Below are 128,912 nucleotides of genomic sequence, written 5' to 3' on the forward strand. Positions count from 1 at the left end.
ATAATGCATTAAGATGAATCAAGTCTGTTACATCCCCTCTTTACCTTTAAGATTCACTTTGAGAAGAGACAACCTATCTGTACCAAGTGCTCCCCTCTTTACTTTAAGAAGGCACAACCTATCTTGACTTTGATCCCTTGAAGGCAAAATATAATAAAAATGTTGTTTATTGTTATGCATTCCCTTTTCTTTTATGAAGGTGATATCCCAACTTCCCCACTATAATGTCCCCATCTTACTATTCTTAAACATGATGCCCACACCACTATGAATTTAGATGTGTTTAATGGGCCTAACTTTTTGTGATACAAACTAACTTCCTAAGACACATTAACTGTGAGAACCGAAGGCCAAAAGAAACACTTACATCTTTACATATGTTTCCCATCAATAGGTAAGTAGATTCCTTTCTTAACTAGAATCTACATCCTTTCTCTCTTTTTAACCATAGTAGAATTGCATTGAGATGTGTGCTTTTAGAAGAACAAATCTACTGAAAGCATATAATAAAGTAATTTATTTAGAAGATTGATTGATGCTTGCAATATGAACCACATTGACATGTGTGTTTAGAAAACAAATCTACTAAAAGCACATAATAAAGTAAACTATTTTCAATATTCATTTCGATAGAAGACTGATTGATGTTTGCAAAATATGGTTCGACTATGAACCATACAAAGCATAAATCCATGAATGAGTTTATAGTTTTTGTACATGTAATAAAGAATCAACAATAAAATGTTTGTATAACAATTGCCTTTGTGTGTGTGTGCATGTGTGTATGTGCACACGCGTGCGCATGTGTGTGTGTGTGTGTGAGTGATTGAATTGGTGATGTTACAAGCTCACTAATTGTAAATACTCTTCCAATAAATCAATGAGTAATATCCTTTGGAACACTAGGAGTCTTTTTCTTTCAAATCTAGCATCTTTATCTTATGTGCATTGGGATCCCCTAATAGAAATACATCTTTTCTCTATGTTTATTAGGATCTCCTTAAATAGAAATACATCTTCTTGGTGATAGAACTCCTGTAAATCTTTGTAAAGATTAGGAAAGTATGGAGACTCTAGTTCTTGCATGACTAAATATAAGAACTAGAGTTCTTTCTAAAGAGTAGGATGGTATGGATACTCTAGTTCTTGCGTATGGACACTCTAGTTCTTTCTAAAGAGTAGGACAGTATGGAGACTCTAGTTCTTATGTGACTAAATATAAGGAGTACAGTTGGGATCCCCTAAACAGAAACACATCTGTTGGAATTAGGGTTGCAGGAAAGCACACAAAGCTTGGAGAAGAAGAAGCAAGAATGCACACAACACACAATGTATTAGATTGTGTCAATGTACAAAAGATAAGTTAGCCCTAGAATGATGGGCGTATATATAAGCAGGGGGAAAAAACCTCCTAAAGAGGGAAAAAGTGCCCTGGCAGTCCTAAGTGTGTTCACACACATCACTGCCTATATATATTTGGCAACAAATCCCCCCTGGGAGTGATGGTGTGAACGAGAGCTGGCACTCATGTATAGGGAAGTGCCATGCCCTAAGTAGATCAGCCCACAAAGGGGAGCAAGCCCAAAGCTTTGCAGAAAGCTTCGAACTTCTCACGAGGAAGTGCCTTTGTGAAAAGATCGGCAAGGTTATCCTGTGTTGACACATAGGCCAAGCTGATCTCTCCTGCTGAGAGTCTCTCCCTGACATAGTGATAATGCACCTCAATGTGCTTCGTGCGAGCATGAAAAACTGGGTTTCTCGCAACTGCCAATGCGCTCTGACTGTCAGTGTAGATAGAGGTGGCAGACTCCTGTCCAACACCCAAGTCAGCCATAAGCCGTCTGAGCCACACACACTCAACCGTAGCTGTGAAAGCTGCCCTGTACTCAGCTTCACAACTAGAAGTGGCCACAGTAGGTTGCTTCTTGCTCAACCAAGATATGCATGAGCTACCGAGCATGAAACAAAAACCACTTGTGGACACTCTTGTGTCATAGCAACCAGCCCAATCTGAGTCCGAAAAAGCATATAAATCTGGCGGCAACGATCCCCCCTTGGGGATAAAACAACCCAAGATGTATGGTGCCACTTAAGTAGCGAAAGATGCGTTTAATTGCCTTCCAATGCTGAGACCCTGGGCTATGCATAAACCTGCTCACCTGTGAGACTACAAACTGAATGTTCGGCCTCGTAATGCATACATAAATGAGGCAACCAACAGCTGTCTGATAGAGTGTGACATCAAAGTGATTTCCAGCATCATGAAGACTCACCTTCAAACCTGTCTCCATTGGAGTAGCAATAGGCTTGCAGTCTTCAAGGCCAAATCTCCGCAACAATGTCTCAATATACTTTGTCTGACACAAAGCAATACCTCCATCACACTGCTTGAATTGTATCCCCAAATAATGATGCAAATGCCCCAAATCTGACATCTCAGAAGAGGCATTCAAATCAGCCTTAAAATCAGCAATATGACTCTCATTTGGTCCTGTGAGCAGCATGTCATCGACATAGAGAGCAATGATTAGATGTACATCATCCACACGTTTAGCATACAAAGTGCTTTCTGTTGGACTATTCTGAAAACCATGTGCAGTTAAATATGCATGTATCTTTTCATACCAAGATCGTGGAGCTTGCTTTAAACCATATAAAGCCTTTTTCAACCTGCACACTTTGTTTTCCTGCCCTCTTTGAACAAAACCACGAGGCTGCGATACATACACCTCCTCATGCAAATCTCCATTCAAGAACGCAGTCTTTATGTCCAACTGATGTACATTCCAACCATTATGAGCTGCCAATGCACAAATGCTACGAATGGTAGTCATACGACAAGTGGGAGCAAAGGTCTTATCAAAATCAATGCCCTTTTCTTGAGCATAACCCTTTGCAACAAGTCTAGCTTTATAGCGATCAACACTGCCATCTGGCTTTCGTTTCAACTTAAAAACCCACTTACATCCAATGGCCTTTTTACCAATAGGCAAATCACACAAAGACCATGTACCATTCTTCATTATAGCATCATATTCACTTTGCATTGCAGCCAACCAATTTTTTGATTTTTGTGCCTCATCAAATGAAAGAGGTTCTAACTCTTCACACATACTAGACACAGCCAAAGCATAACAATCTGATGCATAAGAGGCATGCTGAAATCCTGAACGAGTACGACTAGATATAGGTGCATCAATTTTACTATCACACAAGGTTTGCACCAACCATTTAGGCATACCTCTAGCTTGCTCATTTTCAGCCCTATCCTCATGAATTACATCCTGTAAATCTGCGTCAGAAATAGGCTGATCTATGATGTCGTTTGAAATCTGCATAGGCTGAGTATTTGCCTCACATTAGGACTTACATGTGAATTCCCACCTGTAAATAGAGGCAACAACGTATCAAATACATTCCGTGAGCTCACACCTGTCTCTTTGGTACATGATAACAAAGGCTGCACAGCATCTTCCACAAAAACAACATCTCGACTAATCAAAATACGCTTTGACTGTGGATGATACAATCTGTAACCCTTGCTCTCAGCACTGTAACCAACAAAAATGCATTTGACAGCCTTATCATCCAATTTTTTGCGTTGTTGCACAGGCACTAAAGCATAAGCCAAGCAACCAAAGACACGCAAGTGACCAATAGAAGGCTTCCTGCCATGCCAAGCTTCATATGGAGTAATAGACTGCAAGGCCTTAGTGGGACACCTGTTGAGTACATATGTAGCACACATGACAGCCTCAAGCCAAAACGCATGTGGCAAAGCTTGGCTCTTGACCATACATCGTGCCATCTCCATAAGTGACCTGTTTTTCCTCTCAGCAATACCATTTTGCTGATGAGGGGTATACGGCACTGTACATTGGTGTTTTATCCCACGACTAGCCAGAAATGCATCAAACTCTTTAGACATGTACTCCCCCCCTCGATCAGAATGGAGGGTGCCCACAGTACAATTGGATACATTTTCAACCATAAGCATAAACTGTTTGAAGCACAAAAACACTTCGGACTTTGTCTTCAGTGGATATACCCATGCATGCCTTGAGTAATCATCAATGAAAGTCACGAAGTACAAGTGTTTACCAAATGATGGAGTTTGCATAGGCCCACATACATCACTATGTACAAGTTGCAATTTGCGAGTGGCCCGCAGAGAACCATCCTTTGGAAATGCAGAACGCTGCATTTTGCCCAAAATACAGCCTTCACAAACATGTTTCAATGGTGCCTCAAGAGAGGGCAATGAAGCAACCATATCAAATTTCTGCAAACGCAGCAAACTAGCAAAGTTCAGATGACCAAAACGAGCATGCCATAGTTTTGCATTTGAAACTGCCTTTTCATCAGAAACTACATTTGCTGAATCTTCCACACACTTGTCATAAGAATTGAGCCTATACAGCCCACGAAACAAGGTGCCAGATACAATAATCGTATCACCAGAAGTCAAATCATAAACAGTACATCTGTCATTCACAAATTTGACTACAAATCCAAGTCTAGCAAGCGCAGAGATAAACAATAGATTCTTCTTTATCCCTGGCACATACAAAGCATCTAAAAGTGTGAAAGCGCTGCCATTTGCAGCAGTAAGCATAATTTTACCAATGTCCTTCACTGGGTAAGAAGCATTATTGGCACATGTGACAGTATTCCCATTAGAGACAGAGCCTCAAGGCAAGTGAACATATCACGATGCGAGGTAATGTGCTTTGTAGCACCACTGTCAAAATACCAAACATCAGAGTCAACAGAAACTGCCAAACATGCATCATGTACAGATGGGTCATACTGGAAATACACGCTAAACGCCCATTCTATATCCTACACAACATTTACAGAATCTGCATTTGTAGAAGCATCCGCTATTGTGGCTGCATTTGACTCTTTCTTCTTTGCCTCTTTAGCCTTTAGCTTAGGGCAATTCTTAATGACATGATCAGTTGCCTTACAATAGTTGCACCTGGTCTTTTTCTTGCCTTAATCAAGAGCCTTCTCAGACTTATTGTTGCTACCTATGGAAGGAGAAGAAGTTGCAGACCTACTAATAGGAGAAGAAACAGTGGAAGGAGCTGCCTTACCACTTCTTCTCTGCTGGGCAGCAACAAATTCCTGATCAATTGCACGCTGCCTAGCCCTGTTTTGCCTAGACTGTACTTCTTGCAAGAGCTTGTTGACTAAAGTATCATACTTAACAACATCAGGTCTGTCCTTCAGTAACAAGTCTCCACGTGGAAGCAAAAGTCTGATATGACTCAGGTAAAGCATCAAGAACAGTCTGCACAAGAGAATGATCAGGAATAATCTCACCTGCAGAAATCAACTATTCCTTGAGATCTTTAATCTCAGCAAGAAAAACATTCGTCATCATCTTCCTGCATAATCTTCGATATTCTAGCTCTTTACGCAGGTAAGAGATTTTTGCCACGACCTGCATACAAACCAGCTAGAATATCCCAAGCCTGTTTTGCTGTTTTAGCTGAACGAATATGTGGGGTGATGTTACGTTTGACACAAAGTGCAATCAAGGCATGAGCCTGCGCATCTTTACCATCCCAACAAGCTTGTTCAATAGTGGGTAAAACAGCAGCAATAGTAGAGCTGCTAAAATCTGCAATATCCTCAACAGATCCTACATCCACAGAACTTGGACGTACATCCATACCCTGCACAATGTTCCACACTCCTTTTGCAACCAAAACATGCTGCATCATATATGCCCAAAGTGGGTAGTTGCTGTCTCCATCCAATTTGTCATCAGCAGACAACATGCGAAATACATTATTGCTGTTATCAGTCATGGCCACTGACTGAAACTGATGCAAAAGCTACCTGTAATGAAGCAAAGACTGAACAGAGAACAACTCGTGCTATGTAGCACGGTCCACAATGGAATACGTATGCCTGTTTTGCAGAAAACTGCACTGTCAAAATTTCTACAAAAAATGATGAAAACACCTGTACAGAACTTGTAATGCAAAAACGGAGCCCAAAACGACCTCAGATGCGATTTCTAAGAACGCCAAGCCCTATGAGCTTATTTGCAGAGTATAGGGACTTGCAAGCGCTCGTGAAAGCTCACCTCAATTGGAGAACGTGAGTCGGAGGATGCCGGCGGCGTAGCCCTGGGAGCCGATGCTTGCTCTGATACCAATTGTTGGAATTAGGGTTGCAGGAAAGCACACAAAGCTTGGAGAAGAAGAAGCAAGAATGCACACAACACACAATGTATTAGATTGTGTCAATGTACAAAAGATAAGTTAGCCCTAGAATGATGGGCGTATATATAAGCCGGGGGAAAAAACCTCCTAAAGAGGGAAAAAGTTCCCCGGCGGTCCTAAGTGTGTTCACACACATCACTGCCTATATATATGGCAACAACATCTTCTTGGTGATAAGACTCCTATACATCTTTGTAAAGAGTAGGAAGGTATGGAGACTCTAGTTCTTACATGACTAAATATAAGAACTAGAGTTCTTTGTAAAGAGATGTAGGATGGTATGGAGACTCTAGCTCTTACATGACTAGATATAAGGAGTTATCTTGTGGAAAATAGAATATGCATTTTTGAAGGGTTTCCTAGGTATACATCTTTGAAGGGTTTCCTAGGTATGCATATCCACATAAATATTACATGTGAATCCATTTTCACTGTAAAGATCATAGCCATTGATTGTACGTCGTAGCACCACATTACCTAACCTCCCTTGTAGTAGTCTCCGAAAATCACATGCACTTATATTTAATCTAGCTAACATGTGTATTCATATACATCTAGTTGTTCTCTTTTTAGACTTTGATGGGTCTCTTTGTGAATGTAATGGCTATGAAAATTTGTCATCTACTTGCATATAGTTACAGAATAAATTGTATCATTACATTCCACAGTACCTATGGAAGTGTATTATTAGTTTTGAAAGGCTCATGGGTTGTGCATCTTTATTTTGTTGTACTAGTCTAGTTCCTTCTAAACAACCCATTTATCTTTTAGAACTTGTGCATTCAATTTGTTTTTGTGTTGGATCCTCATGCTCATGTGTATTGTGGTTTTGTTTATTTATTGCCTCTTCTTGAATATTGTTGAGCAAGGTGTTGCATCTTTGAATTTGACTATGAGGAGACTATGTGGCCTCTCTTTTATGGTATCTTTACCCACACAAGATGCACCTTAAAGTACGGTTGCTTTATTCTCATTGTTTTTGTAAGCACCTTATGATTGTTTCTGGTGGAGATGTTCCTATTTTGTTCCAATGAATATAAGATTATGTGCTATATCTTGTCTTCACCTTTCCTTATTCAAGTTTTTTACACAACCTCCTTGACAACTCAATGTTACACCATAGTAATTCTACAAATGGCTTTTTAATGGATCTCTTTTAAATATGAGTCCATTCATTCATCTATGTTTTTTTGGGTTTCCTCGATTGTGTTCCTTTATCACTTTTATTACACTTATATGAGCCTGCACATGTTTATATTTTACTTTTGTAAGGTATTCAATTAAGTACATGGGGTATCCTTTTCACTTACATCCAATTTTTTTAATATAAATTTCTTTGATTTCTTACATCACTTTTGACATTCTTGAGTTTTTTCACTTATATCCAAATTTTTTATATAAATCTCTCATTTCTTGCATGTCATACATAAATTTCCTAATTTTGGTAAAATTTTCAGCTATATCTTTCCCAAGTTCATGCCTTTTAGAGGCATTTTTCATAGAACTTCTCAATTTTATATCATATACATACGCAACATGCAACTCTTCTATTTCCATTTTCAAATTTTCATTTAAAAAATGTTCCATTGTTTTTTTCACATTCTTCTTTCAAGGATGTAAATTTTAACATTTGAGTGTTAAGCCTCTTTACCTTGTGTATTTAGTCATTGATAAATCTTTTATGGTCGTTTTGTAGCTTCTTCATTTAAGTTGTAATGCCTTCATTGATGTCTATAGTCAATGCTTATTTACACTACTAAGATGGCACTTATGATATGACATGTTGGCTCGTGTGTGTGTGTGTGTGTGTGTGTGTGTGTGTGTGTGTGTGTGTGCATATGTGCATGTGCATGTGTATGTGTATGTGTGTGTGTGTGCATGTGCACATGCACATGCGTGTACATGTGTGTGTATATATACATGTACGTGTGCCTTTTTGTGTGCGTGCGTGTGTATGTGCATGTGTGTGTGCCTTTTTGTGTGCCTGTGCATGTGCATGTGCGTGCGTGTGCGTGTGCGTGTGTGGGCGCATGTGCATGTGTGCATGTGAGTGTGTTATGTACATACGCTCGTGTGTGTGTGTGTGAGTGTGTGTGAGTGAGTGAGTGAGTGAGTGAGTTAGAGAGAGAGAGAGAGGAAACTTAATGAGTTTAGCAAAAATTTTAATAGAGAAATGGGGCATGAAACTCGGATAAAACTTACAACTGTTTAAGTGCTTTGTGGTATTTTACTATGGAAAGTTTGTAAATGCTATATCGTAACACTTTTTTAAAAGAAATTACATACTCTATAGAACGACGTTGATATCGAATTACACAAATTACTTATTCAACATGATTTTCAATTTAGGAAGTGACGCGATAAAGTTATTGCGCATATTTAATGAAATTTAGAAGCTTATCAAAGTTAAGGATTTTCAATAATTATGTATGACTTTCTCTACAATGAGATTAATATTTCTCTTTAAATAGAAGTCAAAATAAATATCCCTCAACAAAACATATAATTCTAAAGAAACACCCCTTAAACATAATAGATATCCTCTCCTTTTGTGTGTAACTTTTAACTAAAGCCCTTCTATATGAACCATAAGACCAAGGCCACATTTTAAGACTCAATAATGCAAATCTAGACGTGGCACATGGATTGTTTATTTTCTTGAAATTCATGATTAGAACATACTTTTAAACATCTAAGGGAATTTAGCATAATCTTTGCCTCTACCAGTTTATGATAGATTAGTAGTACTACACATGCACCCTAGAAGGTATTATTGACATGCTTCAAAAAGGAAGAACAAATCATAAAAATTTTGAAAACAAAATACAATGTTATTGATGCATCATGTAAACCTTTATGTCACCTATGAGTGATGCCATGGTTGAATGTATATGGTTACATTTGAATGCACACACGTATGGTGAAATTTGCATAGTGATGAAAACTACAAACTCAAAAATAGATGTCATAATCTCAAGCTACAAAAGTAACATATGATAGTGGTCTTGATGGAGAGGTCTTCATATGATAGTGGTCTTGATGGAGAGGTCTTCATATGAGACAATGTAGACAAAGACTAAAGCATAATACACGAGGCAATAAGGGAGTTGATTGCATTAACTTTAAGCTCTTGAAAAGAGTAAAATGAATTGTTTTGGGACTAACTTGACCCTTTTGTTGTTTTGCTGTAAGATTGAAACCACATCATAAAGATGCCATGATCTTGGTTTCAAGGAAATGAGAGACAACTAACCTATGGCGGTTCATAAGAAAACGTTGAAAAGATCCTTGTTAAAACAATAAAAAAAAGCACAAGAACCTTCTCTATGTGTGTCTATTATGTAAGGTCTACAAGATATTGTTGCAAGCCAGCACACATACATGTTCAAGCTTGCAAGTTGTCTTGATGTTGAGGAAGGCCAAAAGAATAGACCATGCAACCACCTCAGTGTTGCATGTGAAGGCTAAGTTGGAAGCTAGGGAGTTAGGTGTACCAAGATCAAGCTTTTTTTTTTTTAAAAAGGGGGAAAAAGCATAATGTAGAGAGGTTCATAGTGGGAAATGTAATTAACGAAATATAGAAATTCTTAGAAGGAGGTCCTTTCAACTCAAGAGAATTAACAATGTTATCACCTGGTTGGCCCTCTTTTTAAACTGTGCTCATAGGGTTGTGCCCTTGCCCACTTCTTCTCCAAGGGACTTCATTGTGGTATCATGTCAAAGTGTGCAACACTCCATCTTTTCTCATTGTTAGCCTAAAAGTCTACCTTTCTCTTTCTCTCTCTCTCTCTCTCTCTCTCTCTCTCTCTCTCTCTCTCTCTCTCACACACACACACACACACACACACTCTCTCTCTCTCTCTCTCTCTCTCTCTCACACACACACACCCTCTCACCACTATAATAATCTACACAAGCATCATCAATTACTAATGGGGTTAATGTACCCTCTCACCATGGTGGCATCCATGGTTTTTGTGATTGGTTCATGTTGGCAATGGAGCCTTGTGGGGGGGGTTTGCCCTTTCCCTGCCATCTTCAATTTTGGGGACTCCAATTCAGATACTGGTGGGCTCGTGGCTGCTTTCCCTTCCCAAGCTCGCCCCAATGGGGAGACCACCTTCAACGAGCCTGCTGGCCGGTTCAGTGATGGAAGAGTAGTCATCGATTTCATCGGTAATAACCTACCTTGTGATTATCATCTGATTATGGGTGGTTTAACGCTCCAGTCATGATTTCATCGGTATAATCTACCTGCATTACCCTCTAATTGTGGGCGTATTAACGCTCCAGTCATGATTTCGCCCGTTAAAACAACCTGCATTACTATCTAATTGTGGGCGTATTAACGCTCCAGTCATGTTCCCGCCCGTTAAAACTACCTGCATTACTATCTAATTATGGGCGTATTAACGCTCCAGTCATGATTCCGCCCGTTAAAACTACCTGCATTACCATCTAAATATGGGCGTATTAACGCTCCAGTCATGATTTCGTCAGTTAAAGCTACCTGCATTACCATCTAAATACGGGCGTATTAACGCTCCAGTCACGATTTCGTCAGTTAAACTACCTGCATTACGTCCATCTAATTATGGGCGTATTAACGCTTCAATCACGATATTTTGTGTTAATTTACTGCATTAAACCCTTCAAAGTTCAATAACATTCATTAGCATCAGCATGCAATAATTACTCTCTGCTTATGAAGTGTATTGATACTCTCATATTCCTTAATTATACCCATCATTCGCAGCACAGTTGAATCACGCGTTGAGCTGTAGCATTTTTATGATACAGTCAAGTAGTCGGTGAATCATTAAATCACGATCAGTAATACTGCAATATCCGCTGAATCAATTTTATGACTAAATTATATGCATATTAATCATGACATTGGTAGTATTGATCAAATAATTGGTAAAATCCCTTGAATAATTTCATTGGTAACATCTATGGAATCATGAGTTGGTGATATAACACCCGGATATAACACGATAATGATATTCATTAGTAATGATTTGCATGTTAAGGATATAGATTAAGCCATTAATTATATAATGCGATTGGATTAGGTGATATTAAGCCGATTGGGAACATGGGTTATGCTTTTTTTAAATGCTTTTTTTGGTTGTCGTGCAGCTCAGAGCCTAGGGTTTCCATATCTGAATCCTTATTTGCAAGCGATAGGTTCGAATTTCACAAGCGGTGCCAACTTTGCCAGCGCTGGCGCCTCTGTGCTGCAGCCCACCAGCCAAGTCAATCCCAATGGTTGGCTCAGCCCTTTCTTCTTGCAAATCCAGCTCAACCAATTCAACGAGCTCAAATCCAAGGCCCTTGAATTGTACTCCAAAGGTGCTTTTCCTGCCCACTGTTTCACTTCAATTCACCCAATTGCTGCAGCGATCTAATTAGTGATATTCCCAACTAATCGCCGCACTAATCTATCGATAACCCCCATCAAATTGCAAGGATTTTGATATTTAATCCCAACCAAACTGCAGTAATCTAATCACACTGCAACAATCTAGTGATATCTTCATCCACATTGCAACAATCTGGTGATATTTTCAATCACATTTTCATAATCTAGGGGTAGTTCTAATCGAATTGCGCAGTCTTATGGAGTTAATCCCAATCTAAGTAAAATCCTAGCAAAAGCTTTAAAGATAATTAGAAAAGCCTGCCTGCTGATAACAGCTTCAAATATATAGCTTTAATTTAAGTTTAATACACCATTTCTAGTGAGTGCAATACTTTTATGATCTATAATGTGCATTATATTTCGCTTAAAGTAATATAGGGCTAATTTGAGTTATTTATTTATTTTTGGGAAAATTTCTAGTGGAGGAATTGACCTTTTAGTTTGCTTGAAGTAATATAGTGTTAATTTTAAATATTTATTTACTGTTTTAATTTCTAATATTAGTTTGAGCATCAATATTTTGTAATATAATCTGCTTTTTTTTGGGGGGGGGGAGGGGGGGGAATATTTTGCACATTTTCTAGTTCTTAAAAAAAATAGTATTGCATTTATGAGCTGTAACCTAGTACGCATTAAATGACCAACGTGACATTAAATGCCATAAAAAATCTTCCTACATCTCAATAGTTTGTGTCAGTGTTAAAAAAAAACGGTCCTTTAGTGTAAAAAAACCGGTTGAGCTTTTCAAAAACCGGCTATCATTTAGGCTAGCCTTGAAATAACCGGTCGAATTTTACCAAAAACCGGCTATCATTCAAGGTAGCCTTGAAATAACCGATAGAATTTTACCAATTTTGGCACTTTCAAATTTTAAAAGGAAAATTGGCCAAGGAAAAAACTCTCATTCTTTTCACTGGTCAAGAAAAATGTTTTTTTCTAACACTGGAACTTTGTGTTTGCAATTGAGTTTCTTTTTTGAACAACTGGAATTATATTAGAAAATTGAGATTCTTAGTCTCAATTGTGATCAGTGCTCCATAAGTATTCATAATTCTATTGGGTGAAAATACACATTGTTGTCATTTTCGAGCACTGGTACGTGTAGGTCCTAATTTTTCCAAAATCAGCTTAATCCACTCTAATTATTGCTTTTTTTGTTTGCATATTGTGACTATGTGCGCATGCGTGTGCATGTGTGTGCGCGTTTGCATAGTTGTGTATATATAATATACGTAATATATATATGTGTATGTATGTATTTCATTACTTATTTATTTGTGTGTGTGTGTGTATTTTGTACAAGAAGCTCCACAAATGCATTTTTCTACTTACCCGCTTGCATAACTCCATTTGCCTAATGTGCTAATGTTTTTAACTCTAATTTTACCTACATAAGTATTGTAATTAAGGTGTTTAAATGGCTTTGTAGGTTGGTTTAGGGATGTTCTACCCCTACCTTCCACCTTTGATACTGCATTGTACACCTTTGACATGGGCCAGAATGATTTAACTGCACAATTGTCGAATGGGACTCCATTGAACCAAGCTTCTACAATCTTTCCCCAAGTTGTTGATGCAATCGGCAACACCATAGAGGTACCATTATCAATTAAAAAGTATTAATTGTTATAATAAGAGTTATGCTAGGTTTCATCCACAACTTAATTGATATAACCCATTACTAATGGACCTTTGATGAATGATGTATTTATCATAAATTGTAGCTTGAGTACTCAATTATAATTAACAAAATTACATAATATATGCTTGATTCTTTTTAATCAACTAATTAATCACTTGAGATATGTCATGAATCATGCTTTTAGGCACATTAACTACGTCATCTAATTGATTGTTTTTTCTATTGGGTGATAATGATGATGTATATGTCTTGTACTCAATTATAATTAACAAAATCGCATGAGACATATGCTTGATACTTTTTTAATCAACTAACTAATCACTTGAGATATGTCCTGAATCATGCTTTTAGGCACATTATCTACGTCATCTAATTGATTGTTTTTTCTATTGGGTGATAATGATGATTTATATGGCCTTAGTTTAATGGCATTTAGGCCTTGCTAAGGATAATGCAACATTGTTTATTGGCAGTGAATGGAATCTCTTCATCAATAATTAATTGATTGCTTTTTAAATACAACTACAACATATGATGATTCTCTTAAAACTACCATGTTGGGATATACATTAATCACACACTAATCAACTTGTGAAGGCTTTATATTAATCAGCTTGTGAAGGCTTTACATTAATCAACTTGTGAAGGATTATAATTAGTAATGACTTCAATGATTAATTGACTTGTGAAGGATTACGATTTGTAATAATTTCAATGAAGTTGATTGACTCTTTTATAATTTTTCATAGTGCATTTTAATAGTGCAACAGTGTTGATTAAAAATGGGTTTAGCTTGTCAAAGACTATGCAACAAAGGTAATGGGATTAACTTGTTAAGGAAGATGCAACAATGCTAATTAGTAATGAGACTAACTTGTCAAGAACTATGCAAATGTTAATTAGTAATGGATAATTTAAATGGTTTGGATGGAATTATTGATGTGGTGTGGTTTTAAACATTCAAAATTTTACAATGTTGGGTGAAAGCAGAGCTTGTATACAAGTGGTGCAAGGTTTTTTATGATAACAAATTTGGGTCCAATGGGATGCTATCCAGCAATTCTTGCCAACAATCCTCACAATGCAAGTGATTTGGATGCCAGTGGGTGCCTAACTTCATTCAACCAAGTGGTGGCCAATTTTAATGATTTGCTTCGAAACAAATCTTTCCTCTTGCAAACACAATTATATGGGGCCTCGGTCATCTATGTGGACTCCAATGCAATTAAATACCAAATGTGGGCCAATGGAGCAACTAATGGTATGGATGTCACAATTCCCTCTTTTTAGTTAAACATAAAGTAAATATTCACTTAATTTTAAGTAATTACCTTTCATTTCTTTATCAAGTCAATTAAAACTAATTAAATTTAATGTGGGATAATAAATCAATTAGCTAATGGGATTTTCCCTCCAACATTATTCATTCATTTTTGTGGATTTAGTCATTATTTTCTTGCTAAAATACACTTTTTGTGAGTTAAAGCTTACACTTCTTATTTTGTTTTTGATGTAGTGAATACAGAAATCGGGTTAACTTAATTGTATGCTTTCTTTGGGTTTTCTTACCTTTCTGGAGTGAAAAATACATAGAAAATAAATATACAATCTTAATTACTAATAGGGTGATGAGAGTTATAGTGTGGTTTGTGACTCATTATTTGTCAGTTCCATGGTAGGACGTAGAACTTGCGAAAGGCCTCCCAGGGCCCCATCTACTAGTTATCCTACTAGCTAGTCATACCAATGACATTCGTGAGGGTTAGGTATGCACGATATGGGATGTGCATGCCTTAAGGGTGGAGACTAGGCATAGGTTGCATTGATCTCTCTCAAGCTCAGGGGAGACTTACCATTATATAGTTTCAAGCCCATGGTTGATGCAGATGCTTGGATATGCTTCATGAGTATGTTTATGCGTGTATGCTTCACGGCGAGTATGTCTAAGCATGCACGGATCTTTTGGCAGACGCACAAGTAAGTGGACTTCTTACTTAAGGTGTTTCAAAGTAATGTGTCTAGAGCATCTACCTTGTCTTTACAATGTGTCTAGAGCATCTGAATTTTCCATGCCATGCTTTTTTTACATAATCATGACCCCTATGGTGGCATGCATGGTGGTGGCCTACATGTGCAAGTCTATAGATAGCTTCTATCTTGCTAATCCTATACCAAGAGAGATGATGTTCATATAGCCACAAGTGAATCACATCAAAGGCTAGGGTTAGGTGTACGTTCATGCTATATGGTGCAGTCATACATATTATATTTCCTTTTTTTTTAAATATGGGGGGAGGGTTTCATAATTGTTCATAAGCAAATGAAGGTGGTTGGATGACTTTGCTAGTTGGAACAACCTATTAAGTTTCATGAGTGAACTAGATTGTGGGCTATATAGCTGTGGGCTGTCCAAACATAACAAGGTTAGCATGAGGGCAAGCAGATTACTTAGAGTGTAATGTATATAATGGTCTTGTGTTGTGACTCGTTATTTGTGAGTTCCCTAGTGGGATTTAGACCTTGGGACCTGGCCTCCCCATCTACTGGTTATCCTACTACTGGCTATAGTCATACTAGTGATAGTTGTGAGGGTTGGGGATGTGTGGTATGGGACAACATGCCTCAAGGGTGCATTAGCATCTCTAGCTTAAGGGAGGGTTGGGGATGCATGGTATACATGCATGCCTTAAGGGTGAAGACTACCTAGGTGTAGGTTGCATTGGTTTCTCTAGCTCACGTGAGACTTAAGGCATGTGTGGTATGGGACACGCATGCCTTAAGGGTGGTGAAGGCTACCTAGGTGTACGTCTCTAGCTCAAGTGAGACTTACCATTGTATACAATTTCAAGACTATAGTTGGTGGGCATGCTTCAATAAGCTTCATGAGTATGGTTATGAGTCGGGGATCTTTTAGTGGACACACGAGTAAGTGGACTTCTTACTTGAGGTGTTTAAAAGCAATGTGCCTAGAGCATCTACCTTATCTTTACAACATGTCTAGAACATCCAAGTTTTCCATGCCATATGTTTTTTATGTATTCATAACCCGGGTGCCTAAGCTCATAGGAGGAAAGCATTTAGTCTTAAGCTTGAATTTGCAGAGAGGATAATTGATTCCAATAAGCTTTCCATCCCCACCACAAATGGTAGGGTCTTGCGATGCTAGTTCCCCTAAGAGGGACTGCTAGTAGATTATCCACAATGTAGACTCGGCGCATAAAGATGAACTAGAAACTCCTCCATAGTTCCCCACCTCCTACAGGCATCATCCATAGTGTAGACTTGGCCCATCAAGATGAACTAAAAACTCCTGCATAGTTCCCCACCTCCTACAGCCATCCAAGCTCATCTTTGGCCTCGTAATGTCATGATAGGGGGTGTCCAAGAGTAAAGAATATGTGGACCATTAGTCTAGTGTAGTATGTAGCCTATTTGGCAATGTACCAAATCTAATCCGAGAAGTCTCTAAACCATCTCGCCTCTCCTAGGCCACCTCCCTATGTGAATACGGGATTGTCCAACATCCCCGCGTCGTGAATGTGGGCCCAAGCTGCTCCAACCATGGGTACTTCTCATAATGGGGGTCATACAAACATGAGCCAGCCAGTGCCTAGTAGATAGTACAATATGAAGGTGGAGCATTGATATCCAAAAAAGGCCCCCCCCCCCACCCCGTAGGGGGTGGACATTATTGAACCAACAAGTAGGTAAAAGAACATCTCTAGCTAGCTTGTCTGGTGTGGTTCTTAAATAAAGACGAACAAAATATATCATCTTCAAAAAGTAGTAAATAGCCCAAATTGATTGTAAAATTACCTAAACTAAAGGTATAGGGTTCAATGATCTATCCTTCTACTTTTGGTATCTACTAACTTTCCACCTTGCCCATTTGGACATTTCCATGCACATCCCCCATGCATGTGTGAATTTCTGAAGTGTGCACCTAAGCTACACCTAAGCTATACACACCCAAGCTACATGGTCACTAATGTCACTAGTACGCATGGCTTTTTAGCATGCATATGTGTGAATTCCTTTAAGTAGCATTACATGATTTCAAGAATGACTTTCAATAGCAACTAAGTATCATTATGATATAAAACTCATATTGTGGCTATGTTTTACAAACTCCTTCCATTTCAACATAATGTTTATAAACTATGTAATGCATCATATCAATGGATTTTTGAGTGTGCAACAAGGATCTTTTTGAATCTTTGTTTGAAGTTTATACTACATGAAATAGGTACCCATTGGTTTTAGCTTACACATGGTAAATCACGAGCTATTTTATAATGCACATCATGTATAGTGTGTAGCACTATTTTATAATGCACATCATGCATAGTGTGTAGCGCTATTTTTATAATGCACATTATTCATAGTGTATAGCACTTTCTATCTCACCATACATGGACTATGATTTCTTCTTTTTCTACAATATGGAGTATGCATTTGTGTCTAAAACATGGGCTATGCACTTCGAGTCTAAAGTCCATAAATGATTGAAAATTGGTAGTGTGATCTCTCTATCTAGGTGATACATAAATATCATTAAAAGTAGTTTACTTCATGGCTTTGCAACAAAGGCAAGCCTTGGCATGTAAAAGGCATGTCAGATTAAAGAGAAATGTAATATCTAAAACATCAAATCACTAAAACCTCTAAAAGCCTTGGAATGGGTGCCTTCATTGTAATACACACAAATTTGTGCATGTGCATGCATGCATACACATGCGCGCACAAACACACACACACGCACGCACGCACGCATGCACACGCGCACGCATGTGTAATTGAAGTAGCATTTTCTAAAAAGTAGGCAAGTCATTTTTATAGGGTAAAATTATCTTTTTTTAACTATGTGATTTGTTTGTTTATTTTATGCAACAGGGTTCAAATACACGACTACTGCATGTTGTGGGCCAAACCAAGGCCAATATAATTATGACTCCACAGTAACTTGCACCAATAGTAAGGTCCAAAATGGCCAAATTATCACAGGATCCTCATGTACAGACCCCTCATCCTATGTTAGTTGGGATGGAGTCCATTTTACTGAGAGCGCCAATCACTTTGTGGCCACCCACATCCTATCTGGAAATTTCTTCCAACCCTCCTTCCCCATTAATCAAATGTGCCAACTCTCACCCTTTTGAAGACTCTAATGACATCGATGACTTGGGATGTTAAAATCATATATAGCTCATATTATGCAAGGCAGAACATACTTTTATAGAAATATTATTCATTCATAGGTATCCACAATCATTATTCTTGTACTTATTTGATTTATGTGTAGCTACTTTATGGTTGAAAGTCATTGTTTTACTATAGCATACACAAGTATTATGGAGTAAGTGAATCTAAGATACCTATACTTTATGATTAAAAGTCAATTGTTTTACTACTGTAGAGTACACGTATTATGGAAAGTGAATCTAGGATTACTATACTTGGTCTATTTTTTAGATATCAATTTAACCTCTCTCCCTCTCTCTCTCTCTCTCTCTCTCTCTCTCTCTCTCTCTCACACACACACACACACACACACATTAGATTAACATTTCACCGGTTGGAGCTAGATGCTTTATTGGATGTATTTACCCCCCCTCCCTCCTACCCACCCCACAATAGTTAACCAGAGTCCTGTATGTGATTTATCTCCACATTATAGAGTACTTTGTACTTTTTTTTCTTTTGTATCCATTTTATGTCCATTAAGACATGATGATGATGTACACAGGTTTCATCTCATAGGCCATTTTTTGGCCTTTAGAAGACGTTAATAAAATCTCTCTCTCTCTCTCTCTCTCTCTCTCTCTCTCTCTCTCTCTCTCTCTCTCTCTCTCTCTCTCTCTCTCTTTCTTATTAGATTAACGTTTTATGGCACATCCTAAAGAGGTAGTAGTTTTGCGTTGGTTCCATGGGTTTTGCTTATATGGACTACCCTAATGATGTGGCACTTACATGTCCATGATGACTAAGGAAGAAGCCAATGGAGATGAAGGGGATGGACCTAGGGGCATTCATTCCAAGGAAACTTTCATAGCCACCTAGAGACACCCTTTTGACATGACCAAAATCCATTTGGTGAACCAACACATAGATCACCTATTTGCCCAATAGAAGATCAACCCACCACCCACGGCACACCCTGACACTTTGTTGATCCTAAGGACACATGTCACATAGGAGTCCCAACCCAAGTGGTGTATGCCCTACCTCCTCTATGATCACCAAATGTGGTAGGAATGCATGGATGCACCTAGAGAAATCCACATTGACCCCGAGTTTATGCTAATCAAAAGGAGGTGGTCTTGACATAAGGTTCTCTAGATGGAGAAGGAAAAGGACTAGGTTATAACCTTCCCTACATTAATGGACTGACACCCCTCACCTCCACAAAGATGCATCTTTGAATGAAGAACTCCAATGATCTCTAATAAGTCAAGGTCCCCCTGACCCCACTATCATTGCCATATGCTAGTTCTTCCAACTCATCATCCTTATCCTTGAGGAGGTGCCCAAGAACCAATGGATAAACAAAGAGTGGTTGGTATTCGATATCAATGAAAGTCCCAACTTTTGTCAACAAATAGACCTTTACAGCATGGTCAAATACTTCAATGACCACTTTTAAAGATATGCAAGATACTAGGTTTTGGAATCCCTTTGAGATCATGCACTTTTCCAGTCATCGATGGCTTTCTCTTTGCAAGTCCTTCGTCATATCTTTCTATGAGATGACAGCATATTTGGTACCAATGTGCGAATTCGTAAGTCTCACCACATGAATCCCATGCCAAGCCATGTTTGCTACATTTGGGTGCATGTGGTACACGTTTGGTACAAAACCCTTATCCAAGGGTACCACGGTGTGCTACATGAAAAATAGTCAAAGAAAGCACTATGTTGGAGTTTTCACTGGCAGAAGCTTCTACACAAGTTCTACACAGGTCCACCTTTTGCCCAATACTCATGCATGCCACCTATAATATATCCATGGGGTCTACATGTAATAGACACATAGGCACTATTATTTCAAAAACTTACATTGAGCCTCATCACACGGATAGTGCCGTCCAAGTACATCTCTGGATGACTATACCAAGGTAGGTGCAAGCCTTGCCCATGGTACACCCCATCACTTAGACCATCAAATTAATAGAAACCTTTCATGGCCTTGTCTTTGACCACACCACCCAATGATGTTAGAAGAATGCAGGGGAGAGAGTGGTCTTGAGCTCCATGTACGTAAACACACACACACACACAAGAGTACACACACACACACACACACACACACACACACACGAGTAGACAAGCACATAAGAGAGATGGATGGTTGAATTTTTTTATATTCTCTTCTCTTCACTACATAAAGAGATAATATTGCATACTATAAGGGAAATTAATCTCCTACTATAACATACAAAGTTCCATCCATAGTGTGAACCCAACTATATGAGTTGATGCCATAACTATGTCATAACTCTAATACACCAAAGTATGGCTATCACACAGCCAGTAAACCAATGGTAGCATATTACCCATAATGTTACCAACCATAATATAAAGAGATAATATTACATACTATAAGGTAAAGTATTCTCTACTATAATATACAAAGGTCAGTCTATAGTGTGAACTCGACTACATGAGATGGCACCATAACTATGTCATACAAAGGTCGGTCCATAGTGTGAACCTGACTACATGAGCTAGCACCATACCTATATCATAACTCTAATACACCAAAGTGGCTATCACATAGCGTATAAACCATTGGTGGCATATTACCCATAATCTCACCAACCATGCTGCTAGGGGTATAATTATGGAGCTATCATCGTAGCATTTTCCCAATTGCACTAGTTGAGATCAATATCTTAATACTTCCCCTGAAGCTCAACTCCATACCCTACACTCCAAGTAAGCTCCTGAATGTGCAAAGCTTATTTATACCCAATTCCTTAACAAAGATGTCACCTACTAATCCTCTGTGTTGACATTCACTAAATCCATGTTACTACTAGAACCTTCTCCCTCATAAAGTGAGAGTGCACCTCAAGTGCTTTGTCTTATCATGAAACATTGTGTTTACTGCTGCCCAACTGTATGCTACTCATGTTGTTGTCACAATATATGACAACAACCCTATCCATGGGCTCACCCATATCTGCATGTATCTTCTACAATCAAGCTACCTCACATGTGCTGCTATAGTAGCACCCTTGTACTTAGTCTCTATACTCAACAAAGAAATTGTTGGTTGCTTCTTTCTCTAGCTAAACAATAGCACTCCCAAAACAAAACATAAAGCTAGTAGATCCCATGATTCTACCAGCCCAATTTGCATGTGTATCCATGTATCTATACATGTGTATACATGCACCTATACCTGTACTCTAGCCTCATAAAAAATTCCATAGTCTACTATGGACTTTATACATCTGAGTACCCTCTTAGCCGTATCCAACCAAGGCCTGCATATACCGACTCACTAACCCAAAAATATAGCTTAAATCTGGCCTAGTGATAGTCATGTAAATCAAACTCCCCACAATGCGCCTGTACATAGTAGGGTCCTCGAAACTCCAAGAGATCACCTATATCTGCTGCACAATGTGCCTTTACATAGTAGGGTTCTCCAAACTACAAAAGATTATTTATATCTCTAGTATAGTCTACTGTAATAGCTAATTTTGTGTTCTGCTCCAATGGCACTAAGATTATTAGAACCTTTCATCCCATACTTAGACAGCATGTCCAAAGCATACTACCAAAGTAAATGCTAAATCCCTTGAGCTGATCTAATCACCTCTATACCTAGGAAGTACTACAGCTCACCTAAATCCTTTATTTTGAACTTCCTCTTAATAAGGAGCATCTTCACCTCATGAATGCCACCATCACTGTCGTCTATAACATAGATGACAAATAAAACAATGGCCCTGTCCATTTTTTTTAAAACATAAAGTGAAAACATTGTTGTAGATATATGAAGTTTAATAGTGATAAGATACTCTCCCCTATCTTGTTTAACCATGCTTTAGGTGCCCGTTTCAAGCCATACAAAGCTTTACACAACTTGCAAACAAACTTTGGGTGTGCATCGTTCTTATATCCTGGTGGCTGCACCATATAGACCTTCTCGTGTAAATCGCCATGTAGAAATACATTCTTTACATCCATATGGTGTAAAGACTGTTTCTTAGTTGTATTCATAGCAATGACTGCTCTCATGGTTTCCATCCAAGTAATTGGGACTGAGGGTCTCTTTATAACCACTACCATAGATGTGTACATATCCCTTGGTTCCTTATACCTGCTCACAAACCCATCTGAATTTTACTTTATTTTATCGAGCCACTTGCATCCAATGAAACGCAATTGCACTTTGCATGAATATCTTGTCAGGTGGAAAGGTTTACCGCCGCAAGATGAAGCAACATGGCATCTCGCCTCTATGTTGGAGGGGATGGAACACCTTTTTGATTCATTCGAGGTGGATTTTTGAGTCAAAACAATGAAAAAACAGCTTGCTATAATTTACTATTATGAGACATAAGAGAGGCTCAAACGGATGCAATTGACTTATACACTTCTTAGCAATGATTGACAATGAGTTGGGGTGCATTACATGAAGTTTTGGAGGTCTCAAAGGCTCAAATCATGCTCTCTTGTGGATAGCTTTGGCAAAGAAGTGTGAAGTTCATCATTTCGATGCTTATGCAAAACATCCATACTATGGTTTTACTTTGTGCATGTTTCAAGAACAAAACATATTTGGGTGGGGATGATTTGTAATGAAGCAGTGGACACATGAGTGTGGACAAAAATTCTACATAGGAGGCCAAGGGCCAAGCATAAGTTGGATGAGGCCAAGGGGCCAAGACTAAGTGGGGGACATAGGCTTATGGGCCAAAGGCCAAGTAGGGTGGACATTAATAAGTGTGTGTGAAAAGGGAGCCATGGTATATAGGCCAATGTGAATTTCTAATCACAATTAACTCATACTAATAAAGATTTACAAGCTAGTAAGCTTTCATGGAAATCTTGCCCTTCTCCTTGCTCATGGATGGTGCTCCTACACCCATGTTGTCACTCCATGCTTTGAGCTGCCAATCATAGTTCATTGCATCCCACTTCCCTCATCCAACTTTTTCAACCAATAACAAGGACATGATCAACATTAGGAAGGGGAGAATGTTAATCCCTTTTGGTTAGCAAGGTTCTTTACTAACAAAGTCTGCACACTTTGTAATGAGTGTCTTGTACTTATATTCTAGCTCCCATCATTTCACATTGTAAGCGTCTTTAAGATGCTCTTGAATCTTGAACTTCTAGTTCATTTGATATTGTAAGCGCTTTTAAGGTACACTCGAGTCTTTTACTTCAAGTTCGTAACAAGAAAAAATGGCTAGAAAGGCCAAACACTTGTAAGATCCATCTATTTGATTAGAGGCACCTCGGGTCACTCACTCCTAGGTGGCCTAGTGGGAAAAAACTTATCATATTTATAGCTCACTCTCCCCATTCATTCAATAGAGTTTAGGACTCTACTCTATCTTGCAATTCTAATCTAGCATATATAGATACAATTAGGATTAGGGTTTTGGAGGCATGCTTTATGCTAATCGACATTACAGAGCAATCGGCTTCATGTGAGGGTTACCACTTCAAGTTTATATGTAGGTAAACCTCGCATCAAAATGGTGTTGCAGAAAGGAAGAACATGCATTTTGTAGAAGTGCATTGATGAATGAGAAAGGAATCCCTCATTAATTTTGGGTTGACGAAGTAGCAACAAAAATTTATATGAAAAGAACCCCCACTGCATCAGTTTATGATGGTACTACACTTGAACATATTGAAAGTAACATTAATAGAGTATATTAGGGTAAGAGGGATCTGATAACAGCATATCATGGACCATCCACACCACTCTAACCCAGCAACAACTTCACCATCGGACCTGGGTGACACATAGATCAATCTTTCCCTACCTTAACCTAGGTAGTTCTATCTTCACTCTAGGAGTTATTCTATCATGGGCTTCATGCTACAGGATTGTACCTTGTCTTCCTAACCTTAGGATTTTTTCTTTCTCATATGTTTCATGTTCCTCCCACACTGGTTCATTCTCTATTTGTTTGTCCCATCTCTTTCTTTTGATCTTGGTCTTTCTTTTCCTTTTTTTATGTCGGCTTTTCTCTTCTATTTTACCAAACCTATTCTTTAGCTGGTCTAATTCTAGTATCATTCATACTTTTCTAAGCTTTTTTCAAACTTTTAGCTTGTTCCCTATCATGTTTCCTATTTATTCTTTCCTTACGCATTTCTAATAATTCTTATTTTAGTTTCTTTTCCTCTACTATCCTAAATCTAAAGTCAGAGAGATATCTTGAGTATTGCAAGATTTGTATCGGTGGAGTTGTCTTGAATGACGTGTAATATCCCTTTTTACTAGCCTCCTTGATAGTTAGAGAACTTGATAGTGGATTCAATCTACTGAGACTTTGATAATTCCAACCCCTCAACTCTCTTTTTTCCTCTAATCACCTTAGCTCTAATGTATGATATTCTCTTAACTCTTTTTAAAAACTTTGGTAGAATAACACACACCCTACCCTACATGCCACCGTTTGCAGGGCTCAAACCCATGACCTTGGGACTCTCGAGAAGCACCATAACCACTCCATCTAGCTCGCGTGGTCGACACGGTGCTCTTAACTCATACAAAGAGGATTTTGTTTCTACTATTTACTAGTGTATTGCATTGCTCTGACTCTTAGATCAAATACACTCTAGATGGAATTTTTTTAAAAAAAACTATGCTCTTTGCCTTACAAACACTCCCCTTCCCCGAAAACCCTCCCAGCTGAGGGTGCGCCTAGCAGATCTCACTCCGCCCAGCCATGCAGATCCTCTCTCTTGGACAAAGTATCTGTCTTGGATTCAGTCACCAGAGCCTAAAGGGTTATTATCAGGGTTGCAGAAAACAATGTGGGTCTCCTCAATCTGTTCAAGGTGTCTTAGCAAACGGAGTTTTGGATTCAAGTATGACAAGAGCTCCCACAGGCAGATTTTTGGAGTTTGTGTGGGGACTTCAACATGTTAGAGGATCCAGAAACAAATAGGGAGGAGGGATGAATACAAGTTTGCATACTGAGGTGGGGGATATAGCCTACCGGTAAGGGCTCTTACCCTACACCGCTTCGGCCAAGGTTCAATACCCGCCCCCTTCTCCCGCATGCCATTAGGCATGTAGTCTGTCAAATTCTATCTCCGCCTTGCAATACAAAAAAAAAAAAAAAGAGTGCATCGAAAGAGACCATTACTCACAAAGCAAGCATCAATCCATTGGTACCATACTTGTATTACATGAAAGAGAGCAATACTCACAAAGCAAGCATCAATCCATTGGTACCATGCTTGTATTGCACGTTTCACCCATATAGTATCTTTCATAGCCTATAAACTTGCTTGCGAAATCGGGAGTAACAAACCTTAGTGGCTACTCAACATATACCTCCTCCTCAAAATTCCCGTCAAGGAAAGCAGATTTTATATCCATCTATTAGACATGCCCTCTGTGCTAATAAGATAAGAACAGTGCGAATTTCTCATAAAGATTTTATATCTATTTGTTAGACATGCCCTCTTGTGCTAATAAGACAAGAACGGTGCGAATTTCTCATAATAAACCTCGTCATGGGAGCAAAAGTCTCCTAATAGTCTTATCCCCTGATTTGTGCAAAACCTTTGGCCACCAACCAATGCTCAATACAACCTAGCACTTGGATTGGTGAACCCATGAGGTATGAGACAGAGGTAGGACACAGCACCATGATCTATGGCTATGTAGGGAGCTGCCAGCTCCCCCTTTATTGGTCCTTGCGAACGCTTGGTTAGATTCGCAAGTTAGAGATACAAGAATTTGGCCCACCTCCACACCTAGATACAATGTTACTTGCCCTTTTCCTAGATGCGTGTGCCAATTTGATTACCCTATATTAATTAAAACTCAAAAGAGTTCTAAGTTTGAAAAATAAAGGTCAAAATTTTAATTTCTTTCAATGAAAAAAATCATGTTTAGTGCACTTCGTCTCGTACAGAGAGTAATGCAATTTGTCTTTCTACTTATTCGTACCTGACTAAGACTACCCCTCACAATGTGTGGATTAAAACTAGAGCTTGGTCTCAAAGATTAAACACCATAGCATAACTACCGTCGCGATGCACAAAATGTTTCTCGTCTCCCTCCACCCTGTCACTTTGTTTTTGGCAAACCGTCTTTAAATTGGCATGGACACTTCAAAAACCCCTCTTTATACATATGTTGATGTTGAGACTTGGTGAGGTAAACAAAGAGAAATTTCAGTTTCTACCAACATTTCAAAATTAGCACAAAGCAGAATTATATTTATATCAAAAGTGTTTTTACAAAAATGACTCATTCCATGGTATACTAATTTTTTATTTAGAACCTTTGAGTTACCACCACTAACGAAGCACAAGCTTTTCAATAAACCATGTAATCTTTTAATGATAAGGGACATCATTATCCACCTTTCTAAGATGAGTAGTCTTTGTATCATTATTATAAGGCACATACACAACATGAAGACAGAAGTACTATTGTCTGCTGTCAAAGGAGCTTACACGGTGTACAAGTTCAGTAGCAAAGTCAACCAACATGTCACATTACTTGCCATGCAGAGTTTCTAAATACTAGGAGACCATTGAACGCTCGCAAAAAATGGCAAAGCTTCCAAATCCTTCATCGATAGTTCTGGGAAAAAGTTAATGAATAATAAAAAAGTCAGTAAGTACAGCTTTGGGCCCATTTATCTGCACGCACTGTAAAAGGCGGCATTCATTGGCCATTTGGAAGTCCATTTATGTCCATAGCTTCACTAGGAACATCTGGACCTGGAGGGATTCCTCCGCTATAATCCTCAGGAATAGAGACCCCCAGTTCTCTGCAGAAGAAAGCAAGTTTTAGTGCCTACTTTTACAGACATCTCTCTCTCTCTCTCTCTTTTCGAATTTCCATGAGTCAATATTCTCATGGATTCATACTCTCCCTCTTTCAGTTTTCCATGAGTCAATGTTCTCATGGATTCATTGTACTTACTTATTGGTCTCGTAGACCCATTGGAACTTTTGAAGACATAAAAATTACTTTCTTTTCATTTTCTCTCTCAGTTTTAGTTTAGTTCTTGTTTCATTTTCAGTTTGCTATTCTATGATTCAGTTACTCATGGATTCATTGTAGCTTTTGGTCTCATACACACTTGCGGTCTTTTGCAGACATTACTATATCTTTCTTTCTCCTCACACCATAGAGATGTAGCAACACAGGAGGTGGATGTTGCTCCATTGTACACCATTCAAGAGGAGGAAGAGCTTTGACTCTCTTTTTTGTCTACACGGGCTATTGAGCATCGAAGCTCTCATGTGATTGCATCATCAGGCCATAGAACTCTATTTGCAAAGAGACCTTAGAGTTCTTTCCCTATGCTCCCAAGAGCTTATCCAGCGTCTCATAGGCTTCTATGGAAGTTGGGAGATAAGCAACATGGTGTATGAAATCGTCCGACAGGCCTAGGGCTATGAGGTCAAAGGCTTTCGGATCCCGGAGCTTCCAAGCTCTCTGGGCTTCACCTTCTGGTTTAGGCATCTTTTTCTCCCCCCCTTCTCTCATCAAACTAAATTTATGCTTAGTCTGCCTCTCCACATTGAAAACTCTCCACATTGAATTTTTCGATGAACATGTGGGAGGCCATAGTATGCAAAGGTTTTGGGAAGGTCTTAACAGAGGAAAAGATTCCAATGCTAGTGTCTAATCCCTTACACATAATGACCAAGAGAAATTAGGGTTTCCAAACAAGGGGGTTAATAATAGTATATAGCATGCTATAGCAACCCTCTAATGCTAGATTTGCACCCTCAATGATAAGATTTAATGAAGTAATTTATAAGTAATTACTTGATTAAGCTTGATTTACAGAAAAAAGAAAAAATCCCCAAAAAATTATGACTGTAGCAGCATCAATTAGATGGATTTACTTGAAAAAACCCCAAATTGATCTTTGTAGACGTCGAGATGTGTGCCATGTATAGCTGTAGCAGCAGATGGCGATTTCGCTTCCTGGTTTCTGCCTACTGAAGAATGTAGCTAAGCTAAATGCTTAGCTTAGCTTTGTTTCTGCCTGCTGAAGAAGGTAGCTAAGTTAAATGCTTAGCTTAGCTTAGCAAGCTAATGCACAAGGATCACAGTTAACGACAAACGAGAGAAAAACGACAGTAGTATGTTGAAGATAGCGCCAGCAAGCAAATAATGGACAGCACACGTGGCTTTATGCTATAACGTTATTAAAACCTTATGACGTCGACCAGCAAAAAATGAGCACTACATGTGGACAAGCATTCATCAAAGGCTACGCGTGGCGGAGAAGTCAAAGGGCTACGCAGTCGAGCGATGGCGGGGAACAAGTGCGACAGCAATGGCGAGGAACAGATGCAATGAAGATGGCTGCAAAAAGATTACTCAGGCTGAGATGAGCTTGTACATGTACAGATCAGTGATCTGATACCATAATGGAAATCACAGCTTACACGGGTAAGCTTGAGACAAGCTATGGAGGCTTGAAAAGAAAACATGGCTAAGGCATGTATGCAGATAGAGAGAGAAAGAAAGAAAGAAAGTTATATTAACGTCTACGGAAGACCCCAAAGGCCTATGAGACCAAAAGTAATACGATGGTACCATGGATATACTGAGCCATGCAAAACTGAAAGATAAAGTAATGGCAATACCCGCCTCAACCAAAACCGATCTAATGGTGGAGTGAACGTCAAACCTCTGTGATGGGACCGTGTCATGTCGGCGGAGAACCTCACGAATCTGTCTCTGTGTGGTGGAGGGTCCTGATGTTTTGGGTTGGGGACGTCTGGCTCGCAGAATGGATCGAGCTCTCGCTAAGAACTCCTCTGGGGCGTGGAGCTGGAGCATGGGTACGGGTGGTGGGCTCTGAAGTCGTAGTAGGGGAACTGTTGTGGGCAACGGATTCCGATGTGGATGTGTGTACCACAGAGAAATCTGTGATGGCTCTCTATGAGGCGTCTTGTTGGAGCCGAAGCTATCTCTCAGCATGCTACCTCAACACTACATCCCTGTATCGTCTAAGCTCCATCAAGTACAAGCCCAAGCACCTCTAATCCTCAAACTGTATCACCTGTGTGAGTGCTATGAATCCCTCTCGAAAGAGGCAGTGGAGTATCCCTCGTATCTCATAGTAAGCCGGGCAACTAAACATATAATGGGCCTCATCCTCTACTGCTCCTGTAATGCATATTGTGCATGTCCTCTCCTCATGTGGGATATCCTCAACTCTACCAGTCTCTACTTTGAGGCGGTGGGAGGATGCCCTAAGCTGGCCGATCGTGATACACATAGCATGTGACGTGTGTATCTGTATGTATCCTGGGATCTCAAAGAATCCATCCTCATAGAGTCTCGAGAAGTGATCTTTGTAGAACTCACACTTCTTACCAATCTTTGACGGAGACACCCATGTCTGGTGTATGTGTAGCCTGAGTAAATCTAACTAGATCATCCGGTTGATCTCCTGCTGTGAGAGATCAAGGTAGGGGGAATCCAAGTTATACTGAAACGGGGGAGACAGTCCATCTGTACGCCATGTGCATGAAACCACTCGACTACCTCAGAGTACCATGCATGTGTCAGTAATGGTGGTGGCCGTGTCGCTGAAGAGGGCAATCCAACTCGTCTCAATCGCTCTGTCTCCCTCTCGCAGTATAATTGCATGGAGGACTCTGTCATGGAAGGCGATCTTTGTCAAGCGTGTGGAAGGCAATCTCTGTCAAGCGTGTATACATGCTGAAGCTAAGTGAGTCTGAAAAAAGGCATCTGTAACCAATGGGGCCACCCCAAACTCTACATGTAGAGAGAGAGAACACAATTCATCCAATAATAGTTCTAAAGGAGAGAGAGAGAGAGAGAGAGAGAGAGAGAGAGAGACTTCTTTTTTTATTATTTTTTTGGCTTGTGTGTGTGTGTGTGTGTGTGTGTGTGTGTGTGAGAGAGAGAGAGAGAGAGAGAGAGAGAGAGAGCTTGTGTGTGCCTCTGCGAGCTGCTACCTGTGTGACCTTCGCCTATGCGCCTGTGTGCACTTGTGTGACCTGCACGCCTATGACTTGCGACCTACGACCTGTGTCCTGCGACCCCGGTGATCTGCAGCATTTCCCGTCTTCTTCTTCCTTTCGTTTCTCTTCTCTGTACATCCCTTTCTGAGTGTGTGTGTGTGTGTGTGTGTGTGTGTGTGTGTGTGTGTGAGAGAGAGAGAGAGAGAGGGTCTGTTTAACGTTCGCCTTCATCTCTGAGAGAGAGAGAGAGAGAGAGTGCGATTGTAGAGGGGAGAGAGAGTGCTGCACGAAGGGGTGTGTGTGTGTGTGTGTGTGTGAGAGAGAGAGAGAGAGAGAGAGAGAGAGAGAGAGACCAAAACGCGGATCGATCTATGAAGGTGCTGATTTAGGGTTTGCAGCTGCTGAATTAGGGTTTGAGAGAACGGGTTTTCTTTGCTTTTGTACATGGATTTGGATGACCTGGCTGCTGCTGTTGGTGGCATGGCTGCCAATAGCCTTAACATGGATCTTATTGAGGAGATGATCGAGAAGGATGTGGGTTATGCTTCATATGCCTCGGAGCAACAAAAACGTCAAAGGATTGATGTTGATGCAAGCTACACTCCGGTAAATGTTGGAGAGAATGCAGAAGAAAGTTCTCAGGTACCTTCTCCGGAGTTTGCACATTCGCTGCAGATCACTGGTGAGCTTCTGCAAGAATATGTGAAGGCAAATAGCGTGCAAATGGCTGCAGTAGATAATGGTGGTGTGGCTGATGTATGCATGGAGACTCCTTTGTTGCTACAACAGCTCGCAGATTTTCATGATCGTGCTGCTATCTTCTTCTTTACTGGGTGTATTCCGTTGTTGCCTCGTCTTAGAGCATGCTTGGGCCGCTTGGTGTGTCGCCTGAGGCACTTGAGGAGATTTATGATGGTCCAAGAGGCTTTTATGAAATACTTTTTCGCACTTCGGAAGCCCGTAGGGCAGTCTTGGAGCAGGTGCCACTCTTTTTGGATGGGCAGTTGGTTCATGTGGTTCCGTGGAAGCCTATGGCAGAGTACCAAGATATGTTGCGCCAGGCTTGCCCAGTTTGGGTTGAAGTGAAACAATTCCCACCAATGTTTTGGCGTGTTTTACCAAGTCTCATGCGAGGTATCGGTGATGTCTTGGTGGTGCCTCGACTGACAGCTAGAAACCGAAATCGTTTATGCATGTTGTGGGATACTGGGAGACCTAGGCCAACACATTTGCGTGTCAATATGGCTGGGCTGCAACCTTTAATGTATGAATTGAGGTGGGATACATTTGCTGGCCACTATTTCACATGTGGTGAGATGGGCCACTTTGTCTCCGAATGTCCTAAGAAAGAACAAGTTGTTGCTACCAAGGATATCGTTGATGGGCAATTGCCCGTGGAAGATGAGCATGATGCTCCTTTACATGATGCCCAGCACATGGATGTGCATGTGGATGTTCAGAATGAGGTTGAGCAGCCATGGGTGGAAGTACGTGGTAAAAAGACACGATTTGTTGCCCCGCGGAGGGTTTCTCAGATGCTGTCTGCCGAGGGCCTTTGCGTACTCATCAGGGGCCCTTACATACATATGCTCGTCGCCCTTTGGGTTCAGGTGCCCAGCAACAGACCAGGATTGAGAGGCCGGGAGGCCAACTTTCTCAGGGTACAGGGGCTCTTGGGGTGGATAGAGTAGAACGCTATCCTATTAGAAGTCGCCTAACAAAAGAAGCACAACAACAATTGCCTCTTGTGTTTGGTTTGAAGGGTGAGGTCATCTCGCCATGGGATGGTCATTACCCTTCGGCACGTGCTCGGGAACTCCAAGGGCAGTCTGAGATCACAAATACCATGTCTAAAAATGCAATGCTTCAAAAGGTTCGTGATTTGGCAGATTGTCCTGGGCCTAGTACACGGCCTTGTTGATTCTTTTTCTGGGAAGGCTTATGAAAATTGTACAATGGAATGTAAAGGGTATTTCTTCGCGCCAAAAGCAGTTCAGGCTTTGGCGTACAACTTTTTGTCATGGTTGGGATGTTTTGTGTGCAGTTAAACATAAGCAGCATAAGTTGGCGGGCAAAGCCTATGTATATAAGGGGTTTCATGTTTTCTACAGCGGACATCCTGCTTCGCAATCAGGTGTTATGTTTGTTGTTCGTTCGCAGTTTCAGCCTTCTCTTGTGATTCAAGATGTTCATGGAAGATTTCTAGTGATACAGATTGTTTGGGATGATACACCTTTATGGTTGTTAGGGGTGTATGCTCCAAATAATGCTCGTGCACGCCGTTTGCTGTGGAATGACTTGTGTGCTCTTTCAATCTCTCATCCTGGCTTTCTGATGGGAGACTTTAATGTGTGTGTCTCCAGGGAGCAAGCCACGTCGCCTCATTCTGTAATGGATAGCCTGGAGAGAATGGCGTGGGAAGCTTTTGCAGCAAGGTCGCTAAAACAAGAAATGTGGTCTTGGTTGCATCGAGATGAAAGGGGTTACACTTATGCCTCACAACAGTTTCGGGGCACTTATGCTAGATTGGATAGGATGTATATTTTACATCAAGATCTCTTTTTGCCAGAGGTTCTTACTATGATGGTTGATCAGCAACAGGTTTTCTCGGATCATTGGCCGCTTGTGTTTGAAATGGTATATCATCCTCTGGATGCATATAAAGGCTTGTTGGGACGCTTGCCTTTGCGCTTAAATCACACTTTTTTGGAGCATGAAGTTTTTGATGTTTATATGCATCAGTTGATACGACATTTCTCCACAAGAGTGTCCATGTGGCTGATTATCATGCTTGGCCAGTGTTCCTTACCAACACTCGGAAATTAGCGCGGCATTATGGTCTTGCTAATGCCTCTATACAAAAACAGCATGTGGCTCTTCTTGAGTCGCTTTTAAAGGGCTTGCAGGCGTTCATGTTTACTGACTCTATGGATGCTGAAGTTGTGGATGCCATAGAATGGCTGAAAAAGGAGCTATCTAGGGTGCAGGAAGCACAATATGTTCGCTTTAAACTACTTGCACGTCTTGATGCTTTGCGGGATGCTAACTGTCAATCTCATCGCTTCTATGATAAGTTGCATCAAAAACATATGCGTGAGAATATTGTTAGGCTGATGGATGCCCAAGGCAACCTTGTTACTCAACCTTCTGAGGTTATTCAGCATTGCATCAGGTTTTATGAAGATTTGCTTGCCCCTCGAGAGATGTCTCGCCGACTGTCCTAGCTGCAAGGGAGTCATTGTTTGCTGAAGTACGATATCAAGTTGACCCTGATGTGGCGGTTCAGCTTGATGCTCCTGTTACTCAAGGGGAAGTGGAAGCTGTTCTCTCCAAACTTCCCATGGGAAAGAGCCCTGGTTGGGATGGTTTGACAAATGAGTTTTTCCGAAAATATGATGATCAGCTTACAGAGTCTTTGACGCTTATTTGTCAAAGGGTTTGGGATGAGGGATATATGCCTGCCGATTGGAAGTTGGGCATACTTCGTTTGTTGCCCGAAGTCTCTTCGCCTACTTCTTTGGCTCAATGGCGCCCGATCTCACTTATGGGTATTATGTATAAAATCTTTACAAAGATTTTTGCCAATCGCTTGCAGAAGGTGCTTCCTACTCTTATTCATCCATATCAATATGGATTTGTGCATGGCAGGAATATTTTGCATAATATTCTTAATGTTCAAATTAGAGTGGATTATGCCAAGGCAAAGAAGCAAGAGATTGTGATGGTGCAGCTGGATCTTGAAAAAGCTTTTGATCATGTCAGCTGGTCTTTCCTTTCTCAGTTCATGACAGCCATGGGCTTTGGTCCCAAAATGGCTAATTTGGTGCATTTACTTGGCTCTGGCTCTATCACGCGGATTATGCTCAATGGAGGACTTTCGGATGGTATTTCTCTCACCCGTTCTCTCCAGCAGGGCTGTCCTCTTAGCCCTCTTTTCTTTGCCATTGCCACTCATCCTATGTTATCTCGCCTAGATGCTATGGCATTGCATGGTGAAGTGGTTGGTTTGCATCTCCCTCATGGCAAGCAATTGGTTGCTCAAGCCCTTGCGGATGACACTTTTATGTTTCTCAGGGCCGAAAAAGCCAATATAGATCGAGTAATGGAAGCTTGGAATAATTTTGCATTGGCTTCTGGGCTGAAAATAAATTCAACAAAATCAGTCCTCATTGTATGCACGGAATTTGATCTTGAGGCATTAGGGTGGCAAGGCCGTGTGGTGCATACAGGAGACATTGTTCGTCATCTTGGGTATCCGGTGGGTGTGGATGTGGACCCCCAAGCGCTTCTTGCTTGGATTTCTGCTCAGATCTCGGATAAATTTGTGTATTGGAAAGCTCAAGGGTGGCCTATGCACGTGAGGGTTAAGGTAGCTCAAGTTATTATGCTTAGCATGATTTCCTATTTTTTGCCTTTGCTACCTTGGACGCACAAATCTCTTCTCCGTTTGGTTGCTCCCATTCGGTTTATGCTTTCTCTTCTCTCAGCTCAGCTACTGGATGCAGATGTTCTTTCGTTATGGTCTACGGCGGCTCGGCTGGCTCATCTTTGATGCTTTTATTTGGGATGCTTATTTGGCTAGGAGGCTTTCTTATTAGTGTACAGGTTTGCATGGTCATGATCCTTTAGAGGATCTTTTGTGGGGGGGTTTTTGGGGCCATATGTTCTGTGTGAGCCATGTGGCTGATGTACATTTTCACATATAATATAAAACACCATTTCACGAAAAAAAAAAGAGAGAGAACACAATTCAAACAACAGTAGACAATGATTGAAAATGTTTTCTTGATTTATTTTCAATGAAGTTTATGTACCTTTTATAAGTACAAAGGCTCTCCTTTTGATCACATCACACACAAATATCTAGATATTATTGTACCCCTCTAAAAGGTGGTTCACACACACACATACTTCCTCACTCATAAGAGTGGGTATCAATAATATCTAGATATTATTGATACCCCTCTAAAACGTGGTTCACACACACACATACTTCCTCACTCATAAGAGTGGGTATCAATAATATCTAGATATTAGTGATACCCCTCTAAAAGGTGGTTCACACGCTCCGATCGAGAGAAACTAAGACTCCCAGGGCTACGCCCAAACTCTGGGAGATGCCCAGGGTCTTGTCCCCTGAGAATCAGTATCATCTCCTCCCAGGCAAAGTACTCCGCTCCTGAGACTATGATCGTGCCACCTCCAAGTATGTCCTCTGCTGCCTCTATCATATTGAAGTCATCGCCCATGCACCAAAAACCAGCCTGGGGAAGGGCCTATCGGACAGTGCTCCAAAAGATAGCTCTACCTACAACAGTATTCGGGGCATAAATGTTGAGGAAGCCAATGCTATCCTCACCCATCAAAATGGTAACCCATTGAGCATGTCCTGGAATTATGACTCCTGATCCTGTCAGAGTTGGCAGAAGCTGCTCACTAACAGAGAGAGAGACACTCCACCCTACGTCCCTGAAGGGCCGAAGGCTAGGGACCAAAAAGTATGACTCCTGCTTGGTAGAATCTTCCCACACCGGCAGGTGCGCCCTCAGTAAGGTGATGCTCTTGGAGGAAAAGAATGTCTATAGGTCCCCCCACCATATCTCTCTAAAGCTCTCCTCTAAGAACACCTTGTCCCTGAAAGCACTGAGGCCCCCCTAAACCCTAAATGTTCCATGAGACAATCCTCATATCAATCTCTATGTGAGGCGGAACTATCGGAACCGCCCTCTACTCGAAGTGTCTTGGGCGCGGGTTTAGACCGGAAATAGTCACAATTTGTCCTGGTGCGAAGTCGCAACAAGTGGGCCTGGATCCTGCCCTCCATGTACTGCCACTCTGCCCAAGCACGAGCATATGCATACTCCGTGCTCCATCGGTCACAATGAAGATATCTGTAAGAAGAGGGGGAGAGATACTGTGATAGAAGTATGCATGAACACAAAAAGTAGCACCTCCAGGCTGCAGGTCACCATCTCCCCTCCCTGGTCTTTGTGGGCTGATCTGCCAAGCTCCATCCTGGCCAGAGGCAATAGATGAGAAAGAATGTTGGTGATGTGGAGATCTTGAAGATGGTGTGATAGCTCAACTGCCTGGCCTTGAATGGTATCAGCCACCGACTTTGGATCCCACTCTATCCCTGGGCCGCACTCAAGGGGAAAGAGAAGATCATCACGCCATTTTTTGGCGTAGAGGATCTGGAGTGATGAAAGACCACACATACCCGAATAGGGGCTACGGTCTCCTTAAACTTGTCTGTCCCTTCCATCGGAAGACCCCGGAAGAAACTATAATCCATAGGCTGCCCCAAGATCCTCGCGGCTGTAAACCGGCCCTCAGAAACCCAAAGGGCGGTGAAACAAACACTCGCACATAAAACACTTCAACACCATTGAGGACCTAGAAAAGGAAAACAAACAGGGGGAGCTAGAGTGCTCCTGCAAAAAGTACACGGACACCGATTGGCCCCAAATCGCAGTGGCGCCCCTTGCGGTATTTCTTTAATTGATTATAAGAGCTTTGATTACAATATAAGAAATACCGCAAGGGGCGCCACTGCGATTTGGGGCCAATCGGTGTCCGTGTACTTTTTGCAGGAGCACTCTAGCTCCCCCTGTTTGTTTTCCTTTTCTAGGTCCTCAATGGTGTTGAAGTGTTTTATGTGCGAGTGTTTGTTTCACCGCCCTTTGGGTTTCTGAAGGCCGGTTTACAAGGTTCCGTTGCCAACAACAGCATACATCTAGTTACCTGTTCCCTCATGAAACATCTGGCAACATAGAGATGCCCCTAACTGTAGTTCCCACTGTTCCTTTCTAGCAAGAGAAAACAATCTGCTCCATGAGCACGCAGCCATGCAAGCTTGCTTCACTCCCATGCCAAGAAACATAACCACATGACCTGTACTTGTAGCCAGAAACCCAAGTACATTGCTGAATTTGCAGCCAAGCAAAAACAGCCCATAAACTGTCCCAAAACAGTCCTGAATCCAAGGCAAAGAGAAGCTGAAAGTTCCATCAGTTGAACGCCATCGACATGATGTCTATGTTCATGAATATCCAGTCTCTGTCCACCTTTGTATCAAGAAAAACCAACCCTTGTCTACTCTTCAGCAGAGGGGGAGAGAGAGAGAGAGAGAGAGAAAAGAGAGCATGTGCCACACCTTCCGCCCTTCTACTATTTCTCCTGCAACTTGCCACCCTCTGGAAGAGATCTTGTCGGCCAACAGTCCTGACCACATGGAATCCAAAGCTGTACTTTTCTGCAGACCAGCCAGCCGCCTTGTACCTGCAGTTCAGCCCACGTGCATCATCCATGCAGCCGACTAGGCCCTGCAGTCCAGACCCTTGCGCATAAAAAAGAACATGCACTGCTCTGTCCAGCGCTGCCTGTACGCCTGCAGCAGAACTGTCCAGCACCAGATTCTGTCCTGTCCGTACAGCTGTCCGTACAGTCGTACAAACCAGCATGAACTCTCCTGTGTGCAGCCGACATGTATCTTCAGGCGACCAGCCCTCTCAGTGAAAAAGCACACCTCCACAAGAGTTAGGCGCCTCCTTTTCCTGGCAGCCCCTCCTTTTCCCCAAAAAGCACACGTGGCCCCAAAATAGCTTATGGGCCACGTTTTCTTCATAAATGGCATTAAAAATTACTTTAAAGGTTTTTAAAACCTTTTAAGTTAAAATTCCTTTGCCCCCTTTCACACATGGGATTATCCACACATGGGCTTCCATCTTCACTCCCACCTGATGCCATTCACACTGTCCACCATGTCCCCGTGCACATCTGCATCTTGTCCAGAGAAAAACACAGGGTCGTAACATACCCCCCTCTTGAAAAATGGCAAGCGTCCTCGATTGCACTCAATGGCACAGTAAAGCATCTCATGAGCAAAGACTCCCCATATGGCAAAAACAATGGCCTTCCAATGCATCTGGATGATAGAACAATCATCCTGCACAATAAGCCACACTGTCCTCTTGCTTGTTCCTTCAGAACCTACAGCAAAAGTCTAAAACCAAATGGAAACACGTTACCTGTGTTAGCCAAAAACAAAACCATGCATCATTCTACATATGACAAACATATGCATGACACACATGCATTCGCAAACAATATGCTCCTCAAAATGCTCTACCTACTCCAAAGTAACAGTCTAAGGGCTGCTCGCAAGCCTTACGCCCATGGGCATCCCGCCGCAGGACCCACGACTGATGGTAAAACATGAGCATATGAAAGCACTCAATGCATCCAAACACTACATCTACCAAGTACTTTCCCACATATGTCTCATGGCCATCCCGTAGGAGTTACACCCAATGGTGCATCCATGACATAATAAAGCACTTGATGCATCATACCAACATACATGCAGCACATGACACAATGCAGAGTATTTCCTGTGCGAGTGTTTGTTTCACCGCCCTTTGGGTTTCTGAAGGCCGGTTTACAAGGTTCTGTTGCCAACAACAGCATACATCTAGTTACCTGTTCCCTCATGAAACATCTGGCAACATAGAGATGCCCCTAACTATAGTTCCCACTGTTCCTTTCTAGCAAGAGAAAACAATCTGCTCCATGAGCACGCAGCCATGCAAGCTTGCTTCACTCCCATGCCAAGAAACATAACCACATGACCTGTACTTGTAGCCAGAAACCCAAGTACATTGCTGAATTTGCAGCCAAGCAAAAACAGCCCATAAACTGTCCCAAAACAGTCCTGAATCCAAGGCAAAGAGAAGCTGAAAGTTCCATCAGTTGAACGCCATCGACATGATGTCTATGTTCATGAATATCCAGTCTCTGTCCACCTTTGTATCAAGAAAAACCAACCCTTGTCTACTCTTCAGCAGAGGGAGAGAGAGAGAGAGAGAGAGAGAGAAAAGAGAGCATGTGCCACACCTTCCGCCCTTCTACTATTTCTCCTGCAAAACTTGCCACCCTCTGGAAGAGATCTTGTCGGCCAACAGTCCTGACCACATGGAATCCAAAGCTGTACTTTTCTGCAGACCAGCCAGCCGCCTTGTACCTGCAGTTCAGCCCACGTGCATCATCCATGCAGCCGACTAGGCCCTGCAGTCCAGACCCTTGCGCATAAAAAAGAACATGCGCTGCTCTGTCCAACGCTGCCTGTACACGCCTGCAGCAGAACTGTCCAGCACCAGATTCTGTCCTGTCCGTACAGCTGTCCGTACAGTCGTACAAACCAGCATGAACTCTCCTGTGTGCAGCCGACATGTATCTTCAGGCGACCAGCCCTCTCAGTGAAAAAGCACACCTCCACAAGAGTTAGGCGCCTCCTTTTCCTGGCAGCCCCTCCTTTTCCCCAAAAAGCACACGTGGCCCCAAAATAGCTTATGGGCCACGTTTTCTTCATAAATGGCATTAAAAATTACTTTAAAGGTTTTTAAAACCTTTTAAGTTAAAATTCCTTTGCCCCCTTTCACACATGGGGTTATCCACACATGGGCTTCCATCTTCACTCCCACCTGATGCCATTCACACTGTCCACCATGTCCCCGTGCACATCTGCATCTTGTCCAGAGAAAAACACAGGGTCGTAACATACCCCCCTCTTGAAAAATGGCAAGCGTCCTCGATTGCATTCAATGGCACAGTAAAGCATCTCATGAGCAAAGACTCCCCATATGGCAAAAACAATGGCCTTCCAATGCATCTGGATGATAGAACAATCATCCTGCACAATAAGCCACACTGTCCTCTTGCTTGTTCCTTCAGAACCTACAGCAAAAGTCTAAAACCAAATGGAAACACGTTACCTGTGTTAGCCAAAAACAAAACCATGCATCATTCTACATATGACAAACATATGCATGACACACATGCATTCGCAAACAATATGCTCCTCAAAATGCTCTACCTACTCCAAAGTAACAGTCTAAGGGCTGCTCGCAAGCCTTACGCCCATGGGCATCCCGCAGGACCCACGACTGATGGTAAAACATGAGCATATGAAAGCACTCAATGCATCCAAACACTACATCTACAAAGTACTTTCCCACATATGTCTCATGGCCATCCCGCAGGAGTTACACCCAATGGTGCATCCATGACATAATAAAGCACTTGATGCATCATACCAACATACATGCAGCACATGACACAATGCAGAGTATTTCCTGTGCGAGTGTTTGTTTCACCGCCCTTTGGGTTTCTGAAGGCCGGTTTACAAGGTTCCGTTGCCAACAACAGCATACATCTAGTTACCTGTTCCCTCATGAAACATCTGGCAACATAGAGATGCCCCTAACTATAGTTCCCACTGTTCCTTTCTAGCAAGAGAAAACAATCTGCTCCATGAGCACGCAGCCATGCAAGCTTGCTTCACTCCCATGCCAAGAAACATAACCACATGACCTGTACTTGTAGCCAGAAACCCAAGTACATTGCTGAATTTGCAGCCAAGCAAAAACAGCCCATAAACTGTCCCAAAACAGTCCTGAATCCAAGGCAAAGAGAAGCTGAAAGTTCCATCAGTTGAACGCCATCGACATGATGTCTATGTTCATGAATATCCAGTCTCTGTCCACCTTTGTATCAAGAAAAACCAACCCTTGTCTACTCTTCAGCAGAGGGAGAGAGAGAGAGAGAGAGAGAGAGAGAGAGAGAGAGAAAAGAGAGCATGTGCCACACCTTCCGCCCTTCTACTATTTCTCCTGCAACTTGCCACCCTCTGGAAGAGATCTTGTCGGCCAACAGTCCTGACCACATGGAATCCAAAGCTGTACTTTTCTGCAGACCAGCCAGCCGCCTTGTACCTGCAGTTCAGCCCACATGCATCATCCATGCAGCCGACTAGGCCCTGCAGTCCAGACCCTTGCGCATAAAAAAGAACATGCGCTGCTCTGTCCAGCGCTGCCTGTACACGCCTGCAGCAGAACTGTCCAGCACCAGATTCTGTCCTGTCCGTACAGCTGTCCGTACAGTCGTACAAACCAGCATGAACTCTCCTGTGTGCAGCCGACATGTATCTTCAGGCGACCAGCCCTCTCAGTGAAAAAGCACACCTCCACAAGAGTTAGGCGCCTCCTTTTCCTGGCAGCCCCTCCTTTTCCCCAAAAAGCACACGTGGCCCCAAAATAGCTTATGGGCCACGTTTTCTTCATAAATGGCATTAAAAATTACTTTAAAGGTTTTTAAAACCTTTTAAGTTAAAATTCCTTTGCCCCCTTTCACACATGGGCTTCCATCTTCACTCCCACCTGATGCCATTCACACTGTCCACCATGTCCCCGTGCACATCTGCATCTTGTCCAGAGAAAAACACAGGGTCGTAACAGCGGCCGCCGGGGGGGGGGGGGGGGGGGGGGGGGGGGCGCCTGGAGGCTCAGGAGGGAGAGCCCTCATCGGTGAGGCCGCAATGGTCATCTCCACCGGCTCTGATAAACGATGAATCAGGTGACGAACGAAACTCACTAGCCGTCTCCTCTCTAGACCAAGGGCTGCAGGGGGCCAATGGGAATGCTCTGGAGAGGCGGAGGGGGGAGGCGGGAGGGATGGAGGGATGGAGGGCACAAAAGAAGAGGAAGGGGCAGATGGAGCGTGGGTAAAGTCGGAGGTGGGGGAGGGGGGGGGAGGAGGCGAGGGGGAGCGGAAAGGCGGAGAGGCTGGAGAGGGAGGCTCTTGAGAGGCGTCCATCGGAGAGGGAGGTTGCTGGGGAAGGCTCGATAGGGGAGGGTGGGATCATCCGGCCCCACTGGGCACTGAGGGTCAGAAGAGGAGTCACGACGAGGAATTGGCCGCCACATCCGCCGGGGGGGGGGGGGGGGGGGGCTCTCACTGTGACTAGAGGGGGCCCACCGTCTGCGGGCGGGTGCTGTGATAAGTGCTCGTAACAGTTCTCTGACAAACCCGAATCCTCCTGCATGCTGCCAGCCTGGCATGCACGGCGGCGACGCTCAGCTCTTGCGCTCGACTGGTGATCCAGGTAGGGGCCATAGTAGTTAGGAAACGCGTTTCCTACAGGTAAGGAAATGAGGAAACATTTCCTTGTAGGAAACGCATTTTTTTCAAGCAAAAGTTTTTGACTTTTTTTTTGCCCCAAATCTAACGTTGAAATCTGTGCGACTCTTCTGATAAAGTTTATTCTGGTTTCCGTGTGCCGCTTTCCCTCATCAAGGCTGATTTATTAAGAATTGTTTATGGGCATTGGGCCATGACTGTTGATTCATCATGATTCATGTGACATGAACACTTCAAATTTATAAGTTTTAACCTATGTAGTGTCATGTATGGGTTTTTTTTTTTTTTTGTGGCATGGAATACTGGATGATTGGATCATGGATCATGGATCATGGATCATGGATAGTGGACCATGGTCTTTGAATCATGATCATTTGACATTGATGATGGATAATTACATGGTTTTTGTTATTTGTGATTCAAAGACTGTAGGCTTCAAATTGATGTTTCCATGTATTCTATGCATTTAGTGATATTTTTACATATTTTATACAATATATATTTGATATTTTGTACATGCAAAAACTTGAAGGTAGGAAACTTGTAGGAAACTTTGGGCTGATTTTAGGAAACCCGTTTGAAACACATTTGAAACTTTTAGGAAACCCGTTTCAAACAACCCCCTAACTACTATGGTGGGGGCCAACCGTCCGCCACTCTCAGGCTGATGGGTCATCCATGGATGGTACCTAGTGCTCCGCTACCTGGGAACCTGCTCCTCCCTCAGCCCCCCCCCTGGTGTGGATCTGAGCTGGAAGGAGAAGGGGGAACCACCGGGGGCGGTCTCCTAGACTAATGCCGAGTGCAAGCTCTAGCGCTACCTGGGAACCTGCTCCTCCCTCAGCCCCCCCCTGGTGTGGATCTGAGCTGGAAGGAGAAGGGGGAACCACCGGGGGCGGTCTCCTAGACTAATGCCGAGTGCAAGCTCTAGCCAGATGACCCATCTGCCTGCAAATGAAACATAGGCCTAGAAGGCCGGAATACTCCACTCTCTGCATAATGGGGTCGCCCTAAAGGTTGGGAATAGATATCATGTGAGGCACAGAATCCAGCGAGGCAACACAGATGCGGAGAGATGGAATCTCGATTGCTCATGCGAGGGCCGAGGCAACAATTGGGGGGGGGGGGGACGGGGGATTCCATCACTCTCCCGATGGCACCACCAATCATTGGGAGAAGAGAAAGGTATTCCTTCCTAAGGCCTCGAAAGCAAACTGTCGTGAGAAAGCTTGAAACTCCAGCTAGAGGGTTAGATGTCGCATCGAAGCCGTGCTGCCACCATGCAAAGACGGCTTGGGCCGTACACAATGCAACAAGGCTCATCTGCATGACAAGGTTAGACGCCGTTGGTGAACCAAACTCAACCTAGTAGTAGCCATGCTCCAATGTATCAATATCTATGATCTTTGCAGGCACACCTAGGAGGCTAGCCTAAAGATCTTTGAGTTGGCCACGAGTGGGGCGGCCACCGACAATCTTGCAAACCAGAGTGGAGGCCTCTAGCGATGTGACAATCGTAGCAAGAGGCTGCAAGTCCACTTTAGAAAACGAATGGCAGGTAACGGCGGCCTCAGTCGGGGGAGACAAAGCGGCTGCCATGGAGTCATCCTGGGGCTGAAGACCAAAAGAGGCCGAAACTTGCCGGAATTAGAGAAACGCCCACAAGCTGAGGGTACTATCGACGACAAAGGAAGAAAGGGGGTGACAAAACAAGCGGTAAGAACCCTAGCGGGGGGGGGGGGGGGCGCTGGCAGGTGAAAAAGGGGGGGGAGGGGTGAAGAAAAGCAAGGGGCGCAAACTACATTGGCGGGCAGGGGGGATCAAGAGGGAGGGGAGGCTCAGGCGGAAACCGCGGAGGTCACAGGCGGGAAAGGGGGCGGGGGGGGGGGGGGGGGTGAGGGGAGGGGAGGCGGGGGCAGCGGCAGCGGCAGGGAGAAGGTGGAGAACAAGGGGGGAGGAGGTGAAGAAGAAACAGGGGAGGGGGGGAGGGCTGGGCACAAGCAAGAAGGGAGGGAGGAGAAAGCCAGGCAGGGGGGCAGGAAGAGGGCCGGGGGGGGGGGGGGGGGGGGGGCGCTTGCGAAACGACTGGACGCAGGCGAAGGTGGGACAAGAGGCGAGGGGCAGCGGGGGGCGGGAGCACGAGAGACGGAGAAGCAAGGGGGGCAGTGGGAGCGATAGGGATAAGGCAGCGGGGGAGCGCTACGCCCAGAGGGCAGGGGCGCAGTCGGGCAGAAAAACGCAGGGCGTTGGGGGGGGGGGGACGCTTTCGCTACCGTGTGTGCGTGTGTCGTCCAAGTTCTTGTTTAGCTTCTGTAAGTCTCTTTTATCGGCAGCATTGTTCTCCAGATGGGACAACCCGGTCTCCACTGATTTGGACATGGTGGGAGGTGAGAGAGAGAATGAGAGAAGATTATGTTGCTGCCTTGGGGGCCTGAGCAAGGGAAGCTGGGTGGGCATAGGGAGGCAGAGGGGCAGGACATGCTGCTGCATAGCAAACATAGCTGTGCGCGATGCGCGAGTAGAGCCTAGCGGCAGAGGCTCACACCATGTTGGGTGAGAGAGAGGGAGGTGCAGGGGCAGGGGCAGGGGCAGGGGCAGAGACGCGCTGCGGCAGCGCATGTGCACAGGTAGAACAGAATGGGGCGCCCCACGCCTGTGCACACAACACAGACAGGATGGCGCGCGAAAGGAAGGTAGAGGGGCAGGGACGCGTACAGCGCGTCCAAAGCAAGGCAGCACCTGTGCACGGGCAGAACAGAACGGGGCACCTTTTCGCACGGCACGGACAAGGCGGCACACGAGCAGGGCAGCGCGACGCAGGAGCAGACAAAACGGGCGCCCGTGTGCAGCACGCGAGCAGAGCCTAGGGGAAAAGGCTCACACCATGTCAGGTCCAAGAGAAAGAAAGTTATATTAACGTGTTGTTGGGTGATGGTCGTAGTCTAGGATGCCTGGGCCAAGATTTTCAGATGGCTTATTGACAGCCAGTGGTGCTGACTACTGGAGCCAGGTACACGGATTGGGTTGTGAACATGGTGGTATCTTTCATCCTTGACTTTGCATGGATTAGATTGACCCTCAAGTTGACCTAAGGTTTGACCTTGGCGTTCAGAGGGATATTCGATTGTGGGTTGTACGGAGGAAAGTTGCCCATTTCACCTATGATCATGCTTAACAAGGGTTTTATGTGGGGTGTGCCCTGGTGATATGGGACGCGAGAGTGTATTCTCATGTAGACAGACGGATCTCCTAAGGCGTCGCGGGTTTCTTGTCTGGGACACTCTATGCTTTGGCATAGTTAACCTTTGGTAATTGTGAGGAGCAGTGCTAGTCTATGACTCGTGAGTGACAACAGGGGACTTTCTTGGTTGTCTAAGCGTTGGCATATCACTCATAGGGTGACAGGTTTTACAATTCATCACACTCTCTCATGATGGCCAAACAAAATTGTTGCATCGAAATTATACATGAGAGAGATGAGAAGTTTGAAACTTCTCGGTGTTAGACTGAATGTCTAGACCAATTGACGGTTGTACCATTTGATACTCCAAGGTGAACGCAGTTCCACGGGGTTGTTTTGATTGCACCACTTTGGAATCATGTGGATTTCGATGTGTTGTAACCCATGGACATGTTAGAGGTGGAATATGTTACAACCATTGTCCTTCAAGATCTTTGTTAACGGGATTGAGTGGACCATTGGTTCATCCCAATTTGGTGGGTGAAAGTGGTTGTTAGCCATATGTTGTCTTCAAGCTATTCGAGGACATGGGACATACGTAGAAGTTGATGTTGACTTTTATGCTTGCCCTAAAGTAGACGTGGGTCTTAGATGAGGATTGGACAGGGGAGATTCTGTACTAGAAGTACTTGGCACTAAGACTCGGTTGTACTACAATGGACTAGTGTTTGCAGACAACTAAGGCAAGATACCATTTGGTATGACAGTTGAGTTGTGCTATGGTCTGTGCTAGGGTTGTTAAGGTAGAGCTTGTTGCACTTGAAGACCGGATGTCCTATTGGGATTCAACTCTTGGATGACAGTTGAATTGACAGTACGCAATTGGATCTTTGCAGCACGGTCTACAAAGGAGTCTTACACTGGGCTAGGTAAGAGGCAGTAGACTTGAGTAGATGCTATGGACGGATGCCAAATCCGAGGATTCGCTTACATAGGCTTGTCTCCTTACACATTCAGGAGGATGTGAATTGGATAGGAGGGAAGTATGTTACGTCTCAACAAGCCTAGGATTAGAACTACGGGCGTGTGCCAAACCAAGATTAGGGTTAAGGCTTAGCTCAGGCATGGGACCTGGAGGGTTCACACGTGTACTAAGGGTGCTAGCAAGATGAGGTCTAGATTGGCTAAGAGCTTATAATTAATAGCCTACGTCTATAATGGCTAAAAGCTTATAAATAAAGCAAGAAATCTAATAAATAAAGCAAGGGCCAATAATAGCTGAATTATTACTATATAAAGTGACCTTGCGGTCACTTATTACGGATTAGAGTTAAGGCTTAGCTGGGGCGTGGGGACCTGGAGGGTTCACACGTGGACTAAAGGTGCTAGCAAGATGAGGTCTAGATTGGCTAAGAGCTTATAATTAATAGCCTCCAGCTAATAATGGCTAAAAGCTTATAAATAAGCAAGAACGCTAATAAATAAAGCAAGGGCCAATAATAGCTCGATTATTACTATACAAGTGACCTTGCAGTCACTTATTAGACACAAAAGGTCAAGTAGTCACGCGGTGGCCCGGGCTATCAAGGAAGTGTGCAAGATCTCGTGGCCATGGAGCTGCAAGGTGGGTGGTTCAGCCTAGTGGTATGGGATGCTAGGTTGGGGCCATCGGTATTGAGCATGCTCGCGGTGATTAGACCTCAGGCTCGAGGGTGGTTCGTAGAATTGAACCTACATGAGTCGCTAGCCAAAATGCATCATGATCATCCCATGCGTACAACCTCATCACGTCTATAAAACCTCATTACGGTTCTAGATTAGATAATCCTTGGACGTGTTATGTGGAGACCAGCTTTCCCTACACACATGCTCCTCAGTCAGTTTACCGATGGGCTCTCATCCTCAAAATGGGTGGTATGATGAGAAACACAAAGTCACACCGCCTCCTATGTGAGAACGGACATGGATTCATCTGAGACATGAAATGCAAAAAAAAAAAAAAAAACAATCGACTCATTCGTAGGAAGAAGCATAAGTTTCTTGCTAGACGAGAACAAAAGTTATACCAGCTCTTCTTGAGCGAGGATAACTCAGACGCATGAGCATTCTACAAGAGAAAAGAACCCCACACCTATCGTAGATACTAGCCTTTGCAAGGCCTATGCACATTTCCAAGAGCCCCATACTAAGTTGGTTCCTTGACACTTTAGCACGACCAACAACTATGTATGGTGCAACCTTCTAGGGACCAAGGGCCTAGGAAAGGATCAACGGAGGAGCATAGAGAGCTACAAGCGATATTGTCATGCATGATGTTTGGCTAGTGACTCTCCTCCCAACCATATGTCTTGTTTCGGAACCACCACCAAGCCTGAGGTCCAAGTTGCCACCATGAGTCAAAAAATCCCTTTAGATCGTGCTTTCAAGAACTTTGGCTTGAAGGAGAGTTGCTGGCCAAATTCTATTGCAATCATCGGCATAAGATCAAACACGAGCTTTCCTAACCTAATAGGGTTTCTAGGTATGTGGAATTAACACCACCACCACCACCACCACCTATTGGTGGCTGATCACTCACCAATTCATGCACATCCTTGCTACCCATCCTTGAACCCCACTTCTCCACTTTCACCTAGATTCAATTCCACCACGACCATGACCTTGTCTGTGAGGACCATCTATACCGCTGCCTCCCCGATGTTGATATCCCATCATCCATCTCCACCTTCATCAAAGCTCTCTTCCAATTTCCAACATCCATGAATGAGCCCATGTTAGTTTCTCACCCAACAGGGAGATATCCTCTTGTTAAACGACCATCAATTTCACCTTCTACATTTTTTCATTTCTCTCAAGTTATAGAGACGATTTCAAAATGTTTACAAGGATCAAGCTCATCAACCCTTGTTAACATGCCAAGTGGGCATGGATGAGGACTAGTAGCTCTTTGAATTATGTATCTTTAACCTTTGTTAAAACTTTGTTAAAAGGGGTTGAGAATGCAATCAATTTCAAGTTCAAAATGTTGCCAAGGATCAAACTGATCATGGTTGAGATGTGGTTTTAGGAACCAAAAATGTATTTGAGAGTGAGTTTCCAAATTTTAAATGATTCAAGGAGCAGATGGCTTAAGGAATCTTGGTATTGTTCATGGAACTCATTTATCCAAGGAACCCACGTGTTAGTTCAAAAAGGCAAGAGAGCTAGAGAAACTAAGTACTAGCAAAGTTAATAATTCACATGCTAGTTCAAAAAGGCAAGAAAGCTAGAGAAACTAAGTACTAGCACATTTAATAATTTATGTTAGAAGTGGAGAGATAAGGTAGAGAGAATGAAGATAGTCGTGCAGAGAGAAAAAGTGAAGATTTGCACGACTCAAAAAAGCTTAATTATTACATTATATAGAGCAAGAGGCCATCTACCTCTTTGGCCTTACTTTAAATGCATACTTATATGCTCTAAGAGTGGGTTTACACACACACATATGAGACTCCAAATCCCAACAAACTCCCCTTCGGAGCAAAGGTGGAGATGTTTGAGAAACCTTCAATAGTCATAGCGGTTTGAACAACACCAAATGAGACACAACAACACCAACACCTGAACTCTCATGCCAAACCTGACATAAAAGCTTGACCACGTATGACATCCTACATCAGTCTACCCAAAACAGCCCACCCTTGCTCTAAGCACGGGTATGATGAGAATGATGGAGCCTCTTATAAAAATAAGGCATTACAAAAGGAAAAACACACACATGGATTATTTAATTCAATTTTTGAGGGACTTCTCGAGCAAAGAACCCTTGACTCACACACATAGGCAACCTAGAAGGCACAATTGTAATCTTCCTCTTCAAGAGAAAGATTTGTCATCACTATGAGGGCTTTGTCTTTTGTTGCCGTAGATGTTTATGCTTCCTCTTCATTATTACCTCCTACTACCAGATTTGCATGTATTTGTGCTTGATCTCTGATCAACTTTTTGAAGCACCTTTCTTCCTTATGTCCAAGATTTTGCAGCACCTCATTGTTTGGCCTTGTTTCTTCCCCTTCTAGTTGACAGCCATAGCATTGTTGAGGCAAAGAACCCTTGACTCACACACATAGGCAACCTAGAAGGCACAGTCCTCTTCAAGAGAAAGATTTGTCATCAGTATGAGAGTTTAGTCTTTTGTTGCTGTAGAGATGTTTATGCTTCCTCTTCATTATCACCTCCTACTACCAGATTTGCGTGTATCTATGCTTGATCCTTGACCAACTTTTTGAAGCACTTTTCTTCCTGATGTCCAAGCTTTTTGCAATATCACCTGATTTTTTGGCCTTGTTTCTTCCCCTTCTAGTTCACAGCCATAGCATTGTCGGGGTTGAATGCTTTTTCGGCTTGCTGCTTAAGCAAGCCACATGTCTTCTTCTTTAAGTGCAGCAGTCATGTCTTCAAAAGGTATCTCTTGAACCACTCAAAGATAGGTCATAATCTCAGAGTGACATGCTGCTTAAGCCGCATGTCTTCTTCTTTAAGTGCAGCAGTCATGTCTTCAAAAGGTATCTCTCAAGCCACTCAAAGATAGGTCATAATCTCAGAGTACTTGAGACATTTTCTATGATAGATAGGACTGTCTTCTTATCATCATCCACATTTACTCCCAAAGTAGAGAGTTGTTGTATATTAGAACCAAGACTACTTCAGTGTTTTCCCAAAGCATCAGACTCATTCATTTTTAGACCAAAAAACTTCTGCTTCAAAAAGACTTTGGAATTGATCCTTTTTTGCCGAAAAGATTTTCTACTTATCCCATACCTCTTTGGAGCTTTTGTAAAAGTCTACATGATGGATAAGATTGTCAGATAAGCTGAGCCCAATAAGTGTCATTTCCCTGTCGTTCCGGTCCTCCCAAGTACGGATCTTCTCAGAACTTTGGTCGTCTCCGAGCTTCTTGTCTTTGCCATTGACCACATTCCAAACACCATCTCTCTTTAAGACAAGATGTGTCTTCGTCTGCCATGTCAGGAAATTCCTTCTATTGAATTTCTCCATTGTGAATCCGCTCCTATTTGACTTCATGGAGGTCACTGATGCAAGCAAAGCCATGTTTGCTGATGGAAGCTCTGTTGGATGTGGACTGCCACGTGGCTGTTGATGTGGCAGCAGCATGAGCTAGTGCGGCAGTTGCATGTTTGCAGCAGGTGTTGCTTAGGCGGTGGCTGATGATGGGCAGCTCGACAAGCGGCAGCGCTAGCACTGACAAGGCACTGCATCGGAACTAACGGGCAGTGGATCTGGGCGGCGCAATAAGAGGCGGGCGACACTAGCGGAGATGGGCAGCGGCAAAGGCAATAGAGGCAGCAACGGAAGCAGCAACAGAGGCAGCAAGCGACATGGCTGTGGCAGTGAAGGCGGGAGGAGAGGGAGAGTGTGAGGATGGTGGCCAAAGCGACCGCAGAGGCAGGGGGCGAGGCCAGCTGAGTTAGCAGGCTGTGATACCATGTTAGAAGTGGGGAGATAAGGTAGAGAAAGAAAGATATATAAAGAGTCTACTAAAGATACAATGGGCCTATGAGACCAAAGTGAAACAATAATGTCCATGGCATATCTCATCATGAAACGGAAAATAAAATAGAACAAATCACTTTGGTAGTCGTGGACAGAGAAAGAGTGAGGATTTTGCACAACTCAAAAAAGCTTAATTATTACTGATGTGATGGCTACATTATATCGGGCAAGGGGCCATTTGACCTTACTTTAAATGCACACTTATCTACTCTCCTAAGAGTGGGTTCATACGCACATTGGGGCACACACATTCCACCGCCTTCCTTGTGCAGATCATCAACAGGGCCTTGTGTGAAGCTTTCCCCTCTCCTTGCAAAGAGGAAAAGGCAGAGAACACCAACACAGGCAAGCTTTAGGAGGAACTATTCAACATTGGATCATATGTTTACCCTCAGGGCCATCATTGAGGAGGCAGGGCACACTGGCAACAGGTTTATTGTGTGAAGCCTCCCCTCTCCTTGCAAAGAGGCAAAGGCAAAGAGCACCAAGACAGGCAAGCTTTGGGAGGAACTATTCAACATTGGATCACATCTTTACCCACAAGGCCGTCATTGAGGAGGCTGGGCACACCGGCAAGAGGTTTATTGTTGCTTTGTGAATTTCTCCAAAGCTTTTGACTCGATCCGAGATCACAACTGCTCGGGCGTTTACAAGAGCTCCATTTTGCACCTAGGATGATCTTGGGAGTGATGGCACTATATGAGTCCATGACCAGTGGGGTTCAAGCACCTGGGGACCTTTCCAAAGAGATAGCACTATTGGGGTCAAACAAGGGTCACTAGGGATGGTTTCATTGAGAGGCCCAGTTATCTCCACATACACATCACACCATGAGGGTCACCATTGGTTAGTTGAGGGTGTCATCACAGCGCCATTGGATTGAGACGGGAGAGCAGACGGCACCACACAAGACATAGGCGTATGCTAGCTATGTAGTAGTGTAGGAAGATCAAGTCACGTTACTTAGATGCCCAATTTACTATGAGAGCCCCAGCTAGTGTCAGCCTGTATGAGGGTCATCGGGACACATGGACCAGCACAGAGCTAGAGGTCCCCATGGAGTGAGCACCCCCAAGACCCACAGCACGCTGGCACCACCCAGCCAGCGAGTCCTCTGTGAGAGAGAAAGAAAGTTATATTAAATGTCTTCAAAAGACCCAATGGGTGACGGGTCTATGAGACCAAAAGTGATACAATAGTGCCCATGTAATCTCATCATGGTACAAAAGAAAACAAAGACTAGAGCTATGAGCTGGGAATGTCAAATCCGAGACATATGACACAAAATGGGATCATCGTCTTCATGAGAGAGAGAGAGAGAGCACAGCCCCTCCAAAAAGCCAGATGTCCCCCTCCACTCACCAGCTCCAAATCCAGTCAGTGACATAGAGAGGCAGGCCCACAGGTGGTGGATATTAAGGCCAGATTAGGCCAAGGTTACATACAAATATGTATGCAAAGACCACAAAGTACACCAATGTAATACAGCAGCAAATTTAAGAAGATTTCTTACCTTTGATTGACAAGAACAATACTTCGCATCTCACAATTGCTAAATCTGAAATAAAATAAATGAGTTAGGTTGTGTGATGTGGCCTAAATATCTATATGTATTTATATAAGCATAATATGTATATGTGCATACACACACATTCTTGTCTTTTCGTTTTTGTAAAACCATATGTACACAGGCACACACACACACACACACACAAACAAATTTGCAAAATGATTAAGAAAGGAAATTGTACAAATTATATATGAAATATAGGATACCATTCAAGAGCATAAATTCAATCATGATTATTACCCTTTTCTCAGTTCTTTCCGGATAGGTGCTGAACAGTCTTCTCCAAAAATGCTTAATAAATGGGTAAGAAAGCCACTATGAGACACTACTACAATCTCTCTCTCTTTTCGCCTTGAAAGCCTGCGAAGACCACGAACAAACCAATTGACACACATCCCATCCTTCATTATCTACATTGACTGGCCTTGAATAAGCAATATTCTTGCAATTGAATACCATCATGGACCCACCATTCAAGGAAAATTTTGCCACGTTCTTTAAGTTCTAAATCCGTCTCTCGTATATCTGGTTTCCACAAAGTGTCCTCGTCTCTCTCTACCTGGCCATAGTTTTCAAGCAGAGCTTAGCACAACCTTTTTCACAAATGGAAAAAAGGGGGGAAAAGTTGGGGGGAGAGTGTTTGAGTAGTGAGTTCACCTCCGAAAAATCAATGCAAGGAAAAATAGTGCGATATGTGCTTATGGATTGTCGTTTGTCACAAGGGTGTACTCCCTGTAAACAGATCAGGAAAGTGTTAGTACTGCTCTTCTTAAGTCCCTACAAAAGATGCCAAAATCTAAAAATTTGAGCTACATCCTCTTTTCCTTTGAAGCTTTTTCAGACCTAATTCGATTGAGAACTCAAATTACAACTCAGCATATATAGAATAGCTGAATGGTTTTGAACTTTAGTATAAGGTTAATATTGATTGTCAACTTGTAAACCTGCAGTTATGTCCATCAGTTTTGAAAACTCATAAGCCTACAAGATGTATCTCGTGGGCCCCTCAAAGTTTGCTACTTATACGTATGTAAAAAAGTTGAGGCAAGACGTCCCGTGAGACCAATGATGATGCAATTTGTTGGTCAATTTTTTTACTGCAACAAGAGGGACCATATCTAGAATGAGTGCAAGAAGAAATAGGCAGTAGGCAGATGCCAAGAACGGTAGTTTGAAGGCCAAAGAAAAGTCATGCAACAATGTCAAGGTTGAATCAGAACTGTCTGTAGCAATCGAAGAAGTTTGTACACAAGCAGTCCATTGACCTAGACATGATGGATCGTGGATCATATGCAGTGAAGCATCAAGACACATGACCAGTCAAAAAGATTGGTATTCCTCCCTCCAACCAGTGGGAGATGACATCATGTTAGCAAGGGGAAACGACGCAAAATGCCCTGCCAAAGAGAAAAGCACAATTTCAAAGCAATAATCTGCCAAAAGATGGTATTACTAAATATTCTCTATATACCAGAAATCAAGAGAAGCCTATTGACTGTATCAGTCATCACGGACCAAGAATTGCAGGTTCATTTCCATCAAGACGCACAAGGTGTAACCTCTACGAGCTTTTCGACTTATGCTACTCAAGACGATGTGGGCACAAGCACGGTGAGGCATGAAATATTTAGTCATCTCACTGTTTCTCTCTTGAATGAAATGCAGAAGTTCGGCTTGTGGAACACCTACCAGCTTTTCCAGAGTTGTCAAATATATGTGAAGCTTGCTTGATGGGCAGGCAGCAAATCGGCAATTATTTCTGCAAAAGAACAACTTTGGAGCCAGGTCTCCTCTTCAACTTGTCCACATTGACCCCTCTCGTAAGATCAACACCATTACTTTCAGTGGTCAACAAAGAAGACTCCCTTCGAGGTGGTATATGGTCATTCGATCATTAACCCGATGATTGACCATAGCTCTCAAGACTTCCACAGGGAACTACGTTGCAAATCAAGTGGTTCGGGACTTGGTCCTAGAAGGAGAACGCTATCTCATACAATAGGGGGAGGGAGAGACAACCACACAGGTGGTCTATAGTGCCAATGGGGCTCACCACCACTGTTAATTGTGCCGCCAAATCCTCAGGAAGGCCTCTCGAAGCTTCCGTATGCGGTTTGGGTATGAATGATATCGAGCCGGATGCTCCAGATGGACTCCATTGGCGGGGTGAGGGTGCCATCGATGGCTGCTCCAAGCATGTGACCACTAGGCAGACAGACCATGGGGTTCCTTATCAAAGGCTGTCAGAGGTTCTTGCACCATCTCCAAAAGAGAGTACAAACCCTGAGAAATTATTACAAATGCATGCAAAAAGAAAAACCCCTAAACCTGTACATATGTCAATTAATATTTTTTAAGGCATAAACTGTTATTAAGCCTTTGCTCATATAAACTTTCTTTTCTTTTCCTTTGGGGGTTAAGCAAGGGATTGCTATTATGTGACTAGAGGACAAGCAAAATGACCAAAAATCAACCTCACCAGGTGCTCTCTACATAACTCCACCGCCATAAAAGGTGGACAACCTGAACAAGAAATAGCGAGATGTGCACTCCCACCACCATTTGCCACCATCAAAGGAGGTGATGGATCACCCTCAATAAATTGGGGTCCACCAAAAGCTCCTACTGCAGTCTGCATAGTCCTGGAAATTACATTGCAAGAAATCAAACTTCCTTTAAAGATATCCAAAAAAAAAAAAGTTAATTCCCAACATGTAACCAATCATGATACCTCATCAATGGAGAAGTGACAACCAGTTCAACCTTACTAGTGAGGTTGATGCTCTCCAAATGTCTACGCAGCTGATCTACCTGCACAAACTTTGACCCTATTTATTACAGAAGCTACAGCTCTCATGCCTATTCTGTTGCTTTTGATAAGCATCATTACATTACCTGCTTCCATCCTAACGGTGTAAGACTGGCATCTACAAAGTCATAGGACATATAAGCCCCGTAATCTTTGTCACCAGCAACATTATGATAGCCTTGTGCATGCCTAACCTGGTAGTTGAAGAAATATCTCAGTTTACCTTCCAATGTCCATGACATCTAGCAAATACTAGTCCTATGCAAGCATAGAAGTATACACCTTTCTCATAAGTAGACTCATACCAGATGTATTATTTTACAGTTTCGCAAAGAATGCACAGAGAGACTGCCCATGGCTCCAGCCATAGCTGGAACAAAACCAAAAACAAGATTCAAAAAGTGAAATAAGTGCCGCGATAACTAACTTCTACTTTATAGGGAGCGTTTTTTCACCCTTTTTTTTTGTTTAAATGATCTGGATTTTTGTACAAAACGTTTAGTAAAGGCGTGTCACATACAAAGTGCTTTTGGGACACATTTCATGAAACACTTGGCAACCATGGATATGAAGTGACTGATTAAGGACTATTTCAAAGAGTACCAAACACTCCTAGAGGCAACTTGAAAGCTTTTCAGCTAATGCCAGATCATCAAGGCACCTTCTGCATAGGGCTGAGAAGAAAATTAACGTATGCAGAGTGCGGGCCTGAGCAAAGTGGGCCGTAAAGAGTGAAAGCATTCAAACCTACAGCCGCGTATGTGGGATTTAACAACAAAAGCAAGCGTGTGGTGCAGGCAAGGCAGCACTTACACCCGAACATGAGGCTGAACCGAGGGAATATTCACTTGGAATTCCACCCTTTACCAGATAATGGGACAATACAGATAGTAAGAGGATACCTCAAGGGGAAGACCCTGAGCTAGAGGAGGGAATTGAGGGATAAGCCAATTACTCGAGGCTCAGAACCGGGCTGAATTTCTTCAAGTGGAAGAGAAGTTCAATATGATGGCTAGACTTTTGCATATGACTGGACTTGCAGACTTGAGCATAAGTAGGGGTGTATTGTATCTTCAGATACTTATTCCGTAACTTGTGCATACAAGGGGGAACACGGGGCCAGATTTATCCGATGAGGATTGGCAGCAAGTTGAGAGACCCCAAGTCATGGTGTTCTCCCATATGATCCGCAGCAAACCATCAGTCCAACACCAGATTGTCACGCCAGAGTTTGTTACAGCCCCAATGGTAATGGATGCACTCTTCCAGACAGTCACGTACCTCCATCACACCAGTCACATGGATCCCCACAAGTACCCGAGGCTTGCCCTAGAGTACTCGAGACAGCTAGCACTTGAGGACCACCCTGCAGTATGGTATGCCTTAGTTTCCACTTGGTTCTCAAGATATGGGCTCCGCATGGACCACCTCCCACCCTTTCAGTACAATTTGGACTCCCCTTTTCTCCAGCTCTCTCATGAGGACACCAACTGGGTTATCCGGTCAGATCTTCTCAACCTCAACACCCACTACACATGGATCAAACCTTCGGAGCTCCCACTGAAGATGCACTTCTACAAAGATCACTTCCTCACGCTCACTAAGGATGGATTCATCCAACAGCCCAGGCTAATTGAGTGTTCACATGTCCGATGCCATGCAGGTTGCCATTGGCCAAATATGGGTTTCATCCCACTACTTCCGAGTGGAGTTGAGCGGGTCTTCAGGGCCAAGAAGCTCATATAGAGACCCAGGGAAGAGAGGATCTACCGATCATGCCACACAAAGGTTGAAACAGAGGAGAATTACACATGTCGCTGCCCAGTATACCATAAGTTCTACAGGAGATTTCATTGTCTGTTCCTTAGGGATTTGGCCCACTTTCCAAGATCATTGACTTCCCGGACTGGCGTTGCCTAGGGCTCTTCTTACTCGAGCTCCACAAACACAGGGACACTTTCTTGAGAGAGCTTTGGCCCCAGCCACCGCAACTCCTCCCTCACCAGCCAACCATCACCAGCTTCTTCCGGACCCATAAGGAGGAGGACACCCATACAATTGATCCAATGGGCCCACCTTGGGCTACTCCGGACCCACCTTGCCCAAGAGGAGTTACCTCAGACCGAGCCTCCGCATTCCAACGTGCCCGATGCCCCCACCCCCCTAGACGTCGGCCACAATCCCCTCATCAACTCCAAATCTAGGACATGTTCCACCACCATCAAGCTACCTTTCCATGTGACGTAGCTAAGGGAGAGTCACATGGAATATAGAACGGGCGTGGGAACGAAGCCCAATTTTGGAAGGGGAAACGGGGACGTTTGGACTCGGAACGGGAACAACACGTCATCATGAAAGAGAGAGAGAGAGAGAGAGAGAGAAAGAAAGAAAGAAAGTTATATTAACGTCCACGGGAGGCCGAATCCGACCTATGGGACAGATCAGGTACATCCATTTACATTCCACTCTGGGTATCGATGCCAAAGAGGCATAAAATTGAAAAAAAAATAACTCAAAATGAACTCTAAAGAGTAGAGTGAGGGAGTTGAGAGAAAGAGATTGCAAGATAGAAAATGTGGACATTCCGTAACTTCATAGCTATAAAAATGAGAGGTCATGACATTCCATTCCATTCGCGGCGAGCTTATGAGGAGGCTCAGTACTGGGACACATATCACATGCTCATGAGCAAAGATGCTGCTGATGCTTGGAGGAGACTCAGAGAGCCCCGTCCTCAGCAACCGCGGTATATGGATGTATACATGCGCCACAGCTCTCGCGTTGCTATTGGACAGCTACGAGTCTCATCACATCAGCTGGAGATAGAGGCTGGGAGAGCGGCACAGGTTCCCAGAGCCGAGCGGATATGCAGATTGTGCCGCGAGGAGGTGGAGACTGAGGATCACTTTGTATGTAGATGTAGAGCCCACCAGGGGGGTCAAAGATAGTTATGCAGGATTGTTTGAGAAGCACTCTTCACTACATCAGTTGATGGAGGCCTCGGACCAGCGACGACAGCTTGGCAGACTACTACTAGAGCTTCATAGTTCTCGAGAGACTCCTCCAGACACCCGCTCCCACTAGGGGTGGGAGACAATCCCAACTCACAGATTTCTTCCAGAGAGCTATGCCAGTGCCAGCTGATGTACCACATGGGGTGACCGCACAGAGAGCACAAGAATTGAGAGCCAGGAGGAGACCTAGACAGACTGGCCACAGAGCACCCCGACTCCGTCACCGAGAGATAGCAGCTATCCGGATGAGACACCAGATGGAGACACAGGAGAGGCTAGCTCGCTTTCATTCAGACTCAGGGTACATGTTCACGCCACTCACAGCCTCAGCATCGGCGATGTATGATATCTTATATCACTCTTATGGCACTGGATGGAGTAAGACATAGATCTGCATAGCATGCTTGTACTACCCCTTCAGCATATAGAGATGCATCTTGCCTTAGCACTCCATCCACATCCCCACCCCCCTTTATATTGTTTGTATATGGGCTCCACCGATCCATGATGATTCACAGTTGTATCCAGACACATGCACACTTTTTCTTTTCTTTCTTTTCCTTTTCTTCCAATGACCAGAAGAACACAGTTGTATTATTTTTTGTCTCATAGGCCGACTTTGGCCTCTCGTAGACGTTAATATATCTTTCTTTCTTTCTTTCTTTCTCTCCTTTTATTGCTTACCTCTTTAACAGGGCTCTGGTAGAAGGTTTCCCGGCTGAGTGGACGATGCACACTATTGTACTGATCCACAAAGCTGGGGACATGTTGGACCCCGGTAATTACAAGACTATCATGATTGGTCATACCTTGGCCAAACTCTATGGGGCTATCTTGGAGGCAGAATTGAGCACACACGCTGAGAGGGAGGGGCTTCGTGCCCCTGGTCAGGCAGGTTTTCAGCGAGCCTTCTCTACTATTGATCACATTTTCACCCTGAGATGCCTGATTGACCAAACTCGCGCACGGAGACAGAGACTCTATTGCTGTTTTGTGGACTTCCGCAAAGCCTTCGACACAGTCCCGAGAGAGCGCCTCTTCCACCGCTTACAGACACTGGGCATACCCCCCGACATGATGTGGGGGATTTACAGATTATATGAGCAAGTGTGTGGACGAGTTAGATGCCCAGGGGGACTATCAAATATGATTGCCAGCACCATTGGTGTGAAGCAGGGCTGCCCTCTCTCCCCGACACTCTTTGGCTTATACATCGACGAGGTAGCAGACTACATCATACATGGAGGAGGCTCTGGGATTGACATCTCAAGTACGACTGTACACATTCTATTATATGCTGATGATATCATTCTTGTGTCGGATACTCGAACAGGGCTACAAAGGCATCTACAAGCCCTGGATACTTTCTATGCGGAGCGAGGACTCACAGTGAACCTTGGGAAAACCAAGGTTATGCATACATCAGCAGCAGTCAGATGCCAGACTATCCTTACACTAGCCCGGGGACAAGTAGAGGTGGTGGGCTCATATGTATACCTTGGGGTCACATTTACCAGCTCATCAGGGAGATTCTCTATGGCACAGGCAGCCAGAGACAAAGTGATACGAGGGTACGCAACACTAGCAATTTTGGAACGCCAGTGTCACCAGGCACACTTCCAGGAGCCCCGTACTAAGGGGTGGCTATTTGATACACTAGTTACTCCAGCATTGATGTATGCAGCAGCAGTATGGGCACCAGGTTTGGCTACATCCTCATGGACACAGATAGAGCGTGAAACCGATCCCGTCAAGTGGGAATAGACTCCGTTGGACACCCACACGCGTAATAGCTGAATGGGAGTTAGAAGAATTAGGGTTAGAGTTCATGTGTGGGAGACATACACAGAGAAGCATGGGAGAGAGAGAGAGAGAGAGAGAGTTGTGGGGATAAGTCAACTCACCAAGTGTGTGAGTGTGTGACTCCCCTATCACACATGTATATTGCACTAGTACACATAGTGCACTTAGTACATTAAAAGTACTAAGTGTACTATGTACTATAACTTATGGGCTTGTACACACTATAAGGGTGGGCATAGTGCCTTTACCCCAACAACCTCCCACTTAAAGGCAAAGTGCCCTTAAATGAAGGAAAAGAAAAAATCAGCATGTACATGATAATATACAAGGCCATATCAAGGCTGAAACTGGCCTCATCCAATGCCCATCAAGTGTCTGCAATGAGCAAACCGCTCTGGAGGCAAACTCTTTGTCAACAGATCAGCCGGGTTGTCATCCGTATGAATCTTAACAAGCTGAATTTGCTTGTTCTCTATCACCTCTCTGATGAAGTGATACTTCACATCCACATGCTTCGTCTTTGCATGAAAGACAGGGTTCTTTGCCAACTGGATGGCACTCTGACTGTCACAATGCAACAATGGAATATCCCCTGTATAGCCCAAATCAACCACTAACCGAGATAGCCATAATGCCTCCTTGCAAGCCTCTGTGGCTGCAATATACTCGGCCTCTGTAGTGGATAAGGCAGTGCACTTCTGCATCCTGGATATCCATGACAGAGCACCTCCTGTGAATGTAAACACATAACCGGTAGTAGACTTCCGGTTATCTGGATGACCGGCATAATCCGAATCCGTGTAACCATGCACTAATGCATCCTGTTTGCCAAAACATATGTACATATCCTGTGTGCCCTTCAGGTATCTCATGACACCTTTCACTGCTTCCCAATGCTTCTTACCAGGGTTGGCCATGTATCTAGAAACCACTCCCACTGCAAATGCAATGTCCGGCCTAGTAGCAACCATGGCATACATGAGACTGCCACAAGCTGAAGCATACGGAATCTTGGCCATATCAGCCCTGCCACTATCTGACTGTGGGCTGTCCATAGCACTGAGTTTCACATATGGAGGCAAAGGAGTACTAGTCTTCTTCCCCCCGTCCATATTGAACCTCTGCAAAACTTTGCCAATGTATTCCTTCTGAGACAAATACAACACATGCTGATTTCTGTCCCGAAGTATCCGCATACCCAAAATGTGATTTGCATCACCCAAATCCTTCATATCAAAGGTTTGATGCAGCCTCTTTTTCAAAGCATACGAGATTTTCCGGCAATCAACATATCATCAACATACAAGATGAGGATCAATAGACTGCCATCCAAAGCTTTCTTGGTGTATAAGCAGTGATCTATGTCACTTCTCCTGAAATCCTGTGATTTCATGAATGTATCAAATTTATGATACCATTCCCTTGGTGCCTGTTTGAGCCCATAAAGACTCTTTTTCAGCTTGCATACAAGCTTCTCCTTTCCACTTACTGCATAACCCTCTGGCTGTTGCATATATATCTCCTCATGGAGATCACCGTGAAGAAAAGCAGTCTTCACATCCATCTGAATCAAGTCCAGATCATCATGTGCAACCAAAGCTAACACAGCTCTAAGTGTGGTCATTTTGACCACTGGAGAGAAGATCTCATCAAAGTCCACACCATATTCCTGCTTGAAGCCCTTAGCCACTAACCTGGTTTTGTACCTTGGCTTTGCATGAGGTGCAACTTTGAGCCTGTAAACCCACTTGCATGGCAAAACCTTTTTGCCTGCAGGCAAATGCACCAACTTCCATGTTCCATTTTTGTGCAGAGAATCCATCTCTGACTTCATGGCACGCTCCCAAAGAGCCTTGTCTGCCCTCTGTAAAGCCTCCTTATAACATGAGGGCTCCCCACAGTCAGTGAGCATCAAGTAGTCAACCCCTGGAACAAACCTGTCAGGGGCTCTGGAGGGTCTTGTGGACCTCCGTACCCAATGACCATCATTTGCAGGTTGCTGTCCAGCCTGCATATCACCTATTGGTGGCTCCTGTTCCATGCCATAATGCTGAAAAATCATGCTCGGTATCTCCTCCAACTGTGGTATATCCATAGGGATATCTTCTGCCATCTCTGGCTATCCATTTGGACCATTTTCAGCACCATTTAAGGGCTGGTTTTGCTGTTGTAATGGCTGATTTACAGCCCTTGGTTGTTGTCCATGATGTCCATCATCATCAAAGATGACTCTGCCACGCTCCTGTTGCCTTGCAGGCTCCTTATACATGCATGTTTCATCAAAAATGACATCATTGCTGCGTATAATCTTTCTATTCACGGGATCCCAAAGTCTATACCCCATTTCACCTCTGTCACCATATCCTAGGAATATGCATTTGTGAGACTTAGGATCCAGTTTGGTGCGCATTTCCCTGCGTATGTGCACGTACGCAACGCAACCAAACACTCTTAAGTGCTTGTATGACGGAGGCTTCCCTGTCCATACTTCTTCTGGCACTTTCCCACCAAGCCTCGTGTTAGGTGACCTGTTTATAAGGTGAACGGCTGTCATAACAGCTTCAGCCCAAAAACCATGAGGTAATGCAGCATGTGACAACATAGAACGGACCTTCTCCTGAATGGTCCTGTTCATCCTCTCTGCTGTCCCGTTTTGTGGAGGATCATAAGGAGTAGAGAGCTCCCTCTTGATGCCTTTAGCATCACAAAAGTCCTGAAACTGTTTGGACATATACTCTCCCCCATTGTCGGAACGCAAAGCCTTCAGTGTTTTGCCAGTTTGATTCTCAACAAGAGCAACAAACTTCTCAAACACTGAGAATGTATCACTCTTCAAACGAAGAGGATAGACCCACACCTTGCGTGTGGCATCATCAATAAAAGACACAAAATATTTTGCCCCCCCCCCAAAGAAAGCTGAGGCATCTCACATACATCTGTATGCACAAGCTCTAACTGAGCATCTTTCTGTCCAAGAGCTTTCTTGTGGAGGCTCTGTAGTTGCCTACCATATATACAATGCTCACAAAACTGAAAACTTGAAAACTTTAGAGAAGGCAAGTAACCCAAACGAGACAATTGCTCCATTCCTTTGACACTAATGTGTCCCAACCGGCTATGCCACATAGAAATTTCCGGCAGCTCGGTTGCATTTACATTAGCATGGTGACAAACACCTGCATGCATAAAGTAAAGAGTGTCCACCTTAGAGCCTCTGGCAACAACCAGTGAGCCCTTACTAATTTTCCACTTTCCACGACCAAATGTGGTAACATAATCAGCATCATCAAGCTGTCCAGTAGAAAGCAGATTCTTCTTGATCTCAGGCACATGCCTGACATCATGGAGCATAAGCTGTGAGCCATCTGAAAACACAAGCCTCACATCACCTCTGCCAAGAATCTTGCATGCATGGTTATCACCCAAATAAACCACTCCTTCATTGCCAGCAGTATACCTGACAAACAAGTCTCTGCAACCTGTGACATGAAAAGAGGCACCTGAATCAATAATCCATGAGTGCATACCATGACCACCTGTAAGAAGTGAATGGGCATCAAGTGGAGACGTAAATAGGACCTCATCCTCACTGTCACCTACATGTGACACATTGATTTCTTCAATTTTGACTCCACTTTTGCCCTTTGGCTTCGCATCTTTGGCTTCATCTTTGTCTTTGTCTTTGCCTTTTCCCTTTTCCTTTTGATCATTTTTCCATTTGTAGCATTGCTTTTTGATGTGTCCCTTCTTGCCACAAAAAATGGCATTCCAAGTCCTTTTTAGAGCGGGACTTGCTCCTTCCCCGTTCTTGGCTTTTTCCCCTTTGCTGGGATCTCCCACGTGCATTCATTGCATTGGACTTTCCAACAGAGTTGTTTTTCCTGTTCATCTCCTCTTGAAGGAGAGCACCCTCAACATCTGCATATGACAGCATAGCATTCGAATTGCTAGTGGCTGTCCTGAATGTGTCTCAACTCTCTGGCAAAGTGCATAAGAGAAAAGTGGCTTTGAACTCATCGTCCATTGCCAACTTTTGATTTATAACCTGGCTGACAATACCATTAAACTCATTTAGATGGGCTGTCATAGACGCCCCTTCCTTCATCTGAAGACCTATGAGTTTCTTCAACCAATACACTTTGCTTGAGGCACTTTGCTGGGCATACAAGTCCTGCAATCTCTGCCACATTCCCCAAGCTGTCTTCTCTTCACGAATGCTAAAAAGTAAAGTGTCTGACACAGACAACATGATGGTGGATCTTGCCAGCTCATCCATATCTTCCCACTCTTCAGCAGTAAGAGAAGCGGGCATTACACCCCTTTCTTTGATAGGCTTGTGCTGCTTCTTCTGGAGCAACACATTATAGCACTGGGTTTGCCAAATATCATAGTTATGTGAGCCTTCAAGCTTCTTGATGTGAAGCAATGAAGAGCTCTCACTTGTGGTAGCCATAGCAATATGCAACCTGTCAATGTCTGACTCCCTGCAAGTGTGCAAACACTGCACCAAAAGCACACAAAGTGCTCACAGTTGTTCTCCCAAGCTTTATCTCCCACTGCGGAAGCACAAATGCAACTTTTCTCCCACTTTATGTGATGAAATCAGCAAAATCTGGTTGCTGCAGTTTTAGGACAGCACCTTAAGTGTGCTCTGTTGCCCTTCCAAAGTACTGTACAGCAGTACTAAGTGCTCACCAATGATGTACCAAACCTGTACCGGCAAGTACAGCAGCTGAAATTGAACCTTTTGCTCACTCAAATCAGTGTACAGCCATGCCAAAACTTGCACAAAGCTGTGCCAAATCTGTACCAGCAGGTACAGTAGCAATAAATGCTCTCCTAGCTGTCCAAATGAGTGAAATCAGACTTTTACAGTCCCGAACACTGCATACAACAGTTCCGAACAGAAATTGGGCAAAAGCCCCTTGACTGCAAGCTGATTTCTGAGGATTCAAGGCATAAAAGTCTTGCCTGCTGCTTTGCCGAGCTCAACAAGCATAAAATCTTGAAAAGCCCCTTGATTTAAGATCAATTTCTGATCATACATGGTACATTAGCGCACATGAAGGCATCCAGAGTCTTCACGATGCTTCCCCCTAGCCACATATACATCCAATACATGAAAGCCCCTTGATTTACAGGCACATTGAGTGCTTGACAGGCATCAACACATTGCCCAAAGCATCAAATGCGATTGCCTGCATACAAATCAATCCAATCGGCACAAAAGCCCCTTGATTTGCACTGAATTTGCTGCAATTTTGCCCGAATGTGCGATTTCTCACATCATACAGCATGTATGAATGCTTAATTGCACAATTACATCAAAAGCCCCAAATTTCGACATCCAATTTCCTGCAAATTGATCCTGATTGTGACCAATGTCACCCAATTTTGCCAATTTTGCTCAGAAATTGAGCAATTCGGCACCTTAAATTCCCAAAATTGAAGGCAAATACCTCTTAATTTTTGAATTTCTTTGAGATTTGTTGGCTGAATTTTAGATGTGTTGATGCTGTTGCAGAAAGGGGGAGGGGCTTCTTGCTGATGTTGCTGCAGAAAGAGTGATGCACGATGATGATGCTGCTGCTCGTCAGGCTTCTACAGTCGTATTGAAACGGAGGAGGTGCTTATGCGCCTGCAACTGTACAGATGGCAGCTTTGTAGTCGGGCTTGAGCAGGTCGACTAGGCGACTTTCTTGAATCGCTAGTCGGGCAGGTGTTGAAAGGGCCTACGATTTGAATCGCTCTAATGCCCAGCGCTCATACAGCCTTACTGCCTTCGCATACGTGTCCTTACGCTACGATGCGCTCGCTCACGATTAACACGCCTGCAGCCTACGCCGTTTCCGCCTGGCTGTTGGCTACCTACGCTGCAGCCAGGGCTTCGCTGGTACACGCACCACAGCTACTCCTCATGGGAGGGGGTGATGCGCTGGCCTCCTCGCTACCTCAACTTCTGCAGGTTACTACAGTGCTGAAACGAAAGCTACAATCATCAATTCAGCCTGTATGGTTTTGCAGCGACTCTATCCAACAGATGCGACTGAAATTCAGTCCTCAATTGCTCTTGCCTTTGCCTGTGCTTTGATACCAGTTGAATGGGAGTTAGAAGAATTAGGGTTAGAGTTCATGTGTGGGAGACATACACAGAGAAGCATGGGAGAGAGAGAGAGAGAGAGAGAGAGTTGTGGGGATAAGTCAACTCACCAAGTGTGTGAGTGTGTGACTCCCCTATCACACATGTATATTGCACTAGTACACATAGTGCACTTAGTACATTAAAAGTACTAAGTGTACTATGTACTATAACTTATGGGCTTGTACACACTATAAGGGTGGGCATAGTGCCTTTACCCCAACAATAGCACAACTTAATACCACAATTTGAAAATGGACAACTTAATAACAACTTGAAATTGAAATGAAATGGAATGAGATAGAAGGACACCAGCACTGGGGCCGGAACGGGCCGACCCCCCCCTCAATATATAATATATTATTGGGAGTATTTAACAAATACAATGCTCCATGGGTTCCAAGAACCAGATGATGTCCATGTACAAATGAATACAGTACCAAACAAAAGGCTCGAAGTCGACGTTCGAAGTACTTGAGTGGTCCAGTCTCTACGGTCCTATGCCTTCACATGATTCCGCGGAGAGCGCCCCACTGGTGTTCCAGGACCACGCACAAACCGGCGCTCTCGTACTAACACCTGGCTCTCCCGATCTCAGCACCTTTGGACCGTGGTTGTCCAAGAGCTTGGACTACCCGGCACCGAACAGGTGTTGCAATGGAGAGATCCCTTATCAGATTTATCACAAAGTACTTTACTTAAAAATGAAAATTCACTTACTTGTGGATGGCAGATGGAAGACCAATACCCATGGTGTCTGTGTGCAGCTACTTGAGAAGGACACCGAGACACAGCAGCAAGTCGAGAGGAGTAGTTGTTCTGGGAAAAGTATAACCTCCTGAAGAAAGGAGATGCCTCCTATGTAAAGGAGGTACAACCGCCTGCAAAGTAAAAACAACCACCTGCTGTGCAGGGCACAGCCACCTTCTTTTGGAGGAGGAGACGTAGGAGGAGTCACCTGGCTGTAGGAGCACAGCTACCAACTGAAGGAACAGCAGCTACGCATGGAAGGTACAGCCGCCTGAGGAGAGGATGAGCAGCCTTCAGAAGATGGAGATGTGGCCGCTTGTTTGCAGAGTACAGCCGCCGGCCGCTTAACTGTAGGAGCACAAAAGCTGGAGAACGAATACACAGCCACCTACTGTGGAAAGCTGTGCAACTTGTATGGTCGCCTGACTGTAGATGCACACACACAGTCGCCTGGCTGTAGCTATACATACAAAGTCGCCTGCTGGAGCTGGAGTGCAGCTTGCTGGTGGTGGATACACAGTCGGGTGCTGAGGTAGGCAGCGCAGCCTGAACAGGAGGAGGGGCAGCAGCCACTGAGCAGAGGAGGCAGCCGCTTGTACGGAAGGAGATGCCTGGCTGCAGCCTGAAGAGGCGTGGAAGAGATGGAGGCGCCTAATAGCCTGCTGTAGACAGGCGCAGCCTACCGGACATAGGAGGTCGCCGACTGCTGAAAGGATGAAGTTGGCGCAGCCTGAAGCGGAAGAGGTGATCGCCGGGCTGCCCTTGATAGAGGTCGTGGCTCTTTTTTTTTTTTTAAGGTTGGAAGGGGAGTAAAACAATTTGATTTGGCTGGCTCCCCACGTTTGCATGTGGGCGGCCAGTTCCATGGTGGGTTGGGTAGGTGACCATGCACCCACGCCCACACACACACACAAGTGAAGTGTGGCTCCCCACCTTGGCCCCTAAGTGGGTGCCCAAAGTGGGTGCCCACTTTTAAGTGAGTGTGAACATATAGCCTTATAAAACAAAAGGTTAGAAAATAAACTATTAAACCAACATGTGCAGTACACTTACCACCTGTTCACATGCAACAAAACTCGTCAGAAGACAGAGCAAACTTCACGACTCACTGGCAGGCGTCCCCGCTCAGTAAGTGACACGTTAAACAAGCAAACACAAAAATACAAGATGCAGAACATGAGTGCATGTGCAAATAGTATCATGGACATATCTCCCGTTCATGGAACAAGTACAAAATATCTGTCGGGCGCACAAAAATGGCACAAGATAAAACATAAATCCTGGTCTTCCTATGGAGTGACAGTCCCATAGGCAAGACACAGTTCTAGGCACGAGCCTCCCTATGGAGTGACAGTCCCATAGGCAAGACACGGCACGAATACTGGCTCTTCCATGGCGTGACAATCCCATGGATAGAACACAGTCCAGGTCATACACGGGTGGCACCAGTCTAGCTCCCGTCCATACGACACCTTCCTGCTAACACACGGGTGGCACCAATCTGGCTCCCGTCCATGTCAAGCAAAAATACTGGCCTCTTCACATGAGACACCGGCCTGGCCTCAAGTGAACGAGACACAAAAACTGGAGATACACCAAATGGTCGGCCAATTGGTGACAGAGCGTCCTCAGATTTTGATGCTCTCACGGATGATCCGCAGCAAACCTTCAGTACATGATATCCTTCGAGCGGAGTTTGCTCTACCACCTATGTTAGTAGAGGCCATGTTCAAGACTATATCTTTTATACACAGGATGCAGGAGCTCCCACTAAATCGGGTATCTTGGGCTGCTTTTGAGGCATCCAGACAGCTTGCTGAGGAGGGACATACCTGGTCATGGTACTCCCAGGTGGTACAGTGGATATCATCACACAGGATTGATATTGACAGATTACCACCCTTACAGTATGACCTAGCTGCACCACACAGACGCCTCTCTCAGACAGAGAGGAACAGAGTCATGAGACATGACATTTGGCCAGGCCACATACAGGAGACTTGGCTATCTCCCACTCAGCCACTCCCAGCGAAGATGCTCTACTACAGAGACCACTTCTTGAGCACCTCCACAGACGGCTTCATCCAGCGACCACGATACTTGGAGGTCCACTTATCACATGGAGCCAGAGTAACCATTGGGCGACTAAGGGTCTCATCACACCAACTAGAGATCGAGACTGGGAGAGCAGCATGCATCCCTCGAGCAGAGCACATTTGCAGATTCTGTCAGACGGGGGTAGAGACAGAGGAGCATTTTGTTTGCCAGTGTGGTGCTTTGCAAGAGATCAAGGCATGCTATCCTGAGGTTTTTAGAGGGACCACATCACTTAGACAGATCTAGGAGAGATCGGACCAGAGATAGCTAGGCAGACTACTACTAGCACTACAGAGACACAAGGAGATCTTACTTCAGACACCCACACATCATAGCAGAGGAAGACAGTCCCAATTGACTGACTTCTTCCAGAGATTGGCACCAGTAGCCCAGCCACACACATTGGGAGTGACATCTCAGCGAGCGGAGGAGATTCGAGCTAGGCGACGACCCAGGCTAGCCGGCTACCAGACACCACGGGTACACCACAGAGAGATCGCGGCCATCCGGTCTCGACACCAGCAGGAGGTCCAGGAGTAGCTGGCACATTTTCGCTCTGATCCAAGACGCATGTTCCAGACATTTACGGCATCCTCAGATCAGATGTATGACATATTGTACCGAGACTATGGGACTCGATGCAGTTAGGAGTAGATAACATATCATACTTGTATCACCGCTTCAGCATATAGAGATGCATTAGTAGCCCTAGTACTCCATCCACACCCTCTCGTTTGTACACCACCATTGAGTCCCCTATGGTCGTGTTGTCATACTTGTACATTTTATTCTCACTCCACATTTTCCTCTCGATGACTGGAGGAACATCATTGTACTACTTGTTTGTCTCAAAAGGCCAATTTTGGCCTTTTGCAGACGTTAATATATCTTTCTTTCTTTCTCTCTCTCTCTCTCATGATTGATATGACGAGGAATGCCACAACACATGAGCGTCTCTTACATGAGGTTGCAACTGGCCAAATCCAAGAGTGAGATGCACAAAGGATTAACCAATACACAACCAGACGTAACAAACAAGCACATGTTGAGGGCCAATACAAGGACTTATACCAATCTCTCAAAGGTGTGAATTGTACTGAGGGCTAGAAGAAAATACGAGCGCCCACCCACACCCATCACATCTCCATCCATATGGCACACATATGCACGATCCCTATACGAAGTACCAGATCAGCCCCCCATCCCACCAACATCACATCCATGTCGCATCACATCCACCTTCACACTTGGCATGGTAGCCCCAGCCATCCGAAGACTCAAAAACCGTAGATCACAAGACCACAAGGGCCTCTTGGCAGAGCACATCTCCCATGCGGGGGAGACTATGGCACCCCTCCTCGCCCAAATGTTCACCTGGGCTCTTTCAGAAGGCTTCCCACCCACCTAGACAGCCCATATCATCACACCCATCCATAAAGCCGGAGATCCCATGGACCAACAATTACAAGACTATTATGATTGGCAACACAATGGCCAAACTTTATGGGTCACTACTTGAGCTTGAGCTCAACACACTAGCAGAGAGACATGGGAACAGAGAATCAGGGCAAGCAGACTTCCGTAGGTCATTCTCCACTTTGGATCACATCTTCACCCTCCGAGCCATTATAAAAGAGGCCCAACGGGTTTAGTGTTGCTTTGTGGATATCCACAAAGCATTTAATACAGTGCCTCGAGCCAGACTACTACAGAGACTCCAAGATTTGGGGCTACCATCACACATGATTTGGAGGATCATGGCATTATATGAGTCGGTCATAGGGCGGGTGAGATGCCCAAGAGGATTATCAAAGGAGACCTCCAGTACCATTGGAGTGAAGCAAGGATGCCCAGTGTCTCCCATTGTCCTTGGCCTCTACATCGACAAGATTTTGGCCCCATTGCTAGAGGAGGGGAGGAGGCGTATCACATGCACGCATCCTTGTTTCCATACTTTATGCTGATGACATTGTGCTTATTGCAGATTCTCCAGAGGCTCTCCAAAGGCATCTTGACACATTACAGGACCTTTGTGCACAACAGGATCTCACAATAAACCTCTGGGAAACCAAGGTTATGTTCTTCCACACATCCCCTCATTTGACATCTCGATTGAGTTTCACCTACATGGGCAGCCCAATGGAGATTGCATACTCATATGTGTACTTGGGAGTCACTTTTACAAGACCAATCTTCTCGATGAGGAGCCATGCTGCAGAGACTAGACTAAGGCGAGGGTATGCTTCTCTTGCTCTCAAGGAGAGACAATGCTTCCAAGCCCACTTCCAAAAGCCAAGGACCAAGATGCGGCTATTTGACACATTGGTCACTCCGACATTGATGTTATGGAGCACCCTTCTCGGCGCCTGATCTTATAGCGGCCAAATGGCCAAGGATAAAGAGGCCTTAGGTCATGATGCTCTCCCGTATGATACGCAACAACCATCGGTCCCACATGATATTATCCTAGCAAAGTTTGTTCCATACAGTCACATACATTCACAGGATCAGTGCCATGGCCCTCTGGAGACTCCCGAGGCTCGCCCTATAGTCCTCCCAACAGCTAGCAACAGATGGGCACGAGTCATGGTATAGCCGAGTATGCACCTGGTTCACGAGGTCCTCGCCTTAGTCTAGCCTCTGCAGCATGGCTATTTGACACCTTGGTCACTCCGGCATTGATGTATGGAGCACCCTTCTAGGCGCCTGATCTTATAGTGGCCAAATGGCCGAGGAAAAAGAGGCCTCAGGTCATGTTGCTCTCCCATATGATACGGAACAACCATCGGTCCCACATGATATTATCCTAGCAGAGTTTGCTGCAGCACCCATGGTAGTAGAAGCACTCTTCCAGACAATCACATACATTCACAGGATTAGTGCCATTGCCCTCTGGAGACTCCCGAGGCTCGCCCTACAATCCTCCCAACACCTAGCAATAGATGGGCACGAGTCATGGTATAGCCGAGTATGCACCTCACGAGGCAGGGACTCAGGATGGATCGCTTCCCCCCACTCCAATATGGCCCGGACTCCCCATTCATCAAGCTCTCTCAGGATGACAGGACCCTGTCAAATCAACTAATGACTAACCTTCGCCACCCTTTTATAGACTCTTGGCCGGTCATCGGGCATCCACACTTGGGCGCCCGCCCGTTAGTCTATCCCTAACTCAGCTCGTCAATCAGCCTACCTAGCTTCAAGCTTCCCCAAACCTCGAAGCTAGTCCATGATCTCGCACAATAATTCTGTCCACATTGGGCTGCTCATTGGGCGCTTAGACAATATTACAATTATCTCACACAATAGCCCTTACAAACACTTGAATCCGCCATGTCCACGTCACACTCAAAGAGTGTGTACGTGACATCCCCTCTTGCTTAACTTGGGAGCATAAGAGCAAAAGATGCTCTCCACACATCAGCCGGAACTCTAATAGCATGGCTACTAGACCTTTTGTCTCCAATGATGTCTCCGCCACCACTTCCTTGGGAATTGCGGGTTCTAGAACTAGTCCCTCTGCCCCTAGATGCTCAGCTAGCAAGGTAGACAACACTGTGGAATCGATCCATCACAGGGTAAGTTGAAGGTGTCAGTCAACAATTCTGACCAGGCACTTTCCTCAGTTCAGAAGAAAGGTCAGAGTCTCTGCTTTACTTGTGGAAAAAGAGGCTATCTGTCCAAAGATTGTTTGTCCAAGAAGAAGGACAAGACTAAGAGCAAGGCTTCATCTCAAAGAAAAGATAAAGACACGACACACAATAGTGGTACAGATTCTAGTACCACTTCTAGGGCTTCCAGGGCGCTTCCGCCTCAGGAGACCCCGGGTGGTGTGCTTCTCTAGTACACATGCAGTTTCCCCCCATGTGCTTCCAGCCAGAAGAGGCTTGTGGGCGGGAGAGGGGGCTAATAATTACAGCTCCACCTACTGGTGCATGGGGACCGTGATTCGGAGTTCCAAGCATTAGACATCTGGCAGCACTTGGTTATCTTTGGTACAACAGAGATTATGAACTGGATCTGTTCCAAGTTCATTGTTCGAGGCTTTTGGGACGTGATGTGTTCCGTCCCACACTGTTGGGGATTATGGGCGCCATGTGTCCAGCAGCTCATCATCTATTTTTGGAGTTCACTGCACACTTGTGTGGGAATTCATGGCCAAGCAAAGTTCCTTGCTGTTCGTGGTGGCATCTTGTTTTGAAGAAACAAGTTGGTGGGTGCTCTCTCTCAGGTGATTCCAGTACTTGCGGTGCTCGAGGGTCCATGGTTGCATCATCATCGACTTATCTTCTTCCGACTCTTGCACACTATGAGCTGCAAAGGGGGTGTTAGAATTGTGCATCTCAGTGTTTTGGGTCTTTACTATTTATCTGGGATTTTACTGGATTTTCTCCTATTTATTTGTCTAAGGCCCGTCGGCCAGCCCTAGAGGGAGTCGGCCAGGTCCCTACTTCACTATATAAGGAATTCCCCATTATTCACTCATTCATCCACTTGGCTCGGTGTGGTGAGCTTGCCTCCCCCCCTCTTATCCCCCCTCTTATTGTATCTTCGATTTATCTAACGACAATTGTGATGTGTAAAGCAAGATAGAATGGGTTGGTTTGATCCTTATAAATACATAGATGGTATGATCATGTAACGCTAATCCACCTAGTGCATGTTTAACAAAGAGGCAATCTTCTTATATGCTAGGCTCCTCGTAAATGTGGTTTATCCGGTCAATTGGTACATATGCTGGAGCCTAGTGGTCATGAACTTTCAAAACCACAACCTATGCCCTGCTGCTGCTGCCTGCCCAACTTTGTGCCAGGCACTGCACTTTCTTTTCTCCGTTAACATATCGAGAACTAAAGTAGCATTGTTATGTTAGCAATCATACATGATACTATGTCTATATTTTTAAATAGGTCTATTTAATTATTGTGGTAGTTTACACTACATGCTTGTACTTCTTTTTTGGACTACTAATGCAATCAATACCCCCAACAATTTCTAGGGGTAATTGTGGTGTCAAGAATTGCCTTTGTGGTTGTCTACGTGGCTTCTCATCAGAGTGGGGACCTTTGAAACCAAACATTCCAAACCTGAGCCGATTGGATTAAGAGAGAACATGGGTTTTTAAATCAGTGATAGAAAATATTATATGATCTCAGAAGAGCCTGGGTGGGTATGTCCTCCATAAAGAGACCAACAGCCGGAGCAGATATAGAACCACCTCCCCTCCCCCCTCTCTTCTATACTGCTTCTTGTGTTGGTCTTAAGTTACAGGAATTATGAACCTTGACGCCTACTCGGCCAACATTGAAACATTCACCTACTGGAATATTCAAAGATATAACACCTCAACTTCCTCATAATGTAATCCTGGGCATGACTTAGCAGAATCTTGTCCTCTCCATCATTTTGCACAAGCTGACTTGAGCAAGAGCCCAACGTCTCAAGCATCACACCCCAAATCCATGGCAATCAGGCTGGCCATGTAAGGCATTCCTCAAACTAGGGAAATGGGTTGCTACCCCTAGTTTTTGGCTGACATGTTGGACAAGGATTGGCTGAAACTGCGTTTCCCTAATATCACAATTTCACCTGTCCTTACATCTGCAATCTTCATTGTTACTACACAATAAGTGCTTTGCAAATGAGCCCTTCGAAATTATGTGCTTTGAATGCAAAAGAGGCTGAGTCATTCAAATTACTTTTCAAACAAAAAAAACATATCTTAACGTTTTTCTCTCTGAAGCCTGTGGGTTATGGCATGCATGCATAGATTCATTGAAACACGTGGTAAGAAACCAATTTTTTCAGTTCAGAATTGAAACTGTTGGGCATTTAATTTGTTAATATTTGTTTTTCTTCGAAACTACGTGATGTAAACTCTGATCTCTGGGCAATCTATAATTCCCTGATATGATTGGGATCTGGGTGATGTAACCCTGATCTATACAAAAGAAATGGGTACCTCGAGAGAGGGGTTCGTTGATAGCCTGCTTGAGAGCAGCACGGAGGTGAAGTCCACCAGAGCTTGTTTTGTCCGCCCAACACGCAGGCTTGGCCGCCCAACACGCAGGCCAGAGGGAGGACACTCGAGAAAAAGCAGCAGATAGGCTACGATGGCGGAGGCGGCAGGCTGCCCTGCTGCTGCTGCTGCAGGCATGAGAAGAAAAAGAAGAAGGATATGAAGAGGTACACGAGATTATGGTCATGGCTACGCCCCTAAACAACAAAACAAAATTCAGATCAACACAGTTTTATACAGTGCACAAGGGGTGCTACCTACTCGGAAAAGTCCAAGGTTGTAGAGGAAGCAGCAAAATGGTCTTCTTCTGAAGAAGAAGAAGAAGAAGAATAGATAGTAGTGAGTCCTGTCGGCAAACGTAAAGGCCTCACATCTTGGGACACATTACCCCTTCCACAAATTTAATTATTGTTTCTCACTTATGTTTATATATATTGCCCCAAATAACAACTATATGATATTTATTTTCATGAAAGCATTGATTATATAATAAGCACAAATCATAATTGTGAATCATTTATACCTCACTCACACTCCTCTAAAGAGCAATGAAGTTTCTTAAGAACAACATTACATAAAGTGAGCACCTCTACAACTGTCTCCCCCATAGCACGACCAATATATAGTGCCGGGAATTACAAGGGAGCAGAATCCGAAGCCGTGCCTGCAATAATCATGAAATACTCCAGAGCACTGACTTCCGAGGGAATCTTAACTAATCATGCCACAGTTGAACGTTTTTATATGCATGAGCATGGCTTGATAGGTCAACATAACCCATTTCTCGTAGAGATCGCATGTAGTGGTGATTGTACCAAGAGTTATAAGAAGTATAAAAGGAAATGACTTTATTTTCATAGTCTTCTCTTATATGTTTTGAATGAGTTGCACTACCATAAAATAAACGGCTTTATTTTCATAGTCTTCTCATACATGTTTTGAATGCTTACCATAAAATAAATTCAAACCAAATTGTTTCTCAATTAGTCCACAACTTAAAACTTGTTAATGTAAAAGAGGAATATAAAACTATAGCAAACATAAGCTATCTATTTGAAAATTTATTCACATCAAAGCATTTTCATTGTCACCATAGTGAATTGACAAGATGTATGTTTTTCGCAAGTAAGAAGAAACTTGCATGTCGCTTTTCATAGTCTTCTCATACATGTTTTGAATGCTTACCATAAAATAAATGCAAACCAAATTGTTTCTCAATTAGTCCACAACTTAAAACTTGTTAATGTAAAAGAGGAATATAAAACTATAGCAAACATAAGCTATCTATTTGAAAATTTATTCACATCAAAGCATTTTCATTGTCACCATAGTGAATTGACAAGATGTATGTTTTTCGCAAGTAAGAAGAAACTTGCATGTCGCTTTTCATAGTCTTCTCATACATGTTTTGAATGCTTACCATAAAATAAATGCAAACCAAATTGTTTCTCAATTAGTCCACAACTTAAAACTTGTTAATGTAAAAGAGGAATATAAAACTATAGCAAACATAAGCTATCTATTTGAAAATTTATTCACATCAAAGCATTTTCATTGTCACCATAGTGAATTGACAAGATGTATGTTTTTCGCAAGTAAGAAGAAACTTGCATGTCGCTTTGTTTATTGTTGGACCTTCTCACTTCTGGTGGGCAAGACCCTTTATTTTTCCAAAGGCATTAGATCTCCACACGCAAAAGAAGACAAGTGTAGTAATCTAGGCATGTTTGTCTTGGGAATTATAGCATAGTTCAAAGTTGGTGCAAAACTAAGGGCTCTTTTGTCCCTTGACATTAGGTATTGCAAATCTTTTGCACATGAGCTAAGTTGAATCCAAGATTCTAGCACAAACATTAATAAAGAGTGTGTGTGCTATTACAAACACTCTTTATGAAGATTACATTAATGAAGAGTGCTTATGCTAGACAATCTTAATGAAGAGTGTTTGTGCTAGACACGAACATGACTATCAGATGATGCATAAAAGAAATTATATCCCAAGGTTCTTCCTTCTTTATGAAGAATATCCCAAGAAGAGTGTTTGTGCTAGACACGAACATGACTATCAGATGATGCATAAAAGAAATTATATCCCAAGGTTCTTCCTTCTTTATGAAGAATATCCTCATTAAAGTCTTTCCTACTATACATGCATGTTCCTTCCCCATCAAAGCCCATATAGAAATTATATCCCAAGGTTCTTCCTTCTTTATGAAGAATATCCTCATTAAAGTCTTTCCTACTATACATGCATGTTCCTTCCCCATCAAAGCCCATATAGAAACAAAATGAGCTTCTTTCCACATCACCTTAAGACATCACTCAGCATCCAAGATTTTATAGCCACATGGCTTCTCTTTGTTTCCTTGTTAATAGTATTAGATTAGATCGAGGAGGATATATAGGGTAGTTAGTAAAAGTAGGGTGGTTGTGCTACATCGGGTTTTATTAGTTGGTAGAGTGTTTCAAGTAAAATAGCATGTGTGAACGCAAATGTGCGTGCATGTGAGTATGTTGTGCATGCATGCATGTGTGTGTGTGTGTGTGTGTGTGTGTGTGTGTGTGTGTGTGTGTGCCCACATGCTATGTGCATGTGCACGTGTGTGCATGCATGCATGGGTGTGTACGTGCACATGCATGTGTGTGTGTGTGTGTGTGAGAGAGAGAGAGAGAGAGAGGGAGAGAGTAATATAACTCATCATTTTTAATCACATATTATACATTATTATAATATGAATATGTAATTACTCTCGTCTCTCTCTATGTCATTCATAATATAATAAATGTGTAATTACTCTCTCTCTCTCTCTCTCTCTCTCTCTCTCTCTCTCTCTCTCTCTCTCTCTCTCACACACACACACACACACACACATTTGAGCAACATGTTATTAGTTGTATTGGATACATGCGGTTTCAAATGCATAGGCAACAACGAGATGTCTAAATCATCAATATGTGTAGGTGGATCCCCCCCATAATCTTATTTTGGGGGGGGAGAAATATGCCTACTCAAAGGCTTTGTCCATATTGGAACTAGAATCCCTCTACCATACCTCGTACACAAACATAGAAGAATTCTATATAAAGTTATAAATACTACTAGTATGAGACTTTGATGCAAGGACAATAGAAATTAGACTTTCAATGGGATGTGTTAATAGTCCCAAAGTTCATGCCACAAGAAGTAGACATAGGTAGATGCTCATCACTAAAAAGGATATAGTAACGGTATATGGCAATTAACACTTAACTGAGATGGAGACAACACATGCTTTATTCATATTTGATGGAATGAAACATTGGACCACATCTTCATCCATACAAAGTGATGGGAGTAACATAGAAGACCATCTCATTGGATCCCTTTCCTTTGTTTTTTAAATCCTTAAATTCCATGTGCACCTTACTCAAGCTAAGCACATACCATTGTCACCTTGCTTTCGGCTTAAAAAGCGCGAACCTTAACTTCTCTACCCTATTGGCCCCAATCAATACCATGTTCACATTCACAAAGAACTAATAAGTTCCAATATCCTAAATAGGGATCTAATAAATGACCCTTCAATCTAATAACAAATTGAGATTCATGTGAGGCTGAGCTTAAAAGCTAGTACATGTCAAGCACATAAACAAACTTGCTTAAGACAAGTAAGGTATCACAGAAATCCAACAAGCCATAGTCACTAGTTTTTTTAATGAACCAATTGACCCCTTAAAGGTGGCCGAAGGACAACTATCAAAAGCTTTGACCTCCTAGATCAAAAGGTAAACCAAAAGACCAACGATCTAACCTCCTCAAGCACAAGCACCCGGATCAAAGGATAGCTACCATAATCGCTAATCCAAACAATTTGGCTACCACATATACTAGGGTCAAACAGAAAACATATTGGTACATCCATCAATCCGAAACATAAATCCAATATCCCATATGCAAGAGGACCTCCATTGTCGAAGGTCAAGATACTGAAGCCACCTATCTCATAGGAAACCTGACCGAAACTCATACCACACTATGATACCCCACGGCATAACACATAGTAAGTACCATGCATCTCATGTGACCTCAAAATCAACTTCCGTAGTATGAGTATAAGTGTCATCCTCAAAATCCACATAAAGATCTCCACTACAAATCATAGAACATGCATCCTCATATAGTAAATATATTCGTTTTATCAAGACTATCATCCGCATCTTCATAGACGTCCTCGTCCTCGTTGATGAACGATATTACCATACTCATCGACATCAACCACCAACATATTGTTCCTATGAGTCACCAATGGACCATATGAAACATCATAATCATAAATTTGCCAATCCTTTGTGAAGAATTACTCAAACACAATGCATTGTAACAGATCTTCCATGTGCATGGGACAGCATCTAAGATTGCATCCTCCACACATGACACCTCAATCAATGTGTCATCCAACACTTTATCAATGTAATACTCATGATCAAGCTTCCGTTATGGCAACATATCATAAGCTGGAAGTGCATCCATATAAGTAGTTAACGGCTGTCCAAACATTCCCATTTTCAACTTTCTTTTCTCCTTTAAGCACGAATGCATAGGGATGTGTGTGGTGTGCTTAAGCTTGACCTCAATGATACCCAAGTAGAGGTTTTTGCTACAATTTTCTCACCATTTTCAACCATAGAAACATTGCAATTAAGCATAGAAACATTGCAAATATGCATCCCCTTTGTTCCCACATTGGCCATTTTAACATTGGTTGTATGCAACCCTTCTTTAGCATTCCTTCCCCTCTTTGATCTTCGAGAAAGAACCAATATAAAAGTATCATCATCTTCTTGTAGAGGGATCTTGGGTTGCTCAAACACATAAACCACCTCATTTTGCATCTCTTCAAAGACTTATGAGAATGGATGATCTTGATTGAGCCACTGGGTCCAACACCAGGCACGATCATTACTAAATGCAAATCCATCTCAATTCAAGATAAGCAAAGTCCCTTTGCACCTAATTTGTTACATAGGCGTTCCATACATGTGTGACCCATCAACATGATCTACTTGGCTATCCTCTTTGTGGGAAATAGATTCATCATCACTCATTACTAAAGGCAAATCCTTCTGGATTCAAGATAAGCAAAGACCCTTTGCACCTAATTTGTTACATAGGCGTTCCATACATGTATGACCCATCAACATGATCTGCTTGGCTATCCTCTTTGTCGGAAATAGATTCATCATCACTCATAAGAGAGACTTCCACTTGCTCCTCTTCGACTTCATCTTCACTTGAAGAGTCATGGCTATCCACAAGTTCATTTTTAGCCACAATTGCATGCATAAAACCTCCTTTACACGCCTCATTGGTATCACTATCTTCCTTTGAACTTCCTCACATAATAATGACGGTGTTCCAAGGGAGCTATGGACTAAAGTGAACTACATATAGGATGCCCATAAAGTGATGAAATGTGTATGTGGAAAATTCCACACAATACTAAGATTTTGCCAAGAGCAATGAGATTATCCTTCTCCATATTGCAATGATTCATGAACCATTTGCTTGAATCGTGCGCCTAATATTTGTACAAACCCTTTAATGTGTTCCTTCTTAAGGTCTGCTGGCTCAAAGAAGGAGAGATATCAATAATTCTTTGCATAGCTAGGCAAGGAATCATCATGTAGAAATGGCATACATCTCTTTCTAAAGCTCATTTAGCATCCACAAAGTTTTGCACAACATCATAGGCTAAACTTTCCCAACACCATTCAAAATCTTACCTCGCTTGCAACCACCACTTCTTAGCTTTGCTATAAAAGTAAGAAGTTGTTGTTTCAACTTGCTCTTGCTTAATACATGGAAAAGCAAAGAAATAGGTTTCCCAGCTCCACATCCACTCTATGAGACATGAACAAGTGACTTCTCTATCAAATGCAAACTTGGCATGTTTAAATGACACTCCACTGTCAAATGAAAAGCTTACCGTTTGAGTGTTAACCATATATGCCACGAAGTCTTCAATGCTCATCGGTGTTGGTAAACTAGGGTGCACAATTTCTTACATCAAAACCATTCTTTCATTCTTATGCTTGTTTGAATCCTCAATAGTCATAATAGCTTGTGAAACACTAGCTTGAAAAGTATGCAATGCATTTACGTACATTTGAACCCACAAAAGACTTACGAACTTGTGGTCCATTGACTCGAAATGTGTTCAGTTCATATGTATGTATCATTAGTTCACCATAAGTTTCATTGCCTTTGCTAAGCTCTCGTTCCAAGCTAGATAATCCATAATGATTCTTCTTGAGTGAATCATTGGACTTGTCCACCATGCATTGGAAATTTTGGTCCATTTTATCAAACATGTTTTGCATGAAGAACATTGTGGTGTTCATATCCCTTTCCTTAGGCATTTACGTAGCATTAGGCATATGTGGTGCATTAGCCTCTTGATGCATTCTCTCATTGAAATTGCCATTTAGTCTCTTCTTGCATAGCTCCTTGAACATCTTTCCTTGCATCTTGCCTTGCATTCGATGTGCCCGCCTCATGCTCAAGGACTTCTTTATAATTTTCTTTAGGTTTAGGTTTCAGCATCATCTAAAAAATGTCAAATCACCTTTGGATAAGCTCCCGAAGTCCAATTTGAGTGATCTTTGGCTCTATGGAGAGGCGTTATCATGTACAATTCACATATATGATCACCTTTGACCCAATCAAAAAAGTTGTAGTGCTCTCTATTTTGACTTTTTTGTAGAAAGTCAATCAGTAGCAATTTGGCCTGATGTTTGACTTGGGATTTCTCTAGTTCTATATAATGGTCTAAGAGTGTACTATCTAACTATGAAGTCAAATTTGGTTCAGTTTAAGTGGATCAAAACATGTAAAAATGAGGCAGGAAACCTAGCCGATTTCTCGGGTGTCCAAATGGTGAGGTTAAGAGTAATTAAGAACTCACCATTAGGTCCATGGCTTTGCAAAGGGGAAGAAGATTAAGTGTTTAAAGCCTTTGAGGAACAATTTACACCATTGCTAAGAATCACATGCCACCATTCACCTCCATTATGCATGATATTAATAAAAAATTAACCCTGGCCCTTGTGAATGAATATGTATGTTGTAGGCCTTGAAGCTTTGAAAGCCAAAATCTAAGCTTTTAGAAGCTTCTTCATCCCCTTATGGCTGATGTTTATGCCCACCACCACTGACTCTCTGTATTAGACTATTAAACAGGCGAATAGGATCTACAACTCTCCTAGTACCATGTGGTGTTATAGCACTATGCCATTTCTCACCTGTGCAACTTGAAGGAAGGGGACATTCTGTTCATGTATCTGCCTTGCTTCAGCATTGTGGTGATGGGAAAATGGTGTTTCAACTACACTCTGGACGATGTGAAGCTCATTTTGCCTGATCTCTATGTGGAAGAAATAATTGTGGTACACAAGATTGATGGGGTTTTCCACTGCACTGTTTATGGTGGTAAGGGCGTAGCGAGACATGAGCCGACAGTGCTGCCACAAACTTCTGTCAATGTTTCTAGCAAAGGCCCCACTTCTTCACATCGGCGGGCTCACAAAATAGTAGCTCTAGCTCGTTTAGAGCATAGGAGGAGATCAGGTTCATTTTTCTCTTGTCCCAGTATGTGGTTCTAATGGTAGATTAGTGCCCCTTCCATTCTCACCCCTAGGCTTAGAGTCCACTTTAGATACTAGTGCTTCTCAGATCAGTGGTATTTAGAACCTATGTGTAGCATGATTGTCTTCATTTGTGTGTTCTTAATTCTCATCTCTCACTCATTTTCTAAAAAATGCATGAAAATCTCTCAATCTTAACTCAAATGTAGATCAAAGCCATGCTCTGATACCAATGAAAGAAAGCTACATCTAGATTAACCTAGATTAGCCTAGTTTAGCCTTGGATTAGCTTAGCTTAGAGTGATTATCCTAGGATCAGAGAGAGAAATTGTAATCTTCCATTAACATAGTGATTAGTTATACCCATTAGCCTTATTTTCCCCTTTCACACTACAATTAAAAGTGTCCATGGGCACGCGCGCACGCACACACACATATATATGTACATGTACATCTATACATGTACATATTACATATACATATGTATATGTACATGTATATATATATATATATATATATATATGTACTATATATATAATGTACATATACATATATATATATATATATATATATATATATATATATATATATATATATATATATATATATATATATATATGTTACACACACATATGTTGAGATATCGAGCTCATCTAGTGAGGGGGTGGACACTGATGACCCGCCTGGGGGATAGGCCCCACACTTACACCACTGGCATGGTTGGTGAGATCATGGGTGATCAGGTATGGTTGGTGAGATCATGGGTGATATGCGGCCAGTGGGATGACAGGCTGTGTGGTGATAGCCATTCTAGAAACTGGCATAGTTATAGCGCCAGCTCATTTAGTTGGGTTTACACTACAGAGAACCCTAGTATGTATTTGGTTGAGTACCTTTCATATAGTGTGTACTCTTATCTTTGTATATGGTGTGTTGAGTGTTGTGTGAAGAAGAAGAAGATTTTGAGCCTCTCACCTTGTGTGCTCTCTTTTAGGGTTTTGTGAGTGTGTGTGTGCTTGCAAGAGCTCAAGCTCTCTTCTCCCTTGCATCTTTTCATGGTATCAGAGCCTGGTTCATGCTAAGGGCTGAGCTGCAAGCGAGAGAAGCACAGGAAGCGGTACGAGGGTAAGAGCTTCATCTACTCTTCCCTATTTGTGTTGGCGACTTGTCGGGAGCTCTACGGGAGGCACTGGCAAACGATCTCTGATTGAGGAGCTCTCTTCACGGGAGTAAAGCTATAGAGAAACTATACTGTCCTATCGGACTATATTTTTTGGGCCGATAATGCATTTCGGGCGCGTTACGACCTCCGTTTTTTGGGCGCGTTGTTACGACCTCTGTTTTTCAGAAAGCAAGCGATTTCGAGCACTGCGGGTAAGTCATCGATTCTCTGCAGAACTCTGTTTCAAGAACTGCAGGAAGACAGATTGATTGTGCAGACATTATGTGTGCTGCAAGGAGGTCAACATTTATCATTGGATGTATGTATGCACATTGAGGTCACTGGTTGTGACATTTGATGCTCTAGGGAGTGTGGGAAGAGGAGTTGAATGAGCTCTAAGAGCTATTTCAAACCCTTGTATTCCACAAGGGCAACCACCTAATGGATCCTCAAGCATTGCACACCTGTAACTAACAAGCTAAGCACGTGTAGGATAGTGCCAATGGAAATCATATGCCACAATCCCTCTAGGCATAAGACCCCAAATACTGGCATTGAACGTTAAGGGCAACCACCCTAATACATTCCACCACCACGTGCATACGTGAAAGATATGCTAAGGTTGTCTTGGAAAATGGGGTTACCATCAACATAGCATTGAGAGGCGTATATTAGGGCAAGATCAAACCAATCCATATCTCAAAGATGAAACTAGGGATCTCACTCAACATCTTTAAAAGTTTGATTAAGTTTGCAAAGCTATAAGAAGGGTTGTTGATGCCACCAAGATCTATTTATTTGGTTTATACCTAGAAGTAAAAGCAAGCTAGTTGTTTAGGTCAAGGTCCCATATGAGGTCTTGAAAGGCACATTCATTATTGAATTCTCAAAACTAGGGGAGCTAGATGGAGTCCCATTGCTCAAATCTAGAACATCAAGCAAGGGAAAGGAGAATCCATATGGTACTACATTGCTAGAGCCAAGTATCTACATATGAGATACATTCCTAGAGAAATACTAGATGATTAATCACTCATCCAATTGATTTATGTGATCAGTCTCAAGAGCAAAAGGTTGCATAACCATCTCTATAGGTCTATGCACTATAACTTTGATGAGTACTATTAAGAGGCCATAGACCTTGCTCACAACTCGCAAGGCCAAGATGTAGAAGTTGTCCACCCAAACTAAGAGATAGATAAGGGACACATCATCATGTACCTCCACAAGAAAAGGAGCCCAAAACCCCCCAAAAAAGGCCCTAGTTAAAGACATGAGCATAGATGCATTGGCAAATAACGTGCTCAACCAAATAGGCCAACATTGACAAGGCCAATCCCAGAGGAAACTTACCCTAACCAGTTTTACAAGTTGGGAACCCCCAATTATTTCCATGGCTTGGTGTGTAATTTACTATCGGAACCATACAAACACAGAGTGCACATAAGTAAGCCCAAGGCTGTAACTGTTTTGTGCTCATTGTGCTAGTGTTATGGGAATCACATTACCTCTCATTGTTGGTACTAGGAACACTAAGTAGGGGAGACTTTAGCACCACAACCTATGCTCCTAGTATCAAGGCAACCATTAGCCTTACTCATTAGGACTTGTTTGGGGTCTTCTTGGGCCCTTTTATTTGGACACTTAGTGAAATGCTTAAAATGCTAATCAAGCTTTGACCAAGCTAGTGGCCTAGGCCTGAAAATGCATTTTTCCTTTTCTACAAAAAAGAAAATAGGCCAAAAGGTAATCTAATCATTAGATCTTCTGTCCTTGGGAAGGAATATGGACCTAACTGCCTTTTTGTCTTGTAGTGAAGTACCTTTCACAAAGAATGTTTGAAAATTTTCGTCACTTTGTTCCCTCCCTTTTTGGAGGTGCTGCAGATCCCACTCTCTCTCTACACTCTCTCTCTAAAACGCGTTTAGGGTGTTTTACTTGGGTAAGGGCTTCTTTTTCTCTCTCTAGGAGCCATGGCCTGTAGATCTGGACCTCCTACTCCATCATCCTCTCCACCATCTCTCATGGAAGAGCTCACCATCCCCTCTTGTGAAGGTACAGATCTACACATCCTTGCAAGCTGAAGCTCTCCATCTCCATCACTAGCAAGCTCTCCATATCTATCATCCTCTCCACCAGCTCTCATGGAAGAGCTCACCATCCCCTCCTGTGAAGGTACAGATCTACACATCCTTGCAAGCTGAAGCTCTCCATCTCCATCACTAGCAAGCTCTCCATATCTATCTCCTCAAGGCCTCCATTTCTCTATATCCATCTGCATCTCCTCCACCTCCATCTCCATCACCATCTCCATCTTCATCTCCTCCATCACCATCCACATTTCCATCCTCCACCTCCATCCTCCATCTCCATCATCTCCATCATCTCCATCACCATCCACATTTCCATCTCTGTATCCATCTACATCTCCATCTCCATCACCATTCACATTTCCATCTCTGTATCCATCTACATCTCCATCTCCATTTGCTAGGTACAATGGCTCTACGGGACATCACCAACAAGCAATCAAAGTTTTGCTTGCACGTGGACTTAGACGAGGAGTATGCCACAATGAGAAGTAATCGAACGAAGGGATGTATTCCTGCTGAGGTGCTATGACTTCAAGGTGCAAAAGCCATTGATCTTTGGACTGATGGAAGCATTTATCCCCTTGATCCACAGACTGGTGCACCTCCCCCTTTTCGTAATATCACGCAGGTCGTACGCTTCTTGGGTGATGGTTATAATGGTTTCTTAGGGTACTGTCAGAGGCTCTATTCTTTGTACTTGCAGGAACTCTCAAATCAAAATCACCTCAGGAAGCTTCTAAAATTATGCAAGGCAGAAAAGGAAGAATGTGCGTCAACTTTCATGGCCACAAAGGAACATATGCTGGCTCGAGTCAAGGATCTAGAGAAGGAGGATGCAGAGCAGAAGATGAAGCTTGATAAAGGTGTGGAAAGGAGGGATCGAGCTATAGAGAACTGTCTCCGTCTTCGAAACTCAACTCGGAACCTTCGCCGACATGTCGATCATTTCACTCACCTCCCCGTGGGATATAATGCAAGGCAGCGAAAGCGCAAGCCTCTGAGTCTTCTTTCCAAAGATGGGGGGGGCTTGCAAGCGACATGTGCGTCAAACAAGGTAATCACAGCTTCAAAACTAGCATTACATTCCTTTTTCATATAGTTATGTCATTGACTCTGAACTATGTGATGTCCAGGGAATGTGCTAAAGCAATATTAGGTTGTTCCAATACTGAGGAGTCTATCCTTGAGCACATTATTCCAGAGCAGAAAGTAATCAATATGATAACCAATCTAGTAAATGGTGCGTTGCGTGACAGGATTCAAAAGTATTTTCTCAAGGAATTTGAGCAGATTGTTAGTCCCGTTGACATGCTCACTGTGTGCGACACAGCAGGTATTAGTGATAAGGGATACAGGGCTTTGTATACTTGCATCACAGCACGTCTACGAGGCAAAGGAATGACACGATCTATACTTCCAACACCATACAGTATAGTTATGGCAAGGAAGTCAGCAAACAACAATATTGCCGACTTGCTAGGCGGCTACAGATGGGTGGATGGTAGCATGCCAATGTCAAATTCAAAAGATTTTGCTTACAACAAGTTTAACAATGTTTACGTCGAGGTGGAGGCGCTTCAACGAGCTATGATTCAGTTTTATGATATGACATTAGAGGAGACGGATGGAAAGGCTATATTTGTCCTCAAATTGGATGAATGTCAGGTTGTAAAGGGCCAAAGGGTGGAACGTACAAGTCTGACACTCATGAGCAGGGCATTGAAGCGAAAGAGCTTAGACGGCGAAGATGAAACAGGTGATGCGGAGAATAACTTGCACACAAAGCGACGCAAGCAAGATTACTTTGGAGTGCAGTCTGAGAAGAACATATGGTGGCAGGCGGCATGGACCCTTCCGCACGAGGACCATGACAGTCTGAGGTGGTACTTCACCCGTACAGGTATTCAAGGAGTGATACACAGGCAATCAAATGGTGAAGTCTTGCATGTGCCTGGCACTGGTCACTTTGAAATAGAGTGGCACCTTGGTGGTGATCTCAAGACCCTCAAATGCATGTTGGGAACTAAAAGCGGTGCTAACACTTTGTTTCCATGCATCTTTTGTTGTCATCCAAGGATGCCAAGTGTCGCAGTGGGGAAGGCCAAACAAGCAACCAAGGTGAAAGGTCGTAAGCAGGCAAGTGCAAAGGGCTCAAATCAATTACAAAAAGGGAAGGGTATGCACGTCTGGCTCAATGGAATTATGAGCTGCAATCAAAGCAAGGCACCATCTCGCGCAGAGGAGGATGCTACTTGGAACCCTATTCTTTCAATTCCACTGTCGCGAGTACATGTGTGTACCTTGCACGCAAGACTTAGAATTCTGGACAAATTATTGATGCTCCACATCAATTATGCTTGGAACATGGAGCCAGAGTCACGGCGAGAACAGGTCATCAAAGAGCTTGAAGTTGTTTTATCATCCGTGGGGCTTCACGCAGGTGCTGTCACCCTCTCTAAGGATCGCAAAAACCCATCAAGTACCCAAGATAACCCTAATAAGATATGTATGGGTGGTGCAAAAGCAAGACACTTGCTCTCAAACTATGGTGAGGCTCAAAGCCATACACATTTTGAATTATGGAAGCAGATTTGTGATGTAACAACCTATCGAGGCAATGAGGCGACACTAGGATTGAAGCGTGCACATGTGTGGGAAGCTTGTGATGAGATGATGAGGCTTCTTGAGCGCCCGTATCTTGATGAAGCAGAGATAGCTACATTCAAGACTTCGATTGACAGATTCACAGAAGAAATGATCGATGCTTGGGGGGAAACTCATATAACACACTACATGCATATTCTCTATGCGCACAGTTCCTTCTTTCTAGATGAATATGGGTCTCTTGCACTCTGGAGCAACCAAGGCATGGAACGATCATATTACCAAGCCAAGGCGGCCTATTTTAAGAACACGGGTCATGGCGGTGGCAAGGTTCGCAGCAATGCGTTTCAAGAAATGTTCAATTGGTTTTACCGTGCACTTACTGGGAGAAAGGCCCAAAAGTGAGCCGGAAATTTGTCTTTGAGGCGCAAAATCATGAAGGTGTTAGGTGCAAGGCGAAAGAGAAGGGTGCAATGTGTCAATGGCACGTGAAAGAGCGAGGCAATGGCACAGTGGTCGACTAAGAAATGGCCGCGTGTGGTTACCCACCCAATAATTCTTGTTCGCCACTTTTTGGCGCGTTCATTTTGTAAATTGACTTTTTTGTAATTTTGGCCCCCTATAAATATCAGTGAGTTTTATAGTCATTTTTAAAAGTCTTGACTTGTGAGCTCTCTCTCTTCCTCTCCCCTTGACTCTCTCGCGCTCTCTCTCTCTCTCTCTCTCGCTCGTGCACTAATATCTCACGCACATGGAGCCCCCAAATGATCCTCCCTCCAATACGCAGAATGACATTTTCAAAGACCTTGGGCCCTTACCGGTGGCACATAGAACTGCAATCCCAAACATTTACCCACAAGCCCAAATGGATCTGGAAGCTGAGCGTGTGAGGCTTGAGCGAGAGGCCCAAGAAGCCCAAGAATGCCAAGAAGCGAAGAGATTACACAAAGAAGCAGAGGACATGGAGGCAGCTGAGAGAGCAAGAAAAGAAGCCGAAGAGACCGTCAGAACACAGGAGGACGAGGCAGCAAAGAAAGCACAGGAGGATGAGGCTGCCAAGAAGGCGGAAGAAGACGAGGCAGTTAGGAAGGCGGAGGCAGATAAGAAGGCTGTAGAAGAAGCTCAGGCCGCCGCAAGCAACAAGAGAAGATTAGCATTCTTTGCTGCGGAGGAGGATTGGCTTAACAGAAAAGCTCACGGATTTGTTGCTGACCTGCGAATGGCCGGATACGAAGATGACACAATTTTGGAAGCGGCTATACAAAGTCTTCGAGCAGAATATACAAAGAGGAGAAATGAAGACACAGTAGAAAGGGAGCACCTGCCGAGCAATAGGATTCTCAATGCAATGTTAGACAGAGTCTTGGCTCGTGCACTTGGTAAAGGAAAGAGAAAACTCTCAGCTGAGGAAGTAGAAAATAAGAGACAGAAGCTTGAACGAGAAGCCAGGGCAGCAAACACACGGAGGCTTCGTGGAGGAAAAAGAAAGGAAAGATGAAGAGGAGCGAGTAAGGAAGGAGGTAGAGCAGAGAGCAGCTCAGAAGACTCCATCTGCAAAGGCAAAGAAAACTCCAACACCTGCAAAGGCTAAGAAGGGGAAAACCATTCCTAAACGCACAGAACCCCCTTCCGATAACTTCCAAGAGTAGCGACAAAAGTTTAAAAATGACACGCCAGCTTGGACTCGCCACGCGCAAGCACCACCGCCCCCAACAACGCAGAAGAAGCAAAGGTGGAGACCAGGGACAGTTGCCCTTAGAGAAATTCGCAAATATCAAAAGACCTGCACACCAATTATTCCAAAGGCACCTTTTGGGCGTCTCGTCAAAGAGATTATCCACGACCAGCGCCGGGATGTCAATCGTGTGCAAGCGGCGGCACTAGGCGCTCTGCAACAAGGTGCCGAGGATATTTTGGTTTCGCTTTTCCAAGACGCGGTTTTGTGCATGGTGCATGTAAAACGTGTCACTTTGAAGCCATCTGATCTTCATCTAGCTAGGCGTATCCGTGGAGAGGAAGCTCTCTTTCACTAGATAGGGGAAGCCTTTGTAATGCAACAAATCCGTGTTTTGTAATCTCAATTTGATTAATGAAAAACCATGTCTATTTTCAAAAAAGTTATTTTCTATTGCAAGTGATTGTTGTCTTGTCAAGGTAATTGTAGTCTTTTGCATGTAATTGTTGTCGCTATGTACATTCGACCTCATGTGAACGCTCGTCTGCCACCGCCCGTCCGACTTTGGCTTGACTTGAGACGGGCCGATTTCTCCTGCGTATGGCCCCAAAAGGGTAGATCAGCTGTGCGGGGTGCGCCGAGGCCGAGGGGGGGGCCGGTGGTCGCGCCGTGGAACCTGTGTGCCACGGAGCGACTTTTGCCTGTTTGACCTGGGCCCCAAAAGGGTAGATCAGCTGTGCGGGGTGCGCCGGGGCCGGGGGGGGGGCCGGTGGTCGCGCCGTGGAACCTGTGTGCCACGGAGCGACTTTTGCATGTTTGACCAGGTGCGGGGTGCGCCGGGGCCGAGGGGGGGGGCCGGTGGTCGCGCCGTGGAACCTGTGTGCCACGGAGCGACTTTTGCCTGTTTGACCAGGTCAAACAGGCAAAAGTCGCTCCGTGGCACACAGGTTCCACGGCGCGACCCTGGTCAAACAGGCAAAAGTCGCTCCGTGGCACACAGGTTCCACGGCGCGACCACCGGCCCCCCCCTCCCTGGTCAAACAGGCAAAAGTCGCTCCGTGGCACACAGGTTCCACGGCGCGACCACCGGCCCCCCCCCTCGGCCCCGGCGCACCCCGCACAGCTGATCTACCCTTTTGGGGCCATACGCAGGAGAAATCGGCCCGTCGAGTCGAGCCAAAGTCGGACGGGCGGTAGCAGACGAGCGTTCACAAAAATTGATTGAAACATCATGACAGGACACGACAATAACATATAAACACATCAAGAAGATAAAACTTAAAATCAGCTCGAAAAACATCTTGATGTCATTAATTGTTTGATTTTCACAAAAGGCAAATGAGTACATTGGATCTAGCCAACTCGCTTGATGAGCTTGGTGAAAGCCTCGTGGGTGAGAGTCTTTACTGATGGTTTGTCACCAATGCGTTCGGCTATCTCTTTGGCATCAGTGATGCCTTGTCCAAGGCTAAGGCCACAAAATCCTAGGAAAGATCCTGCACTTTTATCACCAAAGCTATAGATAGCTGCTTCCCTATTTACAAGAATACATTTATGGGCATTTTGGGCTATAGGGGCTTCAGACAGGATGGCGCTTAGGGCTCTGCACTTCAAAAATTCAGCTTGCGCATCATTTGAAAAGTCGTTGTGAATTACGCGAAGCATCTCGGCATTGAAGCTCGGGATGTAGTGCCATAGCGTAGCATCTTTCCCCTCCACCTCCTTTCGTGCTCCACCCTTTCGGCTTGCGAACCAGTCCATTTCTCTTGCGGTCTACAAAGTAGATAGAAGAATGAGTTGACTTCAAAAAATTACAAATTAAGAAGGGAAGAAATTGGGTGTACTACCTCAGTGGCATCATCATGATCCGCAAGGTCTGCATCACTAATATTGATGCTCCCGAGGCTGACGGAATCCGAAATGGCAAGCGGCTTGTGAGGGGCAAAGCTAGTTTCTGGCACACTCTCGTAGAAATCCTTGCACTGGGATATTTGTACAAGAGTCTCTGCCACACAAGGGACTCTATTGAGGCATGATTTTCCGGGAGCGCAAGCACCTTTGTGACATCTGCGGAACTGAAGTTAATGCGGATGTCATCATCTTTGGACGGCTGTTGTGTGTCTCGCATGCCCGCGTACATAGCAATGACTGAGAGAGTTTCATCCTGGTGCAGCCCAAGGACATGGGCGATGTCATCCAAAAATAAGAACTCTACACCTTCTACTATGATGGGGTGTAGAGTTCGCACTTCGAGCTCTGGAACTTCATCCATGACATCGTCCCCTTCGATGTCCCGTTTCACAGCCTCAGCTTGCGGCTCTTTCGCCAGAGTCACAAGTGCAAGAGATGCTTCTTGCACTGGGGTGACAATCTCCTCCTTTGGGTCAGCTTCCTTGATCAAGAGATAAGGTGTGGCTTTGTTTGGAGGAGTGGCCTTCCTCTTTCCCTTGCTTTTCTCTGTTCCCTCCAAGATCAGGAGGGCAAGAGTCATGTCCCACCTCAAAAAACTTGTGCTGATGTTGCCCATTCCAAGACCTACCAGGTTATCTTCTTCCTCCTCCCTTAGATATGTGCTACTAAGGCCTTTGAGGAATCTTGCAAGCCTGAACCTGAAATTTTTGTCCGCTTTGTAGGTATGCTTGATAAGATCCACAGGCACCCAAGTTCCCTCCTCGTCTTCAAAGTTGACACAATATTCAGCCATGTATGTGTCCATGTAGCTAGTGAACGCCCCAAACACGTCATTATGGAGTTCGGCGGTGCCTTCCATGTCAATAGATGTCTGAAAGATGGGTGCAAGCTTCTCGATCAAGTGACCGAGGTCAAGCTTGTGCAATTGAGATAGGAGAGCTTGGGTAGGGGTGGCCATGCTTGAGTAGCGAAGAAGGCGAGGGGACCGCAAAGATGCCGAGAGTGAGGAGATGAACTCAAAGTGGCCAAAAGTGACTTATAAAGAGGTCTTTAAAACTTTTTTTATGTTTAAAAACTCAATTAAAACCTCCAAAAAAATAAAAACACGCGACATAACTTAAAAGTGCACAAAATTGAACGCAAATTGCGAGTAGCCAAAATTGTTTTGAATTAATCTCTCAAAATCTATTACATAGCTTGCTTGATATGGATACATCTGGGGAAGGGAATGCTTTTACAAAAGTAAGATGCCTCTTTCCTCTTACGTAGAGGTGTGTTATCAATCACAAATGAAAAGTCACCTTTCAGTGCAAACCTAAGGCCTAAGTACTCCCTTAGGTTCGCCATATTCCAATCAGCATTTACTATGATATCCCACACATCAGCTTGCGTGCTAACATGTACATCAAGCTGTTCTGCATCGTTGATGTCCGAATCGAGTGCTTGCCATTCGCCTCCAGTCAGCTTCCAACATCTGTAAGGAAAGATAATAGAGAGTTGTTGCTTTCCAAGCTGGTACCGAACGACCATCTTCTCCGACACCACCATGCACTTTATCTTGTCACCCTGATGTTGAATAACCTTCAAATCCCACGAAGGTGGCAGAAAGGCACTCATTACTGTGCCTCCCTTTGCAATCCACATTGTAGGAGTCCAGTGAACATCAGCCTCCTTGAATAAAAACACAAACAAATGTAAAGGCATGAAGAACGTGAGAGTCGCACGATGTGACCCATAGGTGCACTTCATTGCATTGCACACATCAATCTCAATCCGACATCTCGTTAGTGCAACCAAAGTATTGTCGGGCTTTGGCCAATCATGGTCTGTGAGACTTGGTGTAGGGAGCCTCCGTAGAGTCCCAGAACCATCTCTTGACGTGGGTACAATATACTCTGCATGAAAGAAGAAAACTGAGCGCTCTAAAAGCTCTGATGCCGAACAACCAGTATATAGTAGGTTGCCGATTTCAAAGTGGTGCGCCTCAAAGGTTCCAGAAAGGGCCTCTAAAGGCTCCCATTCCACAAATGTCGATGGAAAGATGTCTGCACAGAACATTACAAGAACACACTTGAAAAAATCAAGCTTCCGTAACATGAAATGATATTAGCACGTCTCAGTGCAGCCCATAAAACAAGAAGCACAAATAAAACTTACAATTTGCAGGAAAGCGTTTGTGATTGGCATTGTCAACACGGAGTTGCGATGCCTTGTAGACGTGTTGGATCATCACCTGCTTGCTTCCATTAGCCCCCTGCTTGAGATCCACTATGCGGCCCTTCCAATGGTGTGACTTTAACCCTATGTATCTGCGAGAGACTTTGTGGGCTCCCCTTGTGCTTGGACGCATCGTCACCCACATTCCTTTTGCAAAGGTGCTTGTAGCCCACAAGCCAGTGTCGTCTTGTTCATTGCTGTTGCTAAAGGACTCCACCCTTGAACGAGGTCGGCGACTCATTGTGCTTGGCTAACCGATTAAGCTAAATGCTATGAAGTTGTAGGTGTGTGAGAAGATCTCTGCAACCTAATGCTAGCAAAGCATATAAGCTGGCAAGAGGAGTCAAGAATGTGTATAAGCTAGCAAGAGGAGAGTGAAGAATGTGTGCAAGCAAGAGAGGATGGACTTGATGGGGAAAAAAGTGGACTGTTTTCCAAGCTTTCCATAGCCAAGAAGATCTCTGCAATCTAATGCTAGCAGAGCATATAAGCTGGCAAGAGGAGTCAAGAATGTGTATAAGCTAGCAAGAGGAGAGTGAAGAATGTGTGCAAGCAAGAGAGGATGGACTTGATGGGGGAAAAAGTGGACTGTTTTCCAAGCTTTCCATAGCCAAGAAGGCACAGAAAGATAGATCTAACTTTAGGAGGGAAGGGGAAGGCAGAATGGGGAGGGAGGAGGCCAAAAAAGACTCTTTTAGTTAGAGAGAGACTCAAAATCGAATTGCTAGTTTTAGAGAGAGAAAGAGGGAGTGGGGAGAGGGAAAAGTAGCTTTAAATGAGGGATAATGATGGGGGGGCGTTTTTGGCCCTAGCCCACTTTTTGAGGTGGGGTCATTTATGCCAGTTTGAGCTGTCTTTATTAAAAAAAGGTGGGAAATTTGATTTTATTGAAAGATTTTGCATTTTTCAGCCCAATTTCTTAAAAAAAAAAACGTATGATTCAAGTTTGACCCCTACATATTAGGGGCAGGGAAACCCAACATTTTTCTCCACATGGCCTTCTCCCATTGCACCACTCCTTAATGACTGTCATTAGGCTTGGGGCAAATAAAGGGCCCAAGAAGACCCCAAACAAGTCCTAATGACTGGCCCCACTAGAGTTACTCCTTAATTGGTCGGCACATGCTCTAGTGCCTCCCTAGCATAACCCCATTGACCGCCCTAAATGCCATACCCATCTCTAGTATTACCACCTTAAACTGTTCCTTCAAGAACTACACCAACAATAGTACTCGATGACCCTACCAATAGATTAAAAAAACCCAAAATAGGTGAACTATGGGGCATATGAGCAACAAGACTCTTGCAAGTCTTATAAGCCATATGGTTACCTAGAATAGACCCCAACCATGGATTATGCTTCCCTATTTATGTGTTTGGTCCATTCTGACACATAGATCGTTGTGAACACACTTCCTTTATCGAGTCATATCTGGCCCTTCTTGTATAGCATTCTCACTATCAGCTTATTGGGGATGCATCTAGTTTTATCCTTTTTTATAATACAATCCTCTGTTATTCGTAGGGACAATATATCTAAGAATGACTCTGTACTTAACCTAGAATTGGCATTTGAGTGGATTTAGTGAGATGCAAAGAGTTTGCACCTCTAGATTCTCCTTACACTTAGAATGCATGCTTTAAAAACTCTTTTAAGGTATCCTTAAAGACCATACACATCAATAATTAGAAGGTGACAAGGGTGCTAGTGAAGCCAAATGGCATCCTAGGTGCCCCATTCCATAGAAAATGCAATCTTATGCTAATCTACTCGATTGATGGTTACGTAACCCAATTAAGATTCTTTTCGATTGATGGTTACGTAACCCAATTAAGATTCTTTTCTAATGACTCTTTCCAAAGCGTGGTCTATGTAGGGAAATGGTGGATATTGACCACAAGCTATGGTAGCATTGAAATTGTTAAGGCTGACACACACACTAGGCTATATGTTTTTCTTAAGAATGATCATTATCAATGAAAGGCACTCAATATGCTTAATCTCATGCAAAAGTCCCACTTGTCTAGCTCCTCCTTGGCTAGCTATCCACACTTGGGATTCATGTGGAAATATCTTTGCATGGATGGTTTTATGCCCTCAATAGGAAAAACGTGTTTCACCACTTCTAGAGGAATTTCGTTCATGTCCATGTATCTCTATGTTTAAAAAAATCTCAATTTAGCTTCTTTCTTGAGAGTAAGGACCTTAGCAATGAATTTTGGCATAGGTTCTTCATCTAGGCTAGTAAGGTTTACTTCCTTAACCTTAACAAGGCCATCATAAGATGTATGAGGCTTTTACTCAAGATCTTTTGAGCCGTCGTACTATGTACCACTCTATCCCTAATGTTGTAGGACTTAAAAGTACATAGGCACTTGCTTGAAATCCTCCTCTAGAGTTTTGGTAAGCTCCTTGAGCTTCACTTGTTTCTCTAACTTAGCCTTGATCTTATTAAGCTTGTGCTTAACAACTTGGCAAAGATTGGCTTAGTCAAAACAAATAGGCCCCTCATCATTTATCGGTGCCACTATCTTAGCAAAAATGGTGATCATATTGAGGTCATCTTTACACCATTTCTCCACCATTTAGTGTAAGTTTCATGTGAATTTATGGCCTCAATATAACAAGCACAATGAAGGTATGATCTTATGGAGAGAACATACTTCTTAGGCTTCCTACGTTTGGCTTTCTTGGCTGAGTATTGATGGGCAATGTAGAACATCACCTATTTCTTGACCCATGGATTTCTAGAGGATTTTATTATAAAAAAGGATAAAACTAGATGCATCCCCAATAAGCTGATAGTGAGAATGCTATACAAGCCTAGGGCCAGATATGACTTGATAAGGAAGTGTGTTCACAATGATTTCATTGCCATTCTTAAGCAAGCTCACTTTGGCATCATCAAAGGACACTTTGCAATGAATACTATAGCTTACAAAGTTCTCCAAGCCAGCCTAGGTAGCCTAGCAAAATTTATTAAGCACTATGATGAATGCCAAAGTTTTTTTATGGCCCAGCAAAAGGATCATATATATGTGACCCCATTATTTCAAAACAACCCCTTAAAAATGGGCTTGTTATTTGTTGGAGCAATTAGCCTAGCTACTAAGGGTACCCAAGCATGTTATATTAGATGCTGTTGACTATATCACCAAGTGGGTAGAGGCCAAACCAACACAAAAGGTACACACAAGATCTACAACTAAGTTCCTTTATGAGAATACTCATTTTGATTATCCATTAGAAATAGTGCATAATCACAACACTAGAATAATGTGTGCTAAAATGCACGAAAGATTTTGCCAAAAATTTGTTTTACTTACAAGGTGTAGTATTATATTAAGTAAATATATACTATCCCTTGTCTGCTGGGACAAGTAAGAGGTCGCAAATATATACTATCCCTTGTACATTAAGTAAATATATACCATCCCTTGTACTGGACAAGTAAGAGGTTGTAAATATATGTAGTTTTTGGATGTTGGTGGGCATATTAACCAGCTATCTCAATGTGGATGGAGTACATCCCTATGCACACTATCACTTGCAAGTTGCAAGTGTGGATGCTATTTTGAGGCAAGCAATTGAGGAAGATTAGGTTCATGGGTTAATCCAAGTCGGTGAGAGAGAGACCCATGGTCTGTATACATGAGGGAGCTAATGACTAAGGCTAAATATCATGTGTGGACGAGTAGGTTCTCTAGGAGAGGTGGAGCAATCACCTTAGGCCATGCTAGTGTGTACTTTGTTTTACATGTTAGGCTATTTTGGGTCTTCTTCCTTATGTTTCTACATGATAAGGTTGATCATGGAGGGTTCAAGCCATAGGGGTGACATCATATCTTTGCACACAAGGTTTTGGGCTTCTAAGTATCTCTCTTTGATGCTTTCTTACGCACTGGAAGGAGATCCTTTATGGGTGCATGTTGTTAGTGTGATGAGACTGTATAACAGCTTATTGTGAAACACGAATGACATAAAAGAACTATGAAAGGCCTATGTTAATTGTAGAAGATGGCCTCTGTGAAGCCTAGCTATCAAAACCCTAAGATCTCTCTAGCTAATGACCGTGCATAAACATGCATGAACCAGGCATATTCTCATCGACCCAACCACCCCCGAGCCCAAGGGTATACACATAAATACAATGAAGTATCACATATCTTACCTTAGTGTCCCATACCACAGAGATATGACTTCACTCCAGTAGCACTTGGCTCTAGCTTGAAATGGCAAGAGAGTAGACACAATGCTCTACACAAGAGAACATCCCTTGCGAGTGCCCCATGTCCCTATTATATAGGAGAGCTCTCAAGTGACTCTTGACTCTCCATTTCCAGAGTGACTCTTGGCCTTCCATTTCCAGAGTGACTCTTGACTCTCCATTTCCAGAGTGACTCTTGGCCTTCCATTTCCAGAGTGACTCTTGACCTTCCATTTCTAGAGTGACTCTTAGTCTTCCATTTCTATGTGTGATCCTTGGTTGCCTGACCCTAACCTCAACCCAAGGTTAGACCTAACCCTTGCCCCACTAGATGCTCCCATGTTCACATGCCTAGGGTGGCTTAGCCTCCTAGTATATGCATATATAATGTGCACACCCTTGGTTGCCTGACCCTAACCTCAACCCAAGGTTAGACCTAACCCTTGGTTGCCTGACCCTAACCTCAACCCAAGGTTAGACCTAACCCTTGCCCCACTACAACATGTTCCCATGCTCCCATGTTCACCTGCCTAGGGTGGGTTAGCCTCCTAGTATATGCACATATAATGTGCACATATAACACTAGCCGAATCCTCCCACTTGGGCATCATCCTCCAATCGATTGGGTACCTCCCACTTGGGATTCGGACGGACACTCCTTTGAACCTAGGGGGGTCTTTTCAAATCATTTTCACATTGTTCCAATTTTTAACTTTTGATTCAAATGTTATCATTGCAGTGGAGAATTTCTAAACTTTTTATTCAAATGTTATCATTGCAGTGGATTTACATGAGAATTTTTAAACTTTTCTTATCGTTAAACGCTTTTGTCGCCGAAATGTAGAAGGAGACATGAGCTTGGATAAACCTTGGTCAATACCCCAATGATCTAGTCACCACCCTACCACTCAGTCCCGAGGATGGATTTAATTCTTTAACTTAATATCAGTTTTTAAACCAAGATAAGTTCATTTTTGAACTATTTTATCATAGTTTATCCCTTACTTTGAAGGTTCTCTATCAGTTACATCCACACAATTCTCAAATAGAGAAAAGACATAGTCAAATATCTCTTTTCAAAGATAACCAATTCATCTTAATCAACTCTCACTTTGGAGGTACATTGCTAGTATAAAAAGCAATTTGATTTGAGGCCACCTTGGTAATTCTCCCATTGAAACTTGATCCCAACCTGCCAAGGTACATCTGATGGTCACTCTAATCATTAGATCTCCCTCAGTAGAAACCACGTCTACATGTCTTAAAATCCATCATCAAGACACATCCAAGGAGTCTAATACCCGAATAAACCATGGGACTTCTGACCATTACCACTTCTGGAATTTTGCAAGAGTCTTGGGTCACGGGCATCTTATGAGACCTTGTCACCTCTAGTGGGACCTTGAGGAGGGGATTGGGTCAATGTCCTTGTCACCTAGTGGGACCCTCATCAAGACATATCCAAGGAGTCTAATACCCGAATAAACCATGGGATTTCTGACCATTACCACTTCTGGAATTTTGCAAGAGTCTTGGGTCAAGGGTATCTTATGAGACCTTGTCACCTAGTGGGACCTTGAGGAGGGGATTGGGTCAATGTCCCCTTACTCCTCTTCTTTTCTTCGCTGGACCTTATCCTTGTCACCTAGTGGGACCTTAAGAAGGGGATTGGGTCAATGTCCCATAACTCCTATTCTTTTCTTCACTGGATCGATTCCCCGCCTCTAGTGAGAGGTCTTAACTACTTCCCCACCTAAGTGATAAACCAATGGAATACTTAAGATCACTTCCTGCACACACGAGGGTAAGTGACATCCTTCGCATGGAAGGCCATCCCCACTTGGCTTAACATTATGAGTACATAATGGTAAACAATGAATACAATTCACTCAACTATATTGAGTCTTGAGATTAGATTCTTATCTTATGTTTCATGTTTCCACGTGACCAAGTCTCCATGTATTTTTAATTACTTTTTAAGTATTCTTTCCATATAAGGTTTTATATCCAAAGGATCCCATTTTGTGAAAAGGATCCATACAAGGTTTTATATCCCAAGGATCCAATTTTGTGAAAAGTCTAGATTCAATTTTGTTCTTCCTAGAGGTCATTCATTTTATATTTTTAAACTCTAGTGTGTGTCTCGTAATCCCCTCATAAGGATCTAGTGGAATAATGTAATTTCAGTAACACACACCCTAGTTTAATTACTTTGACATACCTAACCACTCCTTAAGTCACATCATGTATATCAACCAATAATTAACAAAACAATGAAAGATATACTTAAAAAGAAGAATCATTCCACATATCAATTAAGGTTAAATAATCTCAATATCTACTTCCCTAATCTCATATATTCTACCATGACATCTACCTACTCTTCTTACATAAGCAATTTTGTTTAGATCAAGCTATTTGAGTAAAGAAGAGAAGTAACCTATTTCTCTCTTAAGTATATTAATAGTGGTAATCAAAATCCTTCTTTGATATGTAGGAACACTCCTTTCACCTCTTTGTGTAGCAATTATTCCTAAGATACAATCGAAAAGCTTTTTTCCTAATATTAAACTAGTCAAGCTTAATGTAACTTTACCTAACATTAAACTAGTCAAGCTTAATGTAACTAAATGAAAAGAGTCTAGATCATATACCTCTCAAATAGTAATCTAAGAGTACCTATTCCCAAGTACTCTAGAAAGAAATGGGAAAGCCTAATTTAAGTCAATTGATTTCCCCAACAACCATGTATCCTAATATGCACATAATATTATAAATTTAAATCATGACTAAAATTGTTAAAAATCCAAGGCCTGATACTTAGATCAGCAAATCATGGCAATATGTCAGCAATCACATTAGTTGCTGTGCAAGAGTGCAATCCCAGAGGCAGTGCCTCTGTGTCTCTTGTGGGTGTCCACAGCCGGAGCAATCTGGTGGCCTGCCCACCGAAACTGAGCCAAGTGCCCACAGCAATGGCTCTATGAGAGCAACCACTGAAAGGTAACCGTACGCCTGGGCTGTCTACTACTCCAAATGCGCTGCCAAAATGCAGTCAGGAACTCTGCTGAAATGCCCTCACGCTGCCAATGCTCTGCAGGCAGCTGGACTGGCATGTCGGAGCTAGCAAAATATGTCTGCCAAGCCATGCCGAATATAGAAAGAACGGCGTGGGCGGTCTCTCTGCCGAGGCAAAAGGGTCTCTGCACTGCCACTCGCCTGGGTCCCATTGTAAACGGGCGCCGGGCCTCCCATGCCCAAAGGTGCCACTCAGAGTCAACGGTGATGGCCTCCAGGTTTAGGTCAACATGCCAAAGTCTGCCCCCACAAGCTCCTACTACTCGGATCCGCTGAAAGATGCAGTCAACCACAAGCTCCGCGACTCAGTCATGACTCTATGAAGTCGTCCACCCTCACCCACCTAAAAGAACAATGTGCAATCCCCATAGCAGCCTCTCACTGCAATGAGTATCTCCAAACGCGTGAATGCCCCCATCCAGGTGGGTGGAGTCTGAATCCTGGGCTGTAACCAAGTCTCTGGCACTGCTGCCTCAATATCACTAATCATCTCTGTGGAACACCCCTCAAACTCAAACTCTGCTGCTCCTTAGGAAGCTACCGATCACCAAGGCACCGAGCAGGTCTAGTAGTCAAAGCTCCCCAAGAGACATGAGGTCTGGATCCAACCATGTAGCCTCTATCTGTCCGAACCTGTGGATTCCAAACCAGGGGCTGTCTCATGATCTCCTCAGTGCAAGAGGGAGGAATCTGGATCAAATGCAGGGCGTAGCTGCTCCCATGTCCTCAACAAACTGCATGCAAATCTGTCCTCAGTCCTCCGCGGGAAACCAACTCTGCACATCTCTGTGAAAATCCATCGGACCTCTGCCTGCCCCCACGGGCCTCCTGTAGCTGGAGTGCATCTACCAAGTCTGTGTAAGAGGAGCTCCTTCCAAGGCTCAGCGCACCTGGTAAGAGTCCTCAAACAATAAGCTTGCCCAAAAGCACTCGGCTCTGGCAAGCTGGGTCCACAATCCCTAGACCTCCCTGTGCTGTTGGCAAAGTGATAAGTGGCCAAGCAACTTTGGCCCTAGCCGGCCCTCCGTTTCTCCCAGACCACAGAAAAGTCCTGATCATGCGCTAAACTTGATTAGGAAGTAATGTACCACATGAGCCTGAGAATATCCAGCAGGAAGTAATGTACCACATGGTGGCCAAAAGCACCTGATTCGCCACTACCACCCGTCTAGCCAAAGAAAGTCTCGCAGAGCTCCAGAAAAGAAGCTTCCGCACCGACCGAATGCTCAAAAGTAAAGGAGCAATCTACTGCTTGGCTCTATCAAATCAAGTCCGACATGGCATCCCAAATATCGCACCGCCATGCCAGGGGGAATCCACTGAAACTGCATGCTAGGTCGCCACGAGACGGTCTCGTCTCTACTGACCCAAAAGCCACATGATTTGTGCCAATTAATCTTGGCACCAAAGGCATCCAAAATTGCTCTAAAGCATCCTGAAAACGAGTCAAATTGGCCGCATGGCCATGCAAGTAAACTGCTATATCATCTACGAACTCTGAATCTAGTAACTCCTCTTTCCTCATTCGGGAGACGGAGGCCCTATAGGCCTGTATCCTGCGCAGTCAAGTAAGAGCTCATCGTCTCAGCAAAGAAAAGGAAGAGCGTGGGCGCTAGAGGGTAGCCCTGTCGAACCGAACGAGAAAGGGAGAAGCGCTCCCCACCCTCCCCAGCCAAGGGCTCTTTCCTCATACGAGCAAGTGAAACAGCCTCCCAAAAAGTAAAGATATTGTCAAGGATGCTACGGTCCTTGACAAAACTAGTCTGGGTAGGGTGGATGAGGCTGTCCAGCATAGGTTGCAATCTCAAACTCAAGGCCTTAGCAATAATTTTGTAGGCAGAGTTCAAGATCGTGATCGGCCGCCACTATCTAATCTCCTCGGCGTTTCCTCCCTCCTTGGGAATAAGGAAAATCAACCCCTCAGATAGGGCCTCATGCATCATACCACTGTCCATCATCTCTTGGAAGGCAAGCCTCCTTCAAAAGATCCCAATATCGCAAGAAAAAAGAGGGACGAAGACCATCCTCTCCTAGACAACTGTCTCGTGCCAAAGAGCACAAAGCCTCATGTAACTCACTGCATGAAAAAGGGGCCAATAGCTGCAAGCGCATATCATCAGTCTCACTGTCCTGCGAACATATCTCAAAACCTGCTCTCGGCTCTCCATGCAAGTCGGTGAAGGAGCCTCCTCTGTCAATAACTCACGGTAGAACTGCGTTGTAGCAATCTCTCGCATCTCTTCTGGCTCCATGGCCATAGTACCATTGGCCCTACGGAGCCGTCGTACTCCTGCTCTAGAGTGTCGAGGTCCAGTAATCGAAAAGAACTCCCCAGTCACGCGGTCCTCTACCTGAGCCCACTGAGCTGCCTGTCTATGAAACAGAAAATCATGCCTGCGCTCCTCTGTGTCTCGCGAAGCTCCTGCTGTGCCTGAGCTAGCTGTGTCCCCGCCCACTCACTATCAGGATGACGCTCAAGCAATCTCTGAAGGGAGGTGTAGCCGGCGCTCAGCCTCTCTAGTGTGTGCGCCAATCTCCGGCTCATCTCCTCTCTGAGAAGGGCACTAATCTGCTGCTCAAGGCCCATCGACACTGACTGTGCCCGCGATTCCGACTCCGACTTAGTCCGAATCCAAATCTGCTCAATCTGCTCAGCCAAGTTCTCATCAAGCTGTACATTCTCTGGGATACGCATCGACTGGGAGAATCTCCTATCCCCCTCAGAGAGAACCAACAAAACTGGCGCATGATCTGACATACAAGTACCAGCAAGAATCCCCACAGAACCTCCTCTGTCCACAAGTAGATCACTAGCATACATCCTGTCAATCCGAGAGAGGTTCGTGCTGCCAATCCGCCGATCTGAACGAGAAAAGAGGAGACTACCTCGCTCCCATGCAAATCCCTCAGAATGCCATACATCAACAACCCTCAATGTCATACATAATCTCTCCCATGCTGCAAGCTCTATGCCATGAACAGTGGTTTGGCTACCACCACATCTGTCCTCTCAGGTGCTTCAATCATGTTGAAGTCACCCCCAATACACCACTCATCAGCTCGAGGCAAAGCAACATCAATCTGTGTCCAAAACTCTGCACGAGCACTCTCATGATTCGGGGCATATAGGTTCAGGAGACCAAGCCTGATCTCTCCCCACTGAAAAATCATCCACTGTGCTCTGCCAGGAATAATAATGCCTCTGTCAATGATGGCAGCCCGCCAAGTATCCACAATAGACATACATACTCCCCCCTGAATACCAGAGGGTCCAAATGATGCTAACCAAAACACCTCAGAGTGTCTATGCATAAGCTGACCACAACGCCGAATGTGGCTCTTTGACAAATGATGCTCCTGCAACATAAGAACATCCACTGGACCACCAGTCAAGCAGTGCATCATCTCTTGGCGCAGACGCCCACGGAAAATTGGAGCCTCCAAGCCCCTGTACATTCCATGAGATGATCCTCATGGGGACTGCAAGAACTAGGAGGCGCGCGGCCATAGCCGCTAGCCGAGCAATCTTGGAGATAGGTTTGGACAGAGAGAAATCCGAGTCCAAACGTCCCCTAAATCTTGAAAAGCGACCTCTCAAGGCCTGTTTTACCCTTAATTTCCTAGCAGGAAAGTGCTTAGTTTCTCCTCCTCCCAATCTTTAACATGCCACTCCCACTTTAAGGGCATACGATCTAAGAGAGTAGAAGAGTTATCAATCTTAATCTCTAGGGTGTGAGGGAACCAAGAAGCTTGGTGGATAAAGAAAACCCTATCAAGTCTAGAGGAAGAGCCAAAGTATTGTAGGCTGAAGTATGTGCGGCCACCACTCCCCCAAACTCCATCCATCCACTAGTCCCAACTTACCACTGAGATCACCCCATTTCTTTTTATCCTGCCCGATCAGGATGGTGCTTCCTCCACATTTGTTAGATGGTTTCTTCACCATGTTAAAGTCACCCATTAAAATCCAAGGGCACCGCATATTAAGACCAAAGAGCCATTCCCATAAGCCTCCCCTTTCTTTGTAATTATGAGCTCCATAAATGTTAACAACCCAGATTCTCTCCCCTCAACTTGACATTCTACTACCAGAGCCCTACCTCTGGGGTGGTTGGCAATAAGGCACGGGTTCATGGACTCCTTTATAATGGTCATCACTCCACTATAACCCTTATCAATTCCTCTATAATAAACTACAACGTTGACACCTACTCGATGTGCCTATTAACTTATTAATAGGGAGACCCCAACCTTAGTAATTCCTAAAGTTTTAACCATAGGAATTACTAAGGTTCCCTCCATGTTACTGAAAAGATGCAGGGGAGAAGAGAGCTTGAGCTCTTGCAAGCACACACACACTCACAAAACCCTAAAAGAGCACACACACACACACACACTCACAAAACCCTAAAAGAGCACACAAGGTGAGGCTAAAAATCTTCTTCTTCTTCACACAACACTCAACACACCATATACAAAGATAAGAGTATACACCATATGAAAAGGTACTCAATCAAATATATACAAGGGTTCTCTATAGTGTGAACCCAACTAAATGAGCTGGCGCTATAACTATGCCAGTCTCTAGAATGGCTGTCACATAGCCTATCATCCAAGTGGCCACATATCACCCATGATCTCACCAACCATGCCAGTGGTGTAAGTGTAGGGCCTATCCCCCAGGCGGGTCATCAGTGTCCACCGCCTCATTAGATGAGCTCGATATCTCAACACTCCCCCTCGAGCTCAACTCCATCTCATGTACACCAAGCGAAGCCCTGAATCTGTGGAGCTTCTGTGTACCCAATGCTTTGGTGAAGATGCCAGCTACCTGATCCTGTGTGTTGACATAAACAAGGTCAACGTCTCCTACCAAAACCTTCTCTCTGACAAAATGGTAGTGGACCTCTATATGCTTCGTGCGAGCATGAAAAACTGGGTTTTTGGCCAACTGTATACTGCTAATGTTGTCACAGAAAATGACAACTTGTCTATCCACTGATAGACCCAAATCTGCAAGTAGCTTTCTCAACCAAGCTACCTCACATGGTGCCATAGCAGCACCTCTGTACTCGGCCTCTGTACTGGATAGAGCAACCGTAGGCTGCTTCTTGCTGCTCCAAGTGACAGCAGCACTCCCCAAAGAAAACATGAAGCCACTAGTAGATCTTCTATTTGAGATACTACCAACCCAATCAGCATCTGTGTACCCATGTACACATATCTCTATAGCTGGTATCCCAAGATCCTCATCAAGGCTCATCGCTGAGCCACTATATTCTCCATCAACATGAGAATGCCCTGCAGAAATGTCAGGCATACTAAGGGGCTCAACCACTTTCTGTTTGCCTTTATGTGATATACTAATCACATTTGCAGAACTGGTATTATGACGCAGCCTGCGACTCCATGGTCTATCAACTGAACCACTAGATGAGGACTCTCTTGGTCCACTCAAAGACTGTGATTGCTGACTTGCATTCTATGCAACCACATTTCCACTCACATCAGCCCCAACAGCTTCTTTTTCAGTAGCATACCAGCTGCTCATCTCATCAAAAACAACATCCATGCTTACCCTCAACTCACGTGTAGCAGGGTTATAACACCTGTATCCCTTTTGCTCAAGGGAATACCCAATAAACACACATTTTTCAGCTTTTGGATCCAGCTTAGTTCTCAGCTCATCTGGCACATGCACATATGCAATGCATCCAAAGACTTTCAGATGAGACAAATTAGGTTTTCTGCTAGCAAACCTCTCCTCTGGAGTTACATCATGTATGGCTGCAGTTGGAGTCGTGTTCATGATGTAAACTGTTGTAGAAACATCCTCAGCCCAATAGCTATGCGGCATATTCTTCTCTCCCATCAATGCTCGTGCAATCTCAACAATGTGCCTGTTTTTTCGCTTAGCAACTCCATTTTGTGCGGAGTGTATCTGCATGTAAACTGTCTCCGAATACCATTCTTCTTCAAATATTCAGAGAACTCATTGGAGAAGTACTCTCCCCCTCCATTTGACCTTAGGCACTTTACATATTTCCCTGTTTGCTTTTCAACCATAACTCTGAAATTCTGAAAATGAGTGAACACCTCATTGGAGAAGTACTCTCCCCCTCCATTTGAGCTTAGGCACTTTACATATTTCCCTGTTTGCTTTTCAACCATAACTCTGAAATTCTGAAAATGAGTGAACACCTCACCCTTCTCCTTCATGAAGTATACCCACACTTTCCTTGTGTGGTCATCAATAAATGTCACATAATACCTGCAGCCTCCCATAGACATGGTCTTCGTAGGACCCCATACATCTGAATGCACAACATCTAGTGCATTTCTGCTCACATTTCTATCACGTGGAAATACATGCTTTGTTTGCTTTCCAAATTGGCATGCTTCACATATTTTTTGCATACCTTCAACTTTAAACTTTGGTAGCCTTGTCACAATTCCTTTAGTCTGCATAGATTTCATTCTCTGTACATTCACATGTCCAATTCTTTTATGCCAAATGTCTGTGTCTGCAACAATTCCTGAACCATTTGCAAATATCGCAGCACTCACTTCAGGCATGTTTACATTCAATGTAAACATTTTGCCCACTCTATTGCCTTTTGTAACCAACCTGCACTTGTCTTTAAAGTATTCAACATAACAACCATCAGGATTAAACCGAACCTACAAACTGTGCTCAATCATATGGCCAACTAAAACCAGATTCTTTGTTATGTTCGGAACATGAAGTATATCTACAAGGTACTTCACTTTGCCATCCTGCATAGACAATGGCACATCTCCAACATGGGCAATTGGATGAGCAGTGTCATCCCATGTTTCCACAAAACCTGGTCTTTCAAGGTTTTTCATCTCCTTGAACCATTCCCCACCATGACTTGTCATGTGGTTCGAAGCACCTGAATCAACGTACCATACATCATCTTTATGTGCTACTTCAACATTTTCAGACAAGGCATTAACAACATGCTGTATAGCAAACAACCTTTCATTATCCTCATTATTTTTGCTCAAGGATGCATAGTTGATTTTGCTCAAGGATGCATCGTTGTTTTGCTGCAATTTTCCATTTTGCATGTCAGCTTGCTTCTTATAACAATCTGCCTGCACATGTCCAGGCTTACCACAATAAAAGCATCCACGTGTATCATTATACTGCCTTTGCCAATTTCCACAACCTCTTTGACTCCCCCTGCCTCTGAATTGGCCTCTTCCACCTGCGTGTTGTTGTTGTTGTGAATTCTAGGACTGTTGTTGTTGCTGCTGCTAGCCATAATTCTGATTACCTGTTCGGCCACCTCCTTGGCCGCATCCACGGCTTCCTCTACCTCGTCCTCTTCCTGAACTTGTGTAGAAGTCCTGTTGCTCTGAACTGTTTTTGTTTTGTGAAGACTGTTGGTCTTGACCCAAGCTCTTCTCTTCTATAATCAACATAGACACCAAATCTGTGAAATTGGAAATGTTTTCCCGAGTCTGAATAGACATCTTGAATGCCTTGTATTGTGGCCCGAGACCACGTAGATAGACTTCCACCTTATCATCATCATCTATTGAAACGCCAATAGATGCAAGGGATTCCACAATACCCTTGATCTTCAATGCATAGTCATTCACAGACATACTCTTTTTCTCCACTTCTTTTTCTCCACAGTATGAAGTTCATTCTTCAACTGTATCTTTCGTGCCTTGGTATTCGTTTCATAGAGTTTTACCAAGGTGTCCCACGCCTCCTTGGGGGACTTGGCATCCTGTATGTGCCCAATCATGGTGTCCTGTATACTGATAGATTGTATACTGATAGAGAGCCAATACATAACTTTTCTGGCTCCTTGATTCCAATCCTTGAAGTCTTTCACATCTGCAGCAGTCGGATTGATCTCCGGTGCCTCTTCTTGCTCACCTTCTATGTAGTCCTAGTAACCCTTTCCCATCAGGAAATTCATCAACCTGAACCTCCAAGCATGGAAGTTGTTCTTATCAAGCTTCTCAGCAACAATCTGGTTTATGCCATCATTTGACATCTTGCCAGGCACACAAATTTACCAGAAATAGCACTCTGGTTTGTCCTGCACAAACTGTTGTATTTTTTGCAGCGGTACTAAAGTACACTCAAATGTCACAACCTCAATGTGCATACATACACCCAATGGCAATTGTTGATCTCCTTGCAGCACGCATAGTGTCTGCACAGCCAGTCTGTCTTCATGCAGTTCTTAAAACAGAGTTCTGCAGAGAATCAATGACTTACTCACAGTGCTCGAAATCGCCTGCTTTCTGAAAAACGGAGGTCGTAACATGCCCAAAACGTTGTCTGATAGGACAGTATAGTTGCCCTATAGCTTTACTCCCTTGAAGAAAGCTCCTCAATTAGAGATCGTTTGCCTGTGCCTCCCGTAGAGCTCCCGACAAGGGTGTAGCCTCTCCAACACAAATAGGGAAGAGTAGATGAAGCTCTTACCCTCGTACCGCTTCCTGTGCTTCTCTTGCTTGCAGCTCAGCCCTTAGCATGAACCAGGCTCTGATACCATGAAAAGATGTAGGGGAGAAGAGAGCTTGAGCTCTTGCAAGCACACACACACTCACAAAACCCTAAAAGAGAACACACAAGGTGAGAGGCTGAAAATCTTCTTCTTCTTCACACTCAACACATCATATACAAAGATAAGAGTACACACCATATGAAAAGGTACTCAACCAAATACATACTAGGGTTCTCTATAGTGTGTTAAACCAACTAAATGAGTTGGCGCTATAACTTCGTTCTCCATGCTAGTGCACCCTGTTGAAATGTCAAGCTCGTATACAGCTGGAGGATAGCACATGGGTGCTGACAGAGTGACAGTATGGTAGATAGATATTGTGTGGTGTGTTTATGACCGCGTCCAGCTGGTCATGTGTGGTGTGGACATTACATTAGGTTTACTTTGTAGTGTTGACATAACACTATGTTGTGTTCTCCTTTGTGTATGAGAGAGAGATGATGACTATGGCTTCTCTCCTTCTTTATGATTGATGGATATGGATTAGGGTTTGCTTCTCTTGTGTGTTTTCCCTCCTGCTTCTGTTTTTTATCATGGTATCAGAGCCTAGAGCTCATTAGCTGTGTTGTGAGAGTGAGTGAGAGAAGAGGGAAGAAGAAGAAAAAGCTGTGAAGGAAGCCATTGGAGCTTGGAGCAAAGGAGAAGCTGTGGAGCACACACCGGCATCAGATCTGAGAGCTAAGGACCATTGGTAAGTGTAGCAAGACCCCCTCTGCGGATTGCAGGTATCAAGAGCAAGTGTAAGAGAAGATTAAAGGTGCAAAAGCAAGCAGAAAATTTTTGTTTTGAAGCTTTAATGGAAAGCTTATGAAGGAGTGTGTCTTGGCAAATGTATTGGATCAAATGCAAAGCAAACACTGAGGCTCTCATGTATTTTGAATGAACACATGTATTAGCAACTTTGGGGCAAGTCATTGCATGGAAAATTGATGCATTACAGGCAATTTGTGAAGAAATTTTTTTTTGGTTTTTTGGACTCTACAAAAACAGAGAACATATGCCCGGTGGAGGATCGAATGCGGAAAATTGAAGCAAAATTGAGCCAAACCCTTCATACCCATGATGCATTAGGTCATTGCTAAGAAGCTTATCAACTCAATTGTGAAAAACCCCTTCTCTACAGGCCCCAGGAGAGCAGGCGGCGCATCTCTGTGCAGAATTCTGGATAGTCTCATAAGATATCATGCCATTCACTCATTTCTAATCCATTTGATGCCATTCAAAGCTTGGGGAGTTTAGCAAAGACATTGCTAAATCCTTGTGATGCTTGGTTGCAGCTCATTTGATGTATTTGGAGCTCATTGAAGTAATTTATCAGAGGTGTGCAGGTTTGCAGAAAGTCTGTCCAGAAACAGAGCAGTATTAATCAAGGCATTAATCCTTGTCTATATCAAATTGGTCTAATTCCTTTGGTACAAGTAGAGTCCTATGAGTTGCTAAACTTTTGATTCAAAAAGTTTTGAATTTGGATAAGATTTGAAGGAGACAGAGCATTTTTAGTGAGAGGTGGTACCTGACAGATGCAGAAAAAGGCAAACCAGGGAGCTACAAAAATTGGTGGTTCTCATTCACCTTGAAGAATTTGATCAAACCCTTCTAGGATATGTTGGAGAAATGTGTTGGGAAGCTAATGCAAGTTGAATCATTGCATTTGGACAAGGTTTGAAGGATTTAGAGCATAATCTTGACTGGTTACTGGCGAGAAATTACTGGCGAGAAAAAAACCAGAAAATTTTTTGTGAAGAAGTATCATTTGGTTTCAACTTTGATCGAGTGTACATTGTTGATGAATCATTGTGGGATGTTAATGCACACAATTTGCAAGCATTTTATGTGATTTGAAGAGATTTGAAGCTTTACAGGTCCGGCATACAACTTGTCAAAGGGGTACATCTACTATATTTTTGCAACAATGGGAGATGGTCCGATACAGATTGTTGGAGAGAAGCTTGATAGAACTAACTTCCAAGTGTGGAAGTTTCGAATGAAGAGTTTTTTGAAAGGCAAAGGATTGTGGAGCCTTGTATCGGATGAAACCGGGATGAAGACCCGGAGCCATACCTACCTCCTAAACCAAATAATGCTCAGTTGGTGGCTCACAAGCAATGGGTAGAGCGGTCTTCGAAAGTGTTGCATTACTTTTCAATATGTGTAACAGATGCCTTGCTTATTCACATCCAAGATGCAGATACACCGAAAGAAGCATGGGGTATATTGTGCCGAATGTATGAGACAGACACTGGTGCAAGGAAGATACATCTAAAGCAACAGATTCACAGTGTAACACGAAGGAATAGGAGTATACATGAGTATGTTCAGGAAATCAAGGGTTATGCAGATTCCTTGTCATCAATCCATGCCCCAATGGATGATGATGATTTGGTTGCTCTCACATTGCGTGGTTTAGGCAAAGAATACAAATCTTTTGACACTTCCATCTCAGTAAGGTTGGGAGGAATGCCAGATTTTAATGAGCTTGTGTCATTGCTCATTGTGGAAGAATTGAAGCTTGGACTTGGTGGTATGAGTCTTACAGGTGGTGCATCCTCGTCAAGCAATGATGAGCATGCAAGGAATCAGGCTTTTTACTCATCTAGAGGCTTTCGAGGCAGGGGGAGATTTACCCCTCGAGGCCGTGGTGGAGGACGTGGTTGGAATGACAGGTCTACTCCACCACAATCAAATCAGAATTTTCAGAATTCACAGTCATCATTTGGATCACGTGGAGGTCGTGGATTTCAATCCCATAGGGGGAGATTTGGACATTTCAATATACAGAGATTAAAGAACATGCAAACAAGAGGCATTGTCAGTGGATTGCCTCGATTCAAATATGATGGACATATGCATGTTTGTGAAGCCTGTCAGTTTGGAAAGCAGGCAAGGTTGAGATTTCCTAGAGAAGGAAATATGAGTAACAGGCCACTTGAGATAGTACACAGTGATGTATGGGGACCTGCACAAAATCCATCTATCAAAGGAAGTCTATACTATGTGACATTTATAGATGACTTCAGCAGGATGACATGGATATACTTTTTGAAAGAGAAGAGTGAAGTGCTGGAAAAGTTCATGGATTTCAAAGCTCTTGTAGAAAAGCAATATGGCTGTTGGATTAAATGTTTGAGAACAGATGGAGGTGGTGAATACACCTCAAAAGCTTTTGAGCATTTCTTGCAGAAGCATGGGATAAGAAGACAGTTGACATGCAGGTATACACCTCAACAGAATGGTGTGGCTGAGAGAAAGAATCGAGTCATATGTGAAGTGGCAAGGGCAATGCTCAATGAAAAGAGCATGCCAGATTACTATTGGGCAGAAGCATGTGCTACTGCAATGTATATCCTGAACAAAACACCTACAGCAGCCATTCATGGAAGCACGCCAGAGATGCGGCTTACAGGTTACAGGCCAGACATTGGACATCTCAAAGTCTTTGGATGCGTAGCTTATGTCCATGTGCCTGATGAAAGAAGACGGAAGTTGGATCCTAAGGCAGAGAAATGTGTATTTGTTGGATATGCACAGGATCGAAAGGCCTACAAATGTTATAACCCTCAAACTAGACAAGTAGTCATCTCACGAGATGTGGTGTTTGATGAGCTTGCTAGTTGGTACAAAGCAAAAGATGAGGGAGTCATTGACTCACTTGAGGCTAATGTGCCTGTGAACTTGCCATCACAAGCAAGTTCTAGTTCTACTACTATGTCTGGGCTAGCAGAAGCTGAGAGTAGCAGTATACGTCCATGGTCAGGACGTTTGAGGCATGAGAGTGTGAGCACTGGGAGTAGTGCTATGGATAAAGGCAAGAAGAAAGTCGAAGGAATTGGAATCACAGGTTATGAGTCATCTAGTTCTGAGAGTCTGGATGAGGAGCTCGGCATACCTGTTTTACGCACACCTGGTGCTAGGCAGGACAGATATGTGCCACCACATGCTAGAGTTACAGGTGTACAGAGTGACCCGCATGCATTGCGGAGATCCCAGAGAGTCAGATATCCAGTTGAAAGATTGACATATAGAGATTTTGCTATGCACTATGCATACATGACATCTATGGTAAAGCATGTGGAACCTACATGCTATACAGAGGCTATTGGAGAGCATGTATGGGAGAAAGCCATGGATGAAGAGATGGATGCTTTGGACAAAAATGATACATGGGAATTGGCTGAGTTACCTCAAGGAAAGAATGCAATTGGTTGCAAATGGGTGTATAAGGTAAAGTGCAAGTCAGATGGCAGAGACATAAGGCAAGGCTGGTCGCTAAAGGATATGCACAAACTTATGGTCTTGATTATGATGAAACTTTCAGCCCAGTGGCTAAGATGGCTACAGTGAGGTCTATCATTGCACTAGCAGCACAAAAAGGTTGGGCTTTACATCAAATGGATGTAAAAAATGCTTTCTTGAATGGTGAACTACAAGAAGAGGTGTACATGGAACAGCCAGAAGGATATGTACATCCAAAATATCCGACTTTTGTTTGCAGGTTAAAGAAAGCACTCTATGGTTTGAAGCAAGCACCTCGTGCTTGGAGTGACAAGATCAGCAGATATCTTGTCAGTATTGGATTTGTGGTTGGAAATGCAGACTCTTCACTTTATGTGAAGAAGACACATGATGGTATCGTGATGATAGTCATTTATGTTGATGATTTGATTATCACAGGTGATTGTGGGAAAGGCATTGATGAGGTTAAGGCCTTTTTATGCAAAGAGTTTGATATGAAAGACCTTGGTGATTTAAGGTTCTTTCTTGGCATTGAGGTGATTAGAACAAGCAAGGGTATATGGCTGGTGCAAAGGCAATATGCACTTGACATGCTGGCAAAGTATGGTATGACAGCATGCAAACCAATGTTGACACCATTAGAGCAAAACATGAAGCTTAGGGCTGATTTGGGTGATGAGCTTGATGATATCACCATGTACAGGAAAATGGTTGGTAGCCTTATCTACATGACCATTACGAGGCCAGATCTCAGTTATGCAGTTGGTTTGGTGAGTCAGTTTATGCAGAGTCCTCATAAACCTCACTTGGATGCTGTGAGACGTATTTTGAGATACGTCAAAACTACCGTGCATTATGGTCTTTTCTATGAGGCAGGAAAAGACATGCATGTCTATGGATATACAGATGCAGATTGGGCCGGTAGTGCATATGACAGGAGGTCTACCAGTGGCTATGTTTTCAGCCTCGGTAGTGGAGCTGTGAGTTGGAGCAGTAAAAAGCAACCTACAGTTGCTTTATCTACCACAGAGGCAGAGTATCGTGGAGCAGCCATAGCTGCATGTGAGGCTATGTGGTTGAAGAAGTTGCTAGATGATGTCAGGTTACAGAGTGATATGAGAGTTGTCATTCATTGTGACAACATGAGTAGTATTCAGCTTGCTAGCAACCCAGTTTATCATGCCAGGACTAAACATATTGAGGTCCACTATCATTTCATCAGAGAGAAGGTGCTAGATGGGCATGTTGATTTGACATATGTACAGACAGATGAGCAGGTTGCAGATATCTTTACCAAAGCACTTGGTAAGGATAAGTTCGAGTATTTCCATACTAGATTGGGAGTCCTAGAGATGGACATGTCGAGCTTGAGGGGGAGTGTTGAAATGTCAAGCTTGTATACAGCTGGAGGATAGCACATGGGTGCTGACAGAGTGACAGTATGGTAGATAGATATCATGTGGTGTGTTTATGACCGCGTCCAGCTGGTCATGTGTGGTGTGGACATTACATTAGGTTTACTTTGTAGTGTTGACATAACACTATGTTGTGTTCTCCTTTGTGTGTGAGAGAGAGATGATGACTATGGCTTCTCTCCTTCTTTATGATTGATGGATATGGATTAGGGTTTGCTTCTCTTGTGTGTGTTCCCTCCTGCTTCTGTTTTTTATCACACCCCGGCCTTAAGGCTCGAACTTGAGTTTGAGCCTTTGCTCTCCATGCTAGTGCACCCCGGCCTTAAGGCTCGAACTTGAGTTTGAGCCTTTGCTCCTTTGCTCTCCATGCTAGTGCACCCCGGCCTTAAGGCTCGAACTTCAGATTGAGCCTTCGTCCTCCATGCTAGTGCACCCCGGCCTTAAGGCTCGAACTGAAGTTTGAGCCTTTGCTCTCCATGCTAGTGCACCCCGGCCTTAAGGCTCGAACTTGAGTTTGAGCCTTTGCTCCTTTGCTCTCCATGCTAGTGCACCCCGGCCTTAAGGCTCGAACTTCAGATTGAGCCTTCGTTCTCCATGCTAGTGCACCCCGGCCTTAAGGCTCGAACTTGAGTTTGAGCCTTTGCTCTCCATGCTAGTGCACCCCGGCCTTAAGGCTCGAACTTGAGTTTGAGCCTTTGCTCCTTTGCTCTCCATGCTAGTGCACCTCGGCCTTAAGGCTCAAACTTCAGATTGAGCCTTCGTTCTCCATGCTAGTGCACCCCAACCTTAAGGTTTAAACTTGAGTTTGAGCCTTTGCTCTCCATGCTAGTGCACCCCGGCCTTAAGGCTCGAACTTCAGATTGAGCCTTCGTTCTCCATGCTAGTGCACCCCGGCCTTAATGCTAGTGCACCGCGGCCTTAAGGCTCGAACTTGAGTTTGAGCCTTTGCTCCTTTGCTCTCCATGCTAGTGCCCTCCGGCCTTAACGCTCGAACTTCAGATTGAGCCTTCGTTCTCCATGCTAGTGCACCCCGGCCTTAAGGCTCGAACTTGAGTTTGAGCCTTTTCTCTCCATGCTAGTGCACCCCGGCCTTAAGGCTCGAACTTGAGTTTGAGCCTTTGCTCCTTTTCTCTCCATGCTAGTGCACCCTGGCCTTAAGGCTCCAACTTCAGATTGAGCCTTCGTTCTCCATGCTAGTGCACCTCGGCCTTAAGGCTCGAACTTGAGTTTGAGCCTTTGCTCTCCATGCTAGTGCACCCCGGCCTTAAGGCTTGAACTTGAGGGTTGAGCCTTTTCTCCTTTGCTCTCCATGCTAGTGCACCCCGGCCTTAAGGCTCGAACTTCAGGTTGAGCCTTCGTTCTCCATGCTAGTGCACCCCGTCCTTAAGGCTCGAACTTGAGTTTGAGCCTTTGCTCTCCATGCTAGTGCACCCCGGCGGCCTTAAGGCTCGAACTTGAGTTTGGGCCTTTGCTCCTTTGCTCTCCATGCTAGTGCACCCGCCTTAAGGCTCGAACTTCAGATTGAGCCTTCGTTCTCCATGCTAGTGCACCCCGGCCTTAATGCTAGTGCACCCCGGCCTTAAGGCTCGAACTTGAGTTTGAGCCTTTGCTCTCCATGCTAGTGCACCCCGGCCTTAAGGCTCGAACTTGAGTTTGAGCCTCTCCTCCTTTGCTCTCCATGCTAGTGCACCCCGGCCTTAATGCTAGTGCACCCCGGCCTTAAGGCTCGAACTTGAGTTTGAGCCTCTCCTCCTTTGCTCTCCATGCGAGTGCACCCCGGCCTTAAGGCTCGAACTTCAGGTTGAGCCTTCGTTCTCCATGCTAGTGCACCCCGGCCTTAAGGCTCGAACTTGAGGTTGAGCCTTCGTTCTCCATGCTAGTGCACCCCGGCCTTAAGGCTCGAACTTGAGTTTGAGCCTTTCGCTAGTGCACCCCAGCCTTAAGGCTCGAACTTCAGATTGAGCCTTCGTTCTCCATGCTAGTGCACCTCGGCCTTAATGCCGGCCTTAATGCTAGTGCACCCCGGCCTTAAGGCTCGAACTTGAGTTTGAGCCTTTGCTCTCCATGCTAGTGCACCCCGGCCTTAAGGCTCGAACTTGAGTTTGAGCCTTTGCTCTCCATGCTAGTGCACCCCGGCCTTAAGGCTCGAACTTGAGTTTGAGCCTCTCCTCCTTTGCTCTCCATGCTAGTGCACCCCGGCCTTAAGGCTCGAACTTCAGATTGAGCCTTCGTTCTCCATACTAGTGCACCCCGGCCTTAAGGCTCGAACTTGAGTTTGAGCCTTTGCTCTCCATGCTAGTGCACCACGGCCTTAAGGCTCGAACTTGAGTTTGAGCCTTTGCTCCTTTTCTCTCCATGCTAGTGCACCCCGGCCTTAAGGCTCGAACTTCAGATTGAGCCTTCGTTCTCCATGCTAGTGCACCCCGGCCTTAAGGCTCGAACTTGAGTTTGAGCCTTTGCTCTCCATGCTAGTGCACCCCGGACTTAAGGCTCGAACTTGAGTCTGAGCCTTTGCTCCTTTGCTCTCCATGCTAGTGCACCCCGGCCTTAAGGCTCGAACTTCAGATTGAGCCTTCGTGCTCCATGCTAGTGCACCCCGGCCTTAAGGCTCGAACTTGAGTTTGAGTCTTTGCTCTCCATGCTAGTGCACCTGGCCTTAAGGCTCGAACTTGAGTTTGAGCCTTTGCTCCTTTGCTCTCCATGCTAGTGCCTTAAGGCTCGAACTTCAGATTGAGCCTTCGTTCTCCATGCTAGTGAAACCCGGCCTTAAGGCTCGAACTTGAGTTTGAGCCTTTGCTCTCCATGCTAGTGCACCCCGGGCCTTAAGGCTCGAACTTGAGTCTGAGCCTTTGCTCCTTTGCTCTCCATGCTAGTGCACCCCGGCCTTAAGGCTCGAACTTCAGATTGAGCCTTCGTTCTCCATGCTAGTGCACCCCGGCCTTAAGGCTCGAACTTGAGTTTGAGCCTTTGCTCTCCATGCTAGTGCACCCCGGCCTTAAGGCTCGAACTTGAGTTTGAGCCTTTGCTCCTTTGCTCTCCATGCTAGTGCACCCCGGCCTTAAGGCTCGAACTTCAGATTGAGCCTTCGTCCTCCATGCTAGTGCACCCTGGCCTTAAGGCTCGAACTTAAGTTTGAGCCTTTGCTCTCCATGCTAGTGCACCCCGGCCTTAAGGCTCGAACTTGAGTTTGAGCCTTTGCTCCTTTGCTCTCCATGCTAGTGCACCCCGGCCTTAAGGCTCGAACTTCAGATTGAGCCTTCGTTCTCCATGTGCACCCCGGCCTTAAGGCTCGAACATGAGTTTGAGCCTTTGCTCTCCATGCTAGTGCACCCCGGCCTTAAGGCTCGAACTTGAGTTTGAGCCTTTGCTCCTTTCCTCTCCATGCTAGTGCACCCGGTCTTAAGGCTCGAACTTCAGATTGAGCCTTCGTTCTCCATGCTAGTGCACCCCGGCTTAAGGTTTGAACTTGAGTTTGAGCCTTTGCTCTCCATGCAAGTGCACCCCGGCCCTAAGGCTCGAACTTCAGATTGAGCCTTCGTTCTCCGTGCTAGTGCACCCCGGCCTTAATGCTAGTGCACCCTGGCCTTAAGGCTCGAACTTGAGTTTGAGCCTTTGCTCCTTTGCTCTCCATGCTAGTGCCCTCCGGCCTTAATGCTCGAACTTCAGATTGAGCCTTCGTTCTTCATGCTAGTGCACCTCGGCCTTAAGGCTCGAACTTGAGTTTGAGCCTTTTCTCTCCATGCTAGTGCACCCCGGCCTTAAGGCTCGAACTTGAGTCTGAGCCTTTGCTCCTTTGCTCTCCATGCTAGTGCACCCCGGCCTTAAGGCTCGAACTTTAGATTGAGCCTTCGTTCTCCATGCTAGTGCACCTCGGCCTTAAGGCTCGAACTTGAGTTTGAGCCTTTGCTCTCCATGCTAGTGCACCCCGACCTTAAGGCTCGAACTTGAGGGTTGAGCCTTTTCTCCTTTGCTCTCCATGCTAGTGCACCCCGCCTTAAGGCTCGAACTTCAGGTTGAGCCTTCGTTCTCCATGCTAGTGCACCCCGGCCTTAAGGCTCGAACTTGAGTTTGAGCCTTTGCTCTCCATGCTAGTGCACCCCGGCCTTAAGGCTCGAACTTGAGTTTGAGCCTTTGCTCCTTTGCTCTCCATGCTAGTGCACCCCAGCCTTAAGGCTCGAACTTCAGATTGAGCCTTCGTTCTCCATGCTAGTGCACCCCGGGGCCTTAATGCTAGTGCACCCGGCCTTAACGCTCGAACTTGAGTTTGAGCCTTTGCTCTCCATGCTAGTGCACCCCGGCCTTAAGGCTCGAACTTGAGTTTGAGCCTCTCCTCCTTTGCTCTCCATGCTAGTGCACCCCGGCCTTAAGGCTTGAACTTTATATTGAGCCTTCGTTCTCCATACTAGTGCACCCCGGCCTTAAGGCTCGAACTTGAGTTTGAGCCTTTGCTCTCCATGCTAGTGCACCCCGGCCTTAAGGCTCGAACTTGAGTTTGAGCCTTTACTCCTTTTCTCTCCATGCTAGTGCACCCCGGCCTTAAGGCTCGAACTTCAGATTGAGCCTTCGTTCTCCATGCTAGTGCACCCCGGCCTTAAGGCTCGAACTTGAGTTTGAGCCTTTGCTCTCCATGCTAGTGCACCCCGGCCTTAAGGCTCGAACTTGAGTCTGAGCCTTTGCTCCTTTGCTCTCCATGCTATTGCACCCCGGCCTTAAGGCTCGAACTTGAGTCTGAGCCTTTGCTCCTTTGCTCTCCATGCTAGTGCACCCCGGCCTTAAGGCTCGAACTTCAGATTGAGCCTTCGTGCTCCATGCTAGTGCACCCCGGCCTTAAGGCTCGAACTTGAGTTTGAGTCTTTGCTCTCCATGCTAGTACACCCGGCCTTAAGGCTCGAACTTGAGTTTGAGCCTTTGCTCCTTTGCTCTCCATGCTAGTGCACCCCGGCCTTAAGGCTCGAACTTCAGATTGAGCCTTTGTTCTCCATGCTAGTGCACCCTGGCCTTAAGGCTCGAACTTGAGTTTGAGCCTTTGCTCTCCATGCTAGTGCACCCCGGCCTTAAGGCTTGAACTTGAGTTTGAGCCTTTGCTCCTTTTCTCTCCATGCTAGTGCACCCCGGCCTTAAGGCTCGAACTTCAGATTGAGCCTTTGTCGGCCTTAAGGCTCGAACTTGAGTTTGAGCCTTTGCTCTCCATGCTAGTGCACCCCGGCCTTAAGGCTCGAACTTGAGTTTGAGCCTTTGCTCCTTTGCTCTCCATGCTAGTGCACCCCGGCCTTAAGGCTCGAACTTCAGTTTGAGCCTTTGCTCTCCATGCTAGTGCACCCCGGCCTTAAGGCTCGAACCTTAGTTTGAGCCTTTGCTCCTTTGCTCTCCATGCTAGTGCACCCCGGCCTTAAGGCTCGAACTTGAGTTTGAGCCTTTGCTCCTTTGCTCTCCATGCTAGTGCACCCCGGCCTTAAGGCTTGAACTTCAGATTGAGCCTTCGTTCTCCATGCTAGTGCACCCTGGCCCTAATGCACCCTGGCCTTATGGCTCAAACTTGAGTTTGAGCCTTTGCTCTCCATGCTAGTGCACCCCGGCCTTAAGGCGCGAACTTGAGATTGAGCCTTTGCTCTCCATGCTAGTGCACCTTGGCGTTAAGGCTCAAGGTTGAGTTTGAGCCTTTGCTCCTTTGCTCTCCATGCTAGTGCACCTCGGCGGCCTTAAGGCTCGAACTTGAGTTTGAGCCTTTGCTCCTTTGCTCTCCATGCTAGTTCACCCCGACCTTAAGGCTCGAACTTGAGTTTGAGCCTTTGCTCCTTTAGTCTCCATGCTAGTGCACCCCGGCCTTAAGGCTCAAACTTTAGATTGAGCCTTCGTTCTCCATGCTAGTGCACCCCGGTCTTAAGGCTCGAACTAGAGTTTGAGCCTTTGCTCTCCATGCTAGTGCACCCCGGCCTTAAGGCTCGAACTTGACTTTGAGCCTTTGTTCCTTTGCTCTCCATGCTAGTGCACCCCGGCGGCCTTAAGGCTCGAAATTGAGTTTGAGCCTTTGCTCTCCATGCTAGTCTATAAGGCTCGAACTTGAGATTGAGCCTTCGTTCTCCATGCTAGTGTACCCCGGCCTTAAGGCTCGACCTACATTGAGTCTTTGTTCTCCATGTAAGTGCACCCTGGCCTTAAGGCTCGAACTTGAGTTTGAGCCTTTGCTCTCCATGCTAGTGCACCCCAGCGTTAAGGCTCAAACTTGAGTTTGAGCCTTTGCTCCTTTGCTCTCCATGCTAGTGCACCCCGGCATTAAGGCTCAAACTTGAGTTTGAGCCTTTGCTCCTTTGCTCTCCATTAAGGCTCGAACTTCAGATTGAGCCTTCGTTCTCCATGCTAGTGCACCCCGGCCTTAAGGCTCGAACTTCAGTTTGAGCCTTTGCTCTCCATGCTAGTGCACCCCAGCCTTAAAGGCTGGAACTTGAGTTTGAGCCTTTGCTCTCCATGCTAGTGCACCCCCGTCTTAAGGCTCAAAATTGAGTTTGAGACTTTGCTCTCCATGCTAGTGCACCCCCGTCTTAAGGCTCGAAATTGAGTTTGAGCCTTTGCTCTCCATGCTAGTGCATAAGGCTCGAACTTGAGATTGAGCCTTCGTTCTCCATGCTAGTGTACCCTGGCCTTAAGGCTCGACCTAGATTGAGTCTTTGTTCTCCATGTTAGTGCACCTCGGCCTTAAGGCTCGAACTTGAGTTTGAGCTTTTGCTCTCCACGCTAGTGCACCCTGGCCTTAAGGCTCGAACTTGAGTTTGAGCCTTTGCTCCTTTGCTCTCCATGCTAGTGCACCCCGGCCTTAAGGCTCGAACTTGAGTTTGAGCCTTTGCTCTCCATGCTAGTGTACCCCGGCCTTAAGGCTCGAACTTCAGATTGAGCCTTCGTTCTCCATGCTAGTGTACTCCGGCCTTAAGGCTTGACCTAGATTGAGTCTTTGTTCTCCATGTTAGTGCACCCCGGCCTTAAGGCTCGAGCTTGAGTTCGAGCCTTTGCTCTCCATGCTAGTCCACCCCGATCTTAAGGCTCAAAATTGAGTTTGAGCCTTTGCTCTCCATGCTAGTGCATAAGGCTCGAACTTGAGATTGAGCCTTCGTTCTCCATGCTAGTGTACCCCGGCCTTAAGGCTCGACCTAGATTGAGTCTTTGTTCTCCATGTTAGTGCACCCCGGCCTTAAGGCTCGAACTTGAGTTTGAGCCTTTGCTCTCCATGCTAGTGCACCCCGGCCTTAAGGCTCGAACTTGAGTTTGAGCCTTTGCTCCTTTGCTCTCCATGCTAGTGCACCCCGGTCTTAACGCTCGAACTTCAGATTGAGCCTTCGTTCTCCATGCTAGTGCACCCCGGCCTTAAGGCTCAAACTTCAGATTGAGCCTTCGTTCTCCATGGTAGTGTACCCCGGCCTTAAGGCTCGACCTAGATTGAGTCTTTGTTCTCCATGCTAGTGTACCTCGGCCTTAAGGCTCGAGCTTGAGTTTGAGCCTTTGCTCTCCATGCTAGTACACCCCGACCTTAAGGCTCGAACTTGAGTTTGAGCCTTTGCTCCTTTGCTCTCCATGCTAGTACACCCCGGCCTTAATGCTCGAACTTCAGATTGAGCCTTCGTTCTCCATGCTAGTGCACCCCGGCCGTAAGGCTCGATCTTGAGTTTGAGCCTTAGCTCTCCATGCTAGTGCACCCCGGCCTTAAGGCTCGAACTTGAGTTTGAGCCTTTGCTCTCCATGCTAATGCACCCCAGTCTTAAGGCTCGAAATTGAGTTTGAGCCTTTGTTGTCCATGCTAGTGCACCCCGGCCTTAAGGCTCGAACTTCAGATTGAGCCTTTGTTCTCCATGCTAGTGTACCCCGACCTTAAGGCTCAAACTTGAGTTGGATCCTTTGCTCTCGATGCTAGTGTACACTAGCCTTAAGGCTCGAACTTCAGATTGAATCTCCCCTACATGGAACTTATGTGTTAAGGCTCATTCTCCATGCTTAACTTTACATGGAACTTGGCCTTAAGGCTCCAACTTGAGTTGGTCAAGTTGGAGCCTTGCCTATCTATGCTAGGGTATCCCTAGCATATGAGTGCACAACTTGGATCTAGGCTCCAGCTTCGAGCCTCTCCTACATAAAACTTGGCCTAAAGGCTCGAACTTGAGCTTGAGCCTTGTCTCTATATGCTGGTGTACCCCTGTCATATGAGTGCACAACTTGGATCTAGGCTCTAGCTTAAGTTCGGATTTCCCCTATATGGAACTTGGCCTTAAGGCTCCAATATACTAGTGTACCCCTGGCATATGAGTGCATAACTTGTATCTAGACTCCAGCTTAAGTTCAAGCCTCCCATACATGGAACTTCGCCTTAAGGCTCAAACTTGAGTTTGAGCTTTGCCTCTCTATGCTAGCGTACCCCTAGCATATGAGTGCACAACTTAGATCTAGGCTCCAGCTTAAGTCGAGCTTCTATATGGATTGAGTAAATGCAAGTGCGGCCCCCGCTATTCAAGAAAACTAAGTGAAGCATCAATAATTGTAGCATGCATTAAGTTTCTTAAGTTTGATAGGTTTTGATTTGATATGTAGCATTTAAATCCATTTTTTTCTAAGGTTTTGAAACTTTTTTTGTGCTTCACACGAATGGAAGCTAGCAGAGCGCCCGCTACCTCGCAACCACATGGTGCACCAATCTTTACTCTGGATGCTCTCAAAACAAGAACTCAGGGGGGGTGGATCATGTGGAGGACCTGGTGAAAGCGGTGAGGCATACAAAGAAGGCTTTGGATTCACGAAAAAAGTCCATACCTGAAAAGGAGACAACAACCATTCAAGTTAGGAAAATTGTGGAGAAAAAAGGCAGGGCCATAGTGAATAGTGCACTTGAAGCATCTAGAAATGCTGGTGCAACTTCTTTAAAACATAAAAAGGAGGATGACAAAACAAAAGTCCTTGATGTATGCAGAATAGCAGCTGAAGACATGGCAGGCTCTTAGGTGCAAGAAGAGGAGCAAGCACTTACAAGAAGAGAAAGGCAAAGCACTCTACCATGCTCATAGCCCATCAATAGAAAAGTGCATTGATAGTGCTTATGAATGTACAACGAATGGTGATCATTGAAAGGAGCTTATCAACTACTAATATTAACATAGGTCTTGTTCAAAGTGTGGATTTGTTGAAATAATTATTAGTCTTTTGATTAATACATTGGCTTTTTTGGATTCACTTTTAACATTTTTCTATTAAAGTGAATATTGCTATTCTACTTATCCTTTATTTCATGCCAACGTCTGACTGGTACAAATGATGATGCACACTTACTACTATTAAGAAATTACTCCATATCCTAGTGTAGCAGCGAGGCTCAAAATTAAGTTTGAGCCTAATACAAATGATGATGCACACTTACTATTAAGAAATTACACTTACTCCATATCCTAGTGTAGCAGTGAGGCTCAAAATTAAGTTTGAGCCGTACCTCCACTTATGTCCAACCTTGGGGATGTCTTCTAACACAAGGCACAATCTCAAGTTGAGCGATCTTTACTTTGCCCTTGTAAGTGAGGCTCAAACTCAAGTTTGACCCTTATGTGAAAGTCTTGGTATGTAATATGGTTCCTAATTCATTATGGTACATCACTCAATGTTGAGTAATCTAAGTTTGGATACAAAGTATATGTGTAGATATAAAAATGACCTAGTATTATCCTTGGTGTATTATTTAAATCCTAAAAGTAATAGCATTTTATTTTAATCTTACAGATATATACAAAGAAGGGAAAGATGAAGATAACATTGCTCAACTAGAACATCATAATGAAAGCCCTACTAGAGAGATCAACTCTCATGATTCAAATGCTAAAAATAATGAAGACAACATGGTGGAGGTAGATCACATCGATGATTCAGCTTTGCAAACATCTTCAAGGTTAATGAAGAGCTTCAAGAGACTTTTGCAACCAATATTTGGTCCGCCATGCTACACAAGAATGTTTGTGCCTATGTAAACACTCTTCAACAGTATGCACATAAGAAATAGCATTTCTTTATGGTGTGGGGACAAGAAGAATGTTATATCCATAATCTTCGAAAAGTGTATAGGCCAGATAAGCCTACTGTTGAGGCTATGTTTAAACCTTTACTCAAGGTTTGGAATCAGTGCCAAGATATTTGCAATAAGAAGAATACATTGCTTATTGATGATAGCCCTTTCAAGGGATGTGTTAATCCAAAAGACAACTGTCTCTTCCCTGAAAGTTAATCAAGAGCCTGGGAAAAAAGAGAAGTAGAATCCATAAGCAAGGATCTAGCAATGTTGGCATCCAAAGCTAGAGTACCATTACTATCCAAAGACCAGCTAAGCTTGTTAAAAGTGTGTTACAAAAGAAAGATTTTGAGTGATGAACACGCTATTGCTTATGCTACTCGCTTGGGATATGATCGTGGTCATCTCATAAGTGGAGTTGCAACAAAAGCATACATATCAAGACTACAAAAGGCTTACTTGAGCTTATGGGTAGGATAATGTCTGGTTTCATTAAACATTGAGTGACTATATAATCAGATTCCAACCTAACTCATACTAGTTGTTGCTGCAGGTCGAAGGAAACCATTTTTGAGGTCTAAACGTGCAGTTTGAAGTATGGGATCTGCACAAATATCAAGACTTGTTGGGTGCAGAATGTTTGGAGCCATTTTATACTAAAAGACCATAAGATAAACTTAGGCTTTGGCCAAAACAATGTGCCTAGATGGGTTTAATTTTGGATTGTACGAGCCAAATCTTTACACTATTGTATCAAGCAATCAAATGCCTCCAAACTTACTGTCATTTGATTATCTCTTTTGTCAATATTTGCAATTCGATTGCAATGAAGATGTGTTTGTTTTTATTGAAGATATTATCTTGTCAAGGTGTAAGGCTATGAATATTATAATTTAATTTGGATAGACTCAATTATCTCAACAGTGAAAATCTTTTATACATCATATTCAATAAATTTGATGAAATTTAGCATTGACAATATACTCGCTCTTTTATTTTTTTGGTTGAACTTTTGAGGTATTGGAGCATTTGTCTATGAAGGTTTAAGACCATCCATATCATGGATGAATTTATGTTGTTGTTGGCACATAATATATTTATTTAAAATTTTGAATGTCCATTAACTATACATTTTGTTTTCAATAGGATATGTTGAAGCATATAGCTTTGATTTCAAGTGTACAGAAAACTTACTATTGAGGTGGCACCAATCATTGGTGACTCATGTACCTAGAAGCAAAAGAGTTCCACCACCCCCAGATATAATAAGGAAACAAAGAAGAGTATTGATACTTGAACTCAATGGTGTTTTACTTAAGATGTAAACTTGAATGTAACAATCTCATTGAAATTTGATTGCTTCTGGTGTTTTTAAACACCACACTCTTTGGAGATTCCTCAATTCTAAGGTTCCTTTTCCAAGTGTTCTTTGGCATTATTATCCCATGTTTTTACTTCCTCAAATTTGAGCATATATATCATAATTTATAATCTTGATATAGTGTCTAAGATGGATTTTTATCTGTGGATCAATCGTAAACTTAGCACATTGTATTGTCATTGAGATTTACTTTTTGTTTTGTTGTTTCTAACACCACACCCTTTAGAGATCTCTCACTTCTAAGGTTCTTTTTAAGTGATATTTAGAATTCTTTTGGCAAATTAAATAAAGCCCATGTTTTTACTTCAATGTCTCAAAGTGGAGATAGTATTTAACATTCTCTTCTTCATATGAAAGGTGTTGTATAATCTCAATTAAGTTTAGTGTCATGTTTCCCTTGTCCTTCCAATATTGTTGCATTGATGTATGTATCTATACAACTACAAAAAAATACGCCAAATAGTTGTGTCAAGATATAATCTATTGGCACAAAGAGTGCACCAACAAATAGATGTTAGCTCAAACTACACAAAAATACCGACTTTCCAACCAATCCTATAAGAAATGGGACTCGAATAATTCCCAAAATTCCTAAATTTGTCTTAAAGGGGGAGAGGGACTAAGAGAGATCGTCACTCTACCCACAAAAGATTCTCTCTCCCTCCCCTACTTCCTCATGCACGCTTGTTGCATGAGAGAGAGAGAGAGAGAGAGAGAGAGAGAGAGAGAGAGAGAGGTAAAAATTGAAAATTGAAAATAAAAAATTACCATTTTCCCAAAATAAAAGTCCTCTCTACCATGTGTCAAAAAAGGCATGGTTCCTCCCTACCTTAAGAAAATTAACACCCCCTCTCCTACATCCCCACTAGCTAAAGAGAGGGAGCCATGTGTCAAAAAAGGCATGGTTCCTCCCTACCTTAAGAAAATTAACACCCCCTCTCCTACATCCCCACTAGCTAAATATTTGAAATCCAAAGAGAGGGAGCCATATTGCTTTTATTTAGTTGTATCCTTATTTGTCATGCTTGTATAATGTATTTATTTTATTCATAATATTGGTTAGTGACAAATTTAGTAAATATTCTTATAAATTATCATTAAAAAATGACCATAAGAAACGTCCTCCATGTGTACCTAGTGCATGCCCAGTCAAATGTGCATCTCTAGCACTCAATCAGAGATGTTATAAGAAAAACATGTGTACCTACCAGTGAAATGTGTAGCTCTAGAGCTCCTATGTACCTAGTGCATGCCGAGTCAAATGTGCATCTCTATCACTCAATCAAAGATGCTATAAGAAAAACATCTCTCTCTCTCTCTCTCTCTCTC

At 43.8% G+C, this 128,912-nt stretch overlaps 2 protein-coding genes across 6 annotated transcripts; one reads left to right on the forward strand and one right to left on the reverse strand.

Moving 5' to 3' along the window:
- The first annotated feature begins 9,917 nt into the window (after positions 1 to 9,917).
- On the forward strand, positions 9,918 to 18,717 carry LOC147613868 (GDSL esterase/lipase At4g01130-like). The gene is made up of 5 exons (XM_086781840.1): positions 9,918 to 10,415; positions 11,382 to 11,594; positions 13,094 to 13,260; positions 14,297 to 14,567; positions 18,200 to 18,717. The coding sequence occupies exons 1-5, from the start codon at positions 10,172 to 10,174 to the stop codon at positions 18,463 to 18,465; spliced, it is 1,161 nt and encodes a 386-aa protein (XP_086637966.1). The 5' UTR covers positions 9,918 to 10,171; the 3' UTR covers positions 18,466 to 18,717.
- A 7,999-nt stretch (positions 18,718 to 26,716) lies between these two features.
- On the reverse strand, positions 26,717 to 75,799 carry LOC147613869 (phosphoglycerate mutase-like protein). 5 transcript variants are annotated; one of them, XM_086781847.1, is made up of 11 exons: positions 75,660 to 75,799; positions 75,342 to 75,526; positions 55,882 to 55,946; positions 55,663 to 55,770; positions 55,499 to 55,578; positions 55,247 to 55,409; positions 53,425 to 53,499; positions 53,238 to 53,326; positions 53,008 to 53,127; positions 52,711 to 52,755; positions 26,717 to 27,297 (listed from the first exon to the last, which is right to left on the reverse strand). In XM_086781847.1, the coding sequence occupies exons 3-11, from the start codon at positions 55,942 to 55,944 to the stop codon at positions 27,192 to 27,194; spliced, it is 849 nt and encodes a 282-aa protein (XP_086637973.1). In that variant the 5' UTR covers positions 55,945 to 55,946; positions 75,342 to 75,526; positions 75,660 to 75,799; the 3' UTR covers positions 26,717 to 27,191. The 5 variants fall into 5 exon arrangements, with proteins under 5 accessions (XP_086637973.1, XP_086637974.1, XP_086637972.1 ...); XM_086781848.1 differs by having other exon boundaries at positions 75,342 to 75,523; positions 75,660 to 75,790; XM_086781846.1 differs by having other exon boundaries at positions 75,342 to 75,523; positions 75,656 to 75,790.
- Between the last annotated feature and the right edge of the window lie 53,113 nt (positions 75,800 to 128,912).

Source organism: Cibotium barometz, chromosome 43 (assembly GCF_041138505.1).
Source record: "Cibotium barometz isolate CiBa-2024 chromosome 43, ASM4113850v1, whole genome shotgun sequence".
NCBI classification, from domain to species: domain Eukaryota; kingdom Viridiplantae; phylum Streptophyta; class Polypodiopsida; order Cyatheales; family Cibotiaceae; genus Cibotium; species Cibotium barometz.

Excerpts from the sequence above, each read along its gene's own strand:
- LOC147613868 (XM_086781840.1), top strand. The coding sequence starts at position 10,172 with ATGGGGTTAATGTACCCTCTCACCATGGTGGCATCCATGGTTTTTGTG. Across the intron at positions 10,416-11,381 it reads AGTAGTCATCGATTTCATCG|CTCAGAGCCTAGGGTTTCCA; the intron begins GTAATAACCTAC and ends GTTGTCGTGCAG. Across the intron at positions 11,595-13,093 it reads CCTTGAATTGTACTCCAAAG|GTTGGTTTAGGGATGTTCTA; the intron begins GTGCTTTTCCTG and ends ATGGCTTTGTAG.
- LOC147613869 (XM_086781844.1), bottom strand. The coding sequence starts at position 75,585 with ATGACCATAATCTCGTGTACCTCTTCATATCCTTCTTCTTTTTCTTCT. Across the intron at positions 55,771-55,881 it reads ACTGTAAAATAATACATCTG|GTTAGGCATGCACAAGGCTA; the intron begins GTATGAGTCTAC and ends TTCAACTACCAG. Across the intron at positions 53,128-53,237 it reads GGCAAAATTTTCCTTGAATG|GCTTTCAAGGCGAAAAGAGA; the intron begins GTGGGTCCATGA and ends TGGTCTTCGCAG.